This window comes from Peromyscus californicus, unplaced genomic scaffold (genome assembly GCF_007827085.1).
Source record: "Peromyscus californicus insignis strain IS unplaced genomic scaffold, ASM782708v3 Scaffold_5__1_contigs__length_169319896, whole genome shotgun sequence".
NCBI classification, from domain to species: domain Eukaryota; kingdom Metazoa; phylum Chordata; class Mammalia; order Rodentia; family Cricetidae; genus Peromyscus; species Peromyscus californicus.
In genome coordinates, this window is record NW_026294573.1 from 148,663,430 (window position 1) to 148,807,608 (window position 144,179).

Below are 144,179 nucleotides of genomic sequence, written 5' to 3' on the forward strand. Positions count from 1 at the left end.
CATTAGCCTGTTTAAGAAAAAGAAGAAACCCATCAAATGACTTTGAGGCCTGAGCATGGTGCTCTTAGATAACTTACTATTTAATATTTGTTAATATGACTAAATGGAACAAAATTCAGAATGCTGTTGATAAGACTATTCACAGGACTTTGAGATGGATCCAGAGATGAGTTCCTTTTGAGATAGATCCAAAGACAATGCTGAAAAATTTACACAAGATATTTTTTAAAAATCTGAACTGTGAAACCACAAAGATTCACTAATCAGTGTTACCTTTCTTAAGGCCCTGGCTGCTTTTAGCTGTAGGAAGGAGATGACTTATTTTCCAAAAAGTGCTTGTGTTAAAGACATCTATTGCTGTTGGGGTATAGACCAAGAAAAAACCGTCTCAGTGAAATGTGTCTGAATCTGAGATTTGAGACTGAGAATTTCCTGCCAGGGGCTCAATGAGATGATCTTCATCTCAGTCACCAGGTGAAGCAGGGTATTTCCTGAGAATGGGGAGGAACAAAGGAAAAAGGAAAGGAAAAGAAAGGGTAGAAGAGGCCCCACATGAGAGCAGGAATGTTCTAGCAATGTCCAACAGGGTGTTTTGCTCTATTGTACTGAGAGCTGAACCTATTGCTGGAAAGCAAACAAAAGCGGGTGTGTAAGAGTTTAAGAACTTCAGGAAGATTCCGCAGTCTACTGCAGCAAGGCCACGAAGTACCAAACAGTCAGAAACAATGACTATGATGAAGCTGCAAACAGTGACAAAACCAAGTCAGGCCTGTGGTGCAGGTAAGGAAGTGATGCTGCTCTGTCCCACTACCCCCTGAGTCTCACAGCACACTCCCGTGTGCGTGCACTGGACCTCAGCACTGGTGAAGATGGTGGAAATAAGAACTATTGTTCCTGATAAAGTGTGCTCTTGAGAATAATAAAGTAGCATCCTGGCATCCCAGTACCCTTTAGTGGCCCACTCCTACTGTTTTTCTTCTGTTGATATCTTCTGATTTCTTCAGTGTCCTCTCTTGAGCTCCAGCATTCAGCAGCCGGAAGACCTACATCCTGTACTGACATGAATTGAAGGTGTTAAGTTGTGAAATTTCCTTTATTTTATTTAAAATTCATGTATCAATAATAGAGTACAGTTCTATGCAAAATGTAAAGAAACAATTTGTGCACATGAAAATAAATAGAGGACTTTGTAAAATATGTGTAAAATTTTCTTTTTATTCTTTACAATCTTAGTAAATATAGAATAATTAATCCTAAGTGGATACAAGGAGAATTTCACCAGTTTTAAAAATGTAATATGCTATAGGATATATACTATAATGCCAAAATATATAATAATGCCAAAATATTTCTATACTAGGTATAATTCCTTATTATTCATTATAATGAGTATTTATGAAACTGAAACTCTAATTAGAAGTAATGGGCAAGGTGCCACATTGCACATAATGCCCTAAATAAAACTAAAAGTTCTACTAAGAGGAAATATCATAGATTTAAAACCTTTTTTATATTGATAAACATAATATAAAAATAAAGTAACAGTGATCTGAATAAATAAAAAGCAGTAGCAAATAAAATAATATAGAATATAGTAATAAATTCTAAGTTGAACTCATATTCTTTGGAAAGAAAAGATAGTTACATACCCCCAAAGTAAAAATACTTGTGATTTGAATATGGGCATGAAAACAATAAAAATTTGTAATTAAAAAGTTCTAACTCTTGGTATGAAACTGAAAAATTCGCAGAAGTAAATGCCTTTCTAACAAAATACATGATATTTGTGTCAGTCCAAGATGTAGGACACATGAGTTAGATCATAAGAGAAATTTGAAATCATAATATCAAACACTGAGGGACCAATGTCAAATACATTGAGATATGATGTGTGACTTTTCAGTGACTTTGTTAGCCTGTGGGTGCTGGTATTTACCCATTACTGTGATGGCTGCCTGCTTCTATACATACCTAATCTTCATAGAACTCCTTACTATGTGAAGCTTCGTATAAATACTAGCTACTGCTGTTAGTGAAGAAGACATAATACTATCTAAAGAACTGGCAAGGAGAGAGTTAAAATATTATTAATGAAAAGTACTAATTTTTATTAAATTAAGACAAATGTGAAATTGGATAACATGTACTGATTTTACTTACAAAAAGAAACCAATGAAATATTAGTTAGGTGGACTTTGTAGAAACACTACTCATTCTAAAGGGTGAGACTCAAATTTTTGAAATTAGGAACAAAACAGGGCATCATTCTGCTATTTTTCTTTTCAGCTCACTTGCAACAATTTCCATGCCTTTCCATGCTCTATTTTTATTATTCACACTTAAAATACAAAACATCCTGTGTAATTTACTTATTTTTTTAGTTTCCTGTTGGCATCATATCCTTCAGAATGTGAATTTCATGAGGAGAGAGTTTTCTCTGTTCTCTTCTTTGCTATATCCTCCAGGCTTTGACTAGCATCTGGAACAAGAATTATGTGGGCCAAATACTTTGATCAGTTATGTTATAAATTTCATGTTATATTTGAGGTAATAGCTAATGAGAAATAGCATTGGAATAGACAAGATTACTTGATGATTGTTACATATATCAAGAAAGCCTAGGAGCTTTAACAGAAAATATAAAACTACTCAAATTAATGAATATTTGACAAGGAGTCGAAATCTTTCTCCTAGGACTTTGAGACCAAAGGGGTACAATATCTCCACAGTGCTAGCTGCGACTGGAGTTGAGCTGCTGTTATGAGCATCCATAAATTTGTTCAGGGTTGCTTGCTCCCAAGGTCCTGGGAGCTCCTCTGTCCTAGTTTGCTCTCTGTTGTTGTGATAAAACACTAACCAAAAGCAACTTGAGAGGAAGAAAGAGTTTATTGGCTTACAGGTTACAGACCATCATGGAAGGCCTCCAATGCACTACCTCAAGGCGTTAACCTGGAGGAGGGGACTGAGGCAGAGACAGTGATGGAGTGCTGGTTATTGGCTTGTTCTTCATGGCTTGCTCAGACTGGTTCTTTATGTGGCCCAGGACCACTTACACCACTCACAGCAGCCTTGGCCCTGTAACAGCAATCTTTCGTCAAGAAAATGTTCTAAACATGCCCATGGGCCAGTCTGATGGAGGCAGTTCCTCATCTGAGGTTCCCTCTTCCCAGGTGTCTTCAGCTTGTGTCAAGTTGACAAAAACGTGCCCTCTTTCATGTTTATTTTTAATTCTGTGAATTCACCAATGAACAAATATGTATGTGTGTGTATGTATGTATGTAGGTATGTATGTATGTATACAGAAACACATTTTGCTTTAATTCAAAATTAACTTTTTGTCACTTGTTATCAACAGATTCTACTCGGTAAAAGAAATAATTTTTTTTTAATTTTAACTTAAACACCAATGATACAGATTCATCTTGGCAAGCTTCATCATACAAACCATAGTGCAGACACAAACACAAAACATAGAGAGTGTAAAAAGAGCAGCGATGCAAAAATAGCATCCGTATTAGTACATAATTGACTGAGTTCTTGGAGCAACAGATGTTCTGGCTAATTTAATTTTCTTATAAATTGACAAATAGGACAAGAAGCTCCCAACATTTGAGAAAAATCTTTGTGTCTTGCTTCCTTTCATTGTATCAAAAAAACAAAGAGCACACTGCACTGTTTTGTTGGTGATTCCAGGTTTCCCTCTATCCTACATCATTCTGACCGTTACTGAACACAGTGATAACAGTTTTCTATTTTAAACCTATATTTTAAATTGTCTCTTATTGAATTGTTAGTGGTTCCTAAAAATCACTAATATGATGATTAATCTTGATTATCAACTTGACAGCATTTAAAATTTTCTAGAAGACACACCTCTGAGTTTTGAGCCTGTTTCCAGCGAGAATTAACTGAGAGGGGATATCCTGCTTTGAATGTGAATGCCACAATCTCTTAGAGGGCTACCTGGACTGAATAGAAATGAGGAAGTGAGGTGAGTACCAGCACTCACTTCTCCCTACTTCCTGACTGTACATGCAACATGACCAGATGCCCCAGTTAGAGACTCTTATCAAGCTCTCTGTGCCGAGATGAACTAGATCCTTCTAAAACAGCCAGAACACAGCCTTCATTAGGGTGCATCTGTGGGCACTTTATTTCAGCAGCAAGAAGAGTGATTAGTACAGAAAACTGGTATTGGGAATGGGCTGGTGCTTTACTAAAGTGCTAATAAATGCAGTATAGGCCTTTGATGCAGGTTGCAGCTACGAGCTAGAGAAGTTCTAGAATTCTCTAAGCAAAGTTTAATGGGCCAGTCTGGTGGGAGTTTGGAAGACCAGAATACTAAGAGAAATGAGAATGGTGGAAACCTGACTCATGAGGTTCAGAACAGAGCAAGGATTCTATTGGGAACCGGGCTAGTGTTGCACTCTAGCAAAGAGTCTCTCAGGCAAGATTGAGGCTGAACTCAAAGGTGATGGATGGATTAGTTTAGATGAGGAAATTACAAGAGAACATGGCATTCAGCTGTGTCATGGTTAGGTCTTATTTCTCTTATCCGTGTTTATGGCAAGATGGAGCAGCAAGTGAAACAGAAATACATAAAACTTAGTTTGATGAGGAATGTATGAGTTTGAAGTTGTGGTTGAAAGGATGCAGAGAATGAAGCTGTAGCTGTTAGAACAAATAGCACAGTTAAAGAGAAACCCCCGCTTTGAACTAAGACAAGACTCCACTCCAGACTCCACTCACAAAAACGCAAATTATTTTTTTCAAGACAGGGTTTCTCTGTGTAGTTTGATTCTTGTCCTGGAACTCACTCTGTAGACCAGGCTGACCGCGAACCTACAGAGATCTGCCTGGCTCTGCCTCCTGAGTGCTGGGATTAAAGGTATGTGCCACCACCACCTGGCACAATCATAGTACTTGTTGAGGTTGAGGCAGGAGGATCTCTATGAGTTCAAGACCAACCTAGGCTACATAGTGATTTCCAGGTTGACTTGGGCTTTAGTGTGGAAACCAATCTCAATTTAAAAAAGGAACATAGGGATGAAATAATGAAAGAAACTAGACATAATTTTATTAGGATCAGAAAATGATGCTTCACAGCAGATAATATTATCAGAAATAAAGAATACTTTATAATGTGTATCAAGATGTTCGAATGTCTTATTATACAGTCTCTACTGTCCTGATTCTCACTATCTAACCCATGCTAGAATGAATGGGGTTGGTATTTATAGACTCATATATTTGTATGCTTAGTCCTGAGCTAAGCTGTTTAAGAAGAATTAGGAGGTGTGGCTTTGTTAGAGGAGGTGTGCCACTGGGGGTGGGCTTTGATATCTCAAAATCCCAAGCCAGGGCCCGGGCCAGACCCAGTCTCCCAGTCTTACTCTCTGCCTTTCTGTCTCTCTGTCTCTGTCTCCTCCACCTACTCTGCTGCATGCCACCTGAGGATCAGGATGTAAAAGCTCTCAGTTACTGCTCCAGCACCATGCCTACCTGTGTGCTGCCATGTTCTCAGCCACGATGGTAATGGACTAAACCTCTGAAACTATAAACCAGTCTCAATTAAATTTTTTCATTTATAAGAGTTGCCATGGTCATGGCGTCTCCACAGCAATAGAAAACTAACTATGACAATGACCTAGAAATTTCAGTAATTCTTCTCCCTCAGCCTCCCACATGCTGGGAACATGAGCATGTACCACCACACCACCTTTCAGTTTATTTATTGCTTGTCTCTAAAATATATTTACCTATTTATTTGGTACTTGGTCAGTTATATTTGGCTATATATATGTATATATGCTCTTCCAATATACCTTGTGTCTATGCAAGAATTACAAGTGTTGGAGCAGAAATATCAAATGCAAAATAAGTAACTGAGGTCTAGACAGCCTTAAATTCTTCAGCTATGAACATAGGAAGCATTAAGTTATTTGGAGCCAATCTTTTTAGCTTAATTAGTTTTAAAAATTGGTGTAATGCTACCTTCCAGTAGTCACTATATACTACTAGGTGTGACCAATGCCACTTCATGCAGCAGTAAATGCTTACACAATTAGTAATGTAACCAAGCCCAACTCATAAGAACATCCACAGTTAGAAATGCAGCAGCAGAGACTTCTTATTTGTTGTTCTTTGCATATGGAGCATAGTGTTTTCTCCTGGATGTGTGACTAAATAAAAAGGTGCAGAGTTCCAGCAATCAGAATAAATGCCTCAAACATCTGCAGCTATACATATGTGGAGCATACAGCTGTGTTTATTTCAAAGATAACACATTTACATGCATACAATACATTTGCTTAAATGTATATTTTATGCATGTGAGAAATTCAAACAAAGGCATTTTCTCTATTTGAATATGCATTTGAAAAATGACTCAAAGACATTCTCCACATTTATTTAAAGCTAACAGCATTTATTTATACAGTGTACTTATTAATACACAATCATAACTCTTTCAGACTAACATATTTTAAAAGATTAAAGAAACTTAAATGGGAGCATAAGTCACACACATCAAAAAAGTTTTGGGTAGAGTTATTCATAGTTCAATCTTTCAAAAGACTTTGAAAATTCAGCAAGATAAAAAATAAAATAAAGTCATTTGCAATTGGAATGTATTCATTTTAGTCCAACAATTTTGTCACAACAGGGTGGGCATTTTATTTGAAAAAGGAAGCATGTATCTTGAGTTATTTATTTTTCTTTCTACTATACTATCTGACAAGATACACATTCCTTGTTTTTGATGTAATAAATGATAAATAGAATGCTTCATTATTTTAAACCCTTCCCTGAGAAAAATACATACACAAGTCTGGTTAAGAACATTAATATAATCTCATTTAATTCTACCTTTGCTTAGGTTTAAAGAAGTGGATATCAGAAAATAATTGAGAAGTACAGAAAATAAAAACATATTTTACGTTTCATTTCTCAAGATATCATGAGAGATTTTGGAGAAATTTTTATGTGTCTACATTCTTTCTGTATGGTATTTTGCCTCTTACAAAAGATGTGATGGGTTAGCCAGAGGAGGATAGCAAACTTTAGTAACAAAAATTGCAATTGAAGGGATTTTATTTATTATTGTATTATATTTTTCTTTTTAATTAAAAATAAATTCTCCCCTAATACCATACATTCCAACCAATTTCCCCTCTCTCTATTACTCCAGCTCCCCCAACCACCCCCAAAGGTCCTCTCTCTTCTAGATCCACTACCCCTACATTCCCTCTTCATAAAAGGGCAGGCCTCCAAGAGACATCAGTCAAACGGGACAAGACAAGACACAACAAGACAAGGCAAAAGCCCTCATATCAAGGCTGGACAAGGCAGCCCAGCAGGAGGAAAAGAACCTTAAGAGCAGGCAAAGAGTCAAGAGATAAACCTGCTCCCACTGTTAGGAGTCCCACAAGTACACCAAGCTAACAGCCATATGTGCAGAGGACCTGGTGCAGACTCATGCAGGCCGTGTGCTGCTTCGTTTCTGTGAGCCCATGTGAGCCCTGCTTAGTTGATTTGGTGGGTTCTCCTGGTGTCCTCCACTCCCTCGGACTCCTACAGTTTGGATTTTAAATTCAGTATAAAGAGAACCACTGCTGGCCCTTAGATTTGTTCAGTGATTTAAATAAACTTAACCACTTCTAGTCTGTTTCCTACACTGTAGATAATAATCTTTCAAGAGGTTTTGTCAGGATTGTAAAAAGCATAATTTAGAAAGCGGTCAATTGTCAAATACATTCTCAATGTTAAATACCTCAATATTGTTTGTTCCTATTTTACCAATGCGAAAACTGTTTCTGAAAAAGACCCACTATCATAGTCACTGGTCACATTTCAACAATTACTTTTCCTAAATTGACTCTCTTGTTAAAAGTGAAAAATTAAACTAAGAGTTTCACATTCATTTTCTTTTTTGAATCTCACTACATCTCCACCCCTTGCCTCTCACATGTTCTCACTGTTGGAAAGTTTTCCTAAGGATAATCCCCTGACTGGATTTGGGTGTGTTTGCGTGTCAAAGGTGGAAGTTGGTCACTCGTTAAAATAACTTCTTATGTTTGTGAAAAAGTCAGACTCCTCTAGGTTAACTTGTGCATCCTCAGAAGCACTAAAGCTTTCTGGTATTGAGGAAGGATGGGCCTAAGGGCTCGCGCCATCCTGCAGGCTCGCGCGGGGAAGGTCCAGCCAATCAGAGCGCAGACTGAGGGCTGGCCCCGCCCCTCCTCCTATGGTCCTCCCGGAGTAGGGGTGTGCGGCTCCTCGTCCCGCCCCTGCCTCTGAGTGACAGCAGCGTGGACAGCTGCCCACCCGGCCGGACCCGCAGTTGGGCCGCCCTCGCTGTGCTCCGCTGAGGTGTGTTTCCGGCGAGGGCTGGGGGTTCGGGGTCCCGGTGCTCAGGACGCGGGCCCGGGGCTGGAAGCGCGCTTCCTCAGCGTCTCCCAGCCCTGTCTCCGGAGACTGTAGCTCCGGCCCGGGGGCGGCCCCAGGCGCGGGGCCTGGGCGTTGGGAGGCTCTTCCAGGGGAGCTGGGCTCCGAGGCCCCCTTTTCCACGGGTCTCTGCCTCTGGCTGGGCTGGGGCGGGGTGGGCGTGGCCGCCTCGGTTGCCCAGCAACGCGGGGTGCGCCCTGCCAGCGTGTCTTGGAGCTCCTGGTCTTGAAACTCAGTCCCACCCACTCCCCTCCGCCCCGGTCTTACCCTAGGCTGTGGATTCGCTCCCTGTGCTGTCCATTAACTCGAGGGCCTTTTCAAAGCTGAGTGTAACTCTAGTTTCTACAAATTCTGCTCAGGCCTCCCTCTTCTGTGTTTTAACTCCTGTATACCCTATTTTATTTCCCTTTTATGGAAACAGTCTCTGAAACCAAAACATTTGTAGAGAAGAGTTGCTTTATTGGTTAGTGCTCGTGGCAAAATGGGGTTACTTTTCCTGATGCTTGGTGAATCCTTGAACCCAAACGATGTTGCTGTCTGTGTGGATGCCTAGGAAAAGGAGTTCTGCAGTATGATGTCTTCCACTTGACCTTAATGAACTTCCTTTGGAAGTTGCAACTCATTACAGGAAGGGCGTTCGTATATGATCTTCCTTGCAGTCTACTGTGAAGCATATTAAACATCTAAGCACCTACTATTGGACCCATATTTAATAATGAACTACAAGTGCAACACAGATAGCTTCTGCAGATCTCTTCTTCCCCCATATCTTTTGGCCCCACATGATTCAGCAGAACAAATATTCTATAGGAAAACACAAAGGAGAAAGAAGTTGGCCTTTCTGTCTCTGTGCTAGGTTTCCAATGTAAATCCTTAGGAAGGGAGCTTTGCTTGTTCGGCTGTTCACTAGCCAGTAAGACAAGGTTAGTTTTCCGTATGTGAGAACCCTCAACCATTTTTCATCTCTAAAGTGCTCAATCTAGTGTCTAGGATTAAATCAGTAGGATTAACTGATTTAAAAGTATGATTAAAATAGTGATCTGTACAAATGCAAGGCGTTACTGATTACAATTTCCATTTGTTTAGCTTAGAGTACTTTAAAATGTTCTTGACTTTTCTCTTAGTTCTTTGATTTGTTGAGAAATGAAAATGAAGCCCTTTAATCTTTCCTTTACTGGTTCAGCCTTGTTACTGCTTAGGTAGCACATTAGTGTCTTGCATGGCAATTTCTCTGCCCTTAACAACGTTAGTTCCCCACCTGGTGTGTGTGTGTGTGGGGGGCTCATGGAAAGATTAGGAAATGTTAGTGTTAAATCTAATAATTTCCAAACTTTTTGATGTCACCATTTTGAGAAGTCAATGAAAGCTGGAAGAAATCCTTTAGATGGGGCAGAAATTGAAGAGTAAGTGGAAGCTATATTGAGACCACCTGTTTTAATTTAGGGACAAGATAATTACTTTCTCCCATGACTGATTAAGGAAAACTTGGAACAGAGATTTTTAATACTCTTTCTTCCAAAGAGCCTCTTACCCATCTAACTCTCCATATAGGATCATTACAATCCATCTCATATTTATTAGTAATCAACCAACATCCAATGCTGAATAATGTGTGGCTGTGTTAAAGTGTAAGCTGTGTTTCATTCCAGATCTCCATTGATCTTGCCTATGAAATCATATTCAGGTATTTAAACAAGTGAAAAAAATAGTGTTATAGGGCAGTGGTAAATTGTATTTTGAGATAAACATAAAATGTGTAAAATTTCGCTTGCATCAGTGTTCATTTGGACAAAGAGAGGCTGATTATGTTTAGTTCATGCAACTGTAAAATCGTCACCTGGTTCTTTTTTACAGTTCAAGTGAAAGATCTTTTGTGTTTTAATTTACATAGACTAGCACACATATCATGGTTTTCTTCCCTGGTAGCTGTTTTCCTGACTTTATTTTCAAATAGAAGACTTTAAATAACGTTTGATATTTTTTGCTCAGATAACCCACAAAAGCAGATACCAGTTGTAGACGTGCTACCACTGGATAGAGATAGCATCAGAGTATGAAGTATGTATTTTTTTGTAGTAAGTGTTGAGTATACAAAAGGACCTGGTATTTCTTAGAACTATTCATATGAACTCTGTCCTTTTTTACTGGCCTCTCAAATTTTAGTAAATAAACTAGATCAAAGAAAGATAAACTAGACAGAGCATCAATGGCTTAAATATTTTAAGACTTAGAAATGGATTTTTGTTTCTTGTCCTGAGTTTGTAAACAGTATTTGAACATCAGTCTTGTTATTAACAAGCTGACTGGGGGTTAGTGCTCTTGACAGGATAAAAAAAATGGCTAGTCCTCTTTCCTAGCCTCTCTAGCCGTCTATTCCCTTTCCCACAGACTAGACCTTCAATCACCTGCTGGAGAAAACATTTAGTTTTCAGAATAGATATGCTTATTCAGACTTATGGTTTTGTATCCCCCACACTAGCTCCATCATGGGAGTGATGTAGCCTGGTGGGTCCCAGTCACTGATTAGACAGTGTTCTCTGGTAGTTCCTGACCTTGTTGCTGACAAAATACCTGACTACAGTAACTGAGGGATGGAAGGTTTATTCTGGATTAATGTACCAGAAGTAGTCAGAGGTGGGGAAGGCCTGGAGGCAGGAGCGTGGGGCTGCTGGGAATGCTGTATCAACAGGAAGAAATGAACAGTACATGCTTGTGCTCAGCTGGCTTTCTTCTTTTCATGCAACCCAAGACCCAGCCCAGGGAATGGTGCTGCCCACTTTTAGACTGGGTCTCTTCACCTTGACATAATGACGATAATCTCTATAGACAAGCCCAAAGGCTTGTCTCCAAGATGATTCTAGGTTTTATTAGGTTGATAGTTAATACTAACTATCACATTCTCTTATTTAGAAACTGTGAGTGAATGGAATCTTAGTTGATTGTTAACCTGGTGCTCTGGTTTCTTACAATGAGTGATATTTCTTGGTCATTGGATGTGTGTAATAGCATTTTTACATTTACATGTTCCTCCATGTCAAATTGTGAAGTGAGAATGTGTTTCCCCCAGACTTTGTACATATATCCTTGTTTTGATTTCAATAGCAGTAGCTCTATAGATGTCTTAAACATACTTTTTTGAATATAGTATTTTTGTGTTCTCTCAGAATGTTAAAATGATGCTAATAGGAAATAGTGATACATATTTACTCATATTTGATTTCCTCAAGAAATTTCTTAATTGAACAAATAGGAATCATTTAGTCTAGGAACTTACTCTTTTTCAGACCTCTTAAATATACTTAATCTTTTTTTATATGGTAGAAATGCCAGGTGTCTTTGAAACAGTAGAGTGATTTGTGTATGTATTTTAGTGAAAAAGAATTCTTTTACCTCATAAATTTGAATAATAATAAAAAGGTTAACATTCTGTACTCAGTGATATAACAAACCATTGTGTTGAATCACCAGGTAAAAGAATTTTATAAGATGAAGGTTTTTGTCAACAGCATGTCTTTGAAGTCATGGAAACCCGGCAAGAATAAAGTAGCTTGCTTCTTTTATAGTTTCTCATAGTTGCATAATTGCAAAACAGCAGTCCAGTTAGATTGTAAAATGTAAAATTTTAACTATTACACAACAAAGATGACTCAATCTGGAGAACACTTGGTTTTGCATAATAATGTCATATTTAGAATAATAAATTATGTGGCTACATGTGACAAGATCCTAATTATGGATTATAGTTTATACCCTGATTCAAATGGGGAGTATATTGGATGGAAAGCTTTAGATTTGATTCTGGTAGCAGACATATTATTTATTGGGTTTTAAAACATTTCTTGTCATCAAGTTATTCTGTGTAGGAAGGCCTGGAGATTAGTGGATATTGTTATTTTTTTTTCCGCCATCATATTTGAGTATTGTAATGCATTCTTCACAGTGACTCAGTGTAGCACTCAGTCTCTCTGGGTAGGGTTATAGCAGATTATTTATTTTCTGATTCTGTCCCTTCTCAGCTTCTTGGATCCCATTCTCTAGATTCTTTCCTTTCCTCAAATCTGTTTCCTCCAAAACATTGGACTATGCAGAAATGTCCTGTACAGGTTTTTATGTAGTATTCTGGAAAACATAGCATTTGGCAGTGAAATCAAGTTGAAGAAAACACCCTATTGAACCAAGGAAGTTAACGAACATCTCAGAGGCATGCCTGAAGTCAAAGAAGACCAACTCAAGGAAATGTTTGATGCTGATGTGTTCATAATGCATGGCCTCTATGTTTAGAACTCCATCCAGGAAGGACAGACAAAGATAAAGTGATAGTAGAGAGAGAGCAGCAAAGATAAAAAGATGACAAGAAAATGAAAAATATAAGAAACATTGAGTCTTTACTTTTGGCATAATGACACTTGTTTAGTGGTTTATAAACAATGCAGTTTCATTAACTTATACTTAAGTAGTTTGGAGTTAGATATGTATCACATTGGATGGTAATAATAGTGTTATCAGGGCTGTATTCATTTGTGTAACTTCCAGTAGACAATCTTGGTTTCTGTGCCTTTCCCATCCACCCACATTCCTACATATCTGACCCTCTTCTTTCATCTGTTAAGACAGCAACATTGCATGTGTCTGACTTATCCTTTGTAGCCCCATCTCCTAATGACAGTGTGGACCCATCAGTAACTTATTCCAGGTTCTGTGAATTAAAATTTGTACATCTTTGGGCCTAGCGAGTGTAATACCATCTCTGGTATAAGTAAGTCAGAAGTTCACAATGTTTTATTCTCATTCAAATATATATTGTCACTACTTAATAGATTTGTTTCCTTAACATGTGCTGTCAGTTTTAAATAAGACTTAACTAAAGTATTTGAAGACACTGCTCCATCAGCTTAAGTAGCATACACATACACTTTTATGTTCACGGCACACATCTTATAAATAGTACCTTACCAGACTGAGTTTTCCCCAAAAGCAAACAAGGTAGCTAGACTCTCTTATACTTATAGCAGTGGATTTCTATTGCTCAAACCCTAGAAATACCAGACACATGGGCATATATTTTAAATTCCTAAAATATTGCTCTGCTGGCTTTGTGGAATTAGACATTACAAAGTGCAGATGTGAAAGTGGGAACTTTCCATTCCTGAAGGTACATTCTTTTGTTTTCATGTGAAATAGTTTTTTTCTCTTTATGATTGCAATTTGAAATTGTTCTTTCTTTGAGTGGTCATGTCTTACATAACAAAGATGCTCTTTGAATTTCTGGTTTGTTTTCAGCTTGTAAAATGTTTTCAACTCCTGGCCTGAATGATGAACGTTAATATATAAGACTGAATGATGCCTTTCCATTCAGTAGATTTACTCCAGATGTCCATCAGTGTTTTACTTGCCTCAGCATCTTCTTGATCTTTGATGAACTGTGCCAACATCAGAAAAATCTACTTTTCTTTACATTTCATAATGGTGCTTTTATTTTTATCATCTATAGAAATGAGTCAAACATTCCATGAAGATCTTAGACTTTGCTTTTGAAAGGCAAAAATGTTACTACCCAGATATTATAAATATTTGACCATTGTATGTTAAAACCCTGTGACTATAAAGGTAAGCATTGTAATATTTAATAAGAGAATTACTTATTAATCATACAATCAAAGATTTGTCTGGGAAGAGTATGTAAATTATACAGAATAAATACAAAATTTAATGGAGTCTTCAAGACTTTCAGTAAATTCGAGATTGATAACTCTAGGAAGAAGCTTGCACTGAGAGAGAATAGAGCTGTGAAGGTGCTGAAATTGTGCAGGCAGGCATACCATTTGGTTAGGAAACAGAAAAGATGTTCATAACTTGGTTAAAGAAGGGGCCATAGGGACCTAGAGCCACATGAAGAAGGCTGACATAGACCATGCAAAAAAATCTGCATCATGTTGATGAGGAACTACTGGAGGTTTTAAAATAGTACAACACACAGCAAGATTAGCCCTTTAAAATATTAGTTCTCAAACCTTTCAAACACATAATTCTCTAAAATTACTTAATTCTGTTATCACATAATTGAGGGTAACCTTGACAAAGTCTGACCTCTATGTTATTGATAACACTCTCCTTTAAAGGATTGTATATAAAGTTTCTTAGCTGCCCTAGGAACACATGGAGTATATAAAATGCTGTCATATGTAAACATATGTGCTAAATCAAAATCATTCAAAATTCAGAAGATTAAGTTATCTATAAGCTACAAAATGTATTATTATCTGGTCTTCCTAGGTATATCAATTTAGACAAAACATAATCCACAATCATGTTTATTTGCTTTCTGTGATATCTTTAAATTTTGCCTATAGAAAGTTCATGAAAGCTTACAGTTCTATTTTGATTAGCGGTCCACTTGGCAGTATTTAGATTTTATAGTTTAGGTGTGGATAATGCAATCTCTAAACTAATGCTTAGCATTTCTTTTGATAAAATTAACATTTAAGTGCCTATGAGGAATTTGACTACTTGTGCTCCACTTTTAATATTGGCTTAAATGATAATGAAGTCATTTTCTGGATAATATTTTATTTATACATATATTGAAATTTATATTTCATTTATAAAGTGTTTTTCTTCCATTTCACTGGTGGAATGTCAGTCCACAGCTCAGAACACGTTCCCTGTAAAGAGTGAACGCTGTGGATAGATTTCAATCCTTCCCCTCTCAAGGTAGCATGCTCAAGTGGGTCACTTACTGAGTCCCACGGGAACCATTTCTTCAGTTGCAACTAATTGTACTTATTCCAGAGGGACATAAAGACAAGTTCTGACTGTATAGCTGAATACATAATCACAGTGCTTGCCATGTTAACTGCCATTTTACAAATGCCAACTGGTCAATATTATCACTAATTTCATCATCATTTATAAAGGGTCAGTACCTGTTATTTACATTTTAAAAATTCAGTAGTTCCATTAAATTACCATTTCTGGAGCTTTGCATAATCTGTGATTGATGTGACAGCCAGGGATGGACTGTAACTGGCATTCTAATGCCCTCATTGGGCATGAGATTTCTCCAGTGTTCATCCTTGCTTCTCTTTGTGAATTTCACATACACAATTAGGAGAGATGGACATGTTACCTTTACATAGTCTAAAAGCTTCTAAGACACACGTGGCCCCCAAGTTTTTAGATAGGGACCTCATAATAAGTTATTATGACACTTTTATTTTAAATTCCATATTGAGATTTGCCATTTTTAAAATGATACATTTGAATAGGTTTAGAATGTTACAGAATTGTACAACTGTTAACACTAATGTTGAAATATTTTTTTCTATTTCAGCAAGAAATCTTTTCTCCATTGGAAATTATACTTTCTCTCTTCTACTGCTACACTATAAGCAACCCTCAATCTTTGAATCTCACTATTGATTTTTCCCATTCTGAATATTTCATGTAAAGTGAGCAATAATAGCATTGATACAGTTGGTGAGCTCCTCTGCCTGCTGTTTTTCACTTAGCTTGTTTTCTAGGATCATCTGTGTTGTAACATGCATCAGCATTTGATTCATTTTTCTCACTAATATTCCATTATGTGGCTGTGTCTTGACTTTTTGGTCTGTGCATTGTGGATTGGTTTCCCTTTTCAGTTGTTAAAATAATTCTGTTCTGAAGACACATATGCATGTTTTGTACAGAGATCCTTCATTTCTCTTGAGTGTGCACTTAGGAACAGAAAGAAGTGTTGGTCATATGTGATTCTATGTTTGGGTTTTTGAGAGCAGTGACTGCTCTCTAACACATGAGTTCACTCTTTCACTTTCCCAACCAGTGCATGGGGTTTCTAGTCTCTCTTCATGGTCATTGTTTTCCTTTTGATATAGTCAACCATACAGAGGTGAAGTAATGTGCCATTGTTCTGAACTTCTATGATAAATAATGATGTTGAATATCTTTTAATGTGCTTGTTGGAAATTTGAAAATCCTTTGGAAACGTGTCATTTCAAATAGTTGATCACTGGAAAATTGGATATATATTTTTTAATTGCTAAATAGTAATTATCCTTCATATAATCTGAGTACAAAACTTTTATCCAATAATGGATTTGTAAATGTTTTCTTGTATTGTGTGGATTATCTTTGTACTGTTTTCCTCTTTGAAGCACATAGTATTTTAATTGTAGTTAATTTTTTTGTTTACTCTGGACTTAGTCTCTATGAAACTGTTATGTAGCTCAAAATCATGAGTTTATCTCAGATGTTTTTTCAAGTTTATTATAATACTAGCCCTTGCATTTAGGGCTATGATTTATTTTTTGTTATCTTTTGTCTGTGGTATGTTATAAGCATTAAACTTTATTCTGTAATAGCAGTATTTATTTAAAAGCCATTCTTTGAAGTTATGACTCTTGAATTATTATCTGTATTTATAAAAGGTCTTCAGGCTGGATAGATGGCTCCACAGGTAAGAGTGCTTGCTGCTTTTGCAGAGTACTGAAGATCAGTTCCCAGCACCCACACTGGGTGGCCTACTGTACCAGATTCAGAGGATCTAATACACCCTCTGGCTTTCACAGGCACCCTCACTTACATGCCTGTGTTTGTCTGCGTGCGTACTTGTGTGTGTGCATGTGCACTGACCCAGTCACTCACCCACCCCTATATATACACAATTTAAGAGAGTGTTACCTAAAATTGTAGGATATTTATATTGATCATATTGGAATTGGAAAACATATTCTCAAACATATGGTTTTTAGTTTTCAGTTAGTATTATTAGAAAGCATCTTGGATTCACAAAAATTTGATTCTCATATGTACAAGAGTAATTTCAGTATAAACTAGAGAAAAATTCAGTTTGGTGCAAAATATATATTTAATACATATTACTTTTTTGTTAAATGAACACATGTATACATTGAACAAAAAATGGATACATTACATATATATGACTGTTTTCCATTATTACTGTTAATAAATGTTTAGGAAATAATATGCACTTTAAAGTTTATGATTAAATACTATTGTTTTGTGTGTCAATGATACACAAATTGAAATAGCTGAAAGTAATTTGAAATTAGTCTTTTATATTCATGCATAACTCTAGTGGTTCTCAACCTGTGAATCTCAACTCCTCTGATGGTCACATACCAGATATCCTGAATATCAGATATTTACATTACAATTTATAACAGTAGCAAAATTACAGTTGTGAAGTAGCAACAAAGTAATTTTATGGTTGGGTATAGCTGGAAGCTTTTCTGTGTCCCGCCTGCCAGTTTCCAATCCCACCACCATGTGTAAATAATCACCATAACATGAGGAACTGTATTAAAGGGTCGCAGCATTAGGAAGGTTGAGAACCAGTGCTCTAGAATGTAGTAGAACATCTCCCACTGCTTCTCAGATGACCTTTGCACATATATTAGGTCAAGTAAATTCCTGTAATGATTTCCTGTAATGGACCATTTCCTAGCCATTGTTATGGAACTGTGTCTTATGAAAATGCATTATTTTCTAAATTTTCTGGGGAAATTAAATTGGTTTTAGATTAAATAGATAACAGTTAGAAACCAGGAATCAAGGAATGAAACAAGAAGAACCTTACAAAACTCCAAATACTCTCATCTTTTTTTGTTTCATTTTAATTTTTAAATTATTTTTTGCAAAAAAAAAAAAAAAAAAAAGCCGGGCGGTGGTGGCGCACGCCTTTAATTCCAGCACTCGGGAGGCAGAGCCAGGCGGATCTCTGTGAGTTCGAGGCCAGCCTGTGCTACCAAGTGAGTCCCAGGAAAGGCGCAAAACTACACAGAGAAACCCTGTCTCGAAAAACCAAAAAAAAAAAAAAAAAAAAAAAATTATTTTTTGCTCATATGTGTGTATGTGTCACATGTTCGTATTTGTATGTATGTGTGGGTGTACCTGGAGGCCCAGGCTGACATTAGGTGTCTTCCTCAATTATCTCCACATAATATAATGAGATAGGGCCGGGCACTAGAGCCCAGAGCTCCCCCATTTGACTAATCCAGCTAGTCTGCTTGCTTCAGGGATAGCCACTCTCTCTGGTTCTCGAGCACTGAGATTTCTGGTGGGCCCCTCTCCTCCCTGGCATTTAATACGTTCTGGAAACCTGAACTCTGATCCTTATATGTGCACAGCAAGCTCTTTATCAGCTGAACTCTTTCTCCAGCCCCTTCAACGTGTCTTGTTTTTAGTCAATTAGGTAACTGGAAATCATCCATTTAATTTGTCCATATAGTCTCATCTTAAATTACAGTAAGAAAAAATCAAGCAAGAGTGTAATTTTTGGTGACTGGAATTGAATTTGCCAGGAATGCAGCTCAGCTTCTGAGGCCTTGCTTCGGGAAACATCGCTTTTTTGGCTGCTTTCCAGAGTTTAGACTTGGCAGCATCAAGAACACAGTGTAAGGTGTGTGTTCTTGATTGAACATGTGGAAAAAGGTGTTTTGATTTGTGGTTTGTTTCCTTTTACTTTGTTTTTCTTGGTTTGAGTTATTTGCTTCTGGCAATGAACTTGGGTTATGAACATGGCTTTTTGTTACAGAGGGCACAATTATAATGAGAAAATGTTTTACATGGTTTTATTTGTGTAATTTAGAAAAAAGTAAATCAAGATTCATAAGCTGTGGATTTTTAATCTAAATTATTTGTTACATAATATTGTGCTGTTATGTACTGACTTATTACCACATTTAGCATGTACTCTCTTGATGCTTGGTACATTATTATACTTTAGTAGATTACAATATTTTGGTAATTACTTATTGGCTTTAATCAATGTTGCAATATATTAATTAGTGAACATAAAATTAGCTATACAGCATTACATTTACTGTTCCTTAGTATATTGGCACATTGCTTCAAAGAGTTATAGAGAGGAAACACAGCATAAAGTCAGCCTCTTACCCGTTGGACCACACTTTTCCTTTCTTACTCCCGATTCACAGCTTGTCGGTTATTCCAGCTGAAAGCTGAGGCTCTGAAGTCGGCAAGACTTTCTTTACAAAACCTGTCCCCTTGTTTGCTTTCTAATCTCATCTTTGCCCTTGTACCCATTCGTTTGTTCCAGGTTTAGCCCACACTCTTTGAACATTTCCAGGCTCTTCCCCCACCCCATTTCAGAAAGCTTGAACTTGCTGTTCTAGTCTATTTCTTTTGCACTGCATTAAAATGTCACCATCTATGTGTATTAAAAGGTCACTTTTCAGTTAGAAGGCCTGCCATCAACACTGTATCATTCTCTATCTTGTAGTATTAATGAGTATTTAATAAGTCATATATTTGATACTTACCTTGCTTATCATGGTTGTCACCAACAAGAATGTGAGATATAATTGTGGTTTTATTGTGAAACGTACCACAAAACCTCATGTATTTGAACACTTGGTGCTTTGTGAGGAGGCTGTAGAGTCTTTGGGAGTTGAGGTTTAGTGGAGGAAGTAACTCAGTGGGTCATAGGATGTGTAGGTGAGCCCTGCTTCCTGCCCTGTCTTTCCTGGGTCCATGAAGAGGTAAGCCAGCAGCATCCTGCCCCTGCTGTCACACTGTGACATGTACCTCCCACCATGCCTGCAGGGCTGCAGTGGACTGTGTCCCTAATAGTGAACCAAGATAAGTACTTCCTACCTTAAGTCATTTCTTGAGAGGTTGTTTGGTCATAGCAAGACAAGCAAATAAAAATGCAGTATGTGATGGCTGTGTTTTTACTCAGTCTCCATTAACTAGTCTTTGGTTACTAATAAGTGAGTGATGAGTGAATTCATAATCATTTGTGAAGTACATACTAAGAGTTAAATACTGCTAGATAGTGATGATACTAAATGCGGTGCACAGTTCTTGCTTTGATAAATACAGTTTAATAAAGAAAACATAATTATAACAGCCATTTTATTACAATAGTGTGTAATACAAATATGTAACAAAATGTTGTATTGACCTAAATCAGAGTATAGTGTATTCATGAAATGCTTCCTGGAAAATGATTAGCAGTTAGGATAGCCGTGGATGTTGATATATTCATATATGCATGTAAGCAAGACCATAGCTCAATGTCTTGAAACCACAAAGTTTATTTCTTACATGGGCGATATGCCCAAAATGGATTAGTAGGAAAGCTTAAGTGCCCCCAACACTTGAACATACCCAGTGATCACTGCAGCAGTGAAGGTGACCAGCTCCTTGGGCGCTGAATTGAGAGTTTCACTAGTCAAAGCAAATGGCTCGCTTCTAGATGTAGGGCTGCTTAGTACAGCATGGCCTCCTAACAGGAGGAAGGATGGAGGAGAGGAGAGTCAGGTTAATAGTGGACATAGCTTTCCGCCATTTTGTGGGGGGGTGTGTATTGTGTGTATGGGGGGCTCATGTACCAAAACATGTGCATGGAAGTCAGAGGAAAATCTGCAGGAGTCAGTTTTCTCCTTCTATATGTGTCCTGGGGGGTAGAAGCCAGGTCATCAGGCATGATGACAGTGTCTGTTTCTACTAAGCTACCTCGCCAGCCCTTTTCTCCTGCTTTGAAGAAAGAACATTAGATTAGTAGGTAAAGAAGAATTTAAAAACCTAAAAATCCTATTCTAAGAAAGAGAATATAAGCACAAATAGTAAACTGTTCTGTAAGTTGATAAATTCAGAGTTGTATATAACTCAAAATAGTTGAAACACAGTGTTTGTGTGTGCATGTGTGTATATGCGTGTATGTGTGTGTGTGTGTGTGTGTGTGTGTGTGTGTGTGTGTACACGTGTGCATGCAAGTGTGTGTGGGCTGGTGGGAGCTAAAAAGGACAAAAAGATTGTCGAGAAAAGAGAAGCCAGACTACATACACTAAACTACACTTACAGATAAAGATAAACATTGAACTATAACCCTAGGGGATCTTGACTAACTTTAAGTGTGTAGAGCTTATTCTAGAATTGCTGTAGAGATGGATTTGAGGGGAGGGAGCTGGAGTTAGGAAAATCAGTTACAATATGAATTTAGTGAGCAGATGATGTCTCTGGTTGGACATCGGCAGTGAAGATAGAAAGGAGGGGACAGAGGTGGAAAGAATGAGCCTGTGTGGGGACATCTGAGCACAGAGGACAGCTTGACAGAGGACAGGATGCTGTTTGCTTTGAGATCCAAACAGAGGCATGACTGCAGACAGATTGCTTCTGAGGATGTGTCTGTGAATTGATGTGTGTGGAAAAGAATAAATTATGGCAAGCTTGCAAAATGAATGATTACTACTTGGTGTATATTTGTTTGACCAGGGGAACAAGCCCATGTGTCTAGACTGAGTGAAGGTGGCTGGGGATTTGAGAGGCGTGAGCATGAGGGTAAGTATGGAGTGGAATGGAAGGCAGCAGAACAGAGGCACAGAGTTACCACACAATATTAGGCATTTGCTAAGCCCGATTGCACAGTTTACTGAAGAAACTGCCCTAGAAAGCTCATCGTTCTTTACATTGTTGTGAGGTCAGCAAAATTTGGAGATATATTCCTTAAAAGAATTCTGTGTGGTTTCTCTGAGAATCACTCATGAGATGCAGTCGAGCTCATGGACAAGAATCTTTCATCATGTAATAATAAAATTTCTTAAAAGAAAATTTTCTGAAACTTAAATAATTATCTAGTGCTTTCTAGAAGCATTTTTATGTGAGTCTTTTATTATAAAACTTCTTTGTGATCAGTCTTAGGATTACAGGAAATTAGAGAGAATGATAAAGAGATTTCCCATGTATTTCCTGTCCCAGCACACATGTAGTCTCATCTGTGATCCATATCCCACAGCACAGTGGTGTGTGTGTGTGTGTGTGTGTGTGTGTGTGTGTGTGTGTGTGTGTGTGTGCGCGTGTGCATGTGTGCGCGTGCACGGTAGCCTAAGGAGTACACAGTGGTTCACTCGAAGCTCACTGCTCTGTAGGCTTCACTGTTGGCACCATCTCTGTCCCTATGTATAGGGACATGTGTCCCCAGAATATATTTACAACTCTGGGAGTCTCCTGTGTCTTCATCATTCCAGGACTCACAACTCCTAGACACCACCACTTTGCTTTTAGCTGTCTCCATAATTTTGCTTTTCCTGCTGAATATCATACAGCTAGAGTAATAGAATTTGTGGAATACTGAAAAAAATCCATATTGGCTGTTTGTGTTTCTACTTCTGAATACTCTTTATTATGTTCATTAGCTCATATACTGGCAGAGAGATTGTTTTGTGTTTTTAATTTTTGGAGTTATTTATATATTCTATATTTAACCCCTCTCTAAAGTATAGCTGGAAGAGATTTTCATTCATCCTATAGGCTGCCTGTTCACACTGCTGATAGTTTCTTTGCTGTTCAGCTTTTAAATTTCATGTAAGCCTTAGGGTTATTTGCTGTGTGATTGGAGTCATCTTAAAGAAAGTTTGTCCTGCCTCTATATCTTGAAGTGTTTTCCTTAAGAATTTTCAGGGCTTAAGGTCCTATACTGAGGTTTTTGATCCACTGGAAGGTTATTTTTGTGCAGGATTAGAGATAAGTATCTAATGTCTCCTGCATTTGAATCTGTCCAGTTTTCCTGGCTTCATTTATCAACAAGGCTGTCTTTTGTTCTAATGTATATTTTTGGCATATTTGACCAGAATTAAGTGCTTAGCTATCAAGGAAATGCAAAGTAAAATTGCTTTGAGAATCCATTTCACTCCTCTCAGAAAGGCTATCATCAGCAAAACGACACATGCTAGTGAGGATGTGGTGTCAGAGGAACCCTTATACACTGTTGGTGTGAGTGTAAACTAGTATAGACACTATGGAAATCAATATGGAGGTTTCTCTATATACTAAAAGTAGAAATATCATGGAACCCAGATATACCCCTCCTGTGTACACACTCAAAGGACTGTCAGTCCTACCATAGAGACCCTTGCACATCCATGTTGACTGCTCACCTATTCATATTAGCTAATAGAACCAATGTATATGTCTATGAAGAGATTAATGGATAAAGAATATATGGTAGATCTATACCATGTAATTTTATTCAGTTATAAAGAAAACTAAATTATGACATTTGTAGAAAAATGGATCAAACTGACAGTTATCGTGTTAAATACAGCTAGCCAGATTCAGAGAAACAAATATAACATGTTTTTTCTCATACGTAGCAGAAACAGAGTAAGGTGAGGGGGAGTTAGAGGAGGATTAATAAGAACAAAGTTTGCATGTACATGAAATAGCTGTGATGAAACCCATTACTTGGTGTGCTAATTAAAAATAATAAAAAGAGTAGTAGTTTTTTTTTTATACTAGTTTCTTTCTTTAAGCCAACTCTTCTGCATTGTTCCCTGAGTGATAGATGCAAGAGTTGTTATGTAGGTGTGTCCATGGGCTGGGCTTCCCCATGATCTGTCGATCTCTGCATTGTTTACGGTTGTAGTTGTCTATGGTAGTCTCCATTTGTTGTAAAAAGAAGTTTCTGTAGTGAAGGATGATAGTTACACTTATCTGTGGGTTTAAGGAGAAGATTTGGAATGTAGTTAGGAATTATGTTGGCTAACAAAGGGGCAGTAATATATTCTCTTCTAAGGTCCATGACCTCACCAGCCCTGGAACATTGGCTAGGTTTCTAGTACCAGCCATGATTTCTCTCCTCTTGAGTGGGCTTGAAATCCAATTAGACATCAGCTGGCTATCACCAACATGTGAGTGCCACTTATCACATCTTTATGGATATCTTGTCATACTGGTCATTGTTATACTTCATAGTTGTCACAGCTGGTTGGGACAATTAATTGCTTTCCTCTCTTGGCAGCTTGCATAATATTTTCTGGTATGATGGAAGCTGGACCACAAGAAGGAGGAGGCTTTAGGATTAAATTCAACGTGAATCTTCAGAGTTCTGTTTTCTTTTCTTCAGCAATAGACACTTCCCTTTAGCCTCTGGGAGGCAACTTAGGGCAACAGCCATAGTTAAATTGTTTTGGGAGTCACTTGAACTATTCTGACCAACCATTCGAAAGGAGGGTTCTCTTGCCTGGCACCGATTTTTTGTTAGTCATTTGTTCTTGTGAGGAGCATTGTCACCCTTAGTGGCATCATTTGCATATGTGCATGTATGTAAACATACATTATATATGTATATGTGTATATTATGTGAGTAAACTTGCATAAGATTTTAAGTACATACAAAATAATAAGATTGCTTAAGGTTTTATCAAACAACCTTGGGATTATTTGTCCCTCATCTCTTCTCCTTCCTTAATGACCTCCCCTCATCTCTACTTGGATCCCCAATCCCTGGTTTTCTGTGTCCTGCTTCACATCAGTCATATCATATCATATATCATATCATATCATATTATATCATATATCATATCATATCATATCATATCATCTGCTTCCTGCTATTCCCCCCTCAAGCCGCTCTCCATGGTCCCTTTATATTTCCCTCCTCTTTGTGTTTACCCGATATTGTATATTCACATCTGAAGATTTACAGCTAGGAAATGAGGGTTCCCTTTTCCCAACAACCTCACCAGCCATCATTTGTTGTCAACTGTTTTGTTGATCATAGCTATTCTGACTGGTATAAGGTAGGATATCAAAGTTATTTTAATTTGCAGATCCCTAATTGCTAAGGATGATGAAAACTTTTGAGGTATTTCTTATCTATTTTTATTTCTTCTGTTGAAATCTCTCCTTTTAGGTCCCTAGTTATCTTTTAAAGAGTCATGTGTTTCCTTGGCTGTTTTTTGTTGTTGTTATTCTTTGTACATTAAGAAATACATTAATCTGTCAAATGTATAGCTGTCAAATATTCTCTTTCATGTAGCGGGTTTCTTTTTTACTTGATCGACTGTTTCCTTATTGTTCAGAAGCTTTTTAGTTTTATGAGGTCACATTTGTCAACTGTTGGCCTTAATTCTTAGGCAAATGTAGTTCTGTTCAGAAAGTCTATTCCTATGTCTATATGCTGTAGAGTACTGAGTATGCTTTCTTTTATCAGTTTTATCATTTCAGGCTCTAAATTGAGGTATTTTATTTTGTGGCATTAATTTTTGTACAGGGAAATTGATAGACTGGAGTCTAATTTCATTCTTCTGTCTGTGAACACCAGTTTTCCCAGCACCGTTTGTTGATGATGCTGTCTTTTCTCCAGTGTATGTGTCTTGACACTTGGTCAAATATCAGATGGTTGTAGTTATGAGTACTCATGTTTGGGTCTTCTATTTTGTTTTATAGGTCTACATGTCTATTTTTGTGCCAGTACCACTACTGTAGCTCTAAAATATATCTTAAAGTTAGGAATGAAAATTTTTTCTAGTATTATTCTTTTTGCTCAGTATTGCTTTGACTTTCTGGAGTCTTTTAGGCTCCATATGAATTTTAGGATTTTTTTTATAGTTCTGTGAAGAATGTTATGGTATTTTGATTGGTATTGCATTGAACCTGTGAATTGCTTTTGGTCGATGGTCATTTTCACAATACTAATTAATTATGCCATAAACACACATATTTTTCCATTTTCTAGTGTCTTTGTCTAGTGAGTTGTAATTTTCATGGTGGATGTATTTCTCCTCCTTGGTTATGTTTATTCCCGGGTATTTTATCATCCTTGAGGCTGTTATAAATGGGAGTGGCCGTGACCTCTTTCTTGTGTGTTTGTTGGTGGGAGAGAAAGGCTACTGATGGTTGTTAAGTTGATTTTGTACCTTGTCACTTGCTGATATTGTTGATTCTTCCTAGAAGATTTCTGGTGAAATTTTTGTGATCTCTTATATATAGTATCGTGTCATCTATGAATAGGGGTAATAGACTTTTTCTTTTCATATTTCTGCTCCTTTAATTTCCTTCTCTTGCCATATTGCTCCAGATTCCATGTCTAAAACTAGTAGAGATAGTGGATAGCCCTGTCTCATTCCTAATTTCAATAGATGGCTTCAAGTTTTTCTCCACTGAAGACAACATTTGCTGTGAGTTTATCATATATGTCCTTTATTATGCTGAGGCATGTTCCTGCCACTCATTTTCAATCTAGGATTTTTATCATGAAGACATGTTGGATTTTGTGGAAGGCTTTTCTGCATCTACTGAGATCATCATATGATTTTTTTTAAGTTCATTTATATAATTTATAATGTTTACTGACATGTGTATTGAACCAACCATCCTTGTATTTCTGGAATTAAGCTAACTTTATCATGATGACTGAACTTGATATGCACCTGTATTTAGTTTGCTAGTATTTTATTGAATATTTTTCCATCTAAGATCATTAGGGATATTGGTTTGTAGTTTTTGTTTCTTTTGTTACTATCCACTTTATCCATTAAAATTTTTAGCCTATTAGTCATACTTATTTTAAATTCTTTGCCAGTTTAGTAGTTCACATTTGCAGTCTCAGTATTTAGGAGGTGGCAGGAAGAAGAATACTGTGAGTTTAAGATCAGCATGGGCTACAAAGTGAGTTCAAGGCCAGCTTTAGCTACATGGCAAGACCTTGTCTCAAGAAAACAAGAAAGGGCACAACAAGCAACAGCTGAGCAAATAAAACAAAACACTCTAGGGATTCCGATATCATTGCTATGTTTGGTTTTGGTGTTTACTTATCTCTTCAAATTGTTCTTGTTTAGTTCTTTGTTTTTGCTTTTGCTTTTATCTTTTTGTGTACTTATATATTAAGCTAGATGTAATACACTGTATGGAAGGAACTCTTGCGAAATAGTCCTTTAGTACAATATCCTTTCTCCTTTTCATGTATTGGATATGTTCTAAGACTGTTAGTGGATACTGAAACTGGGTAATACCAAGCTGTACATATACTGTGCATTTCCTATATATACATCTCTCTAAACCTAATTTATAAATTAGGAACAGTAAATGGTTAATAACAATAACCAACAACAAAATAGAGCAGTTAAATCAGATAGGATAGTAATATATTAAAACTTATGTGGCCTCTCTATCACCCTCTTACTCAAAATATCTCATTGTTTTTACACTTTTCTCTAACAAGAGGTACTTTGTAATGTATAATTAGTATGTATGAGCTAATAGCACAATTACTTTTATGGTTTGGGGTCATTATTAAATAAAATAAGGATATTTGAGTACACAGAGATAGTAATGATAATTCATTACTAAGGGACCAATGGGATGGTAAAATATACAATATAGATACACTGAGCAAATCATGGCCTAGGCAGAACTAAGTAGGACAATATGAGATTTCATCACACTTCACAGAACTATGGGCATCTTAATACTTACAAGTTGTTCAAGTAATTGTCCATTTAATTTATACAGAAAACAACTGACTATGTAACTGAAACATTCAGAATTTGAACTGTGGGTAAGAAGCTTGAGGCTGCCTGGATGTGATGGTAGCATGTGGGGGAGGGGGCATCATTCTGCATTCTTACAATTGGAACTTTCTTTTAGTGAGTGTATGCTCCTGAATTGGGTTCTCATAGCTATTCCTTCATGTTGTGTTTGTTTTTGTTTTCTTCTGCTGTAATAGGCTGGACATAACAGAATGGCTGTAGTGACCTGGAGTTAGTTATTTCCCTTTGCTCATCTGAAGTCTGGAGTAGAATTGCTTGATTCTTCCCCCAATATCAGTTAGGTGCTAGTTAACTAGTACCTTGAGAGAACTGAACTTGTGAAGAACAGAGTGCTCTGATGTATTTCAAAATAGCAATCTGCCTCCAGGAGTGGAGCCATCTTTCTTTTGTATTTTCTTGGAGAATCTAATTAACCTCCTTGAAATGAAACTCACAAATGTTCACCAATGCTTTTACAATGGAGGATGTATTTATCAGTCTTGTGTTTCTTCTATTTTCCTCCAAGTTAGTTTCAGTTTATTACCATAGTAGGTATTCCTGTCTGTGACCAGGCTTCGTACACCACTCTGAACCTTGTGTTTGGTAGGCCAGCATATATTTATCTTTTTAGTACTTTTGTGAATTGATAATGAATGTAGTTTATGAACTTCATTATTGAAATAGTGATGTGGTACAGAGAAAAACTTAAATATTGAATTGGAAGGTCATTGACAGAGAAAAAAAATTTAAGGGTGAAAGAGAAAAGAAGATCATAAAAAATACTGTGCTTTCCCCAGTAGATTCCATTGGAGAAAATAGTTTTTCATTTGCAAGTGGTTATCATTGGAGATACTTCTAGATTAGAGATGGAGGCATGTGTCCACTTTTCCTTTCAGCTCTAGGACCCCATCTGGTGCAGATCTGTGTAGGCCCTGAGTATGTGACCTTGGTCTCTGTGAGTTCATATGTATATCAGCCATGCTTTGTGTAGGCTCCTTGGTGTCTTCCATTCCCTCTCGCTTTTATAATCTTTCTGCCCCATATTCCACAGTGTTTCCTGAGCCCCAAGGGGAGGGATTTCATGGAAACAACCCCTTTAGTGATGTGTTCCAGCGTCTCTAACTCTCTCCATATTGTCTGGCTGCAGGTTTCTGTAGTTCCCATTTGCTCTAGGTAGATGCTTCTTTGTTGATACCTGAGCAAGGCATTGATCGATGAGTATAGCAGAATGTCATTAGGAGTCATTTATTGCTATGTTACTTTTGTAGAACAGTAGTATTTGTCTTTATCCCAAGTCCTATTCCATCTTGTTCTACTCTTAAGGATAGGCCACATGCCCAGCAGTAGATGGCCAGAAAACAAACTCAATGGCATCTTTGAGGAATCCTGTCTTATAATGTTATGTCAGGAATTTTTTCTTTCATATTTTATCTTTATTCATTCATTCTCTCTCTCTTTCTCTCTCTCTTATCCTACAGGTCCTTTATGCATATATTATGGCTTCCTGTTTTGTGATTCTATGCAATTTCTGCGGCTATATCTGTTTCTTGTGCCTTTTCTTGGGCTTTTTTCCTCCTGTTTGTTTGCTTTGTCATATTTCTCTGTGTGTTTTAATGATCTCTTTTTATATTTCATTGTATTAGTATCCCTTAGAAGCCTGTGTGTTTCCTATTGAGAGAGAGAAAGGGAGTGGATCCAGATGGGAGGGGAGGTGGGAAGGACCTGGGAGAAGTAGAAGGAGAGGAAAGCATAATCAGGATATATTATATGAAAAAAAAAAACTACTTTCAGTAAAAGAAGAAGAGAAAAGAAAATAATATTGTGCTAAGAGAGACAAAGGCAGGCTTTCTGCATAGGACAGAGCCTATGTCAAGAGAAAGTCCCATTCTGTTAAGTCTTCATTTTTATGCTATGCTAGATGACATGCAACTCTTTGAAATAAAATGTGATAACTTTGGAAAAAGTAGAGGTAACAAAAGTGAGACAAAATTTAAAAAAATTTGACATATTAAAGAAAAATAAATTGTAACCAGAGATTATAAATGTGACCAGTACATGAAAAATTTGCAAGGTAACCTTTTTCCTTGATTGATTTATGTAGTTTCTTCATGGATAAAGGTTACTTATTTTCTCGAAATCCTTTTTTTGTGATTTGAGCTACCAAACACAAGTGGAAAGACTAGGGCTGAAAATAATCTATAGGCCTTTTACTACATTCATTTTTAAATGCTTTATTTGAAAGGAATGCCCTGGTTTGTGATTTTCATGGTTTTCCCTGTTTAGAAAAAGGCAGATGGTATGAAAACTGGACTCCCTTATTTAAAGGGAGTGTTGATATTTATAACCAAGCTTATCTCCAGCAAGATTTGTTTTTTGCAGCTGTTCCAGGTTGGAAAAAAATATTATATTAAAGTCCTGGCTTGCTGTGCTTTCCACATTTAGGGGGGAAATTTTCAAAATGTGAAAAAGTGCTGTTTAATTTTAAACATGAATGCAATGTAAACTGTGAGATTTATGTCTAAATGTGAATTTTCTGTTTGTGTGCTGTGATACTACTCTTTTTGTTTTACTGGTCTACTTTCTCGATACATCACACTTAAGAAATAATTTTCTCATTTTGCACATATCATAAAGCATTCTAGGAAGTCAGTAGACATTTTTAAGAGTTAGATTATATCATTAAACAAACCATCTTTTTCACTGGGAAATTAGCTTTGCTTCCTCTTATAGTTATTTAAGATAAATATATTTATCTTTATCTTTTACTATTTGCTTCTTTTTAATTATAAATGGTACTGTTTATACTTTGGCATAAATTAGATACTTTTGATTATAATTTGGTTGAGAATTAACTGCCTTTTATACTCTAAACAATACATGAGGCTTTCTCAGTGGGCACATGTCATTAAAGACTGAATTTCCATGCCTGCATATGCATATTATCTGTGAACATAGGTATTCATACTAACACACACATAATATTATGTAAAAAATGGCTTTGTAATTAATATTATGTGAATAAATATATTGATTTTTCATTAATGTGGCAATATGCTTGTCAAATGCAAGTAGACATTGACTTGTCAAATGCAAGTAGACATTTACACAGAGATTATTTTCTAGAATATGAAAGATTATACAAATTTTGATTGAGTAAAATTCATTTTTCCTTTTTAATTTTGAAACATGAAATTTTATTTAAAAGTTTCTGTTCCTTCTTTGGCACAAGTCAGTTTCACTATTCATTTAGAAATCATGCAAATTGGGATATTGCTTCAATCTACGAAACAGACAATTTCTAGGAGCCAGTTTCATTATCTCCAGAGATGCTTTTTGCTGTTTGATGAATAAATCCTATAAACATGCATCTTCAGCTCAGAAAGTGAAGACTCATTCCTTATCTCTTTAGTCAGAGTACTTGAGTATATTTAGTTTATTAGCACAGACTTTTGTATATCTGTATTATGCTGTTTTTACTCTCTGTAAAAGCTTCATGGTTCCAACTGGAGAAGAGAAGAAGACAAATCCCTGTGAGCATTTTGTCTGTCTTTTCTGGGATGTCCTTATTGTAGTATGATACTGTATTACACATATATTATTCTTTGCTTGTATAAGTCTTTATTTTATGAGTTTATAAAAATTTAAAAGAAAATTTCAAATTTGTGAAAACGGGTAACAATTAATTGGAACACCTAATATTCTATAATTTTTTTCCTGACCATGTAATAAAACTCATAATCCTGTAAAAGGTACATGACTTTGTAAATAAAATGTTGCAAATCTTTTATTTCTGGTTTTGCTGTTCATGGTGGTTTGAAAGAAAATGGCTCCCAAAGGGGAGTGACACTATTAGGAGTTATGGCCTTGTTGGAGGACGAGTGTCATTGTAGGGGTGGACTTTTAGGTGTCTTTGGAGCAAGCTTCCCTCATTGGGATTGTCAGTTGACTTCCTGTTGCCTGCAAATGTAGCACTCTCAGCTCCAGCATCACATCTTCCTTCATGCTGCCATGTTCCCTGTCATGATGATAATGGTCTGAACCCCTGAAACTGTAAGCAAGCCACCCCATTTAAATGTTTCCTTTTTAAGAGTTGCTGTGGTCATGATGTCTCTTCACAGCAATAAAACCCTAAGACCTGGGTTGTTTGGGGATTTCCATGGGACCCCCTTGGCCAACAGCTCAATTGAATGCAATGCAGCCCCACCACTGGAAGCCTTACCTGGGTATAACTGATGACTAGTTGAGACTACATATCCCCATTACTTGGCGTCTTCATTAGGATCAATTTCATACATTCTAGGAAGTTTCTACTGCACTAGGTCTCCTCACCACCTTCTTAATGTCTCCTAATTTCTGCCATGTCTCCCCAAACTCATCCCCCACCCCACCTGTTCCCATCCAATCCCCACCTGATGCAGTCCACCTATAAAGTCTATTTCTCCTTCCCAGGCAGATGCATGCATTCCTCCCATAGCTCCTCTTTACTCCATCTCTCTGGGTCTATGGACTGTAGCTTGACTATCATTTACTTCACAGCTAATATCCACTTATGTTTGTCTTTCTGAGACTGGGTTACCCCATACAGCATGAGTTTTCTGGTTCCATCCATTTGCCTGCAAATTTCATGATGTTATTTTTTTTTAATAGCTGAGTACTACTCCATTGTTGTAGAGAACATTCTTTTATTAAATGACAAGGCTGAACAGATACTGTGTCTCATGAAATAAATATAGAAGTATCAGCATATAAAAGATTGAAATAAAATATATTATAAGCTATATTAATAAAATGGGATTTGTGGAGAGGGAGCCTTTATTACATGAGGACATTTCATTAGTGTCTCCTTATAACTAATATTTTAATGAAATTTTGTCCTTGTCATTAAAATTATTTTATAAGCATCACTTGTATTTTTAATATATAAATTACTTTTTCTTTTTTATAATTGTATTATTCAATTCAGGATACATTTTGAATTCCTTTGCTTGCAGCTTCTCATTTTTGAACATTAGTAATTGTTATTCTGTTAGTTTACTGAAGCAAATAGCAAGCCACTGATAATCTCTTTTGCAAATATCCCTTAGAGCCCATCGCAGATGTTAGACATTTGCCTTCCTGGTAGATTGGATCATCACTGGCCTGGCTAGCAATGGAGAATTTCTCATATTTACTTGGAAATTTAAACTCCTGTAACTGATTCATAGACCTAGATTTAATGTGTTGATGGTACAGGATCAGTCCCACTAGGATAATATCCATCTTTTAGAAACATCTGATGTGCAAACTTCATTGTAGCTTGATATTTTTGTGCTATTTACACATAGCATAACCACAGAATTTCCTCATAGCTACAGGATTTATTCTGTATGAAATAAGGATGAGGAGGCAATTAAACTACCTGAGTTTTTAAGAAAATAATTGTTTAACTTAAATTTTTAAAAATTTCCTACATGAGTACTGTATTTACATCATTTTCACTCCTTCCCCTCTCCCCTCCACTTCTCTCCTGTTCCCCAACTCCCACTCAAATCCATGACTTACTTATTATTGTTTTATATATATATATATGTGTGTGTGTATGTATGTTATATAGTATTATATACGTATACTATAACAAATATTTTATATTGTATATATACAATGTGTATTTTATATATGTGACATTATAATATATATGCATACATTTTTATATATGGTATCTATTGAGTCTATTTAGTCTTGTTCATGTGTACATATGTTTAGAGCTAACTCTTTGGGGTTGCACCATCTGTCAGGTGGCTCCTCCCTGGATTCTCTGTCAGTGGCCATTCATTGCCTATAGCTCTTCAGTTATGAGTAGGACCTTGCAAGATTTGCCCACCTGTATTGGCATGTCAGCTGGTATCATCGTGCTGGTATTGTTTAAGCAGCCAAATTGTTGAGATTTCATGAGTGTAGCTTTCTTGTCATATCTATGTGATATAATCTTTTGTCAGACTTAAGGTCCTCTGGCTTTTTTCTGTCCCCACTCTACGATATTCTGTGAGCTTTAGATGGAGGGGTGGTACTATAGATGTATCATTTGGAGTTGGGCATCCTATTGTCTGTCAGTCTTTATACTTTAACCAGATGTGAATTTCTTTAATATTTCCTATCTGCTTTGTTTGGGAATGCTAGTAATGGAACTCAGAGTCTAGTAATAAGCTGTATCCCTACTCTCATACCATATTTCTTTTATTTTGCATTTATTTATTTTATTTATTTGTTTGTTTGTTTATAGGCACTGTTTCTCTGGGTAGCCCTGGCTGTCCTGGAACTCACTCTGTAAACCAGGCTGCCCTCGAACTCAGATCCTCCTGCCTCTACCTCCCCAGTGCTGGGACTAAAGGCGTGTACCACCACTGCAGGCCCTTATACCTTTTTAAACTTGTACATAGAAAGCAAAATAGGCAAGAGTAACTGGTTTTCCAGGTTAAGTTCTGTTAAACATTCAAGTAAAGATAATCCCTATAAAAATTCACTGACGTGAACTGACCCATCGTTTTGAAGCACACAGACAGGAACAGCACTTCCAAACTTATTTCTTGGGCTGACACAATTTTGAAAAAAAATCAAGACAAGCACATTATAAGAATGAACACTATCTAGTTTAAATGTTTTCAAAAACTTCTTTTTAATCTGTGTTAATCATCTCTTTGAAATGTTGTTTCCTGTTTTATATAGCTTTCTAACTTATTGTTTTACTACCTGTAATTTGAGACTTCATACTTCTAGCATGTTCATCATTTTTTAATCCTTTGATTTTTTTCTAGTAGTTTTTCTTGTAATTTTAGGTACATTCATTTTAAAAAGACATTTCCATGGTGTATAATATATATCTATATCTCTCTATATATAGATGCCTACAGCATCATAGTGTATTAGGCATATTTTCACAAAATGAACATTCATATATCTAAAATACTGATTATTTTAGCTGTAGTTTTTAGACAGTTTACAGGTTACCATTTGTTGTTCTCCACATTGCTGCAATTTAAAGTCATTTTACTTTTGGATAATGTATTTCAAATCTCTATTGACCATATTTTCATTAACTAGAATGGTATTATTATTTCTATTTTTAAAACTAAATGCTTCCAAAAGGTCAATCAGTTCTTTGACATCTTCGGTAAAAGGTATAGTATCTTTGATGAAATAGAAAGGTTGGAACAAGAGTTGGCGGCTAGAAACCAATGATAGTAGAATCTTCAGTGTTCTTGTTCTTGTATTATTTTATATATGACCAGTTCTTTTTTTTTCTATGATATATTTTAACAATGGTTTAATTATGACTTTTAGTATTTTTTCTTATTCTATAGTGTATTTGTATTATTGATTCTGTAGTACTTGTCCCTATTAACTTTTTCTGTACTATTTTCCAAGTTTCCTAAACTCAGGACTCATTATTGCGTTTCTCTAGTATAATTTCATGGCTTTTAAATGTGCAATTTGCCTCATGGTTTGTAAATATTAAATTTAATATTCCAATCTGTTTGGAAACTACCACTCTGAGAAATTCTTGCATTAGTGAATTGGTAATAATGGTGTCACATGGGACTTTCATATAATGAATGCTTTTAATGTAACTTTTGTCCAATTGAATGCATACTAGTTCTTCTATACTTTGACATACTTACTAATAAAGCTCTTTTTAAATAAGTCATACAGAATTTCAAAGTTACTAGAAACTAAGTAACCACAAAGGACATTCTGATGGTTCACTTGAGCTTTTTGTTTCCCCTTCTACATTTAGATTAGATTTACTTCATATCTTCCATTTGTTTTAGAAGATGTATATTAAAATATTATGTATTGTTATTATTAGACTTTTCCTGATATGCAAAACATGTTTCCAGGTGTTAGAATAATTATTCTCAGCCTAGTACATAGGGTCATGCATGCTAAGTTCAAATGTACAGAAGGATTTAGGAATATCTTATGAAGAAATTTGTCAGGCCATCTATCCTTTTACTCAAAAGCAATAGCTAACCTAAGGCCTCATACCTTCTAATCTGTGTCTTTATACATTATTTCCTATCTGTCAAGGAACATAGGATGAATGTCTTTTGGAAGCTATTCAGGAACATACCTTTACATTTCTGTTTCAGTTTATTATCCCTGAAGTAGTTAGATATACAAAGAGATAGGAAAGAGATTGTCTAATAGTCAGATATGCAGAGTGATAAGAAGGAAAGAGATAAGGCTGTATTTCCTAGGCCCTCAGTGTCAACCCGCCTGACTTCTCTTAGGATGATTCTCTGAAATTTGGAGGCCTGGTCATTTGAAGTAGGTGACACATATTGAAATGACTAGCAGTGAACACATATTTGTTCTGTCACTAAAAATAAATCCAAGAAGCTCAGTGTAATATGATATATATATATATATATATATATATACACACACATATATATATGTATGTATATTTTGAGTCAAAAATATGAGAATCATATTTTAAAGATCTTAGATTATGATAAAATATACATTTATAACTTCACAATAAATATCTTGAATTTTAGCAATTTGATATATGTGATTACTTTATAATTTATACTTATTTATACTTAGTAGGTAATTATTAAAGTCATAATTTCTTATTGAAAATAGATTGTTTTATACAATATATTCTGATTATGGTTCCCCCAACTCCTCCAAGATCCTTCCCACCAACCCAAATCTATATCTTTTCTTGCTCTCTTTCATTAAAAACAAACAGGCATCTAAAAAAAAAACTAAGATAAAATAAAAACAAATAAACCTGAAGTATAAAAGAAACAAACAAACAAAAAACAAAGAGATAAAGAAATAGCAGAAAAAACACATATAAATGTAGAGACACACACATTGGCACACATAGAAATCTCCTAAAAACACAAAATTGGAAACCATAATATATAAGCAAAAGACCTGTAGGGTAAGAAAAAGAAAAAAACCCAGACAGAACATTATGAGAGGAAAAACAAACAAACCAACAACAAAACCAAACCTCCAAAATTACTATTGAGTTTGTTTTGTGTTGACCATCTACTTCTGAGCATGGGGCCTGGCCTAGTTTGTTTTGTGTTGACCATCTACTTTTGAGCATGGGGCCTGGCCTTTAGAGTTCTTTGTATACAGAGTGAGACTCTGTTAGAGGAAAGTTGTTATTCATTTGCCAGTGGTAATCAACTGGAAATAGATTCTTGGTTAAGGATGGAGGTTTGTGTCCACTTTCACACTCAGTGCTGGCACTCCATCAGTCCCAGACCTGTGCAGGCCCTGTGCATGCTGCCTGTCTCTGTGAGTTCGTATGTGTACCAGTCCTTCTGTATTTAGTAAGCCTTGTTTCCTTAGTGTCTTCCATCTCATTTAGGTCTTATAATCTTTCCACCTCCTCCTATGCAGGATTCCCTGAACCTTGAGGTGGAGCATTTCATGGAGATGAGTGATGTCCTTCAATGGATAAATGGATAACAAAAATGTGCTACATCTATACGATGGAATATTACTAAGCTGTTTAAAAGTAAAATCATCAAAGTCATAGTTAAATGGATAGAGCTAGAAAAAAATATCCTTAGTGAAGTAACTGCTGTGGGATGGTCTGTATGTCAAATGTGTTGCTTTGATTGGTCAATAAATAAATCACTGATTGGCCAGTGGCTAGGCAGGAAGTATAGGCGGGACAAGGAGGAGAATAAAGCTGGGAAGTAGAAGGCTGAGTCAGAGAGACACTGCCAGCCACCACGATGACAAACAGCATGTGAAGATGCTGGTAAGCCACGAGCCATGTGACAAGGTATAGATTTATAGAAATGGATTAATTTAAGCTGTAAGAACAGTTAGCAAGAAGCCTGCCACGGCCATACAGTTTGTAAGCAATATAAGTCTCTGTGTTTACTTGGTCGGGTCTGAGAGGCTGTGGGACTGGCAGGTGAGAGAGATTTGCCCTGACTGTGGACCAGGCAGGAAAACTCCAGCTACAAGTAACCCAGACCCCAAAGACAAATATTGTATATATTTACTTATATTTGAATGTTTGTAGTTAAGTATTCAATAAGCAAGGTACAGTTTATATAACCCACAGAAGTTAGGTATAGCATAAGGAACAGAGGGGAGGATTGAATCATACTAAGAAGAAGAAATAGTATCGATAGGTATGGATGGATAGTTATACATTTAAAAATACTTTATTTTTAAACATTTTGTGTATATGAAGGTATCTGAGTGTGCGTTTGTGGACATGATGCCAGCCACCTGGCCTGGATGGTGGGAACTGAATCCAGGTCCTCTGCAAGAGTAGTATGTGTTAACTGCAAAGCCACATATCCAGCCACTGAAAACACACTTTAAGTTTCTTATCTAGAATTCTTATCCTTTATCTTCCAGGAATTACAATTTCATTCTATTATATAGACTTTACACAGGCCACTATATGTTTAGGGGAAGTAAATCCTATGTCCAGTTTAAGTAATAAGCTGTGGCACTGTTTTGAGTGGTTGTAGAACCTCGAAGAGGATCGAGTTATACTGAGTGGGTTTCTTGGGGTTGGGGTGGGCCTTATAATAGGCCCATATAATAGCCTTATAATAGGCTGTAGCCTTCTGATTCTAGTGAAATGTGTTTGCTGACTGACTGTACCATGCAACTAGGTTCCTCTTGTTCCCACTCCCCAAGCTTTAACCATGATGCACTATTTTCTTCCAACCCATGAGCCAAAATAAATCCTTTATCTTTTAATCTTCTTCTTTGAAACACTTTATCCAATAGCAAACAAGGTAGCTAGCTACCATAAGTACCGTCCATTTAAGCTGGCAGCACATGACTACCCTGGACATAAGCATATCTTAACTGCAGACCTCAACTTAACAAAAGATCAGTAAAACAGAACTAGGCTCTTGGGGAAGTGGCAGCTTCTAGGATAACAAATAAGGAAGTGCTTTAAAAAGGATAATACGTTTTCAGTAGGACACAAACCATCTTGAAGGACCATCAAAATGATAAAAATGAATTCTTATATCTAAATAAAATAGTCTTCTGTGAATGTAAACTGATAAACATGTATAAATAAATAAGAGAATGTTATATGTTGATTGCTAATATCAAATTTGATGAGGAGCAAGATGAAAGATACACAGTTTCAAGGCTTATTGTAAATTATTATAAAATACAAAAATGAGCATTCTAGATTCACAGTGATGAGAGAAGAATACCCCTGTACATCCTGGGATGGTCCTGGCTTTCACCTGACATAGTATAATGGAGCCCCTTTTCAGTTTTGAAAGTGGATTGGTTAGATGGTAAATTGTGTGGTTGACTTTTTTATAGGTCTCTGTTAGGATTATTTTACAAAACTAGTAGATAAGCATATCTCATGGCAGTCTTTGTATCTTTTATAGTAACCAACTGCTTATTCTTTTTTGTAATAGTCCTTCTAAGTCAGATCCTTAATAACTGAGTCCACTATTTCCTAAACTTTGCATAGAACAGAATTTACAAGATAAAATTATATATAATTTTAATAATCAGAGAATTATAAAATGGGGACTTCTGTGCATCATTAATTTTCCCCTTATAGCTTGTATACCCCAGCAAAATCTTTCAAGCAGTATAAAAATTACAATGTGTTTACATTCTATTTTCAAGTGAATGATTACAATGAATATAAGTAAAAAACATGTTTCCCATTTCTCTTACATGATTAAACATTTTACATATCACAGGTGAAAAACAAACTATCCCCAAGAACCCATATACATTCATGTCCAATCAACTTGTTATAGATTAACAAAGTGTAAGCAAGCAAGATATTTTTCTCAGTCAGTTCTTTTACTGGGAGGCTGCATATTGTGATTACAAAGAAAGGGTCTATTATTTTATTATTTATCTCAAAAGGTAATCTTATGAAAAATCTTGAATGAATCACAATTCTAAACTTTTATATATGAAAAACAACCAGTCAGCTCTACTTTAAATCCTCATCAACAGTTTTTTTTTTTTTTTTTTAATATCAGGAAACTGAGAGCAGAAATAGTTGCAAGGAATTAATCATCACCTTTGATCTCCAACCCATTCTAGTAAGAAAAGTATTCCAGCCAGCAATAGCAAGGCTGCCATTGTTCCTGTTCCCTGACCTCAGTGAATCCCTGTTCAACTATTAAAAGTTTTTCTAAACTTTAAATTGTTCCTCAAGATTTTTTTCCTTAAAGCCATTAAATTTCTTTTTTACCGTAACCTTAAGTCATATTTAAAGCTTTGTTTTAACTACGATGCACACCAAAACCCCTGAACACAGCTCTCAACATTAAGGTTAAAAGAACTTGAACTAACAGCCGGGAGGTGGTGGCTTATACCTTTAATCCCAGCACTCGGGAGGCAGAGGCAGGTGGATCTCTTTCAGTTCGAGGCCAGCCTGGGCTACAGAGTGAGTTCCAGGAAAGGTACAAAGCAACACAGAGAAACCCTGTCTCAGAAAACCAAAAAAAAAAAAAAAAAGAACTTGAGCTAGCCTAGATTCTGGGACTCAATTGTTTTCCTTAATCATTAACCTAAGCCACGGTCTATATGGCTTTTCAAGAGAAACTCATAAGTCCGAGCTGTACAACACTTCCTTGTTCGTATTTTCTGTCCTCTGAAGCCCCTGATTTATCAGGGGCAGGGGCAACACCATATCCTGCCTTTACTTAGATTAATTTTCCCAGTAAACTAACCCCTATCATAATCTCTTACTATATTTATTGGAAACTCTCAATCATCAAAATTCTCTTTAAACCTTGTAGTGGTATTTGCTCTGTCCATAATCCTGGGTTATACAGCCCAAAAGAGGTGATGCTTCCTGTGGTGGTACTTGACCGGAGCTGGAGAAGGGTAACAGCCCCTTTTCCTGGCTCCTGGCTATGAGGTAGATTCACTTCTGGTCAGATCAGAGAATGACTTCTGCTGTCTACTCCCTCCGTTCTGTAATCATGACTGTATTTTCTCAATTTATATCTTAATAAATTCTGTTTCCCATTTAATAGACTCGTGTGGATTGATCTTAATAAAACAGTATGGCTTAAGAGGAAATCATCTTCATAATAATCTGCAGGTAAAAGAAATGCTCAGTAGAACAAGACATTTCCATGAGATAATCACACTCCATTAAAGGTAGTGGGGATCTCCCCACACCCATTCACACCATTTGAGACACCAGAGGAATAATGGCAGTGGTAAACACGTAAAGGCACAGCAGTAGCAAGAGACGTTCTGGAGCCGAAGCCTTTGGGGCCTTGTCTATTTGAGATTCACCCATCAGTGCTTACATTCTGGTGGGCCAATCTCCTGAAGTCAGTTTCCATCAGCTGTTTTAATTAATGAAAGTTGGTTAAAAGTAGTGGTTCTTATAGATTTAGAATCTATTAGAAAATTTCATCTGCATGGGAAACATATTTAGAAATATCTTGCTAAGTGTATTTTCCTAACCTTGTTTTAGAGAAATGTATCAAAAACTTTTTTAAAAGATTTATTATGTTTTTAATTGTTAAGGGAATTGGGGAGAGGGGAGGAACTTTGTGTACATATAAGTACAGTGCCCATCCAGAAGAGGGTTGTTGTGAGCTGCCTGATGTGGGCACAGAGAGCTGAACTCCAGTTCTTAGCAAGAGCAGAATATACTCTAAACGCTGAGCCATCTTTTCAGTACCCATTGTAAACATTCAATCATTAAAGTTTGCTGATATTATGTTAGAGCCTAAGATGTTAAGTTCATGTAGAATCATGATAAATGGATATGTCTGCTGTCTTGGGTTTTTACTTTTTTCTATTGAGATGAGGCACCCCAAGAACAGCAACTCAAGTGAGACAGGATCCACTTTGGCCCACAGTTGTAGATCAGAGTGGGAAATTAAAGGAACATGCCTCAAACAACTAGCTGCATCACATCCACCATCAGGAAATTGGAATGAGTGCTTGCTTACCAGTGCCCTGCATACAGTGCCACACATACAGTCCAGTTCCCAAGCAGTAGATGGTCTTACCCACTGAAGTTGGCTTCTCTGTATCAACTGGTGTGATCAAGATGACCCCTACCAGCATGCCCAGAGTTCACCTCTCAGATGATTCTAGTCTCTGTCAAATTACAACGAACGCATAACCATCACATCTGCTTACTCAAGAATTATGGAAAAAGAGAAAATTCCATCTGAGATGGCCACATCTATGGCTTATTGCTTTCCTTTTTCCTTTGGAACCAACATTTGCTATCAAATGAATAATATGGGTTTCATATACATCTTTTAAAGGAACTTAAAAGGATTATAAATATGGGGAACTCTAGGTTCGGACTTGTTTCTATAGCCCTGGTTTCAATTACTCTTTGTGTTGTTAGGATCTGAACTGTTATTTAGTAGCTATGGTGGACATTACCCTGCCTTGCTTAACCTTAGAGTCTGCTTTAGTTACTTTTCTCTTGATATGAAGAGACATTATGACCAAAGGAACTTAAGTAGGTCAGTATTTAATATGGGGACTCACAGTTCTAGAAGTTTAGAGTCCATGACCATTATGGTAGGGAACATAGCAACAAGCAGGCAGGTGTGGCACTGGAGTAATAGCTGAAAGCATCCATTCTGATACACAAGCATGAGGCAGAGAGAGCTAACTGGGAATTGTATGGGCTTTTTGAAACTTTAGAGCCTATGCCCAGTAACATACCTCCTCCAACAGGGTCATACTTCCTGATGCTTCCCAAAAGTCCCAACAACTGAGGACCAAGTATACAAATAAATGAACCTATAGGAGTCATTCTCATTCAAACCACCACAGTGTCCCTAAATCAATATCCAGTCTTACTTCTCATTCTGCTTGCCTCGCTAAGCACTTCTATGCAGTGGTCCAAGCTGTCTACCTCATGAATTTTATGATAGTATGGTGTAAGTCTGTTTATTTTGTAGTTTTATTTGTATGCCTTCTTAATTCAGCACTATAGTGAAACCAAGATGCATTTTTATTTTTCATTTCATATTATTTGAACCTTTAGCAACTAAAATAAATATATTTGCATTATTTTATTAAAATGTGTGCCGGTGAATGCTTGATGCTGATGGTAGGAGAGGTTAGGAGAGGGTGTTGGATCCCCTATAACTGGAGTTACAGATGATTATGAGCCACTTTGTGGTGCTTGGAACTGAATCCTAGTCATTTGGGAGAGCAGCCAGTGCTCTCAACCTGAACCATTTCCTAGTCCCCTTTAGAAACTTATTTAAAAGAACAATTTACATGAAAAGTAACCTTTATTTAAAGGATAGTATAATTTGTTTGATTAAAGATTTTCTTTTCCCTTTTGTAAATGCTTGAATTCTTTTTATTAGGCATATGTACACCTTTGGAAGCATAGTTACACCTTTAGAAACATAGTGTATGTGTGTTTGAGGAGTGGTGTATGAGCACAGGTGTCCCCACACATGTCCCCTTCCAGCATGTACATTTGATGAGTAGAGGAGACTATCGTGTGTGTTATTCTTTCTGAATCTGTTGCTTGCAATTTTGGCTAGGATTAATAATCCTAGGAATAATAATGGCTGGCTAGCAAGCTCCTGGGATCTGCCAGTTTCTGCCTCCCATTCTTTGGATTACAGGCATATGTGGCCATGCTTTTTTTATATTCATGTTGGATATTAGAACTCAGGCCTTCTTGCTTTTACAAGCACTGTTATTCACTGAGCAATCTCCCCAGCACAATTGATGACTTCAGCTTGATAACCACAAGTTCATATGAGTAACCTAGACAATTTGTAGTTAAATAACCTATCTCCTTTGAAAATATAGTACAAGAAATTATTTGAAGTTCATTCTTTGCTTTCTCCAGTGAAGGTTTATTGATTTCTAATGGCTACTTCATGTTTGGGAAAATGGTCACTTATTACACGTTGTCTTCCTTATATGGCATTTCAGATTTGTAGTGCCTACTCCTGCTATATTTTTGCAAAGTTTAGAATTATAAAAATTATTTAATGGGTCACAGGTAATGCAGCATCAACCTCCCTCATAAAGAATGTTATTAATGACACCCACAAGGCAGCTTTCTGTCTATTCTGGGCAGTATAAATTTAATGTGTTGTTTTCAAGTATGTCATGTGTCCAGATGCTACAACAATCTGTGCATTAAAAGGCATCAAAAGAAAAGTAAGCAAAGTATTTGTGGATATCTTTTGGTGGGGACTGAAGGATTTCTGATACAGTTATTTTGAAACAGCCAGTTCTGTTAGGTTTGAGAAAAATCAAGTCCATTGTTTCCTTGTGGTAGTTATACATTTTTTATCAGCGGGGTTTAAAACTCTCCCCACGGTCAGCACAGTATCCTTCTCCTATATTACTTATTTCTGTTGGTGGTGTTACCATCTGTGTAGCATAATATTTTGGCAAGCACAGTCCATGACTAGTTACATTTGAAAACTCTGGCAAGGAGTAGGTGCTTGTTGAATATACTTGGCCCCTCCCCCCAGCCTTACTGAGTATCTCTAAGGAGTGAGTGTGGCCTTGGACTCTGTATTTTAATGAGCTATACTCAAGGTTGAGAATTATTGCTGTTATCAGTTGTTCTGCCTCATAGACCCATCTAGGCTGTTTCCCAATTCTAAACAGCCAATTCATAAATATCACTTTGTTTCTGTGTGCTGCTCCTATGGTGGATTGCCTTTGGAATTTTCTTAGCTCTGTGCTACTTCTCAATTCTATTAATTATCTTCTAACTTCCCAGTCTAAGTAATGGTAGTAAAAAGGTAGTAAAAACCTATTGAATTTGGTTTCCTTACTGCACAAAAACCCTTTGATGAGTTCCTGTTGCATCAGAAAGCCTATCAAAATTAAAAGCCTTAATAATTTAGTCCTGCTGCCCAAGCAGCTTTCCATCCAACAAAGAGGCTGAAGGGCATCACAGTCCCCTGTCAAGCCTCATGCTTTCATCTAAGAGTTTTGCAAATGATAGCATGTAGAAGAATTTACCTGTGAGCTTGTTAAAGAAGAAGTAGTGGTCATCAGATTTGATGCTTACACCAATTACTTGGAGGTCTAAAAGTGATATAGCACTGAAGCTCTGTGAATCTTAGTCAGCGAGATTCTGCTTCATCAGGGCTGACTTAGTAGGAACTACTTCTTGATGGATAATAAATGAAGGATGGACAGACATTTTGATAATTGCTGACCTAGAGCCTTTAGTCTGTCCTGGTTTATGATGTCCCTGCTCCTGGATACCCAAGATTTCCTCTGAGGGGCTGACTTCTGTGTAGCTAACCTTTCCCAGGATTGGATTTCCCCATTTTCCCCAGCCCCCAGATAACTCTTGAAAGGTCCCAGTATTCTCTAGAGTCTTGAGATAAACCTAATTCAGGATGGGACACATTTGTTTATTTTACTCACTTTTCAGTATGACCCATTTGGTCATATGTCCTCCTATGAATATTCATGTCCCGTATAAACCCCTGATATTACATTCTTGAAATCGTTCCATCCTTAAGCATGTCATTTTCACCTATTTTCATTTAACCAGATTCTCATAGTCGATATCATTTTCACATAGACTTTTTGTTTTTGTTTGGGGCATTATTTTAGTAGCCTAGCCTGGCCTCAAGACTGACCTTGAATTCCTACTTCTAGAGTTTGGTTATTAAAGTCCTTTGTGCCACTAAGCTCATCTATAATTAACATGTGGATAATTCCATATTTTTACTCCTATATCATTTACTTTTTAATATAGATTAAAACAAGCAAGAAAAGTCAAACAAAAATTCCAGCTAATTTGTTTATTACACTTGACTGTTATTCTTTCAACCTTCCTTTTTATTATCTGTGGTCATCTCCATCCTTCTGTAGTCTTCTCAATTCAGAGTTTGTGTTCAAGCTTACATGTAGCTATATCCAGGCCCCTTCACTATTTACATTCATAATGAAACTTTATTCTGTCTCTCAGTTCCTCTATGTATTTGCCATATGTTGTCTACCACTTTGGCTACTATTGGCCATAGTTGACTCCATCTCAATAATCAGTCACCACACATTCTCAGATTTTCAGTTCTTCATTAATAAAAAGGACATTTAGTTCAAACATTTAGTTGCTTTTAACTCCAGAGATTGGCTTATCATCTCACAAGAGCTTTAGTGTCTACAGATGCATCTACCAATATATTCTGATTAACTCTGTACTCTACCAACAATCCTTCTGTAGCTAGACCCAGAGGGTGTCACTTGGCTCCTCTTTATGGTCCCTACACCTCTGTTTTCTTTGTTCTTTCTGCTGTGCCCATCCTGGAAAATCTGAACTCTACTCTATCACACTTTCTCTACATTAGCATTAAGCAGTTGAGAATGCCAAAAGAAATGTATTATGTGTCATAATATAGCCCAGTGACTTATGGTCACCAAATTCATGTTTTTTGGGGTACCACTCCCCAAGTCTGTTTTCTTCTCAAAAGTCTACAGTCCTCCAAAGCAACCAGTTTCTGACTCTCCAATTGCCTGAATCCCCACCTTCCTTTTCACAAGTAGCTTATAACATTCTTCATATTTCACAGTGAACATGGTCTACCAAACCCTCTTTCTTATTTGCTGTCAAACCTCACTTCTTGGATGTATTGTTGAGTATGTGATAACTTTTTAATCGATATTAGTTAAAGGGGTAGTTTATGATGATTATTATATCCAGTATCTTTCACCTCTTTTATTTTTGTCATACTGTTCACCTCTTTTTTTTTCTATCTTATATGGTTTATGCTATTTGTAACCTCTTTAAGCAGCATTGCTTCCATGGGTCATAAATAGAATCTCTTTTGGCCTGGTGCATTTATTGCTTTGGCTATTTCCTTTATGTCTATGATTGGCTTCAACTGAGTATGATGTGAAAGATCATACAACTTTTGCATTCTGTTTTGTCTTATTTCTCATAAGAAAACACAGTAGTTCTTATTCTACTCATTGGTACTGTATTTATTTTAGTTTTATAATTTAGTTGAAGAGTCCCACAACTAAGATACATTTCCTAGAACATGACTTCTTGGGTTTATAAAAATTGTTATTCTGTAGTTATTTTTCTTATAAGTTTCTGTATCAATGTTTGCAAGTGATTGGAATTTTAGAAATCATCTTTTCACATACTCAACATTTTGAGATATATTTTGTAATTGTAAGCTAAATCAGTTAGGGAAAAATAAGGTGAACTGATTATTCTGACTACTCTGATAATTAAAAGTACTATTATTCCAGAGCCTCCTTCTTATTCTAATGAATTGTATCAATGCAGCAAGCCCTCTGTATCCAAGTGTATAATATCCAAGGCTTATACATTCATAGTTTCAGCCAAAAGCACATAGAAATAGTTTCTGTACTGAACACACATAGACATTTTTCTTGTTATTATTTTTCTCAAAGTTCAATAAATATGTACATATAATTTACATTATTATAAAGATATGAACTAATCTCAAGATGATTTAAAGTATATGAGAGAATGTATAAGGATGTTATCAATTAATATTAACAAAATTTGTTAATTGATTAAGTCATTAACATTATTTAGCATAATACTAAATATAGGTCATAATAATGCACATTGTCTGCTTTACACTAATAGATTTTCAAATTGTGTATTTGTTATCATGTTTCTACATATGGAGAATCATCTCTAGAAACCTGAATCATAGATAGTGCCATTTAGGCAAGGTCTGAATGATTTTTTTTCAATGGAAATGACCCTGGTATTTATTATTAAAAACGAGTTTAACAAGTAAAGATGTATTGAAAATATTTTTAAAACAAATTTTAGAGCTTGAGTAGATCCATGAAAATGAATGAGCTAGTTGCCATCATGGAACTCAAAGGTAATGTGAGCCAGGCTTGGTCTAGCATGTCTCTAATCTCAACATGTGGAAGAAGAAATAGAAATGTCAAAGTTTCAAGGCCAGCCTTGACTACATAGTGAATTCATGGTCAGTCTAGGCTATGTGAATCACTGTTTTTATGTTGTTTTGTTTGTTCAAATAAAACCAAGTTTGGTAGCACAGTAGAATATAAATAGGAAACAAGTGATGAAATTGGATTTTTTTTCTTTACCTAAAAAAAGCCTTGTCATCATTCAGAAGACTCAGATATATTAACTGCATTGTCAAGTTTTTGAATACTCTGGAAAAAGTGAATGTGTCATACAATCAAGAAGAAATATCATCCATAATCACCATTGGATCCTGCATGATGCTCTATTTTTGTGACTTTTTAAAAAAATTATTTTAGATTTACTGTCTTTTCTGTTTAATTATAATTTGATGTCTAATGAAGAATTTTCATAGGTTAGGGTCTTTCTTTTAGTCACAAGCACTAAAATAATTATCTTTTCCCTGGCCAAAGGTTAAATATTTTACTAACCTATATTTTGATATGAATTTGAATGTTACAATCTGGATTTAATTTTTTTTTTCTGGAAGAAGAGGCATATACAAAGGCTTTGGGTTTCCTACTTTTACATTTATTCTTTCTGGGCTTTATAAAAATGTATAGTTGAGCAAAACAACATTGTTTCTATGTGATTGACCATATGAATACTTTCCTTTTTAAAGGTTCATTTTGTGTGAGTGAAAGTGAGAGTGGATATGTGCATGTGAAAGTGAGAGTGGATATGTGCATGTGAATGCCAGTGCCCAGGAAGGTCAGGAGCATCCGATGTCCCTGGAGCTGGAGGTACAGAAAGCTGTGAGCTGTACAGCATAGGTGCTAGAAACCAGACTGAGGTCCTCCGCAAGAGACTATGTCCCCTTAACCACTGAGCCATGTCTCCAACTCCACTAAATAACACAAAGTATGTTTAAACATACATAGGACAGAAATTGCTGTTTAGTGCAGGTTAAGAAAGCATTTCTAAAGAGTAATACCATCTTCGGGCTTAAAAGTTCTAGAATGTAAAGTTTAATTAACTAAAATTTTAATTATGAATTATTTCAATATGTAATCTAAATTTTGAATAATATTAGTATTCTTTCTTCCTTAAACATGTTATCAAGTTTCAGGAACGTTAAAAAGTTCTCTGATGACTTAATCTGAAATTGTTCCTACAGCAAAATACATAAATAATAAATAGCAGCTTATTAATCCATATTTTAGTTGAGTTGGGTGTCAGAGCAAGTTACCTCCTCAGGGAAAGCAGTGTTCTTTATAAAAGAAGGTGATGAGACATAGTCTCTATGGAATTAAATTGTGAATATGATGTTGGTATTGTACACGCTAATATAAATCTGTTATTCTCTATCACAACGCATTTTAAATTGTGGCTGATCTCATATGCAAATAGCTGCCTTATTCGAAGTCATGTCTGAATGTGCTAATGTCTCCCTGGATTTCTTAGGAGTTTGCTATCATGTCATCAAAGCAATAAAAATGAATGATGATTGCTGCAAAGCTTTGAAGAGCAAAGAATGTTTTCAAATTTCTAGATGATTGAAGCATTGACAGTTGGTGCCCTACAGACGAATGGGCATGTCTTTAGATCACATCAAACAGAATCAATGCACTTATTAGTAAAGTAAAATGCTTTTCACTATTTTCTGTTTGTTTCTCCTAACAAAATTAAGTCATGTTAAAAATGTTTTGTAGGTTTCTTTTATTTTTTTACTCACCATTTGGTAGAATACGTTTTTTCTTTTGCTGAAGGAATAGAACTATTTCAAACAAAAGAAGAATGTTGAATTTTTGAAATTCTCATCAAGTATTATTATCAATCACTGAAATAATTAGAAACATAATTGAAAGCCAATTTTTTGTCTTTTGTCCAGATCTTTGAAATTCCTTTGGTTTTTATCTAAAACAATTATATATATATATATATATATATATATATATATATATATGTACATATGCATATATCTACACACACACACACACACACACACACACACACACACATACACATATATATTTATCATATTTGTTTACAGCCTACAGACACTTATGACCATTTAGATTTTTAACTTTTTGGTATAATGTTATGAAAAAATGAATAAGGTTCAATTTCTTTTAATCAAAAGATACTGTTTTTTATTACTACAAGTAATGGATTGATATAATACTTGCCTTGTAAGTGTTACTTTTGTTAAATGACCAGGAAGAGAAGGGTAGTATAATGACAAGGAAGACAAGGTTAGTGTAAATAATAGCCATTTGGCACACAGACTTAGCAGTTGGCTGTGTTTTATGTGTTTAACTTAAACATATTCCATGAGGAAAAAAAAATCTATATTAAAGGAAGAATATTATCTTGTGTTTTATTCATGTAAACTGACTTCTCTCTTGATATGGATACATCTTCAAGCTCCACACAATTAAGATTAAAATAATGACTCCACTTTACTATTAATAAATGCAAACACGATGCAAAATAGAACTGCTATATGAATACATTATACCTATTGACATTATTTACAGCTTGTCTTGACAGAACTATTTTTAATGTTTTGATTTATAATAAGTCAGACTATATAGGATTAGGTGATATTTTAGTTTCATTTAGAAAACTTTAAGAATGTGTCATCTTAGATGTAATAACCCCATGGTTTATTAGAGGTAGAGACTTAATTCACTTGACTTTCTGTTGTCAGAGATATTTTACATTCTTAGATTTTGTTATACCATCAATCTGATATTATTATAAAAATAAGCTTTTAGATGAGCTTATAATTTTCTTACACCTGGGTAAGTTGTTACTTTGGGGATGTTTCGCTGTGTTGAATAAGATGATTGTTGGCTGTGAGGATATGTAAAGAATGTAGTTGAACTTGAACAGGCTTCAGATGTACTTGGTATCTGAGAACCCTTAATAAAGTTTGTTAGGAAAAACCCCATCAGTTTATTTAGAGCCTGAAAGAGCTCCCCTTTTATTAATCCAGTCCAAACCTGAGAAACTAGCAGAGATTGTCCTGTCTCAAATTCTGATCTGAGCTCCTTGAGGTTTCCAGACTATGAAACTTCTGTTACCACTGCCTTTTGTAGTATCACCCATAGAAATGTGTTGTTGAATCAATCATGATCGTTTTAGAGGAACTCCTCTGTGAGTTGCTCTCTGTGATTGCCGCCTCTGGATGTCTCCTCCTTCAGCACGAAGCAGACATCACAGTGCACACTAGCCGTCCGTGGTACAACATCAGCTCGTTCAGGGGGCGAAGACCTGGCATTGTTTTCATTCCCTACTCCTTTACATAAAATTTCTGCTTCCTTACAAAATAATTTCCTCATCTTTTGCTAACTTCCTTACCACTCACAGGTAGTTCCATGTGCCTGTAATTTTGCCAGTTTCTTTTCTCGATATAATTCCATATGCTTTTTGTCTATTCTTTGGGACTCTAGACTTCTGTTTGTCATCCACTCATTTCTACTCTGCAGTAACCTAAAGTGATTCGATTCAGGGCACCAGTATTGCTCATCCTCTGCTCTCTGATTCCACCCTCACCATCTCTGTATCCCTCTCTTCCCCCTTTTTCTCTCCCTGCTGTCTCTCAGGAGAGAAGTCTTAACTGAACTTTGCTCTTCAAATATTTTTGATTTTTTCTTCCTATATACATTTCAGAAGTTAGCTTTTCCAGCCTCTTTAACCCCAAGTTCTTAGAATTCCTGTCTTTATATATTTTTATTTATTATTTTTAATTAAAATCTAATTATATAACTTCTCTGCTTCCTCTCCTCCCTCCCCTCCACAAAGATCTACAGGCCCCTAATGACTGCTCAGGGAGGGAGGGTTAGCTTCTTCCAGGGATGCATCACCTAATTGGTACCTAGCACAAAGTAGGCAGTCCTGAAACCGAATATGCTCAAGCCACAGTAAACAGACAAGACAGATTGTATTTACATATTTGTGCATATATATGTAACAATAATAGGAGACCTTTATAGTTTTAATCCTAAACTGACGTCCTGCTTGACCATATGTTTTTCACATAGAACTACAGTAAAAGGAGTGGGGGACAACTTCCAGCAACCAATATTTGCATTATTAAACGTTTGTGACTTCAGTAAATACGGCCCACAAGTATCTAGTAACTCACAAGAGAATTTAATTCTTTTCTCAAGGATGACAAATTATTAAAAGTATTTCCTCTATCCCTTGGATGATCATGTTTCTACAAATGGGACCTCCCAAATTTGTCTGGGGGCTCATTTATATTCCAATACATTAGATGGAAAGGAAGAGAATACGTGGTCATGCTTGGCAGTTTTTCATACTTAATTTGAAAATGATACTTTCAGACTCCTAGATCAAGAACTTAATTACATATTTTTAATTCAAGCTAGGAAATATAGTCTAGCTGTGAAAATAAGAAACAGTGAGTGTAGATTTGATGAGAAGAGTATAGTTTCTGGTGCAATGGTTAAATTTAATAAAAATAGAATTTGAAAACTGATTTGAGGATTATATCAAGTAGCACATACTGAAAAAGCGAGAATAATAATACATGGAAGTGCTTTCTGCTGTTATATTACAAGGAGCAGAGCAGAGCCTAAACCCACCCATCTTGGCTACATTTGTGAGGCATTTCAACACAAAATTCCAACTGTCCAACTCACATACTTTTAGCCTTTCTGTTTTAATGTAACACAGTGGATAACTATAAAGAAATTTGCCATTTACAGATACTATTATCCAACACTCTGGTTTAACCAAGCTTAGTTCTTGATGAAATTAAAGTAACCTAGAATAAATATGTGGAGATTTTATCACCAGTAATTGTATATCTGATTGTTTATTTGAAAGTTTTGTTTTCTTTGTAGATATCTAATTGAAGTTAAGTCAGCAGCATTTTACCCACTGTTTAAAAAAATGATCTTAAGGAACTTTTGGGGGAGTTTTCAAGTAGTTTTTTAAAAAGTGTTTGATTATAATTGTTTTCTTTCTTTTTAGCAGATATTTTGGAGATCAAAGATGGGTAGAAAAGACTCTTCCACTACAAAACTTCCTGTCGATCAGTACAGAAAGCAAATTGGTAAGCCAGGTACTTTTGTGAATGGAAATAAAGGAAAAGACAGTCATGTATGTCGATTAAGGAATACATTTTCTGTAATATATGTGACTCACAAAAGTGTAAGACTAAAGAAATACCTTATAGGTTATTAGGAGGAAAAGCAAATATAACCCTGCCTCCTAGCAAATAATAGACTTCATGTTATTGGCTTTTTCCAGTGCTTTTGTGATTTTATCGATGGAATAAAACCAAAATTATTATTATTTTTAGGAATAGATGCTGTTTTATAGTATTTTACATATTATTATTTAATAAATTAGTCCTTTAAATTTAATTTAATTTTAATTTAATTCTGTTGCCTCACAATGACAGTGATTTAATTATTTCAGAATAGAACATTAAAATATACTGAATAAAATATAAATGCCATATGTAGAACTGAACTTAGAAAGACGAGGAAGATCTTTCCAGGAGGCATAAGTGAAGTCTTCTGAGAGAGGAGATGCAAGACTCTGGTGATAAGATCCCATGTGTATCTGTAGATCCTAGGACAGTGTCCCTGGGGAAGGTGGCCATGTAGAGAGAAGACAGCACAGAGACAGACAAGAAGCAGCCTGCTTTGATGCATGCTTTCTCTGTTAGTACACATGACGTGCTTGTCTACAGAATACACATGCACTGGTTAGGTAGAGCATGAAGGAAGACCTGAGATTTCAGAATGTTTGTAGCCTAGGGCCACAGTCTTTAAAGAAAGTGTAATAAAGTAGAAATTAGACACTAAATGAAAACTTCCACTTCTTAACATAACACTCTCTTCCTCTACTCTTTACCTCTATTCATTCTTTTTTAAAGAAAAAAGTAATTAATTAATAACTATTTAAAATCTACATATATTTATATGTACACATACACACGTCAATATATTTCACTATCAAAAAGTCAATTAAAATATACATTATTCCACATAATGGATAAATCCACCTAAAATCTACTCATCAATTTTCTGTTGTACATGGCACAATGTTATTAAATGTAGCTCATATTAGATCTTTAGATGCTGCAACTTGTTTCTGTTTGACTTACATATCCCCATTCCTGTCCTTCAACTTGTGTAGCAACCAAAGATACCCATTACTTCTTTTTTTTATTCTTTTCTTTTTTAGGTTATACTATAATTACATCTGTTGTGGAATATTAGTTGAAGATGTGTTGCATTTGTTTATGCTGTGGAACATTTGCAAAGATGTGTTGCATTCTTTTACTTTGCATTTTTTTAACTCTGTGAAGCTGTGTTATTGTGCCTGATTAAAATACCTGATTGGTCTAATAAAGAGCTGAATGGCCAATAGCGAGGCAGGAGAAAGGCTAGGCAGGGCTGGCGGGCAGAGGGAATAAATAGGAGGAGAAATCTGGGAATGAGAAGAGGAGGAGGAGGACATCAGGGGTCAACCACCCAGCTACCCAGCAAGGCATGGAGTAAGAAGTAGAGAAAGGTATACAGAATAGAGAAAGGTAAAAGCCCAGAGGCAAAAGGTAGATAGGATAATTTAAGTTAAGAAAAGCTGGTTAGAAATAAGCCAAGCTAAGGGAGGGCATTCATAAGGAAAAATAAGGCTCCTGTATTTATTTGGGAGCTGGATGGTGGGCCCCCAAAGTACAAAGCCAAAAGAACCAAATAGTGAAAAAAGAAAAAAAGCAAATAGCTACATACATAATTTCCTCCTTCCTTTGCCCCCTCTAAAATTTCCTATATATCCCCCCTTGCTGTATTTCAAATTCATGACTTTTTTTCATTTATTTTTGACATATATATATATATATATATATATATATATATATATATATATATATATACACATATGACTTCTTAGTTCAATTGACTCAAGTTATCAGGCTGTCGGCAGACTGCAGTAAGAATCTTTGCCAGAATGCAACTTGTGTGGCCTCTAGCCCATTCCAGACAGATCATTTGTTGTTTGAAACTTCATGAGCTGGCCTTCCACTAGCCACATTTCTCTAACATTCTGGTCTTCTGAGCTATACCCCAAAATTGTCAATTAAGCTCTACTACAATGTTATAGGGTTCTTCTTGCCTGCAGGTCCAAGCTCTTTCACATTCCTCCTACAAATTAGTTCCAAAGTCCCCCAAAACAAATGAACAGGTTTGCCACAACCAAAACCCCTCTCTTGGTAACAATTTTCTGTTACTTGCTCTCATCATTGCTGTGATGAAATACCTGACAGAGGCCACTTAAGGAAGGGTTTATTTTGAGTCACCCTTCAAAGGATATGGTCCATCATGTGTGAGAGGGCATATTAGTAGGGGTGTGTAGTAGCTGGTCACATTGCATCCACATTCAGGAAGCAAAGAGGGATGAATGGTGCTCAGGTCTCCTTTTATTCAGTCAAAAAGCTCAGCCAATGGATGCTCTTTTCTGAATTTCTGGTAGAATTCATCTGTAAAGGCATCCAGTATTGAGATGCTTTTAGTCAGGGAACTTCTGATTACTGATTCAGTATCTTTATTTGTTATTTGTCTCTTTAGTATTTCTATTTATATTTGATTTCTTCTTTGTGCCATGGGCTAACAACTCTTTCTAGGAATATATCCATGTTTATATAAATATTCTCATTCCTTCTAGTTATTCAGTTTGTTGGCATATCATTATCCACAGTAGCCTGTTATGATCTTCTTTGATTGAGTTTATTTTCTTGAATTTTTTCCCTGTCTTCATTTTGGTATTTGTTCACTTCCCTTAGTTTAGAAAACCCTTACTCTCTCTTGTTAATGATTCTCATATTGCATTTTAGTCTGTATTTCATGTGATTCTTATCTAGTATTTATTATTTTAATCTCTCTGCTTATTTTGGACTTAATTTACTGTTTGTATATTTTTGAGCTATTTTGAGTTGTTTAGTTGGGATGATTCTCTTTTTTTATTCAGAAATTTTTTATTCATTTTACATGCCAATCACAAATCTCCCTCTCCCCTCCTCCCACACCTCCAGCCTTCCCCCACCCATGCATCCCCATTCCCTCCTACAAGAAGGTAAGGCCTCACATTGGGAGTCAGCAGAGCCTGGTACATTCAGTAGGGACAGGGATGATTCTTATTAATGCAAGTAGTTATTATTTTAAACACTACTCCATGCAGTGTCAGTCCATTTCCTGCTGCTTTATCAGAACTAGACTAATCCTAATAGTATGTAAAGAAGAAAAGATTGAGAAGGTATGCACAGGCTGGCGGCTTGTGTGTGCCTCACTAATGTTTCTTAATATACCATCAGATATCGTGTGGAAACTGAGAGAAATCCTAAATCAGCTCAGTCTATGTTTCTGTTCTACAGTCACCAGTCAACCATGAATCCTTCTTGATCCTGCATAACCCTAACTACCTCCTACCTCCAAGTATTAGTACCATTTGGATTGTGAATTACATTTCAGTGTGAGTTTCTAGCTGTGGCACCTACTTTTGCTGCATGGAATTAATTTGTTCATTTTCATGTGTCACAAAATGTTTCTTTCAATCAGTGATTATTTAAGAGTTATTTACATTTACATCATATCTGTGAATTTTTCTATTTGGCTTGTGTTACTGATGTCTAATTTCTTTGTATTCAGAAAAGATACTTTGAGTGAGTTTAGTTTTCTCATATTTCTTAAAATTTGTTTTGTGCTCTAGCACATCCTGCAGAATGTTAGCATGTCCTCAAAATATGTGTAATCTGTTGCCACCAGATTGGATACTCTGTATTCATCTATGAGGTATATTATCTAAGTCCACTATTTACATTTTGTTGATCTATCGATAAATAAAGCTGCATACTATCAATATATTATTTCCTATTCTAGTGCTATTTCTGGTTTCATGAGCTGTTTGTATGTGTATCTATCTATCTATCTATCTATCTATCTATCTATCTATCTATCTATCTTGTATCTCTGTATCCATTCATCTTTCTATCTCTCTTACCTCCACACACATACATATATGCATGTGTATACTTATGCATATATGTATATACTTTGAAGTTTAGTACATATAAAATATGCCTGCTTAATCTGTAGGTTTAAAAATACATGGATTCAACTAAGCTCAGAATGAAAATTTATTAAAAATTGTCTCTGACCTTAACATGATGAGGGCATGTTTCTTATCATCATTTTGTAAATAATACAGTATTATAGGCTTTGTACTGCATTAGGGACTATACAAAATCTAGAGATGTTTTGAGTTCCACATCTTAGCTCTGTGCTAACAGCATGTGTAGACAGTATCTGAATTCCTGGATGTGAGCATCTACCGAGTGTCCTGGCACTACCCTCTGAAAACTACAGAACAACTACAAACATTTATAATAACTACATCCTTCTCTTGAATTGGTTCCCTTATAATTACATTATGATTTTTTCATTTGTCACTGTTTTTATAAAGTTTGTTTTTGTCAGATGTAAGCCTCGTCACTCCCGTGCTTGTCCTCTGGCTGGCTCAAGTGCCTTCTCTCGCTCTCTGTTGCTCTCGCTCTCCCTCTACAATATCCTTTCTGTTTCTGTAATGACACAGCTTATGTATCATTAAGTCTAAAGTGACTCATCTTGAAGTACTTCCTTTGTGTCTCTTTGTTTCTTTATCGATACATGTAATCCATTTACATTTAAAGTAATTGTCAATAGAACAGGAATTATGTTTGCCATTTGATTGTTTTCTATTTTTTCCATTTTTCCTCCCTTCCTGTTTCTTTGCATTTGATGATTTGTTTTTCATGCTATAAAGTCTTTATCTTTTTTTATATCTACTATTTATGTTTGTCTCTGGACACCCAGAAGCTTACATGGAACATAAAAGTCTAGCTCATGCTGGTAACAACTGAAATTCATACAAAAACTGTGAAGAGTGATTTCTGTGTCATCAGGTTTTGTAGAAGCCTTCTGTGTGGTCCATTTTGGTGGCTTATATTTAGATACAACACTAATACTGATTATGATTTTCAGACATACTTTATATGTTATATATATTTAAATGCCATTGTTTAAGAAAGAAGAATTAAACTGTTCTAAAATTATGACATTTTCTAGTCTATTTTTAATTAATTTCTATTATTTTGTTGCTTAACATTGAAAATTTAATATTTATTTTTATTTTATTATCCCATTTCTCTTATGAATTAAAAAAGTATTTGAAAAGTTTTTTTTTCCTGAGCTGTTTTTGTTTTAAAGTAGTATTGGAAATTCCCCTTCTAGCTTTTGTTTAATTCTCAAGTATTTTTCTCATTATTCATTTTTACATGGACTTTAATATTTTGATTTTATGCTTTTATGTATAGCCCTCAAAATCCTTCTTTTTGGGCAAACAAACTTACTTTATAGCATTTATGGTAAATAAAAGTTCATTATTTCTCCAGTTTCACTTTATATTTATTTAATATTAATTTTCTTCACTAGTTTGCACCCTATCTACATCTCTGAAATATTTGGATTACATCTGTTCATTCTTAAGTATTTAAAAACTTGATTTTCTTTCTTTCTTTCTCTCTCTCTTTTTTCTTTATTTTTTGTGATTTGTATTTATTCCCTGTTTTTATCTGTCACATTGGGTTTACTGAAATTTAATGTTAATCAAGGTTTTTACCATATAGAATATTCTTCTTATTTCTCATATATAATTATTTGTATGTATTACATTTTAGTATTCTTGAAGGCAGAAACTCTTATTTTTATTTGTATCTATTGTGATGTTCACAGAAGGTATTTAATAAAGATTTACTTATATAGCTTTAATTTTTTATTTTTGAGATTAATATAATTACAATATTTCTCCCTTCCCTTTTCTCCCTGCAAACTCTCCTGATAAACTCCACTTGCTTTCTTTCAAATTCATAACCTCTTTTTTCATCAATTATTATTACATGCACATATGTATATATGCACATACATATTTCTAAATGTAAGCTGCTCAGTCTGTATAATGTTACTCATTCACGTTTTCAGGGCTGAGCATTGGTACTGGATAACCTGCTGGTATTCCCTTTCCTAGAGAAGACTATCTCTCCTGTTTCCATCATTCTTTAGTATCCTGTTCTTTGTGAGGACTGGCGCCTTGTGGGCTCTCTTTTTCCACTTTGGCATGTTATTGTTGTTATCCATGTCAGTTTAAATATTTTTAACTTAGAAACTTTACTAAAGAGGTAGTTGTGTAACATTTGTGAAATTTTTGTTTTTTTCCTATGCTTAGTCATTTTTTTTTGTTTTCCTTTAGTATCATAAATCTTAGTGATTGCTTATTTTTATGCTTTTAAAATATGTTGTGGCCTTTGCAGTGTATGATTAATGTTACTATGTTCTTCCCAGCACTGAAAATTATTTGAATTAGCTCAAAGTTTGTTCTGAGATTTACATGTTTAGGGACTAATTTTCCAGGTTGTTTGTTATAATCCAGATATCTGTAGAATTTTGAAGAATTTCTTTTTGAAATTTTACTATTACAAGTATATTAGCTTTATATTTTAGGAAGCACGTGGTATCACTTTATGTGACTTGCAATGGCTCAAGTTGTATATGCTCACAGAGCAAGGTTTCTAATTGTTTCTTATTATGCAATAATATCACCAACTTGGTTACTATTTTAAATAGATATTTTCTTATGAGTATTTATAATTTTGTTTATCTTTAAGATACCAAAATGCAAATTGTTTGCTGATGTATCCACTAGAGTTTCTGATAGATACCCCTAAGAAAGCCTGTTGAGTTTTGGTTTCATAGTGAAATTTCTGTTTGTACATGTAAAATTCTACTGTACATACAGTAAAAATTCATATGGCAGGTCATATGACAGGAAATTATATAACAAATTTTCTTGCTCTTATGTTTAGTTCTGGTAGTACAAGAAAAGATTATAAAATATTTTTGACTTTTGAATAATGGAGGAGGGATTTGAAGCAGTTGAAAATTATCCTAAAAATGTTCAAGACAAGATAAACGTCTGTACTGTTGATTAGCAAATATTATTTGTCAGTACTTTTGGCATGCTGCAAATAACTCATCTTCCAATAATTCATTTGAGTAATTAAATTTAGATTGCAAATTTTCCTTTTCAAATATTTTGACTGTTATCTCTCTTCTTTTCTATTGTATCTTAATTGGTGTGGTCTATATAAATGGACAATAAATTATATATCTTTGTAATAGAGATCAGACAGTGAATAGAACTTGGTATTCATCCCAGACAGAATTATGATTGAATGTATTTGAAAGATTAAAGCACTGAATTTACTTTTTTCTAATTAAAGGCAATTAAAGATTTGCAGACACAAATAAAAGACAATGAATTGAGGAGGAAGTGTAGGAGCGAGTCCATTTGCAGGTGAAAGGATGTGCCTTTGAAGCAGAACCAGCTGCATTTCCATCTCGAGAATAACAGTTGAGGAAGCTTTTCTGCATGTGCTTGTTTGATAGCATAATGTAGTCATAAGCAGCTTATGCAGTATTCAGAAAATACAGAGCATTAATGTTTAAAGCAGCAGCAAAGGCAGAAGAGCAGGCTGCCACATAATGATAATGAACATGGCCAATATGTAGTTGAAAGAAAAACAGTTTGCTTCTAAAAAGATGACCATTTACAAAACAGTCACCAGATATTCACATGATAATGAACCTGAGCAACTGCCTCAACAAAGGGCAAAGATACAGTCTTCTTTCTGGCCAAGGGTAAAGAATTGAATAGGACAGAGCCAAAGGCAGTTGTCTTGTTTTTGTTTGTTTGTTTTTACTAAACTAGGGAATTCCTACTTAAAGCTATGTAATATTAAAAGCAAATACTACTTTAAATATGAAATAATTCCTTACAAATAAATGTTTATATTGATTTAGAGCATCATATAAATTACTGTATCCTTTCCTAAAACAATGTGGTGTGAGGAATGATTATTGATAATGAGTATAGTATTAAAATTTATGATTTTTTTTTTTTTTTTTTTTTTTTTTTTTTTTGGTTTTTCGAGACAGGGTTTCTCTGTGTAGCTTTGCGCCTTTCCTGGAACTCACTTGGTAGCCCAGGCTGGCCTCGAGCTCACAGAGATCCGCCTGGCTCTGCCTCCCGAGTGCTGGGATTAAAGGCGTGCGCCACCACCACCCGGCAAAATTTATGATTTTTACTAAAAATATTTAGAATATATATATATACATATATATGTGTATATATATTGTTTAAATATTTGTTTCCTTTAAAGGAAAGTGTTCTTAAATATATTTTAATGTTACTGAATATATAATATGAAATTTTAAATAATATTTTATTAATTCTTTGATAATTTCATACAATATATTTTTATCATACTTACCTCCTTAACTTTTCTTAGATCTACCCTCACCTCCCTACCTACCCAACTTCCAGTTTTCTTCTGTATCCACTTCTTATTCTCTGTACATTGACCAGTTGAGTTGGGGTCTTTATGTTAATTGTCATCTACTGCAAGAAGAAGCTTCTCTGATGAAGGTTGATAGATACACTGATTTATAAGCCATTAGGAGTTGTTTTAATACTATGTCCACTTAGCAGAATAATAGTATTGGCTTCTCTTCTCCCATGGGCCTTTAACCTGTTTAACAACAGGTTTTTGGTTGTATTAATAGTGCTAGATAAGGTTTCTGTCTAAAGGAGCTTGTTTTAGATCCTTTCAAAAGTTGTGGGTGACTTCCATACATTTATGCCACCATTGAACTCAGTGGGTATATCTTTAAACATAAAAAATGAAATTATGTCATTTGTAGAAAAAAGGACAGAGCTAAAGATTATTATGTTAAGCAAAATAATTACAACTTAGACAAAGATCATATTTTTTTGCCAAATACAGAATCTAAATTAATCCATGCACACACATACACATCCACACACATGATTTTTTAAAAACAGTGTCATGTGGCAGACAAGATGGCTCAGTGAGAAAGGTATTTACCACCTAGCCTAGTGACTTGAACTTGATCCCTGGGATCAACATTATGGAAGAAGAGAAGTGACTCCAGAGAACTGTCCTCTGACCTCCACACATGCACACCATAAATACATGAAGAAATCTTTTAAAAGAGTATCAGAATTCTATTGGAGAAATGAAGTATAAAACAATTAATAAGAGTAGGGAAGAAAATTATGATGTGATTTTTCTTGAGTATACAGAAATAATGCAGAGAGTGTGCTAGAATGCTTATGGTGTATTGAAATATCTGACAGTGTATCTTTGGAAGGAAGAATTTATTTTGCCTCATGGTTTCAAATGTCGTAGTCTATAGGCTTTTCATTCTAAGCCCATGATGAGCTTTCATGACAGCAGGAGCATGTGACAGAAATCAAAAGACAAGGGTCTGGGGACCAGTTCTAACCTTGGAGAGTTTGACTCCAGTGATCTACTTCCTCCAGGAATATCCAACTTCTTGAAGTGTCCATCACCTCCCAAAATTAGATGACCAGCCAAGAACCAAGCCTTCAGTACACTTCATGTCCAAATGGTAACAGAGCAGATGACTGAGGTCCCCAAATGGCTTCTTCCACAAACACGATAAATATGTTTATTATATATTTATGCATGATGTATATGTATATTTAACATATGAGCTGGCAACCTATACCTAAAAGAAGGAAAACTTGTGCTAACACAAAAATCAGTGTGATTATCTTCAGTGGCTGGAATATCAGTTTATTGTTCCCTATATAAAACTTAAGCAACTGTCTGAGAAATACTCTGGACATTTATTCACATTTATTTATTGTTATAGGTACTTGGAGATTGAATCCAGAGTCCTGTGCATACTAAACCACTAAACTACTTTATCTACCCTGATTGTATTATTGACATATCCAAAATCAAATGCAAGCTTAATACTTTTCATATAAAATCTAGATTAGCTAGTTTCAGTAACTAAGGACAAGTACTCTAAATACAAGGATGTAGGGACTTCTGTGTGTTACAGTTTTTACAGTCATGTGGGCATGTTTCTGTCTTGAAGCCATAAATATCTACTTTTTGTATACACATGAATACCACATCTGTAACTACAGAATTAGGAATGGAAATGCAAGAGGATTGTTGCAAGTTCAAGGCCAGCCTCATCTATATAACAAGGCAGTCAAAAATGTAAAAAAAATGCACTTGTTAAAAGTTTCCCTAGCCAATAAGCCTACCCTGCACCAATTGGGAACAGGTAAGGCCCCATCGCCAGACTGAGAAGACCAGGTCCCTGGCCACTAGCCCTGGGGTCACAATTCATGCCCCTCCTCCAAGCCATTATAGCGCCATGGACCAGACAGCTGCCTCTTCCCCTGCCCCCTCATCAAGAAATCCATCACCTGCAACACCAGCAACCACCAGAAACATAAGCCCACCCTGCACCGATTGGTAACAGCTGCTCCTTGAGACAGAGCCCACTAGTGCCCATTGGGCTAAGAGCTGCCCCCAGAGACACAGAATCCATCAGCACTGAATGAACCAAGAGCCCGGATTAGACCAAGAGCTCCCATTAGACCAAGAGTATCAGTCAGACCAAGAGAGGCTCCCTCAGACACAGACACCACTTGCATAGAGTTGGGGAAGAGATGTGCAAAAATACAGTCAACAACGTAAAGACCAATATGACACTATCAGAACCTAGTGGTTCTACCTCAGCAAGACCTGAACATCCCAACGCAGAAGAAGCAGAAGAAATCAACCTTAAAAATGACTTTAAGAAGATGATAGAGTCCTTTAAAGAGGAAATGGAAAATTCCCTTAAAGAAATGGAAGAAAAGACAAACAAAAAATTGGAAGAAATCAATAAAGAAGTTGAGGTAAAGACAAAAAAATTGGAAGAAATCAATAAATCCCTTAAAAAGGTCAAGAAAAAGCAATTAAACAGTTGAAGGAAAGAGTCCAAGATTTGAAAACTGAAATAGAGGCAATAAAGAAGACACAAACTGAGGGAATACTGGAAATGGAAAATCTGAGTAAATGATCAGGAACTACAGCTGCAAGCATAACCAACAGAATGCAAGAGATGAAAAAGGGAATCTCTAGTGTTGAAGATACGATAGAGGAAATAGATTCATCAGTCAAAGAAAACACTAAAGCCAAAAAAGTCATAACACAAAACATCCAGGAAATTTGGGACACCATGAAAGACCAAACCTAAGAGTAATAGGGATAGAAGATGGAGAAGAATACCAACTCAAAGGCACAGAAAATATATTCAATAAAATCATAGAAGAAAACTTTCCAACCTAAAGAAGGAAATGCCTATGAAGATACAAGAAGCTTAGAGAACACCAAATAGACTGGATCCCCCCCCCAAAAAAAAGTCCCCTCATCACATAATAATCAAATCATTAAACATACAGAATAAAGAAACAATATTAAGGGCTACAAAGGAAAAAAGGCCAAGTAACATATAAAGGCAGACCCATCAGAATAACACTTGACTTCTCAATGAAGATTCTGAAAGCCAGAAGTTCCTGGACAGATGAGATGCAGACACAAAGAGACCATGGATGCCAACTCAGACTATTATATCCAACAAAACTCTCAATCGACATAGATGGAGTAAACAAAATATTCCATGATAAAACCAGATTTAAACAATACCTATCCACAAATCCAACCCTACAGAAAGCACTAGAAGGAAAAATCCAACCTAAGGAAGTTAAATACCCTGAAAAAACATAGACAATAGATTATCCCACACCAACAAATACCAAAGAATCCAATTTAAAAAATGGGCTACAGAGCTAAACAGAGAACTCACAACAGAAGAATCTGAAATGGCTGAAAGACATTTAAGGAATTGCTCAACATCCTTCATCATCAGGGAAATGCAAATAATTCTGAAATACCTTCTTACACCTGTAGAATGGCTAAGACCAAAAACACTGCAGACAGCTTATGTTGGAGAGGATGTGGAGCAAGGGGAACACTCCTCCACTGTTGGTGGGAGTGCAAACTTGTACAGCCACTTTGGAAAACAGTATGACGGTTTCTCAGAAAATTGCGAATCCATCTTCCTCAAGACCCAGGTATACTACTCTTGTGCATATACCCAAGGAATGCTCAGTCATATCACAAAGACACATGTTCAACTATGTTCATAGCAGCATTATTCATAATAGCCAGAACCTGGAAACAGCCTAGATGACCCTCAACTGAAGAATGGATTAAGAAAATGTGGCATTGCCGGGTGGTGGTTGTACACACCTTTAATCCCAGCACTCAGGAGGCAGAGGCAGGCGGATCTCTGTGAGTTTGAGGCCAGCCTGGTCTACAGAGCGAGATGCAGGAAAGGCGCAAAGCTACACAGAGAAACCCTGTCTAGAAAAACCAAAAAAAAAAAAAAAAAAAAAAGAAAGAAAGAAAGAAAATGTGGCACATATACACAATGGAGTACTACTCAGGCAAATAGATTAAACTAGAAAAATACCATCTTGAGTGAGGTAATCCAGACTCAGAAGGATAAACGTGGTATGTATTCACTCATAAGTGGATACTAGATGTAAAGCAAAGGATAACCAGACTGCAACCCACAGCTCCAGGGAGGCTAGCTAGCAGGGAGGACCATAAGAAGGACACATGGATCACCCAGGGAAGGAGTAATAGATGAGAGCTACATGAGCAAACTGGGGGTGAAGAGGGTTAATGGAGGGCAAGGTATGGGGGATGAGAACATAGGGGAATGGAAGGTTCAAGCTGGAACAAGGTTAGAGTGGGAGAGCAAGGAAAGAGATACCATGATAAATGAAGACATCATGGGAGTAGGGAGAAACAAAGTGCTAGGGAAGTTCCCAGGAATCCACAAAGATGACCCCATCTTAGACTACTGGCAATGGTCAAGAGGGTGCCTGAGCTGGCCTACTCTGGTGATCAGATGGCTGAATTCCCTAACTGTCATCATAGAGCCCTCTCCAGTGACTGATGGAAGCAGATGCAGTGATCCACAGCCGGGTGCCAGTCCAAGCTCCAGGAGTCTAACTGATGAGAGAGAGGAGGGACTCTATGAGCAAGGGACATTGAGATGGGAAAATGTACAGAGATGACCAAGAAAACTAGTAGAAATGCATGAACTGTGGACTAATATATGAGGAGCCCCCATGATACTAGACTAAGCCCTCTGGATAAGTGAGACGGTTGTTTAGTTTGAACTGTTTAGGGGTCCCCCAGGCAGTGGGATTGGGACCCGGCCCTGGTGCATGAGCCGGCTTTTTGGCGCCTTTTGCCTATGGTGGGACACTTTGTGCAGCCTTGGTGCAGGGAGGAGGGGCTTGGACCTGATTCAACTGAATGTATCAGACTCTGCTGACTCCCCAGGGGAGACCTTGCCTTGGAGGAGGTGGGAATGGGGCGTGGGTTAGGGGGAAGGCTGAGAGGGCAGGAGGAGAGAGGAGAGGGAAATCTGTGGTTGGTATGTAAAATGAATAGAAAATCTCTTAATAGCAAAAAATAAATGAAAAAAAAAGTTTCTCTGGCCATGATAGAAAGATAGAGTTTGAGTTTCAAGAACTTAGTGGATGCCCTGTGAGTGCTCTCACTGTAAAATGCATTGTACAGTGTATGTTATTGCATGTCATGGACCAGAAGGGGAATGGGAAATTAATGCCAGATGTGTTGTTTGGAAATGTGCCAGATGCACACTAATTTTAATAACATCCATTTTAAATACACTTTTAGAAATTTGTATCCACCTCAGTGATAATCGAGGTTTGTTCTGTAAAAGACTATAGGTGGAATAGGGTTACTTAACTAATGGTTTTACGGCACCACAAGTTGAATGGCAAATTCTTACTGTCACATTGACTCTAATACCTATCTAGTTTATGTTATGATGGAGCATTATATAAAATAATGAAAATTACTTATTAATCATTTTAAAAATCATCATTCGTACTTACTTTTCTCCATTTTTCGTTAGGATTCTTATAAGGCAATGAATGAGAGTGTTTTCTTTCTGCTGATATCTGTGATCTTGACATTTATTTTCGTATTTTCGTTAGAAATGTGCTTGGTCGCCCTGAGCGGAGACGCCGTGTCACCGTTTTCATTCTTCTCAACCGTTTATGTCACAGTGGGACTAACATAAGAGTAACTCGACCATTGAGATGTGAAATCAGAAGGAAGCCTTGTCAAGTTTTTTCCTTGTTTTTTTTTTCAGCAAAATTAAATGTTACTAATTTAAAGTGGGTCAGAGTCATGTTTTTCTGCTAATTATTTAAATTTAGAACATTTGATATCCATTTTTTTTTACAATTGACTCTTTTATGCATCATTAAATCCCATTAACAAATAACACTTATTAATCTTCTGCTGGTAGATGAGAGTGACTACCCTGCACCAGTGTGAAAACAATCTCTTTTTAAGAACTAACACACAGCCCCTCAGCCAGAGAAACACTTGGATGTGTCTAATGAACTCAACTGGAGCACTTCTCCATCACTACTATCCATTTAGCTCACTTCTCTGCCATTTCTATTTCTAAAAATCTATATAGAAGTTCAAAGGTACTTTTGAATCATTAGCAGATACATTATGAAGCAGATGTATCACATTAATTTTTTATGACATATTTTAGTTTAAATCAACTGCTTTCAGATTTATTTGAATATGACTAGGATGTGGAAATTTGGAGTGAAACATTGTATCATTTATATAAGGTAACTGTGTGGATAAGCTCTGGAAACTGACCTCTGGGAGGAAAGCGGGTAAAGTGTGAGTCAGGGAGCAGAGCGAGGATATGAACTATGCTATACTGTCCTGTTAACTGTTGCTCAGAAAAGTATGTTATACTTTTGTACTTAAAACTACAGCCACTTGTTTCTTTAAGAGAATTTTTTTAAATATGTATTTTTCTTGGTAATACTTTTGTTGTGAAATCTACTTTTTTTTTTTTTCCTGAGGCTGAGCACTGCTTCATTTATAGCTTGTCAGTGGGGTCACCAGATGGTACACCAAAACCAGAAATTTTGTGACACTAACTCAATGTTGCTTCTTTTTGGCTGTGAAATGTGGTGAAGAAGATTGAGTGTCATATCTAAATGTCACTGTCCTCTGTCATATTAGTCATGTCTGTTCTGTCCTCTGGCGAAAGGAATGGAATTAGACATACTTTGTTCTAATGAATTTAGGGAGTTAAAAGCCAATTCCTTATAGATTCCTCTTTTAGTCTCAGAGAAAAATGACCAAATATTTCTTAATCATTTGAATAGTTAATGTATCCACAATATTATAAATTTAATGGGAGTTATTTTTAATTGCTAAAGCAATTTATTTCATAATTGATTATATATATGATTTTATAATATATATACATATATATTCATATAATTATATATATTCATGTGTTAGTGCCTTTATTTCAAAGGACACACTTACTGTGAATATATTATTCTCTAAAAAATAAAAATTATAATTTTGTTTTGACATCCTGTGCATCAAATCAAGATGTCTGTCAGGCTCTTCTTTTGAAGTCAAAGGGTATCAGTCTTTGAGTGACGTTTATGGTAGTCTCACCTGTGAGTATCCACACAGTTCTCTGTCCATGTTTTACTTTTTGTAAACATTCTTTGACATTTTATAGGTGATTGTGAAATTTGAATTATACAGAAACATAACTCATTGTCTGAAATTGTTTCTTTCTAGGTAAACAGGATTATAAAAAAACCAAACCTATTTTACGAGCAACCAAATTAAAAGCAGAAGCAAAGAAAACAGCACTAGGCATGAAGGTATACTTCCATTTGATCAGGGTATAATGTGATGTATTATGTATGTCAGTTCATTTTACACAACTGAATTGTGTAACTGTTGAATTCTGAACATCTTAAGCTAGTTCAGTCTCAATAATGTATCAAAAGTAGAGGTTTTTGTAAAATAATTTACTTATTGGAAAACATCATTTCTATCTTGAAATTTTGAGGACTCAAAATAAAAGTTACAATTAAAGTAATAGTATATACAGTACACAGAAAACAATTTTCTTCTAAAACTACTGTTCTAGCTATTATAACTATTGTTCAAACATTTCAACCATGTATGTGGGTTAGTCAGATCCTTTGACTCCTTGAATTTCACGATATAGTTGTATACATAGTTGTAATACAACTGTCTTTTTGTTGTCTCTAGAAGTCTGTATAATGAAATTCTAATGATACCCTCAGACTTGTCCTTTAGGCCACCCAGTGTTCATCTGCTTCGGAGAGAGAAGTGCCGCTGAGAATGATGGCAATGGATAGTAGTCCAGTGTGCTAACAAAACCAAAATGATTTTATTGGTGTTCATGTCAAATGTTCACCAAATATTTAGAATGAAGTAAACTAGGTAGGATAATCCATTTAGAACTAATACTATCGAATGTGTAAATTAAAAATGACCAATACAAATATTTTATGTAAATATTAAACTGCTAAAAGAAGATTTGGGTTTCATCTGGCAGATAAAAAATCAATTTTTCTAAGTTATAGCTTATAACAAATGCCAAGGTATTAGCAGCAAGCTGTAACAGCTGTTGAACTGCCAGATGATGTATTTGGTTATTGTCCAGAACTTGCTATTGTGATCATGAACACTGCCTGCCTTTTGCCTCTGATTGCTGATTTTGATCAAGCTTTACTGTGTGGTGTGCTGTTTTCACAACACAGTCTCCTCAGTTAGTGTTTCTGGCAGGTTTTAATGAAAAAAAAAGGTTTGTTTTTTTTTTTTATTTAAAAGAGTGATTTATCTTTTTAGTTTTTTATACTTCACATGTGATTGCATTCATGTAATTCATGTAAAAGACATTATATGGCATGGGGTTTTTAAAAAGCAATGCTTAGCTTTCATTTTCTGTTTGGCCACATGGTGATTGACTCTTATCATAGGAACAATTTTAATATTGTCCTCCAAGGAAACAGTTAATATTTGCTTTTATGTTTCACAACATACTAGGGATTTATAATGGAAATATTAGTGTAACAAAAATATATTTCTAGCATAGTTTAATGAATAGTTATATATTAAGATTATTGAAATAATGCAGCCTTTCATATATTTATATACTACATTTTTATGCATACCACCTATTTAATTTGCTATTACAATTTTGGTTTTGCTTTGAGGAAATAACTGTGTTCTGATTATAAGTTAAAATAGTGTACAGTGCTATTAGCTAATATCTGTTTTAAAAACTGTGAAGAATTACTTTTTCTTAGCTTTCTTTTACAATAAAAGTATACACTGAAAAGTGTCTAACATTAGAATATAGATCTATTTTAATAATTTAGCATATCATTCTGATTGGTGATCCTTGGAAACAAAGACTTTAACTACTATTTTCTTTTCATAAAACTGTGTGTTCAGAGGCCATTACCATTATATGAAACTTTTAAGAAGGAGAACCATGAAGGTGTCTTACATTTCAAATCTAGCATACTAATTAGTTTGCCCTGTCAGACTTTGATTGCCTTGTCATTTTGCCGTAGGATTTTAAATAACAGAGTTTCCTTCAGCAATTGTCTTTTAATGCTTTTTAATTTCCCTGGTGAGTGATTTTATCCATATTGATAATGTCAGAGAAGCAACTGAGAACTAATGAACATCAAACATGTTTGACTCTTATCTACTTGATACAGGATGACCATAATGTCATATTATGTTACTACTGTACTACTTTTGAGTGAGTCAAAGTTATACTCTTCAAATGATATTCAAATAATATGAATCTACAGGAAATATGAACAGGTGCATGGAAGATAAAAAGACACCAATGACCACAAAACTGAATATGTCATGACAGGCCTGAGATCATATCCTTGTGAACCTCACTGTTGGCATGAGTCATCTGACTAAATCTAAGAAGCTGTATTTGTAGTTGGAGACTATGTCCTTCACCTCAGAGCTGCCAGCAGATCTAAAGAGTAGACAGAATTGAACTTACCACATCTAAGGCATCTGTGACTATTAGGTGATAGGGAAAACCCAAAATCAGCTGTGGCTAGTTTGTATAAATTAGACCCATGAATATTTGTCAGGGCCTTCCTTACTTTGACTGTCCTTGCATTGTGTAGCCATTATGATACAAAGTGCTCTTGGATTTGCTGTGGGGTTAGTATTACAAGCATTAGTGATTTAAACCCCTTAAAACATCACATACTTTTTTTTTTTTTTTTTTTGGTTTTTCGAGACAGGGTTTCTCTGTAGTTTTGCGCCTTTCCTGGAACTCACTTTGTAGACCAGGCTGGCCTCGAACTCACAGAGATCCTCCTGCCTCTGCCTCCCAAGTGCTGGGATTAAAGGCATGCGCCACCATCACATACTTTTAATAAGCTTACTATGAAAGTTATATTGGTATTACTTGATCCAATTTTACTTACAAATCACTATAAGCTATTGCAATATTATAGAACCTCTAAAGAGATGAGTAAAATGTGATTGTCTTGTAAAGAGTGTACTGGAAATCACCCCCAGATTGAATTACCATATTAAACCAAGTGCACTGAGCCTTGAGATGACCAGTTGAGAAGTAGGCATTTGCCATTTAAGGCTTCTGGCACCTTGTTCTAAACATACAATTGAGTTATAGAGAATGTTTTTAGAGGAACGATGAATGGTTTCAGCTTAAAAATAAAATTAGTTTATTTTTCTTTTTTGGAAAATAATTTTTATACAATATATTCTGATTATGGTTTTCCCTCCCCCAACTCCTCCAAGATCCTCTCCCACCTTCCCTCCCATCCAAATCCACACCCTTTCTGTCTCTCTTTAGAAACCAAACAGGCTTCTAAAGAATAATAATAAAATAAAATAAAATAAACAAAACCAGACAAACAAACTGGAATAAGACAAAACAAACAAGCAGAAGAAAAAGAGTCAAAGAAAAAGCATGCGAAACACATACAGACGCAGAGACACAATTTGTTGTACATATCACTAAAATTCTCATAGAATGCAGATACCTGTGTTCCCTGACCTGTAGAAGGAAACAAATGTACATTTGCTTATTTTAAATGTCTATTAGAAAAACATAGTCATCACAAAGAATAAGAATAGAAAACTTAGCTTCTCCACATCAATAAAAAATTCAGTGTCAAGCAGATCCTGTCAGCATCCCTTTGGGATGAACAGCTTGAAATGTTGTTTGTTCTTTTTGTTATTTCTGGTTTAAATCTGAACAGCAGCCAAATCATGGAAAGGGCGTCATATGCCTACAGGTGTCTAAGGTTATAGGCACAGCCTCTGGCACCCTGAAAGCTTAATTTCGAGATTTGATCATGGCATGAAACTTCAAAACAGTCATCTTCCACGGTGTTTGCCTCCACCAAAAGGCATTTTGAAGAAAAGTGTTTGTGACATCCCTTTCAGTGATTTGAAGTCATTTGCATGCCATACACTGCCCAGACAGCATTGAAGTACAGGGGTTTTTCTATGCAAAATCTCAACTTTCTACCCTTAACATTCTTCTCAATACCTCTGAATATCCAGAATGCATTTAATGAGGGAATGACAGGTCATCGTAAGGATAGTGAATGGAAAAACAGCAATTAAGAGTGCTTATCAGTAAGATGAGAAACAGCCTTGAACCAGAATACAAATTTCATTCTCTCACTGAGCTTCTGGAAGTGATGACCGCTGTTGATCAGTTGTGTTGTCCACTCTACAAAGCAGATGGAGTTGGTGGTTGTGTCACTTGTTTATTACATCCTCTTAAAATTAGTAGCCGTTTAACCAGATGGGCCTGGGAGCCCAGCTGTGGCTGGGAGAAAATGAATGAAACCTGCCTGATGCTGCCATGCCCTTTGGAGATGCCAAAGTGTTCCAGCTGTAACAAAGAAAATTTCACTCTCACTTGACATTACATTGATATATTAGATTTTAAAAATCGAATCCCACAAAATTATTGACACAGTTTTTTACCCTGTAGTTTCTATCAATATTTATTTTCATAGTCTGGATATCTAAATAAATATAATCAAGAAACTGCAAATCTGTACATAATGTGTTTGTATTTTCAACATTCACCTGAAATTTCATGTTGATTATATATCAAAATCATTTTAATTTTTTTTAAAGTTTAATAGGTGGCACATGTTGAATTATTTATTTTACATTCATATGAAATGTGAAATATATTCATACAAATGCAAATGAATTGCTTCCCCGTGAAACAATGCCAGGTAAGGGATATAATACAAAAGTGAAATCAGCAGGGTTTTTTAGAGCATTTTGGATCCTGAACTGGACTCTGTTCTTTTGTCAGTGCAGTAAAATAGCATATTAATATTGAGAAAGATATTTTGCAATACAGACACACACTGATATTTTTGAAGGAAAATGAAGTTTTATCATATGTTAAGTTTTACCCATTACTTAATATAAATGATTGATATAATCAACATCAAAATACCAAAGGTAGAATATAATCCCTGTCTTCAGAGCTAAGAGGAGTTACACTAGCTTATACCTTATGAACTCAGAGTTCACTTTTTTACCCCACTGGGTAAATTACTGAGTTTAGAGTTATAAACAGTAGAATGCATAGCCAGGCATGTTGGCACTAACCTGTAATCCCAGCACTCTGGCTGGAGACTAAGGTTGGAAGTGAGGGAGCTGGAAGCCAGGCTCAGCCATGTAACACGTTAGAGGCCAACTTGACTCAAAAACGGAGGAGACAGAAGGAAACAGAGAAAAGAAAAAGGAAACCAAGCTCAATAACAATTAGTGGAAAAGGGGCCATGAATTGGAAGGAGAACAGGGAGAGACATATGGGAAAGTTTGGGAGCGGAAAGGAAAGGGTGACGTTTGGTAATTCTATTATAATCTCAATAAAATGAGTGTGAAGCTTATGTTTGTATAGGATTTATTTCCTGCAATCAATTATCAGGGCATTTCTTCCCAACAGGAAATTGAGTGATAATTTGTAAAAATATCTTCTGGTAAATCCTATCACTAATAAATAATATAATACTCAAAAAATAGTTACATGAGGTCAATTAGAGACCAGTTCAAATATATAAGCACAAACTACATTGATTTCACTTAAATTTTTGATGACAAAGTTAAGAAATATATTAAAACAATAAATTTAAATTTTACCACCAGAAAAATCTTAATAGAAATGCCTCACCCACTTATGTACTTGCTTTTGCAATATGTATTGTCTTATGAAAAATAGATTACTTATTAATAATAATTGAGTTGACATTATTTATCCTGCACCATGGAGTGATATTGTTATTGTATGTGATAAAACTAGTCTCTCTTCGTCAGCTCAAGTCTACTGTTTTCTCCTCCCCAGGAAGTCGGCCTCATGCTTGCAGCTATCCTGGCCCTCCTACTGGCTTTCTATGCTTTCTTTTATCTCCGGCTGTCCACAAATATTGACTCTGATCTGGACCCAGATGAAGATTAGCTGAACAGCAATCAATAAAGGAAAGGAAATAATTCTGATAAGAGCATCCTTGGGGACAAATACTTTGCCAGTTTCCCAAACTATAACATTTTGAATATTTTCTTCTTGGTACTGTCAGTTTGCAGAAATATCTTTGTACCTAGCGGCATAAGATATCTGGAGAACTTACCAAGCAATCTAGAGTCACGCATGCTACTCAATACTTTGTAAATCTTTCTGCACTGGCAGATCCTCTATTCATGATATAGTTGGATAACACGGTTTTCAAATGTCTTCCCAATTTACATGTATAACTCAATCAGTTACACATAACTAAATCTGTTTTATCCTATGTATATTGTAAAAAAAAGTATCCATTGTCATTTGCAGAAGCATACTCAAAATTATATTCAGAACCTAAGAATGAACAGAAAGTAATGGAAATTTTTAGTTTACAAAGAAGCGTGCTTTCTTTGCAGACATATTTGATATCATTAGGGAGACTATCTGCACATACATCCACAGGAATCTTTTCCTTCCTTGCCAACTGTTAGTGCACATGCGCTGCCTCACAAATGGCACCTGGATGACAGAAGCTCAAAGAGTCACATATGTCCCTAAAATCGACTTCCTTTCCTTTTGGGCTGCCTGAACTGGTGTAAACAGAAAGTTCAGTTGATCTTGATTTTAATTAACTTATTACTCCATTAATATAACAGTGGAATTCTATATTAATTATGTTGTTCTGGCTGCCTGCAGTATCAGTTTGCCCCTCTTGTTAGGGAGCTATGTAACAATCTGCCATTTAATTGCACAGGGTTTTTCACACTGCAGAATTAGCAGGGGTGTACCTACACTGAATCATTTTATTGGGCTGTCTCTTTAAGCATTTCAAAGGCATTTTTTTAAACTTACATTTTGTCTCTTTAGAATTAATTCCCACACTGTAAAGAAAAATAAATAATAGAAAAATATATATCACATGTTACTTTCATCTGTACTTTTCTGTAAAATTTGTCAATATATTTTGTGTTATATATAGCATAAAGAATATTCAATACTTTATTGGCAATCAGAGTTTTAATAGAATTACATTTTGTCTCTTTAGAATTAATTCCCACACTGTAAAGAAAAATAAATAATAGAAAAATATATATCACATGTTACTTTCATCGGTACTTTTCTGTAGAATTTGTCAATATATTTTGTGTTATATATAGCATAAAGAATATTCAATACTTTATTGGCAATCAGAGTTTTAATAGAATTCTAAAACACATGAACACATAAAGCTTAGAAAGTTCTGTGGTATACACACACACACACACACACACACACACATATCCACAGAATTGATATTCACTCCTATCTGATATAAAGATGTATAGAAAATGGCTATCTTGAAATATATGCAGAGTTTTGGAGTGTATATTGACTTTCTGAAAAACAAATACAATTCTAAGAACATTTCCTTACTTGCCAAGAGACAGAAGCTCTAATAAATACTCTAGGAGTTCATCTGGCTTTATAGCATAGTTTCTAAAGAACAGATATTCTTTGGTACTTTTGAGTATGTCAGTGTAGCATTTGTTCTGTCGAATCTTTGAAGTAGCGTAATTCATTTCATCGGTGTGAACAGCCAAAGGTTCCAGGATCCTCACAGATTATTTATGCCAAACATCGGAGGGCAAAATGTAGCCAGTGTTCTTTGCTGGATCCTTCCTCTTGAATTCCCAGACTCAAGAGACAGAGGAAGAGTTTTGTATACTCACCACAGAGGACCCATCCAAGTGGCATTTGTAGGAAAGGTTGCAGCATTTTATGCCATGTGGTATATCTGTTCGCGAAGTGGGAGGCAAGGGAATATCCAAGCTGGCATTTTGGATTTGATGGGCCTTTTACTTTCCTGAGTGACATGCCACATGTCAAGAAATACTGCTTTCTTCCAGTCTCATCACATTTACGTGAGCAATTTTCATTTAGTTATTTCCCTCCCATATGGTGTTAAAAACAGTCACATCCAATAAAGCTTATTTCTGGTTTTCAGTGTAATTGAAGTGAGAGAATATGTAATAATTGCTTATCAGATACCTGTCCAGGTTAGATGGTAGCGCAGTTCACAGTATTCAAAATAGATGTGCACCTCCCGGAAATGTTTGACAAGTGGCTGTTCTGAGAAAAACTGCACCATTCTGTTCTATTCATGAGATGTGCTTTGGAGAGAAAATGTTTCTATAATAATAAATATCAGTTGAAATGTACTGTAATAATAAGCAAGTTTCACCACCTGAATTTCTGCCTGTCCTGCATCCGTTTGTGTAGCGGGTTGATTATGACATTCCCAGAAAACAAATCCCAGGCTAAAAGCTTTGATTTCAGTAAACAGCAGGTAAGCAAGATGATAATATTTTTACATAATACTATTTTATATAATAAAATGCAAATTTCTTGAACTCACATTAACAGGAAACAGCCAATCTCATAAACAAAGACACAAGGCTGAATGTCTAGTTTGAATATTTCAAGATAGAAAGATGTTAGCTTCCTACTGTTTCCGAGGACTACACTTTTGACTAGTGGGTAGTATTTGTTGTCAATGTGGGCTTAGAATCAGGTTCGACATGGCTATTTTCCCCACAATAACTTACTCTGCTCAGAGTGATGGATGACAAAATCGGAAAACATTATAGGTCTTTTAAAGAACTTTGGAATCCTTCAATGTGTGATGTCACATAGATTTCCAACCAAGGCCAGATAGCTAAGGTATAACCTGTGGAGAGTTGCAAATGAGGTGCAAAGCTTATGATTTCCCATGAAAGTTTAGATAAAAATCATTTAAATTTATTTGAGGAGAAATATTGTAAAAATATAACATCATTTAATATTTCTTTCTAAAAAAATCCCAAAGACCTATTTTTAGTGCAAATATAGGGTGGCCTGTTTTGCAAGTATAAAATATAAAGTGTTTATGAAGAACTTCTTCATAAACAGTGATGACATACTTGAACCCCAACCAATGATGGTAAGATCCTGAGAATATGAGTTTTCTTATTTCTGTCATTCCAGTGTGTGGTCATCTACCCATGAATTTAAATGCATGTAGGAATTTGGTTTAGTGTATTTTAGTTGCCTCAGAGTGATTTTTTTTTTATATAGTAGATGCTAAAAATTTTTTTGAATTTAATAAATATATCTAAGCCAATATTAACCCAGAATTTAGCATTTATGGTTGACTGGTATATTGGAAGATTATATATATATATATATATATATATATATATATATTAGATATTAGATATAATTAATTTCTTGCAGAATCAAACAACTAATACAAAGTCAATATGAAATAGGAACATCAGTCTTTTTAAGGAAATCAATGCATATTTATTTAAAAACATTCTTAGCATTTCATGTCAACTTACCATACATATGCATTTCAGATGAAAATAAAATTAAATTTTTATTATAATGTTTACGTGAATACTAAAACACTCAGTTTTTTATGCTCTAAAAGTATATAGTCAATAATAATCATTGGAGTGAATTGTACATTAGGTAGGCTTCATGAATAAATGCTTAGAAATTAAACATATTTCTATTTTAATGTACTACATCTGTAACACACTTCTGATCCAGAGACTACCAAAGCTGATTCTTTATTCTCGCTCTTAGCAACAGTGACGCTTCTTTACACTTACCTGAGGCTTCTCTCATGGGGGGGCCTTCCTACTTCTCCACTAGTAGCATTGCAGCCTGTTATTAGCACTACGCCAATGTTAGATGTTACTATGTGGTGTCCCACTGACACCGTATCTAGAATCACTACAACCTTCAGTAAAAACAAAGTTGTAGCAGATGAGTCCGACACTTACAGAAACATTCTCACCATTGGAGAGTCATGTGAAGAAGTGTACCACTGTGGAACAGTCATAGCAGATCAGACTCTTTGAAAACAATTGAACTGCATCCCCATTCTGCATAGTAATGCCTTGTTACACAATTTTTGTATCCTTAGCAACAGATATGGGATGCTTATTTCGAGAAAAATAAGTTACTTTACATGCCAGAAGATTTTTGATGACAGTGCCCCCTCCTATTTTTCATTTTTTAAAACAACAACCAAATTGGTGGGGAGGCAGCCAAAATTTGAGGTACCAATGTTTCTCGAACAGATGTCGCACCATTATTTTTTAGCTCGTTTGGATGAATAAACATGTGAAACTGTGAAGTATTACATTTTAGATTTTTTCATTAAAAAAAGAGACAATCTGTTTACTGTCCTAATTGAGACAACAATCCTCGTGGTTGCCAGTTTTGGCAGTCATAACAATGAACTATAAATATTTGGACCAATCAAGTAAATGGTGAGTATAAAGGCTATACATGTGTAAAGTTCTATTTTCACGGGCACCCATCTTAGTATGACTTTTATTTTTTTAACTTCATTAAATAAAATTGTTTGTGTGGAGCTAAAGTTTTTCTGGTACAGCTAAAAGAAGTGGATTTCAAGATCTAATTCCGTCCTAGTATGCCAACCTCTGCAATGTACAGCTGTCCGTCTGCTGCTAACAACTTGTGACTGCAGTTGCTCTGCTGAAGGTGGGGGGCAGCTTCACAGTGGCCCTTCCTGAGTAATGTGTCTGATGATAGCATCAAACTCAAATGGTATTTTTCTTTAATTTTCTCAGATTTATAAAAAAAAAAAACCCACACATTTTAAGTCTGAAGTTATAGCAATTGGTTTTATAGTTAAGTAAGGCTTTAGAGATAGAAAATGTTGTCTATAATTTTTGCTATAGTGACTAAAAAAAGGAAAGCATAACTCTCACTACTCCCATGATGCTTTACTTGAAACACCAAAGGAGGAAAATTAGTGGACTGGACAGCTAGCTGTGGTAGTGGTGGAATCATTTGTGATCCAAAGAGAGTTCTTCAAGGGACTCTTGTTTGAGTTCTCTATCTTCCTCCTCTGACTTCCCACCTTCAACGCTGTTTCCTTCATTCTTCATTTGAATAGTTGCTAACATCCTTTGGAGTGTTTCTTGCTTGTTTTGTTTGACCTTCACTTATATATAAATAGTGTGCCTTTCTTATAAGAATGTTGCCTTTTTGTTTGATTGGTTGGTTGATTATTTAATTGACTGCATATTACCAAGGCACCATTACTGCAGCTGATATAATTCAGCATTATTTCTTAGTATCATCTAATACCAAGTCAATACTCAAATGTTCCTAATTGTCTCCCAAGTCATCTACTTTTAATGGACACTGAATCAGGTCTGTAGTACTCTTGATTACTTTTTAAATTTCTTAGATAGCAAATAGTTTTGTTGTCATTGTTTTTGTCGTTGTTTTGTTTTGTTTTTTGCCATTGACTTACAGATTCTAGTGATATCCATTATTCCTGATTTGGGGTTTGTCATTGTTATTCATTTCACTATTCCATTTTTGATATTTTTATGAAATGTGATGGTTACATATTACATCTAAGCCAAGAGTATTCATAATAATTCGTGAGGAATGTATCTCATTATCTCACTTGATTAAGTATGATTTATCAATGGGCTCATATGCTACCATTGTGATTCCTTATGAAATAAAGCTTTCAAACAGTATTTTGTCTGTATCCCTTAGTATGTATTCAAATTGTTTATTAGATCCCTTATCTCTTTAGATACTGCAAGATGCAGTTTTCTGTCATTCCTTTGACCTTTTCTTAAGTGGAATTATTTAATCATCATCATCATCATAACCATTTTTATTATTGTTGTTGAGACTCTATGTATCTATATGGGATAGAATATAAAACTTTGATGCAAATAAATAATTTGTAGTGAACAAATTGATTTAAAAGCAGGTTTATCTCCTTAATTGTGTCTATGTGTAGGTAAGTTTTATAGTTTTAGGTTTTTTTTTAAATATAGCATTACAACCAATACACTATTGTGCTATCAAAAATCAGAACTAATTCTTCTGTGCTTTGGTGTTTTGTATGTGATTTCCTTCTGTTCTCCCTACTTTCTGTCTTTCACAATGTCTAAGAAATACTGTTCCATTTTCTCATGTAAAATTACCCATGTTTAATTATAATTAAAATATGTAGCCATTCTAACCTATAGCTCATCTAGGAAAGAAGAGATAAAGACATAAATCTTTCCCATTGTCAATGTCATAGCTGTGTGTTAGCACTCTCTAAAGGTTGGCCAGTGTAGATTTACTATTGCTGTTGCTGTCATTTGTTATTATCATTGTAAGTTATAGATTTTTATATATTTGACATATTTTAGCCTATTGCAATCATCTTTTTATTACCAAAATGAAAAATCTATCATGATGGACATTAGAAGTATTTTTATTAAAATAATGGATTATGTTCCTCTGCATTACTTTCTGAAAATGAAGCCCAATGTAATAAGAATGTGTATATGTATCTATGTGTGTATGTATGCATGTATGCTATATATTTGTTTATTTGAGATGGACTCATGTATCCCAGGAAGGCCTACAATTTACTATGTCTCTCAGCATGATTTTAAGTTTCTGATTCTACTGCCTTCACCTCCAGAGTACAGGGATCACAGACATGCATCACTATGTTCAATTTAAGATTTTTAATCTAGCAAAATATATAATATTATATATTATATTTCCCTTTAGAACAAATATATGATAATTAACAGCTTCTTTGATCTACATGTATATGAAAATAATTCAAAAGTTAGTAAATATAATCTGAGATGTATCTTTCCTAATGTCAGTTTAAAATATGGCACACACACAAAATTAGGAAGTATGATGAGATTTCACTAAAAAACAAAAACAACCAAAAATCTCTACAAAAGAACATATGGAAGCTTTAATACAAAATACACCCCCAGTCATCCTGGATGGAATGATTCAGTTGTGCTAATATAAATATTCTTTTAATTTGAATACAGAGAAAATTAATATATAAACTGTTAATACGTTATATAACATTATTTTAAAATATAGTGTATAATCATAATTAGGAAAAGCTAAACCATCAGGAGAAAAGATGCTTTATGTACTATGAGATCTAAACATAGATTTTTTTTAAATGAACTATATATAATGATGAAAAGTTAGTCATTAAATGTACTTTTAAAATTGAGTATCCTTTACAAATTAAAATATACCTGTATACCATAACTTACAACTAGATTAATTTCTGATGAAATTTGCAGTCTCTCTGAAAAAATGAAAGCATGTAAGTTATGAGGAGAAATAATAGACATTTTTAGAATTGTTTAGTGGAACATTATTTCAGGACATTCATTTATGAGTTAAAAATCATAAAGTCAATACTCTTAGATAAACACACATTAAACGCAGTCTAACATTGGAACCTTGAACTTAATTAAGGATCTGAAGAAACAATGTCTTTCACACACTGCTTGAGAGTGATAATTGTGCAGGTTTTCTGGAAAGCTCTTTTAAAGTGTACCTTCAAGCTCTAAATGCTATCCATACTTTATACATACAAGATGATGACAACAGTATTGTGCAAAAATAAGCACAGCATGTTAGCCACAGCACTGTTCGTAATGCTCAGAGTACTAAAAGCAATGTTAGTGCCTAGCCCAGGAGTACAAGTGACCCAAGTCAACTCATAAAGTAAGCATGGTATAGTCTTCAAGTGATGAGTATTCAACTTAGTGATCACAGAATGGAAAGTTGCTTATAAAATTAAATGGCATACAATTTTATTTTGTTTAAATGTGTGTCTCTCTGTATATATTTGTTTAAATGCACAGGAAGGACGTTTAGCCAGAAGTAAAGGGTATTAATCTCTGTGTACAAGTTAAGATTGATTTACATCATTATGGTGAACTGAATCCTTCATCTCTACTCTTCAGAGAAAGTTAGGTGGGAAATGTTTCATTGAGCTACTTAAGAGTCTAAACACCTACTATGAATGTTTCTGCTTTTTCGTTATCTTTCTTTTTCAGTCACTTAGTAGTCACTTAGCTCATCTCATGTCAAGTAACATCGACAGAAGCCAATGCTCTCATCAAACAGGAAGAGAAAAAATTAATAAAAGGGTAAGATGATATGAGAATGGTTGGAAAAAATCAACAAAAGGGTACAAAGGTATTTTGGTGCCTATTCCATTCCATCTGGAATCTAGAATTAACCATGTGAGTGGTGCTGAAGGCCTGAAAGGCTGTTAATGTCCCTTTGTGATCACTAGTTTTTCCTTTCTCTGCCTTAACACGACTTTCTCTTGTTTACTTTTGGAAATTCCTATATATCTATCATTTAAGACTAATCTGTTCCCAGGGTTCCTGGGGTTTCCTTACCCAAAGCCAAGCAAGTGGACTCGTATTGAAAAATTTCATAGAATACATTTCACACTAGTTAACTATTTTGTGACTGATTTTTTCACTCAAACCCAATGTTCTAAAGGGAATACAGTAACCTACTGTTTTATTTCTGGATCTTCAGTGCTGAGCTTGCTCCCGACCTCTCAGACACCCAATAAATGTCTTTGACTGCCTAAGCACCACCCTCCGTGCCTGAGAATGGGCCCTCAATAGTGGCATCTCTATTACAGAGGAGAAAGAGTGGCAGGTAATTCTTTGTGAAGATGTTTGCTCTGTGTGTCCTGATGCCCTGGATCAGCACAGTTCATCTTCTACTTTTCAGAACCAAAGCATTAAAACCTGTGAAAATCACAATCCTCATGACTTTTAAGTGGAAATTGGAAAGCATGGGATGACCCTTTTCAGTTTCTTTCTTTCATGAGAGGCATTTTGTTTAAGTATAAGCATTCCTAACTTTATATTGGTTACTGAACTTGACCCTGTAGTAAAGATGGCATACGTGGGTGGTGGGGCACTGAGAGTGTCATGTATAGAACATTGCTGTCCACAGTCTTAGGATGTCTACTTGTTTTGTTTTAGTCTCAAAGTAGGGGAGTGGGGAAACTAAAATACTCATTTTATCAATTAAATAAGCTAATGGTTTTTTTTTTTTCAAGAAATTTTAGATTCTTAAGACACATTTAAGAGCCTTAAAGTTTTCTTTAAGTAGCCATACATTCTGATATTCTGGGTTTTATTAACACCATATTGCTCACTATGAAGAATTTTTTTTATTTTAATTTATTTTGCAATACAATTCAGTTCTACAAATCAGCCACGGATTCCCTTGTTCTCCCCCCCCCCCCCGTCCCCCTCACCTTCCCCCCAACCCCCCCCCCCCATTCCCATCTCCTCCAGGGCAAAGCCTTCCCCACAGACTGAGGTCAACCTGGTAGACTCAGTCCAGGTAGGTCTAGTCCCCTCCTCCCAGGCCGAGCCAAACAATCCTGCATAGGCCCCAGGTTTCAAACAGCCAACTCATGCAATGAGCACAAGATCTGGTCCCACTGCCTGGATGCCTCCCAAACAGATCAAGCCAATCAACTGTCTCACCCATTCGGAGGGCCTGATCCAGTGGGGACCCCTCAGCCATTGGTTCATAGTTCATGTGTTTCCATTCATTTGGCTATTTGTCCCTGTGCTTTATCCAACCTTGGTCTCAACAATTCTCGCTCATATAAACCCTCCTTATTCTCGCTAATTGGACTCCCAGAGATCCACCCAGGGCCTAGTCATGGATCTCTGCATCCAGATCCCTCAGTAGTTGGATGAGGTTTCTAGCATGACAATTAGGGTGTTTGGCCATCCCATCACCAGAGTAGGTCAGTTCGGGCTGTCTCTCGACCATTGCCAGCAGTCTGTTGTGTGGGTATCTTTGTGGATTTCTGTGGGCCTCTCTAGCACTTTGCTTCTTCCTATTCTCATGTGGTCTTCATTTACCATGGTCTCCTATTCCTTGTTCTCCCTCTCTGTTGTTGATCCAGCTGGGATCTCCCACTCCCCCAAGCTCTCTTTCCCTCGACCCTCACCTTTCATTACCCCCACTCATGTCCAGGCTGTTCATGTAGATCTCATTCCATTTCTCTGTCATTGGGTGATCCCTGTGTCTTTCTTGGGGTCCTGTTTTCCAGGTAGCCTCCCTGGTGATGTGAGTAGCAGACAAGTCATCCTTGTTTCATGTCTAGTATCCTGCTATGAGTGAGTACATACCATGTTTGTCTTTCTGAGTCTGGGTTACCTCACTCAGGATGATTTTTTCTAGATCCATCCATCTGTCTGCAAATTTCATGATGTCATTGTTTTTCTCTGCTGAGTAGTATTCCATTGTGTATATGTACCACATTTTATTCATCCATTCTTCAGTTGAAGGGCATCTAGGTTGTTTCCATGTTCTGGCTATTACAAACAATGCTGATATGAACATAGCTGAACAAGTGCTCTTATGGTGTGGTTGAGCATTCCTTGGGTATATGCCCAAGAGTGGTATAGCTGGATCTTGGGGGAGATGGATTCCCAATTTTCTAAGAAAGCGCCATATTGATTTCCAAAGTGGTTGTACAAGCTTGCATTCCCACCAGCAGTGGAGGAGAGTTCCCCTAGCTCCACATCCTCTCCAGCATAATGTGTCTTCAGTGTTTTTGATCTTAGCCATTCTGACAGGCATAAGGTGGTATCTTAGAGTTGTTTTGATTTGCATTTCCCTGATGATTAGGGATGTTGAGCAATTCCTTAAATGTCTTTCGGCCATTTGAGTTTCCTCTGTTGAGAATTCTCTGTTTAGAAAGCATCTTCAACAAATGGTGCTGGCAAAACTGGATATCAACATGTAGAAGGCTGCAAATAGATCCATATCTATCACCATGCACAAAACTTAAGTCCAAGTGGATCAAGGACCTCAACATAAATCCAGCTACTCTGAACCTGCTAGAAGAGAAAGTAGGAAATAGTCTTGAACGCATTGGCATAGGAGACCACTTCCTAAATAGAACACCAGTAGCACAGACTCTGAGAGAAACAATCAATCAATGGGACCTCTTGAAACTGAGAAGCTTTTGTAGAGCAAAGGATACGGTCAACACGGCAAAGCGACAGCCTACAGAATGGGAAAAGATCTTCACCAACCCCACATCTGACAGAGGACTGATATCCAGAATATATAAGGAACTCAAGAAATTAGACATCAAAATGCCCAACAGTCCAATTAAGAAATGGGCTATAGAACTATGAAGAATTTTTATGGAACTGTAGTTTTAATGGTGAATCTTGACTGTTAGCTTAGTGGCACTTGGAATTACCAGTGGGACTGGAGCCTATAAGCCTGTGTGTGAGGGGTTTTCAGACTAGGTTAACTGTGACGGGGAAACACTGCACTGAATGGAGTGGGGCCTTGACTGAATAAAAAGGAGGAAGCCAGCTGAGCAGACACATTTCTCAGCGTGTTTCCTGATGTTTCAGTGTGACCAGACCCCTCCTCCTGACACCGCTCTGTCAGCACCTTCCTGCTAGGATAGCACCTCCGTTCTTGTGGCAGACTGCAGCCCTCACTTCTGTCGGGTACTTTGTTATAGCCATGCAACAACTAACTAACCCAGTAACCACATGATGAGTCTTAAAAATGTGCTTGATTCTTAGAAAGCCTTTGGGAGCTTCCTGTGTGTGCTCTTTATCACTAATATACTGATTATGTCTAATACTAATTTTTAATTTAATCTCAAATGATTACATTTTAAAAATTCATGTAGTACATATATACCCACATGATATTGAAAGAATTATTTAAAAAATTAAACTCGCCCATATACTTAATGACCAGCATGCTAATATATAGTATTTCCTATTTTAGTTTTTACCATTTGGAATATAAAACAGAACTTTTATAAATTTTACTTTACTGGTTGGCCTTGAAGTTAAACAACTTTTAGTATATATTTCTACTCATTTACATTTTATCTTTGTTTATGTTTTGTCAACTGAAAACTTTGGGGCCCAGGGAGACAGTTCAGCAGTTAAGAGCCTGTACTGCTCTTCCAGAGGACCTGAGTTCAGTTTCCAGCACCCACATCAAGTGGCTAACGACTGTCTAAAATTCCAGATCCAGGGGGGTGAATGCTCCTGACTTGTGCGGGCACCTGCATACATGTGCACACATTCACAAACAGACACATAATTTACAATGAATAGGAAGAAATCTTATAAACATGTTATTTCTAAAAATAGAATTTTTATGATTTACTAACAAATTTTATCAGCTATATGGGTACTTGCTTATATGTTTAAAATATATTGTTAGGATGTGTGTGTTACAGTCTCACTTTCTTTGACAAGTCTGTTGATTAAAAACAGTTTAATGGGATTAAATGATGAAACACATTTTTTAGCAATTATTGAGATCAGAGCAAGCCTCCTTCCTCCAGAGCCATGACAGAATTGATTTTTCAAAAACCTGGTGTAGTTTTAGGTGCCCCACCCAATTGGTTTAAATACTGCCTTCATATTCTCAGTGATGCCTGGATCATCTCACATGTCTGGGAAGTCCTTCCTTGCCCAGCTCTGTTTTCTCCCCAGCACATCACAGTCAGCCTTGCATGTATTGTCCCAATGTTATTCCTGGGCTGTGGTCTCCTTTCTGCCCCAGTATCCTGAGAGACCTCTGTGAGACATCCCAGATAATGCTAAGATTAGGACTGCAGTCTGCTTCAGTGGGCATCTGTCAATCCTGGGGTCCGTTCCTGAGCCATGACCATGCAGTCACCCTGAGAGCAGAGGGTTTGTATGCAAACATTGTCTGCAGAAGTGACTGTGGGACCGGTGGTCTTTTCAATGACTGGTCAACATTAGAAATGGTTGTTTTCTTTCTCTGATAAAATCTAATCATTTTTAATCTGATTCTATTAAATCAACATGAGAAAATTTGTCTGCTTTAATACAATCAAACCTAGCCCACAGAACATGCTATTTTTTTATTTATTTTGTTCATTTCATTAAAGCAGTTCCATAAGTTTTGGCCTAAAAAATTTGTAAGTGTTTTTGTTAGAGATATTCTTACATACATTTTAGTATTTATAGTATCCTGTCCATTTTAAATGAACTTATTCATTAGCATTTTTCACACATGTCTAATGCATTCTGGTCACATTCATCCTCTACCCTCCTTTATCCCCATCCCACAAAGCCCAACTAACTTTCTACCCTCCCACCAAGTCCCCATCCCATTTTCATGTAAACATTTTAAAATTATATTTTTATTACTATGTAGAAATACAAAGAATATTTGCATATTAATCCTGTTGATATGGTAGTAATACACAATACATTATTTCTAGTGTATAAATAATGTATATAAATATAATAAGTACTTTACAGACTCTGGAATTTAGACATGGCATTGTATTCAAGTAAATGGTATCTTTGTCCATTTACAACTTTAGTACCATTTAATTTTCCTTATCAGCTCAAGTTGAGTTAGACCCTTCAGTATTTTGCAGCATAGACTGTAACTGTAAGTCTTGACACAAGTGTTATCTGGTGAAGCCCACTATCAGATACACAATAAATGTCTTTGACTGCCTACACACTACCCTCTGTTCCAGAGATGGGCCCTCAATAGTGGCATCTCTGTTATAGAGGAGGTAGAGTGGCAGGTAATTCTTTGTGAAGATGTCTGCTCTGTGTGTACTGATGCCCTGGGTCAGCACAGTTCACCATCTACTTTTCAGAACCAAAGCACTACAATCCTTCCTCCCCATATAATCCTACCTCCCCATCTTTTGTAGGGTTCCCTGGGCTCTGCCTAATGTTTGGCTGTGGGTCTCTGAATCTGCTCCTATCACCTACTTGAGGAAGCCTCTCTGATGACGGTTGAACTAGGCACTTGTCTGAGTGTAGCAGAATATCGTTAGGAATCATTTCAATTACTTTTTTTTGCAGTCCTTTTTGGTTCCACTGTAGGTCTCTGAGTCAGCTAGCTTCTGGATCCTGGATATCCAGGCAGTGTCCAGCATGGACTTAGACCAGTCACTCATGGTTGGTCACTCCCACAAGCTCTGAGCCTCAATTGCCCCAGCACATCTTGCAGGCAGGACAGGTTGTGGGTTGTAGGTTTTGTGGCTCGGCTGGTGTCCCAGTCCCATCACTTGGAGCCTAGCCTAGTTTTTAAAGATGGCCTGTTCATATCTTCTGTTACTAGGAGTCCTTGCTAGGGTCACTCACATAGATCCCAAGAAGTTTCCACTGCACTGACTTTCCACATTGCCCTCCAGTGCCCCCCAATTTCAGTCATCTCTTCCAGTACTCTCTCCCTCTGTCCCTCCCTTCCCCAAGTGATTCCTCCTGTTTCCTTCCCTACCCACCCCCAGTCCACCTCAAAATCTATTCTATTTCCCTTTCCAGGGAGATACATTCATTTTCCCCCTAAACCTAACCTCTCTGGCTGGGTCTGTATATTGTAGCATGATTACCATTTACTTAAAAGCAAATATCCACTTTAAGTGAGCACATACCATGTTTATCTTTCTTGGTCTGAGTTGCCCCATTCAGGATGAATTCTTCTAGTTGCACCCATTTGCCTGCAAATTTCATGATGCCATTGTTTCTGACAGCTGAGTAATACTCCATTGTGTAAGTATACTACATTTTCTTTATCCATTTTTTGGTTGAGGGGCCTCTAGGTTGTTTCAAGTTTCTGACTGTTACGCATAAAGCTTCTCTAAACAAGTTGAGCAAGTGTCCTTGGGGCAGGATGGAGTATCTTTTGGCTGTATGTCCAAGAGTGATAGAGCTGGATCTTGAGGTAGTTGGATTCCCAGTTTTCTGAGGAACAGTCGTATTGATTTCCATAGTGATTGTACAAGTTTACATTCCCACCAGCAGTGGAGGAGTGTTCCCTTTGCATCACATCCTAGCCAGCATGAACTGTCATTTGTGTTATTCATCTTAGCTATTCTTTCAGGTGCAGGATGGAGTCATCCTTATTTCTAGCATTACTAAATCATTCTATTACATTATCATGTAAATGTTCTATTGAATATAAGCGTGATCTATCCATTCATCATCATCTATCTTCTACCTATGTATCTATCTATTATCTGTTTTTAATATCTCTATCTCTTCCCTATTACAATTTGAGCATACTTTCTCCAAAATGTTCAGAACCTAGCCTTCTTTAATCACTTTGTATCAGATGAGGATGTAGTGGGGAGCCATTCCAGCTTTGACCTGGAAATACTACCCCCTTTGAGGCTTCGGTAGCTGTCACGCCTACAAGGCGGGGTCGAGAGAGGACCCCTGAAGACCCGAGATCCAGATGTGCTGGCTCTCTTGGTTCCTGGACCCTGGATGCTGGAGGTAGACTGAGCAGAGTTCTCCAGAGAACACCGCTGGACTGCGTCACACCTTTTCCAGACCCTGTTACCTATCCCTTCACTTGTAAGTTACCCCACAAAATAAACCTCCCTTTTAACTACGTGGAGTGGCCTTAATTTAATCAATGAATCCTTCATATAGACCATGGTCTTGAGATTTACCATTTGAGCTAATGTGAAATTTTTCCTGAAACAAATGAGTTAAAGCCACTTACACTTTGAAAATGGCTAGCATTTGAAAACAGTTAGTTTCAGTTCTTCATATTGTTTATGTTAGGAGTTGATGTCTATTTGTGCCAAATAATGTTTCTCCTGTAAAACAAATCACTAAACGGTCTTATTAATAAAAACACGGATCCAGATATTGGGGTAAAAGCTGAGAGATCAGGGAATAGGACAAGCCACAGCCAATCTCACCTCATCAACTCCTCAGCTTCGAATGACAACTGCTTCCTGTATACCTGTGCCTATATTCCTTTCTGTTCTGCATCTCACTTCATCGCTCCACCCAGATGCATCACTTCCTGTCTATCTGTGCAGACCTCCAGACTTCTATAGCTAGTGCTGGGATTAAAGGCATGTGTCACCATGCCTGGCTCTGTTCCGCAGTGTAGCCTTGAACTCACAGAGATCCAAATGGATCTCTACCTCCCGAATGCTAGGATTAAAGGCATGTGCCACCATTGTCTGACTTCTATGTTTAATATAGTGGCTGGCTTTTTCCTCTGATTCTCAGATAAGCTTTATTAGGGTGCTCAATATTTGGGGGGACACAATATATAACCACATTCTCTATTTGTTGATGCTTTACTATTTAGTAAGGTTTTTAGAATTCCTACCCTGGCTTCTACCAGGCTTGCCTCAATATTGGACTGTGATCAAGATGTGTAAACCAAATAAAGCCTTGCCTCTCTCTACTAGTTGCTTTTGGATAGTATTTTATTATTGCAACACAAAGCAGGTGAAGACAAAAGAATATGGTTTTTATCTCACTTGTATTATCTTGATTATTTTCTTCAAAGTTCTCCCATTGAATTTTCACTGAATTCATTAAACCTTGGTTATATTTTAACTTCCTCCTAAGATGGACTTAGCCATCTGTTTGCTTCAGTTTCTGTAGTTATATATTTTTTTCTTACTCTATTATGCTTTTTATTCTACTTATGTTCTCTTGCTTACAATTTTATCCTGGTTTATGCCAACATTCATCTATCTACTTACCTACCTTCTTATTATATATCTATATCTGTAGCTAATCTTCAAATGCTTTTTGAGACATTTTAAGTTAATACTCTGAATATGTTTGAGACTCTGTTTTAGTCCCTTTTGTGTTTGTTCTTTTTGTAGACCAGACGCCTGAGGTATTTTCTGTTTTCTTATTCTGTTACCTTTGTAAAGGATTGTTGTTTAAAATTTTTCAAAGCTGCTAACTTAGATTCTTCTCATTTTTTTCCTTCTTCCCAGTAGCCAGTGTTAAGAAATACCAAGTATCAGACCCACCCTTACTATTTATCCCTGCAGTCTGTGGCTTGAGCATATATACTCTACCATTTCCCTGGACTTCTTGAGCTTCCTATGCACAGGCTTCAGGAGTTTGTCCCAATGTGGCATTATCTATCGCTTAATAATAAGTTGATAGCTGTGGCATTTTCTTTTTCTCAGTAATGAGAATGGGCTCCCTCTGAGGCCTTTGTGGCACACTGGGACACAGAGCCTTTGAGGCTATACCTTACCTTAGCTGCTGCTCACAGCCCTGGCTATGGGGTTCTCTCCCCTGTCTCCCACTGTGTGTGGGTTGCAGTCTGCATTGTCTCCTGAACTGTTAGATTCACCCCAGCCTCATTGCTGGTCATGTCAAAACAGGCTGTCAGCTTTGAAGGGGTTTTTGGTTCCTGTTGGCCAGTTACACTTGCTCTGAAGGTCAAGTCAGCTGTCAGGCACCAGTCGCATGCTAAGAAGAGTAAGCTTTAGGCCAGGGCTGGCCTGGCCCAGTACTGCTACTCAAGGCATCACCCCGAGATTACATCCAGGACCCACCACAAACAGAACTATGGGTTCTAAAATTGTGCCCACATAGTTGAATCATTTCTAATTTTACTTGTCCTTTTTTTTAGTTTTGGAACAGGGTCTTGCTATGTAGGTCAGGCTGACTTGGAACCCATGACTCTTTTGCTTTTGCCTGCCAGATACTGGGATGGCAAATACCACCATCCCTAGTTCAGTCTATTTTATAGTATTAGTGTGGGGCAGGAGTGGGATTTGAGAAGAGATTCAGATTCAAAAGAGCACTGTTATCCTCAGTCCCAGAATTCCATTGGAAACAGAGATTTTAACTTATCATTTCCAGGAATAACTATATACAATAAAATTACCTTGTAATTTCCCCCCATAGGTTTGTTATGTTTTGAATTTTAAAGTTTTTCATAGGTTTGAGTTACTGCACTCACTACTTTGAGGAACAGGTCTTGCAGTATTGATTTTCATGATATTATTTGACATAATATCTCACATGTAGCTTTCTCAGTAAATTAATTATGAAGACTATTACTGCTATAAGAGAACTATTCTAAAGAAATTATATATATATATATATATATATATATATATATATATATATATATATATATATAAAACATATTTGGCTCACTTATATTACATGCCCTCTTAAAAGTTTCTTAAATAGATAAATACTGAGAAATATTTTATGAAACAAATGCAATATAATCCAATTTCTTTAAAAGTTCTTTAAAATAATCTTTAAGGAAAATAATGCATATAAGTTCATATTCTTCTGACAAAACAGGAAATAATGAAAACTAATTTCTCCAATTAATATTTTCTCAGTGCTTTTTCAGTTAATAAAATAATAATAATAAAAATAAAAGCCCATGCATTTTATTTCTTATTGTAGTTCCTATGAAAATTAAGGCAGCAAACAATAAGAAAATATGATACATTATTTTAATCTCTAGTATTTATTAATTCATTTAATTTAAATGCAAATTATATGTTTTAATAATCATAAATTGCCTGGCATCAGGTTGGTCCTCATAATGAGCAGTGTGGAAGATGGTACTTTTTGAAATTCTAATAAAGCATTCTATGAACCCTCGCTCCTTTGTGAGCACTGCTGTTCCTTGAAACATTCTGAAATGTGCAGCTGAAATGACTGACAACCAGAGAAGGTGTTTAAGGTTGGAACAGGAACCACCCTGGCTTCATGGCTCAATCTGAACACTGAGTTAAGAAGCAATTTCACATCAATCTGTGGAAAGATTTTACTTGTGATCATGAACGAGCAGAGGCCCTCTCGCCAGTAGGTGTCAGAAGTCATGTGATGGACACTAATGATGTCTGCTGCCTTTCATCATCTGTCAGAGATGAGTCACAGTCTTTTCCACACCAACAGTTGAGAACATTTAATGAAACAAAACAGCGTTATTGAGCTCCAGGTTCCTTGTCTTCTTTGGCCCTAGAAATGAGGCTCCAGGTTCATTAAATTGTGGCTTGTGGAGGTACACCACAATTAGAGTCTGTCGACCGAAGCAAAAATGATAATAAGATCCCAAGGCGAGTCTTTCATGTATACTGGCCATCCTGTCCCCCTCTCAAAAGTTTAGAGAAATTCAGCAAATATCACAGACTGAGGTCATGTGCATGTGTATATTTACCTTTCTTTAGTATATAATAATATGTTCTTTATTTAAAAATATAAAAAGAAAAAAGTTAAGGCAAATCCTTTTATCCAGATAGGATCTGTGATGTTATTTGATAATTTTTATTTTGATATGTATCTTTCCATAGTATAGGAAGTATTCAGAAGCATACGAAATCTGCAGTTTATTTGTTCCTTGTCCTCTGTCTGTGATTACAGGAATATCCAGAATTTTTTTTTTGTCTTAAACCAAAAGATGTACAAATGTAGGCAGAAATTGGTGCAGGATATTGCTGTATTTCTTAATTCATTAACTCTGCAAACACTGGGTTTCTGTGAAGAACAAGGCACTTTTTAGTGACTAGAAATGTAGCAGTGAGTGAAAACTATGAGTCCCTCTCTCACAGAGTCTGTGGGCTGCCTGCTCCTATTCTGCATTCTCAGATTTCCCTAACATTTGTTCAAATAGCACCTTCTCAACCAGGTGCACACAAACTGCTCTATTAAATAATAACCTGATGCCTCATCCTTCCTCTGAAACCCTCAAATCTTTTGTCATGGTCATTTATTTCTTCACCCCTTAACAATATCACTTTTGAATATTATACATATTTTAGTAATTAAGCATCTGTCTATTGCCAGTTTTCCCCACTTGAAAGTATGTGGACTAGTCCCATACTTCTATTTATGGACTGTATCGTCTCCCCTAAGGATAGATTCTATTGACTGAGAGTTAAAGAAAAGGTCTAGGGAGGGAGAGACTGGGATAAACATTCTGGGCATTTGGCTCTGGCTCTACAGATAGCAAAGGTTACCAGGTCATTAGCAACACTCGTACCCAGCTTTCTGGGAGGAAAACAGGTGTTTATTTCCTCCATTGAGACCATACCCCTGAGTGATTAAAATTCCTGGTTTCCCTAGTGATCTGTGGGTGCAAGGACCTTTGTGCTCCCTACACAAAATAGCATATTGGTCTTTGGTGGTAATAATATTTTATTGTTAATTCCCATCTCGTTAAAAAGTATTGTAAGTTTTTTTTTAATTTTGTAAAATTAGTCACATACATTACAATGCATAAACTGTAGTGTAATCCAACAAATGAAGAGAAAGTAGTTTGAATACTTTAAGATGCATAAATTTCACTTTAGAAATCACTGATGTAACTTTCCTACTCCTCTCTCCCAGGCTCCTGTCCACCTACCCTTATCATAGCTCTATTTAAATGGACTCACGTTGATGTTCCAAACTAGACCCTACACATTCTCCCTCCAGCTGCCTTTATTTTCATCTAGCTGGACTTCATCAGCCATGAGGAGCTATTATCCAACATCTCCAAAACCCAGGGTGGTTGCCGATGGGCTGGGTGTTGAGGTGGCAGGGAAAATGGTAGGACACAGGGTACCATTGATGATTGGCTCATTGATAGTAATTCCTCTACTGAAGGCCCAGACATTTAGACACCTAAACTACAGCATGGACTGGTGTTGATGTTGTCGCGAAGCATCACTTGCAAGAAAGCAGCCCCATAGAAGAGGCTTACTACCTCAAATATTACTGAAAACACTGAAAGGCAAATTTGGAGAAATAGAAACAAAGAAGTAAATCCCTTTGTGACAGGGGCTGCAAAGCAAATCTAGCATCCTTGCTAAACTTAAGTAACTATGGATTTGTTATTGGTTGGTGGAAGCATGAATCAAGATGCCCAGTAGCTCTCCTGGACCACTCCAAGGAAGGTGCGACTCCAGGTAGGATTTTCTTTAAGAGAAAATATTAACAAAATGGGCAGTTGCTTTGGATATGTCCCCTGTCACTTTGGCTGCTGCTTATCACCCATACAAAACACGGATGGAAGACAAATGGAACTGAAGCCACTATGAGCTTGTGTGTGTGTGTGTGTGTGTGTGTGTGTGTGTGTGTGTGTGTGTGTGTGTGTAATTTGCTTGGACTGGAGACATTGTTTTTTGTTTGTTTTAAAGAAAAATATCATGTATATTATCTAAAAATAAGTTGCATTTAAACCAAACCAAACCAAACCAAACCAAACAAAACAAAAACATGGATCTAGAAAAAAAGATTCGGTCTCAGCTCAAGATCAGGCACAGAATCCATTGGCATTCTGTTCATTTCTCTCCTGTTTCCATTCACCAATGACACAGGTCCTGTGACTGCCTAGCTCTTCTGCTAGATTCCTCATCCGTCCACCAAATGCTGAGTCCTCTGGACCACACATCCTGGCTCTCACATCTGTGTCCCCACACTAGCTTTCTCTGTTTTCCTGCACACATCTTCTATCAGGTGTTCAGTACTAGCTTTTCTTAATAACCAAGTGAGATGGGAAGAAGCATTTGATCTAGGATTCAGCCAAGTGTATGCTTTGTCTTTTTCATGTGCATTCACTCTTCCCTTGCCTTGCCTTTCTGTCAGCACGTCTCCTCCACATCCGCTCTACCTGAGATCAATTATAATCTGTGCGATGTCTGGTTTAACTGACTGGTTCTGGCAGGTTTTACCACCTTTTCACTCACCTTCCTGATTCTTGCCTTGCCTGTTTGTGGCATTTTACACAGTGGAAACCATCTTCTGCATGATGCCCTCGTCTTTGTAACTCCTGCCTCACTATGCTTATCCTGACTCTTTCTTGATTCTCTATAGTTTTCCGTGTTATTCTTTGTCTTTGCATCTAAATCACAAGAGCCCTCAAAGTCAAGTCTGAGATACTCCTTCCATTTCCACAATCATTTAATCTGCGTGAACTACTTATTCCAATCCACTTGAATTCTCCAAAGTTCATCTACGCATTTCCTCTCTTCTCTGCCATCATTCTGTCTCTACTTTCTAGTGCTTTCCCATTCTCACCACTAGCCCACTAACAGTGTTTTTTTTTTTCTTTCTCCCCAGGGCATGCACCTTTCCTAAAGTAAAATTATCCAGCAACTATTGGACTCATGTATGCAGATTTCTACCTCCCTGTAGGCTTGCTTCATATCTAAGTCATCTTTTCCTATATTGCAGTGTCTATAGCCCATATATGTTTATATTAATTAGAAGTCCAATGAGCTACCTGTTGTGCAAGGACGCCATCTATATATTTATTTATAAATAATATACAATAACCAAATAGAAATAGCTAATATTACAATATCAGAGTAAGTCACTAGGCAAAGACAATTTGTATCCAAAATTGTATAATGAACTCCCAAATTAAGGTCAAAGAAAACTATTTTCACAATAACCTCAATGAGCAGTAGACATCACCCAGATTTACAGGGAAGTATATATTTTTTCATAATTCTAAATAGCTGTCCACTAAAATGTAAAAACACAATTAAAGCATTCACCTATTAGTTGCTGTCTTCCATTACTTTCAGCAAGCCATTTATATGTGCATTAATACATGTTTTTACAATGTTTTAGACATTTATTATGTATGATTTCACTGTTCTCTGACTACCTTGGCAGAGCTCACCCCGAAATAAAATTAACATTAATGATTATTAATAACATTTTAATGGAGCATTATATTAACATGTGAGATTAGGACTTTCTCATATGATAATTTCTCTTAACAGTTTAAAATTTATTATGCCATTACACTAGCCCCCTTTTCCTTGAGCATTGTGTGGGCTTGCCACTTCCAAAACCACCAAATTTAATTAGCAAAGAATGATAATAGCAACAACAGCTATCATTCACTGAGTGCTCTGCCACCCTAGGCCAATCAGAAAACACTTTAAGTGCATTGCATTCTTTGAGCCTTGAGAATTCCCATGATTAGTATTATCATTATTCCCATTTTACACTGAGAAACTGAAGCTTAGATATGCAAAGGAACCTTTTCAGTGTCATAATGAAGAAGTTATGATTCCAAGTTTCCAAAATGAAAGTGTCTGAGTTCAGAATGAGCCGTTCACGGCTGCTTCTTCAGCTTTTGTTTCTCTCTGCTTTCTGTGAATGGCGGATTTGAGACTGTCCGTCTACTCTACCTATTCTTGTATTTAACATCTAAGGATATGTTATAGTCAGTGTTCTAGTAGGAAAAACCCTAAATATTAATTACCTAATAGGGAAATTATAAATACCCCGTGGTGTGCAGTGTTTACTGCATTCCCATGGCACATTAATTGAGAACAATTAGCTTAAAAAATTAACCTGGAATAGGTTTTTAGTGTATAGTGCCAGCTACATTTGCATAAACATGCTCTCATTCATATGTGTGGGTGTGTACCTGTACATGGGCTATGGAGGCCAGAGGGTGATGTCAGGTTTCTTCCTCTATAATTCTACATGCATTTTTTTCTTGTTTGTTTGTTTGTTGTTATTTTTTTAAGATCAGGTCTATCACTTGAAACAGGAGCTCACTGACTGCATGGAAGTCTGGTTAGTGAACACTTGTGATCCTCCTGACTCGCCTTCTCAGTGTTGGATCTTTGGTGTACATGAACACATGTGACTTTCTATGTGGGTGGTGTGGATTTGAACCTAAGCATTCTTCTTCAGCAGGCAGGGTACTCACTGAGTCACTTCCTAAGCTCCATGTTGTCTTTGCTTTAAGTCTTCCCCAAATAGTTAAACAGGATGGGTGTGAAATATGTATGAGACCCTACAATAAAAATTATTAAAAATAAATTATTTATTTTAATTAAATTGCCTTAATAAAATTTTCATTATCATAATGAGGATGAAAATGGAAAAATCTTTAGCAATGGTGTTTTAATTGGAATTTGGTCCAGAAGCGTCCATGATTGAAAATTCTTGGTTTTTAGGCTTTGACATTGGGAGAGTACAAGCCAGACTCTCACTTGGAGTCAGTTTTCTAATATGCTTTTGAGTATCAGGCACATTTGCCTTCCTGTACTCTCATAAAACTTTGAAATAAAAACTACAGTTCTTCATGATTTCCTTAAAGATATCCAAGTAGAGTGACGAACAGAAGAAGCAGAGTTTCCATAAATCCTAAGAAAGGACTATTGGAAGTACTAGGAGATATAAGTGCAGCTGAGATATATCAGTTCTGTCTCTCTGTGGAATTTTTACTTCAGTTTTCTCTTCTTAATCTTCACCCTGCATTTTCTGTCTGAAGATCATTTTTCTTTATGGGGAAACCAGAGAAGTCACAGGACCCCACACTGACAGCAGGCAAACCTGCCCTCCTCTGCCCTTCCTCTTATTTTGCTGTAAATTAGACTCTTTGATATTTATCCTTAGCAATTTTTAGCCACCTCAATTCACTCCAGGCCCTGTGTTCTCTGATGGTATTCTCTAGAAGTCCCTGATTCCTTATTTCGGGGTAGTATGTGTTCTTTAATTTATACTTGTACTTTGAAATCTACTATAAAGTTCCCTCCAGAGTTATGTGGTATCTAAATAGATGATTCTGGGTTATTTTAAATTAGCAAATGTCTGTAAAATCTCTGGATATTCACCTCCATGCAATGATGCCTCTGAAGGCCAGATAAGCCAGGAGTTTACAAACGGGGAACTTTCATTCACAGTTCTTTCTGGACCAAATTCCAATTAAAACCCCATTGCTAGAGATATTTACATTTCCATCCTCATTAGAATACTGAAATTTTTATTAAGGTGAATTAATATGAATAATTTAATTTTAGAATATTTTTATGTTCTCATACATAGTTCACACCATCCTCACTGAGCAAAGAGGAGACTGCTCTCATATGGATTAGTTACAGCCTACATTTTTAAGCTGAAACTGTTTTGGCATTATCTGTTCATTTAAGGAAATGTGTATGATTTAAAATTTGTGGATACTTTAAAACATGTTTTTCAGAGGGTGAAAAGATTACTCGGTAGTTAAGAGCACATACTGCTCTTCCAGGGGACCTGAGCTGGATTCCCAGAACCTATGTTAGATGGTTCACAATTGCCTGCAGGTACCCACACTCCTGTGCACACACACATGCATACACATGCTGCAGAATATTACTTTAACTGTATAAAGGTGTGCTACATTTGTTTCTGCTGCATTTGTTTAATGATGTAAGGATGTGTGATTACTTATGTAAAAATGTGTTGCGTTTGTTTCACCTTTCCTGCCTAATTGATTGGTCTCATTGGTCTAATAAAGAGTTGAATGGCCAATAACTAGGCAGAGACAGGATAGTCAGGGCTGGAAGTAGATAGAATAAATAGGAGAGGAAATCTAGGCTTGAGAGAGAAGAATAAGGGAAGGAAGAAGATGGGGAAGAGAATGAGGAGAAATTTGGGTCACCCCCAGGGCCAGAAGCCAGGCAGACATAGAGGCCACAGGAAAGGAAGATACACAGAAAGAAAAGAAGGTAAAAAGCCCCGAGGCAAATCGTAGATAAAGAGAAACAGGTTAATTTAAGTTAAAAGAGCTAGTCAGAAATGAGTGTAAGCTAGGCAGAACATTCAAAACTAAATAAATCTCCATGTCACAATTTGGGAGCTGATTAGTAGCTCTAAAAGAAAAAAACCTGGTACATTAGTGTGTGTGTGTGTGTATGTGTGTGTGTGTGTGTGTGTGTGTGTGAGAGAGAGAGAGAGAGAGAGAGAGAGAGAGAGAGAGAGAGAGAGAGAGAGAGGAGTGAACTAATACTGGAGAGTAAGTGACTAAGAATGAATGATAGTGTGAGTGTAGTCAAAAGTTTCTGGGGTCTTGCCCAGCCCCGCAGTTCGGCAGTCCAGACAAGTCTCTCTCATCCATGGTCCCACAGCTGCTCCAGCACAAGTAAACACATAGAGGATATATATTAATTATACCTGCTCAGTCATTAGCTCAGGCTTATTACTGACTAGCTCTTACACTTAAATTAACCCATAATTCTTATCTATGTTTAGCCACATGACGTGGTACCTTTTCTCAGTTCTGCCTTGTCATCTTGCTTCTTCTTTGTCTAGCTGGTGACTCCTGACTCTCTCCCTTCTTCTTCCTGTCTCTCTCTTTAATTTCACACCTAGCTATAATCTGACTAGCCGTAGGCCAAATGACTTTATTTATCAACCAACCAGAGCAACATGTATTCACAGCATACAGAAGGACATCCCACAGCACTTACCAATTTCTGTCTAGTCAAAAAGGAAGGTTTTAACTTTAACATAGTAAAATTACATATAATAGAACAGTTATCAAGCAAGAATTACAGTATAATATATAGTCTATTTGTATTTCGCAAAATTAAAGAAATTATTCTATATATCCTATATCTGTGAGTCTAAAGTTTCATATCTAATTTATCTTTTATCATGACTAAGGAAAACTTTAATTATAACTATCTAGTCTTTAACTACATCAAAGACCCCAGAAGGACACACTATTACCTAAGTAAACAGGAAATGCATTGTAAGCAACTTCCAGATCTCTAGAATGTAGAGACAGCTGGCTGCCTGGACAGTCACCCAAAGTTCCTCTGCAATGTTGGGGCATCCATCTTTTGCCAAAACAAGGTGAGATGATCCTTTAGATTCCTTCTTTACAGAGGAGACTGCCAGACATTCTACAAAACAGGGAAAAGTGACTGAGAGACTCAAGGCCTATAGGCTGAAGAATGTATGCCCCAATGTTGCAGAGGAACCTCAGGTGCCTGTCCAGTCAGACAGCTGTTTCTGTCATATACTGGTAAGCCATGTGGCAACTTATAGAGTAATAGAAATAGATCAAGTTATAAGAGCTAGCTAGCAAGAAGGCTATGCAATTGGTAATTAATATTAAGCCTCTGAATGATTATTTTATAAGCAGCTATGGGATGTTGGGGCTGTGAGAGACCAGAGAAACCTTCCGGCTACATTTGGCTGCCCAATGTGTTGGCTTTCCATCTAAAACTTGAGAGAACCTAAAAATAAATTCTAAAATTGAGCTAAGAACAGCTTTCTACTTCATATCTCATACAGGCTGAGATATAGAGACGCTAAGGTACAAAGACACCGTGGCGTGCGGGTTCACAGTATGTGAGCTTGAGTGCAGCATGGTAGATTCCTGCCACAGTACACAGAGGTGTCTCCAAGTCATGCAGTGCACTGCGTGGTGGATTTAGCATTTACTCATATAGACAAAAAGGGTTTATGGGCCAGCTGAACAATCTCTCATGGCAGCATGGACCCCAGAATTAGTGGGGTAAGTGTGACTTTCCTGGGTACCCCTGCCATGTTGAAAAGCTGAGGTGGGCAGTAAGAGCAGCCAAGGCTGCCGATCCTAGCCACAGTTTAAAATCTCTCCTGGTCAGAGAAGGATTATAGATTCACAATGAGACAGATTCAGATGGCAGAAAACTCTAAACTATTTACAATGTGTGTGAAAATGTACATAGGCTTAGAATAGAGAAAAAAGAATATATGCAGTTATGTAAAGATATGCATAGTTTTAAAAATAAAGTCTTTAATGAGACAGTAAAAGTAATATAAAAATTAAGTCACATAAAGATGGAAATCATGTGCAGAGTCTGAATTATATTGTCTTTGGGATGTTTAAGTGCAGAAAGACATTCGATTGTAGAGGATGCTGAGTTAGGCCAATATATGTATATGTATATGTATATGTATATGTATGTGTATGTGTATGTGTATGTGTATGTGTATGTGTATGTGTATGTGTATGTGTATATGTATATGTATATATAGTATATATGTATATATAGTGTGTATATATATATATATATATATATATATATATATATTATCTTGACTTCAAAATTTGGCCTGTGGCAAGTCAGGTTATAGCTAGGTGGGAAACTGAAGAGAGAGACAGGAAGAAGAAAGGCAGAGGTGAGGTAGACCCCAGCACTGACAGGAGAAGCAAGATGTGAAAATACCACTAAGCCATGGCCACATGGCAACATATAGATTAATAGAAATGGGTCAAGTTATAAGAGCTAGCTAGCAAGAAGCCTGCCATGGGCCATGCCGTTAGTAATAAATATTAAGCCTCTGAATGATTATTTTATAAGTGGCTGTGGGACCTTGGGGCTGGGCAAGACTGGAGAAACCTTCCAGCTACATATGAGAGAGAGATAATTTGATTATTAAAGAGAGAGAGAAAGAAAGAATGTGGAATTGTGTGGGTACAGAGTTGGGGAGAATAAGGGAGAAATTGTGAGGGGGAAGCATGATCAGATATACTATATGAAAACAAATCTCTTACAATAAAAATGGAAGGATAGTATTGGTATTAACTCTTCTTTGAAGATCTGGTAGAATTCTGTGCTCTGAACCTGCTAGAAGAGAAAGTAGGAAGTAGTCTTGAACGCATTGGCATAGGAGATCACTTCCAGTAGCTCAGACACTGAGAGAAACCATCAATCAATGGGACCTCTTGAAAATGAGAAGCTTTTGTAGAGCAAAGGATATGGTCAACAAGGCAAAGCGACAGCCTACAGAATGGGAAAAGGTCTTCACCAACCCCACATCTGACAGAGGACTGATATCCAGAATATATAAGGAACTCAAGAAATTAGACATCAAAATGCCCAACAGTCCAATTAAGAAATGGGCTATAGAACTAAACAGAGAATTCTCAGCAGAGGAAACTCAAATGGCTGGAAGACATTTAAGGAATTACACAACATCCCTACTTATCAGGGAGATGCAAATCAAAACAACTCTGAGATACCACCTTACGCCTGTCAGAATAGCTAAGATCAAAAACACTGAAAACACCTTATGCTGGAGAGGATGTGGAGCAAGGGGAACTCTCCTCCACTGCTGGTGGGAATGCAAGCTTGTACAACCACTTTGGAAATCAATATTGTGCTTTCTTAGAAAATTGGGAAGATCCAGCTTTACCACTCTTGGGCATATACCTAAGGAATGTTTAATCATACCACAAGGGTACTTGCTCAGCTATGTTCATATCAGCATTGTTTGTAATAGCCAGAACATGGAAACAACCTAGATGCCCTTCAACTGAAGAATGGATAAATAAAATGTGGTACATATATACAATGGAATACTACTCAGCAGAGAAAAACAATGACATCATGAGATTTGCAGTCAAATGGATGGATCTAGAAAAAATCATCCTGAGTGAAGTAACCCAGACTCAGAAAGACAAACATGGTATGTACTCACTCATAGGAGGATACTAGATGTGGAACAAGGATGATTGGACTGCTACTCACAACACCAGGGAGGCTACCTGGAAAACAGGACCCCAAGAAAGACACAGGGATCGCCTAATGACAGAGAAATGGATGAGATCTACATGATCAGCCTGGACGTTAGTGGGGGTAATGAAGGACGAGGGTCGAGGGAAAGAGAGCTTGGGGGAGTGGGAGATCCCAGCTGGATCAACAACAGAGAGGGAGAACAAGGAATAGGAGATCATGGTAAATGAAGACCACATGAGAATAGAAAGAAGCAAAGTGCTAGAGAGGCCCACAGAAATCCACAAAGATGCCCCCACAATAGACTGCTGGCAATGGTCGAGAGACAGCCCGAACTGACCTACTCTGGTGATAGGATGGCCAAACACCCTAATTGTCATGCTAGAAACCCCATCCAATGACTGTGGGAACTGGATGCAGGCCCTGGGTGGAGCTCCAGGAGTCCAATTGGTGAGAAAGAGGAGGGTTTATATGAGCGAGAATTGTTGAGACCAAGGTTGGATAAAACACAGGGACAAATAGCCAAACGAATGAAAACACATGAACTATGAACCAATGGCTGAGGGGTCACCATCTGGATCAGGCCCTCTGAATAGGTGAGACAGTTGATTGGCTTGATCTGTTTGGGAGGCATCCGGGCAGTGGGACCGGGTCCTGTGCTCAGTGCATGAGTTGACTGTTTGAAACCTGGGGCTTATGCAGGGACATTTGGCTCAGCCTGGGAGGAGGGGACTGGACCTGCCTGGACTGAGTCTACCAGGTTGATCTCAATCCTCGGGGCAGTTTTGCCCTGAAGGAGATGGGAATGGGGGATGGGCTGGAGTGGGGAGAACAAGGGAATCCATGGCTGATATGTAGAATTAAATTATATTGTAAAATAAAATAAAATAAAATTTTAAAAAAATGGAAGGACATACATAAAAGAGAAAGCTGGATGCTAAGAACAATGGAAGACTACAGTGAAGATCAGTTAACAGAAATGACCTAACTGTATTCTTTTCCAAGACAATCAAATTATTTAAAAACATACTCTCCTACTGAATTGGTGATAAGAATCTTCCTACAGGAATGAAGTATTCAGAGTTTATTTCTCTGCCTGTGTTTGACCACTAAATTACTGGTAAAAAGTGCCTGAGGCTCCCTTGGAGTTACACAAAGACTTCATGTTATTTAATAGTTTTAATGGTCCGATGTTAGCCTGGCTGGACTTAGAATGAAATAGCAGACATACTTTGGGATGTGTCTGGGAAAGAGTTTTCAGAGGAAGTGAAATGAAAATGGCAAACCTATCTGCACAGTAGTTGGCACCTTCCAATAGATTGCTCAGGTACATGAAGGTCTGCAGAGAAAACAGAGTGACTATACTGCTTTTACTTCTTTATGGCAACCCCATCCATCAGAACTGCTGCCATCCTCTGCTGATGCCAAACTCCAGCATGGTCAGATTCACAATGTGCACTCAACTCTCTCTAACTTATGAGTATTACTGAGACATCCAAGCTCTTGGACCAAACAAATGCTGGATTCTCTGCTGGTCCAACATGGAGATGGACAAAATTAGAATATTTAGTTCTTTTATAAGCCAGTCAAATAAATTCTTTTTAGAATATATTTCCATCACAATGGTTCTGTTCCTCTAGATAACCATGCCTCATTCAGATTTGTTACCAGAAGTGAGGTAGTTCTTGAAAAACAGAATTTTAAGGACTTAGTTCTCCTGGTTTTGGAGTTGCATACCTGGTTAATTATACCTACTAAAGACACCCCATATAGTATGGAGAGCTGTGACAAAGATGCAAAGTAAATATATTTGATACTGCTGCCTTGCCACTTGTGAAAGGCAGAGAGTTTAATGGATCTAGATGTAATCCATTTGAACATTGCTGGAAAAAAATCACCAAATATAATGATATTGACTCATTTCTTTAAGCATCTCTGTATAAAGCAACAAATGAAAAGTATTCAAAGATGCAACTTTTCAACAATGTATGTGCATAAAGAACTATAAAGGCTTCCAAGTGTGTCCTGACATAGAATCCTCACCATGCAACTGTAGAGCTGACCTTACTGAAGACTAAACACAATCCATCACTGTGTAATTGGTGCAGTAGGCCATAGATTAAGTTTCAGTCTCAAGTGTGTCTGAAATTAAAGTGAGACCACTGATTGGAAAAGAGCAACTCATGCAACATGCTCAGTAGTGTGTGGGAGGACTCTGATGTGGTTAGGACACTGAACTTCTCCCCTTCCTGACATCTGTATCCCCATGATACCTCTGTACTGTTTGTCTTTCCACTCTAGCTTGAGGAAATTAATCCTTCATTCTCAATGGACACAACAATGACCTTCTCTTAATGAGATGCCAAGCAAGACAACATTGATGCCCTTCAGTGCCAACCCTCATAAGCAACCTTTGCCCCTGCACTGATAAGGAGACTCACATCTCATCACTCTACAGGATGAGAAGTTCTATACTCACACACAACTCCTGGAGCTTTCTAAAACATACAAGCAGAAATCTGGGGAATATGTATGTAAATGGATTTTAAGGGTAAAAGATAACTGGTGGAAGAAATATGAAATGCATCATATTGAATTTAGTTAGGTCCAGTCATCAGAGATTCTGATGTAATGTTACAGCTTTCACTGCTTAAAAAGTGCTAATAGCTCATTTAATTTGTTGACTGAAAAGGTAGTCTATTATGAAGGAGTTAGACAAGCCTGACATCCCTTGGCTTAACATTGATGAAGAGATTTGAAGACTCAGAAAAACGGGAGTGCTGGAGTAGATTTGCCATTTAAAATCTACTCCCTTGTAATGGGAGGGTCCAGAAGATATACCTGTCACTAAAAACAATCATGAAAGGAATACTGCCATTTCCCATTCTCTATTTCCAGGTCAACTGGGTTGTAAGGAATCCCAGCCTCATATCCCTGCTGCCCTGAACTCTTTTGTGTCTTTATCACTATGATTCACTAGACTGTCTGATCATGACACAAAATAAATTCTTTCTCTCTTACATTTCTTTGTATCAGGTATGTGGTCTCAGCTAGGAGAAAAGCAAATAATATACTAACATAATTTAATATAAAGGTATGTTCTAAGTATCAAAAACTCTGGGATTCATGTAATGCTTTCCCCCTTAGTCTGCTGATACTCAGCATCTATTTGCCTGACAGCATTACGCATTTTCTGTGAAGAATGCCAAGGAACGGCCACAGGTGTCTGGCACGTTCTGACTATGGTCAGGAGACCCATATCATTAGGATAATGACCAAGAGTCATCCTGTTTGGCTATGTGTTTGAAATCAAAACAAGAGGCAAAACCAACATAAGTGCAGTTAATTTAAGGCACTTTTGCTCTATTTATTAAGGCTAATTGCAAGTCTGGCTTACAATTAACAATTGCCTGAAGGATTAAAGTGCCCCTGGCACTTGACAGAACAGAGTGTCCATGGCACTGCCCCTAGATTTAATATTTCCAAGAATGGATTTCTGCCTGTGATGTTATGGCTACAAATAGCCTGCTGCATAATAAATATCAACACTATTTTGGCAATGCCATAACATTTGATGATTTTTTTTGTGACAGTCTAGACTAGTGTCTAGTAGCAAAGCAATACAGCTGGAGGCTAATTAATGGATGCAGGTAGGATGTTCCATCCTGTAAGGGGGAGGCTGCCTGTTCTCTCACCGGCTGCTGGCTGTAGCTCCCATACTGACAGTATGTTGTTGCCAGTGTTACAACCTCATTAGAAAATTAGCTTTTAATTAACTTTGGAAGCTACTGCATGGGTTTCGATGGGAGGCATACATTTGTACACATCTTGTTGCAGAATTAAACCTCCCCTTCATGTTTCTAATGGGCCTCTCCTGCCTTACAGAAAAGCAGCAGTCTAGCTGCATGTAGGCAGCTGCTCCAGAGGTAGTGGTGGCCATGCAGCTTCAGCTTGTTCTGAATTACAAAGAGATGTCCTTTAGTGCCCTCATGAGCATCCTCTTACTCTAAGGCCACTTGAGACATAAAACAGCAACAGAGGGGACCACAATCAGATGCTCCCCTTTCATGCTCCTCACCCCCAACCTGGCATTAATGGCATATAGTCTGAGAAGAATGTGCCTTACCTCATTTTTATGCTTAAACATTTCTGCCTGAGCACAGTGGTGATAAACCTACAACAAGATAAATGGCTAGATCATCACTCTTCTCCCCAGGGAAAGCAGTGCTGTCAATTAGTCTAATGGGGGGGTTTGGGGACAGCTTTGGCATGCCCTAACACCAGGGAAGACTTCTGTCCTGGGTAGCTAGAAAGCCCAAAGATGGATTTGAAACGTGGCTGCAACACTGGGGTGGCCAGCTAGCAAAGAGGGAAGTCAAGGAGCTTCGTGATTAATCATCAAACATGACAATGGGAGGTCGAAGAAGAGGCCCAGGAGAGCAGATCTTTTGAGCTTCGTTATAATTAGACATTGCCTCTTTCAATTCTACTCGGTGGCTTAAAAGGAGATATGGGTGCGCTTGGTTTAAGAAGTGAGGCGCCATCATTTACCAAGAATAAGTGTTCTTTTGTTATGCTTTTGCAAAGCACTGACTGTGACATCTCATTTGACCTTATTACCAGTCTCAGAGGGATAGAGGGCAGCTGGCATTTTTCTAGTTTTGCAGATGATAGAGCTCTTGTGACACAGTAGAGATTGGTAATTTCCCTGTGATCACACAGTCAGCTGCTGGTGGTACCAGACTAGAGTCCAAATAATCCAACTACCCTTACTCCTTATTCCCAATTCTCTACTCTATTATTCCTTACCTTCCTTCCACAGAAACTAAATTACCATCTGCTAAGATGGTATTCTTATATTTTTCTCCATTATGTTGTTATGCAAATGAGAAAAATGGAAAAAGAAACATATCCTGGAAAATACAGCCCAGTAAACATGAAATAATGTAATACAAAATTGGACAGCATCATTTTAGACCTGATTTTTTTCCCCTACAGCTGGGGGGCGGGATAGAAAGAGGATTTATTTTTAATATCAGCAGAAAGGAACAGACTTTGCAATGTTGATATTTTTTATTTAGAAACAGGTTCTTTGCAGAATGGAGATTGAATTGTAAATTGTCTTCTCACATATTCTATCCTGCCTGCACGCATCTCAAATTTATGATGCTGTCCAAAGACTCCAATGGTTTTAGAATTTGCCCTGAAAAATAATGTCACTCCAAATTTCAACCAAAATTTTCGCTTCTAACTTCATTATCTCTTTGAGGAATCCAACAGAAATACCTTAGCATTCGTGACCATCTAGGGCTTGTCTGAGAGGAGATGATGGTGGCAATAAAGACGGTGACACACACCAGACGTTCTGCTGAAGTCTTTGCTGCTCTTGTCTTCCGTAACCACCTCAGTCCTGTAAGATGGTGCTGCTATTGCCAATAGCTTGAGCTGAGGCTCATGGCGATAACAACCTGCTCAAGAGACAGCATCTAGGAAGTGGCAAAGCCAGTGTTTGAACTCGTTTTCAGGTTTCAAAGCCTAGAATCTCAATAGATACGACTTTCTGAGAATTGCCAAAGTCTCAGCTGAACCCCCGGGCTACAGTCCCAAGGATTTCTTCTTAGGAACTGTGACAGGCCACAGTAAAGCCTCACTCTCCCAGGCTGTTCACCAGCTTCATTTGAATGCATGCCTCTCATAAAACACGTATTACTTTACCCTTTTTGAAAGTCTGACTTAGCAGAACCTAGGAAATTGTCATCTAATTTGTCAAGTGATTCTAAAGCTAGGGGTTTCACAACTATGCTTTGAGAAACACTGATGGATCTCCCTTCCTTCTTTCTTTCTTTCTTTCCTTCCTTCCTCCCTCCCTCCCTCTCCCCCTCCCTTCCTCCCTCCCTCCTTCCCTCCCTTCCTCCTTCCTTCCTCCTTCTTTCCTTCCTCCTTCTTTTTTCCTTCCTTCCTCCCTTCCCTCCCTTCCTCTCCCCTCTCCTTCCTTCCTTCTTTCTTTCCTTCTTTCTTGTTTTAATTTTAGTTTTTAATAGGCAGAAATAATACATTTATTAGATATGAACACATTACCAAAAATAACAAATTAGGGGGGCCCTGTTACCCCAAACTCATGTTCGGGATACTGCCAGGAGATTCAGGTTTAAATAAAGGAAGAATTGCATAAAGTTCAAGAGATATACTTAACTAATCAATAGTGACTACCTGTGGTCACACTGAGCACTTGGTCCTTCAAGGTGCTCTGGAAAAGTCCTATTACTTGAGCAGACAAACTGGCTCTCAGTTATGACTTCTACTCCAAGTGCAGCATCACCCTTATGGATAAACGCCCTCACCCAGGGTGGGGAAGAGATGCTCTGTCCTGAAAGGTTCTACACTAAGTGCCTGTGCATGGATACAAAATTTCATAGGCACATTTCATATTTACTCATATAGATGAAAATAAAGAAATTAATGATTGCTATATAGACTGCATTTACATTCTTATAGTTTTATTTCCTTCTTTCAAATAGCAGTACTTTCATAATTACCTCTGATCAGATGTTATTTTATAGTAAGATAGGATAGCAGCAGCACAACAGTGTTATCTGATTCTCAGGCTCTCCATGACCTTCCTCTAAAATGACAATCTGATGTCTGGTATTGGGGTTTTTGTTAGGTGTTGTGGGATATTTGTATACTATGTGAAAATGTATTGCTCTGATTGATGTAATAAAAAGCTGAATGACTAATATCTAGGAAGAGGTTAGGTGGGACTTCTGGGGACAGAGAAGACTCTGGAAAGAAGAAAGGCAGAAATGCCATGAGACATGGAGAGGAAACAGGAAGTACAAGATGGAAGAGAGGTAATGTCACGTCATACAACATAGATTAATATAAATGGATTAACTTAAGTTATGAGAGCTAGTTAGGAGCAAGCCTAAGCTATAGAAGTCTCTGTGTCATTATTTGAGAGCTAGCTAGAAGGACAGAGAAAGACTCATTATATTTAGGTGATCTTTGGCTCTTGGATGGAGCACAGTTGGCTCAGAGGAGAAAATTTCATTAAAACTATATATGTATGTTTATAGACTGACATACAAAATAACAATGTGAGCACAAATAGGTCATCTGGGAAGTACCCACAAGATACATTGGTAGGAACTGATGATCACATAGGCTGAGTGATATTCAGTCTTACTAGGGATCTATTTAGAACTATTTAGAGTACAATTTAAAGGTAAATTGAGATGAAAGTTGAGACATTTGGGAAATTTATCTTCAAATATCATGTATTTGTCTCTTCATCATATCTAACCTTCCTTATCCATTAGATTAAAACGTTTTCTTGATGAGATAATGCCCTTTTGTTTGGAGATACAGATTTATTGTAATAAATACAGTCAACTGGATTTCAGGGTAGAGATACTGCTGAATGTAAGAGACTTTACTTGATAGCTTAACTAACTAGTATGTTTTGTAACAGAGTTATAGCATTACGTTTTTAAGATGTTTAAGATGAGTATGGTGGTCTACACTTGTAATTCTAGCACAGGGAAGGCTGAGAAAGGAGTATTATGAGTTCATGGTCATCTGGGTTATGTACTGAGACTCTGTCTCAAAAATAAAAACAAAAACAAAAAATACAGAAAACCCAGATATCATAGTCTTATTTCTTCCTGATTAATTATTATACATTTCCAATTAGTCTATATTAGACTTTGAGTTATATCCAAATTATATTCCATGTATAGGTCTTACTTTTTTCTGCTATATTTTTAGCTTCAGTCTTGTTTAAAAAGCATAAATTTGTCCATTTGGTTATTGTTTTAAAATTACTAGTATATGGACATGGGCATTGCACTTTTCACTTTCAGGGTGCAAGGTAAACATTGGAAATATCTTTGGCTTTTAAGGTAAGGAAACAAGAGTAGTCACGAATGTTTAAGAAAATGGAGTAGGGAAGATCTGGGCTGCATTCATTGTTCTGGCTTTCCATGGGAGAGCATAATCTTCCTGATACAAGGAATGAACATGTAAGAACTAACGGTCACCATCCTTCACAGTCTACATGAGCTGAAAAGTTGACATTGTTTACTGAAGAGCAGCAGCCAGCAGGTGGGCTTCCCACTGTCTCTAGCAAGGAAACCACCTTTGTAAATTGAATTCTCCAGGGAAAATTGACATTGTTTTCTTCTAAAAGTACCTGTCCCCTATACTCCCTCTGGAAAGAAACAAAATATATAGGTATGAAAACAAACAAATATTAGGTCACCTTCATGTGCCTACTTGTATATATGACGCACATGAATCCATATCAAAGAAGAGTAAACTCTAGCCTGTCCAGAGAGGGAGGATGTTTCCTCCCCCTCCTCCTCCTCCTCCTCCTCCTCCTCCTCCTCCTCCTCTTCTTCTTGCTACCAGGAGTCCCCAAATAGCCCACCAGTTGTTTAGGTACCCATGGGTATGAAGCAGGTATCCTCACAAAGCTCATGTCACCTAAAATGTCACAACAGGAAGTGTCCTCTTCTTTCCTCCGTGCAACATTTTGCCAAGGACATTGCAGTATGGGAACAGGCCTCTCTATTAAGAGCAGATGTGTCTTCCCTTTGAGATCAGTAAGATCTTTAGTTAAATTTCTTTTCCTGCAGTATTCTCTCTGCTCCAAAATCTCTGCACTAATCTGCAACGTGGGAAAATTCAGGAGTCTACAAGATAAGATAGACATGCCCTAAGTATGTATAAATGCATAGAGACCAATAAATCCTAGCCATGGAGGAAACATCCAAAGAGAGGAGAAGAGTATCTCCACTCAGGGCTTCCCATTTGTTCTGTAATCTCAAGGTCCCTCACCCTCTCATTCCGGGCCATACCCTGGAGCAGTGTCATTATTGCTTCTGATGGATTCTGAAGTTTTGAAGAGATGCCTTCTTTCCTCATGCTATGTTTAACTCCACTCATGAGGAGGTTTCTCTTCTAACCGTTTTTCTTTCTTTGTGAAGAAGAATCCTTCCAACTTGTGCCTTGTAAACCTTCTTCCTTCATACTGCACCTTCCTGTACTTTTTCCTCGAACTCGCACTCCAACACAGCCACTGAGAGCTTATCCCTCATGAAAATATCTAGAGTCATTATTAACCTTGTAATCTCAAGCAACTATGTATCTTGCTAAATCATTTTTTTCACTAATTTATGAAATTAGTAAGTGTACTGCCCCTTTATAATTTCCATTTAAATGATTATTCAGTGAAACCCAGAACCTCTTATCTGATGCTCAGTGTGCTGGGTGGTGCGTCCTTCACATCCCCACGGGCCCTTTCTCTACTCAATCATGCATCATCACTCACCAGCCTCCTTTCTTTGTGCCACGATCACTGCAATTTTCAATGTTGTTTCCATAATCTGTTCCTCACACAGTGCTTGGATTTTCTTTCTAAAGTACAATGTGAGGATTGCATTGCCTTGTTCCAAAATATTTCCTAAAAATAAAAGGCTAGGCATATAAAAAGATCTTATGCAAGTTCTGTGACCCTAGAGGAGGCAAAGGGCAACCTGGGGATTAATAGTGCCAAGCTGACTGATGGTACTTCGTTGAGGTAAACAGGATAACAAAAGCTGACAAGATTCACTGTCCAGAAGTACATATGGTAGTTTCATGAGGTAGAAAAAAGTCAATGAAGTGATTCCCAGATGCCTATGGAGACCAATTTGCTGGCTGGAGTATCAGGGTGGGCAGAAAATAGTTATCATTCAGGACTTAGTAGTACTTAGGTTACTGGTGCATGTTTATGTGAGGACTCCTGGTTGAAAGTTATTTTGAAGAATCATGTTTACTTCGGCAGGAAGAACTGTTTTTTCCCCACAACACAGGCGAGGTCACAGGAGTAGTTAAACATGCAGAGGCAAAGGAGAGCTTTGAGCTCCAGTCTTCCATTTTACCCATTTCTCTTCTCTCTATTCTTCTTTTCTCCCTAATCCTCTTCATTTTCTCCCTTCTCTGCCTCTTTTGCTTTCTTCTCTTTCCTCTTCTTCCTCCTGCTTCTCCCCCTTTCCTTACTGTACTTTTTTTGTCAGGACATTTCTATTCATATACACTCCTTTAACAAAATCTATCCCCGCTGGGCGGTGGTGGCACACGCCTTTAATCCCAGCACTTGGGAGGCACAGCCAGGCAGATCTCTGTGAGTTCAAGGCCAGCCTGGTCTACAGAGTGAGATCCAAGACAGGCACCAAAACTACACAGAGAAACTTTGTCTCGAAAACACAACAACAACAACAAGCCAAATAAAATCTATCCCCTTCTTTCAAAGATGAAAACCGAAAGGGCTTATTTCTTTTCCTATTGTATCAAAAGGTGCTATGAGCTTCTGACATTGTCCTGACTTCACAGTTCAATTGTAAACTAAAATTTCTGAGGAGCATATGGAAGGGCACTTCATTGGCAAGCTCCTCAGTAGCTTATGGCTGCAGGTGAGGAACAAGAGGCCTCTCTGAAATAAGTGGATGCTGAGTCTGCGAGAGAGTTGGGTTCCCAAACTAAAGGAAACTTGTTCTATTTAAGAGGAAAAGGCAAAAGTAAACACAGCCAATGCTAAATATATTTAATTGAGGCATGTTATGGATGAAATATAAACACATACCACAGGCTAATGTGTTCAAATACTTGTTCGCCAGACGGTTCTCCTGCCATGAGACTGTGAAGCCTAAAGGAGGTGGAGCTAGCTGACCAGCATGGGCTAAAGCTGGACCATAGAGTGCTTCAGTTCAGCTGTGCTTTAAATCCCTCTCTGCCTCCTGGTACACAGAGCCTCTTTCCCTACAAATTGTTCTTTTAACAGTAATATTGACTCGTATAAATATGGAGGCATGTTAAATTTTTATCAAGACATCAACAACTGGGTTGTCTATTTTCAATCCTGTAAATAACCTCTGAAACCTGATATCTGATAGGTTGCTTCTTCAGATAAATGAGAATGAGTTTTGAGATTATTATTACACCATTGCCCACTTTCCTTTCCTCCCTCCAGAGCCTCCCATATATCTCTGTTGCACTTTTCCAAATTCATGGCTTCTTTTTTCATTAATTGTTGTGACATGTATTTATGTATATGTATACACAAACATATTCCTAAATATAACCTGCTCAGTCTATATAATGTTAATTGTATGTGTTTTCAGAGCTGACCATTTGGTTTTGGATAAACAATAGGTATACTCCTCCCTGGAGAAGACTGTTTCTTCCACTCTGAATTCCTTAGTTGCTTGTAGATATTTGTGTAGAGGCCTCATTGGCTCTCCCCCATCTCCCTTGGCATATCTATTTGGCATTTGGTGAGACTTTATGAGTGTTGCTTCTGTCATTACTAGGAGACACAAGCTCACAGAAAAATCCCCTATCCTCTGGCTCCTACATTCCTTCCATGGGCCAAAAGCTCAATATCTGTCATCTAAAGTACCAAGTGCCAAACTGATTTTAACACCAAAGCAACTGAAAAAAAATGAGAAAACTTTAATATAAGTATGGCCAAAGAACACACATCTCTAAAATAACCAACTGACTTCCAGAAAAAGTGTTTGCATAAAGTCAGGTGTAGCAATGCCAGCATGTAACCCTACAATTCTGAAAGTGTCAGGAGGATTGTTAGGTCAAGACTAGCCTAGCCGGCCTTGCACAGAAAGATCCTGTTTCAACAGACAAATGAACCAATCAACAAATAAGCAAAGTTTGCTTAAAACATTAAGATCAACAACAAAAGAAGTATCATTAGATCATACAATCTGTGGCTTATAAGGAACATGTATGTACATATAATCGATATAGGAAAAGAGAAAGATGAGCATGGTAGAAGAATGCTAACAGTCTACTGTTAAGTGTGGGAGAATTAGTTCCCCCAGGGAAGAGGTCCTCTGTTGGTTATACAGTACCAAGTGGTCAGCCCTGAAGACATCTACATACAAGTCCATCTATACTGACTGAACAGATTGTCTTCTTATGTTTAGGGATGAAACACACACACACACACACACACACACACACACACACACACACACACACACTTAAATTAAAAGACCATGAACTTGAAAGACAGCAAGAAATGAATATCTGGGAGGAGTTGTAGAGAGGAAAGGGAAAATGATTTAACTAAATTTTCACTTCCAAAAATAAATAAAAATAAACAATAAATGATAATGGAAGTAATTCTTTCTTTTGAATGTCAGAATTTGGTGTTGGGTAAACTAAACTATCATGTTCTAATTATGTAAGAGATGATGTCTAAAGAACTTGAAAATTTATAAAAGAAGATTGACTGACAAAATTAAAGACAAGTTAAATTTTGATGTTAGATAACCAATGAATATTTCTAATTTATGGTTGTTTCATGGGACAAACTAATATATTGAATCTTAAAGCTAAAATAATTTTAATCTAGCTATTTTAAATAAAAATGGTTCACTTTTGAAATTTTTTTCAATAGATACATATAGCAGAAGCCATATAGTAACTGATACATCATACTTCATCAAAAATTTAAAATAAAATCATGATAAAATAAGTCACTACAAAGTGAAAACACAATACATAGGTTGGAAGAAGGTATTTTAAGCTGATAGAACAGGTAAAGGGTTAAAATCAAGAATTTATAAATTGCTTATATAAATAGGACGGGAAAAAGAGAGGGGAACATGAAGAGACAGGGAGAGAAGGAGGGAAGAGAGAGATCAACTCATTAGAAAACAGATCAAAATGCATAAAGAGGCCATTTCAAATGGAAAATCAGATAGTCCACATTATAAGATAACAAACTCCATTTGTTAGGAAAATTAAAATTAAACTATCCAAGAGCTACCATTATTGGTCATCTAACAGTTAAAGATTAAAATCTGACAAACCAAGTATTGGAAAGGCAAATGATGAGAACTTGATCAGTTTTGGGTACTAATCACTGATCAGTGTTGGGCACTAACTCCTGAAAGCTAATCTGGCAATATGTTTGAATCTGTCTACAAAGAAGCACACAGATGTGATAGTCTTTGAATCTGATCCTCTGTGTGAGGTATGTTCCTAGAACTATGCTGTCCAGTACAGTACATATTGATACTTAATTCAAATTAAATAAAATATAAATTTTGATCCTTGTACCAGCTTTCCAAGTGCTGAACAGCCACATGTGGCTAATGCCTGCACTTTAGGGTTGAGAATTATAAAGTACATCCATTGTCACTGTGGACAATGACCCTGATTACTTAATATAATTTCTATGAGGATATGTTTGTTTTTCTGACTGTTTTCTCTCACAACCTGGCAGAACTGTTTGTATCTTAAGCAGCAATTACCATTCTAAGACAATTCGCCTCATAGACATACTCCCTGTAATTTAGCTCAATAACACTTAGCAACATTAGAGAAATGTCTTACTCCTGTAGAAGTATATAAAGAAATGAATGTAAATATAGAGTTTGGGGAGAGGAGATGAAAATGGCCCATCTACCTAAAACAAATTACCAAATTGTTTGACGTGAGCCTGAGGATTTGTTTTGCCAATAGTTTGTTTTTGCTTTTTAATTGAATTTGTGCACAAATTTATAGATTTTCCTCTTCAAAATGATTTCTTTTTTAAAAAGTAGAACAATTTACAAAACCGAGTCTTCCTCTGTTGAGAGAAAACCTTTGACAGTGTTTGTAGAGGATGCTTTATATTGGTTTATCCCATGCCTCGCTGTTTCCTTCATAACAGCGTCTGCCTGGACTACAGAGTCTATGAGGCCTGCTATCAATCTAGAAAAATAATTGTGTTGCATTTTAGATTCCTCAGGCACTCAAATATCCTAGCTATGTTGTAGTTGTGTGTGGCTGACCACATGAGATGGCATGAAACTTAAGATAACACACACTTGAAAAGGAAGAACATCACTTGATTGAGTTAAGGAATTTAGTATGAGCTTATGATTCTCTGCACCTTTTATTTCTGGGGTTTTATTTATACAGACATGTCTGTATTTATGTATCTGAAAACTGTTATTTTGAGGAAATGAAGGAGAGGTGAAGGTCCAGGCATTCTTGGTTGCTAAGACTTACTGCAATTTTCACAAACGCGCTAGGAAAGGCCAACGCTCTGTCATTTGCTTCACACCTGAGTGGGGTGGGGAAAGCACCATGTAAATAAAGAAGCACAATATTATATTTTCAAGGAACAGAAATGCCCAAATCAAGGGCCTTATTGCCTTTTTGTGGAAAGTGAGTGGCTGGCTGTTTACTACTGAGCTGCATTGCTTCTTTTAATTAATTAGGCAGCAAAAGCTGGGATAGCAGCTGCCCAGTAGAGGTTAAATAGCCATTCTTCGGGGATGGTGTAAGAAGAATTGCTAGTTTATTTTAGTTTGGGCATGATTTAGCTTAATGACTTACTTTCTTGCAGTCCTGGAATAAGAGAAATAAAGTTAGTAGAATGGTTTGGGCAATTGCAGATAAATTCAGAGGGACTGAATTCAGGGTTCAGATACAAGTATGGAGACACATGTCAGTCTTCCTGTGGTTTAACAGGAACCTCACATCTATTAAACAACTACTTCCCACTTCTCTTCTTCCAACTCTTCTAAGAATTTGGACATTTTCAGATACATCACATTATTGGAGCCATGCAATGTTTGTTGTTTAGGTTTAGCTTCTTTCACTTAAAAGAAAGGCCTCCAGGCTCATCTATAGTCTTATCATGGCAGGACATTTTTTTTCCTTAAGTTTGGGTACTATTCTGTGGCATCTATATCCTATATTTTCTTTATCAACTTGTCCGTTTATAGATATCTAGGATGTTTACATATTGTAACTCTTACAATAATGCGATAGTGGGCATTAGAAGACAGAAATCCTTTTGAGATTCTGGTATCTATCCTTAAGTATGGTTACTGTATTATACGTTAGTTCAAATTACTTTGTTGAGGGAACTCCATACCTCTTTCAGTAATAACTGCTGAAATTTATAATCCTACAAACATTATTCAAGGATTCTAATTCCTCCATATTGTTTCTGTGTGTTATTTTTCATGTTGTTCTGACTCACTATTGGACAGAAACTTAAGGGAAGGATTTATTTTGGCTCATTCTTTAAGAGGGTACAGAGTATGGGGATGGGAATGCATGGTTGTGGGAGTAGCCTTGGCAGACACAGTGGAGACATGAGGCAAATGGTTACATGGCACTGGTGGTCAAGAGGCATGGAGAACTAGAGCTGAGACTGGGATTGGTGTAAGATTCACAGGCTTGCCTCCAGCCAACCACATCCTTCAGTGAGGCCCCAGTTCCCTACTATCTTGTCACCTCCCAAATCAGAGAATACCATCTGGAGATGAGGTATTCAGACACACGCACATGTGAAATTATGTTTCCTATCCAAACTATATATTCTCTAACACTTATCTTTATCTTTATTTATTTTATTTTTGGGTAATAATCTTAACAGTAGTGTCAATACTGTATTGTGGTTTTGATCTTAATATGTGTGATGAGCAGTAATGTTGAACATTTTCTCTGGAAACCTTTTATATAGTTTCCTTTGGAGAAGATCTACTGAATTCTGTTGCCCATTTTAAAGGAGTTTGTTTTGTTTTTATGTTTGTATTTCCACTGACTGTGGAGACTTTTACACATTTTGGATGCTAACCCCTTACCAAAGGCACTAAATATATTTTCTGTTTTTTTTGTTTTTGTTTTAGCTTTTTTCTGTAGCTAGAGTTTTCCTGCCTGGCCCACAGTCAGGACAAATCTCTGTCATCTGCCAGTCCCACAACTGCTCAGACCGGACCAAGTAAACACAGAGACTTATATTGGTTACAAACTGTATGGCCATGGCAGGCTTCTTGCTAACTGTTCTTACAGCTTAAATTAATCCATTTCCATTAATCTATACCTTGCCACATGGCTCGTGACTTACCGGCATCTTCACATGCTGTTTGTCATCGTGGCGGCTGGCAGTGTCTCTCTCTCAGCCTTCCACTTCCCAGCTTTATTCTCCTCCTTGTCCCGCCTATACGTCCTGCCTGGCCACGGGCCAATCAGTGATTTATTTATTGACCAATCAGCAACACACTTGACATACAGACCACCCCACAGCATTTTTCCCCTTTATTTAATTTTTTTTCATTTTACATACCAACAACAGGTCCCTCTCCCATCCCTTCTCCCACTCCCCCACCCCATCCACTACTCCAAAAGTGTAAGGCCTCCCATGGAGAGTCAACAAAGCCTTGTACATTCAGTTGAGGCAGACCAAGTCTCCTCCCCCCCCTGCATCAAAGCTAAGCAAGGCATCCCACCATAGGGAATAGGATCCAAAAAGCCAGCTCATGCACCAGGGATAGATCCTGATCCCATTGCCAGGGGCCCCTCAAACAGACCAAACTCTACAACTGTCTCCCACATGCAGAGTGCTTAGTTCAGTCCCATGCAGGCTCTTTTGCTGTCTTTTGCTTTACATCTAGTATTCACTTATAAGTGAGTACATACCATGTTTGTCCTTCTGAGTCTGGGTTATTTCACTCAGGATGATATTTCCAGTTCCATCCATTTGACTGCAAATTTCACGATGTCATTGGTTTTTACCACTGATTACTGATTAATACTTCTTTGTGTAAATGTACCACATTTTTTTATCCATTCTTTGGTTGAGGGGCATCTAGGTTGTTTCCAGGTTCTAGCTATTACAAATAATGCTTCTATGAACATACTTGAGCAAGTCTCCTTGTGGTATGATTGAGTATCCCTAGAATATATGCCCAACAGTGGTATCCTTGGGTCTTGAGGTAGATTGATTCCCAATTTTCTGAGAAGTCACCATACTGATTTCCAAAGTGGCTGTACAAGTTTACACTACCAGCAGCAGTGGAAGAGTGTTCCCCTTACTTCACATCCTCTCCAACATAGGCTATCATTTGGGTTTTTGATCTTAGCCATTCTGACAGGTGTAAGGTGGTATCTCAGAATTGTTTCGATTTGCATTACCCTGATGACTAAGGATGGTGAGCAATTCCTTAAATGTCTTTTGGCCATTTGAGAGTCTTATGTTGAGAATTCTCTGTTTAGATCTCTACTCCATTTTTTAAATTTGATTATTTGGTATTTTGATGTCTAGTTTCTGTATTTTAGAGATCAGCCCTCTGTCAGATATGGTGTTGGTGAAGATCTTCTCCCATTTTGTAGGCTGTTGTTTTGTCTTATTGAATGTGTCCTTTGCCTTAGAGAAGCTTTTCATTTTCAGGAGGCCCCGTTTATTGATTTTTGCTCTTAGTATCTGTGCTACTGGTGTTATATGTAGGAAATGGTCTCCGACCTCAAAAGAACAATAGCCAAGTTCATATGGAGAAGCAAAACCCCAGGATAGCTAAAAATAAACCAGTACAATTAAGGAATTTCTGGAGGCATCACCTTCCCTGACTTCAAGCTCTACTATAGAGCTATAGAAATAAAAACAGCTTGGTATTGGCATAAAAACAGACATGTGGACCAATGGAATTTAATTGAAGACCTTGACATTAATCCACACACCTATGATCACCCGATTTTTTGACAAAGAAACCAAAACTATACAATGGAAGAAAGAAAGCACTTTTAACAAATGGTGCTGGCATAACTGGATGTCAACACATAAAAGATTGCAAATAGATCCATACCACAGATCTGTCACCATGCACAAAACTCAAGTCCAGGTGGCTCAAAGACCTCAACATAAATCCAATTACACTGAACCTGATAGAAGAGAAAGTGAGAAATGCTGTGGGATGTTCTGTATGCTGTGAATGTGTTACTCTGATTGGTTGATAAATAAAAAGCTGATTGGCCAGTAGCCAGACAGGAAGTATAGGCAGGATAAGAAACAAGGAGAATTCTGGGAAGAAAAAGGCTGAATCGGGAGATGTCAGCCTGCCGTCTAGGGAGCAGCATGTAATGACACACAGGTAAAGCCACAGAAAATGTGCAACATATAGATTAAGAGAAATGGACTGAGTTTAAGTGTAGGAGATAGTCAGTGGTAGGCCTGAGCTAACGGCCGAGCAGTTTTAATTAATATAAGCTTCTGAGTGATAATTTTATAAGCAGCTACAGGGTCTGTGGGGCTGGGCAGGACCAGAGAAAACTTCAGCTACAGAGAAATATTTTCTCACATTTGGTAGAATGTCATAAATCTCTTGTTGTTCTCATTTGGTATACAGAAGGGTTTTTATAAACTTCTTTTTTAATTAATTAATTAAATGTTTTTATATGTATGGGTGATATATATATATATATATATATATATATATATATATATATATATATTGCTATGGTGTCCACCAAGTTCAGAAGATGGCCTCAGACTCCCTGAGAATGTAAGAAAGGACAGTTGTGAGCTGCCATATGGTACTGATTAATAAACCCCAATCTACTGAGCCATCTCTCCAGCCCCAATGTATAGAAACATTAAAGTTTGATGTAACCTCATTGTTTATGTTTGCTTTTACTACTTGATTTCATTTTATGATGCATAAAAAAAATTGCCAGGACCAATGCCTGGCTATCTCTTTATGTTTTCTTTTAAGAGTTTAACTTGTATAAATTTTATATTTAAGTATTTAATCCCTTTAGAGATGGGTTTTTGTGCATAGGATAAAATAGAGGCATAGTTTAATTATTGTACAAGTGAATTTCCAACAATATTATTGACAGGATCTATATTTTCTTCATTGTATATTTGTGGTAATATTTTCTAAAAACAGTTGATCACATGTATATGAACTTATTTCTGGACTCCCTATTCAGTTCCAGTGAACAATATGTGTGATTTTAGGAGTGCATACTATTTTGCTCATTGTAGCTTTGAGATGTATTTTGGAATGACTAAATGTGATGTCTATGACTTCCTTATTTTTCGAGATATTTTGACTATTCAGAGTACACTGATGCTCAATATGAACTTCAGGATTTCTTTTTCTGTTTTTGTAAAAATTCCTTTGGGATATCAATGGAGATTATATTGAATCTGAAGATAACTGTGGGTAGAATGGGTGTTTTAACATCTATTTTCTGACCAATAAAGAGCATTTATTTGTATGAAAGTTATATTATGCAAGATGAATAAACTCTAGAGAACTACTCTACAAATACTTCTGTGATTAAATAAAGCTGATCCTCTAATTTTTCCAATCCATCCAGTTTATCATTTCAGAATACAACATAATACATACAATTTGCAATATATTATGCATACTAAATATATTCAGAATATATCTCATGTCAAGCATTCTTACCAAAAACAAATAAACAAATATGAAGAAGCAAAATAGCAGGACATTTTTTTCCCATTGTAATGAGAGGGAGTTACTATTCAAACATGGTGGAGGAAATAGACCACCATCTCCCAAGAACCAAGTTTTTTTTTTCCATTTGACCTGGTCTCTGGCATTTCTCTCTTTCTGTGTGTTTTAAGCTACTAACCATAACTATCACACATTATTCCCTGAACATTTTATTTCTCACTAGTCACATGACAAAGAGAAGAGGCAATATGTGTAGAAAAAATTAGCTTCCATCCTATCACACCTGCTACTGCTGTAGTGTTTTCAATTCCAGATGACGTTTTTCTTGCCAGACTTCTTGCATCTAAAGAAGACTCCAAACATACTATACTCTGGTGAGCAAATAATAGGTATGTACATTTTTTTTGAACTGCTAAGACTAAAATATTAAGGAATCCGACATGAGTCAGTGTTCTCTAGAGGAGCAGAATTGAAAAAATGAATAGATACATAGATAGATATAATACACACAAATCTATCTGTCTATCTATCTATCTATCTAAATAATACACACACATATATATTCTAATAGAAATATATATAACCAAGCCCAATAATCCAGATCCAGTAGTTGTTCAGTCCAGAAGTAAGATTTCTCAGCTGGCCTTCAATATGAGCTGGTCTTTAGTATGTATATGGGAATCCCAGAAAAGTAGCTTCTGATGTTAGTGAAGAATAAACTTACCAGTGAGGGCTACACCAAGCAGTTAGAGAGGAAACCCTCCTTCTTCCATGTTCTTTATATAGACTGCCAGCAAATAGGTGTGGCCCAGACTGAAGGGGAGTCTTCACAACTCAAATGATTTACTTAAGAACAATTCTTCAGATGTGTGCTCAGCCACATGCTAATGTGTTAGTTAATTCCAGATGAAATCAAGAAAGCATGGTATCACGATAAATTTGGTAGCAGAGAACTAGGTATTTAAATTTCAACAGAGGTAATACATGATATTAGAGGGGTCACAAAACCTTTTGGAGAACTGAGGAAATGGCTTCTTGATTGAACTTTCAAAGGCTACACCAGGAATAGTTATAACAAACATATTATTTTGTGTTATCCTTGTATTTGGTCAAAATGTGTCATGGTTATGGTTATAAGCATTGCCAGAAGGGAACTTTATCCTACCACTTGGCACTGGAGATGCCTAGACCACTATCTTTATTTCCCGTTGACTGAGATAACCTCTGTGAGTTTTTAATCTCTTTTCTATAAAAATGGACCTATGTATTCTCCATTTTCATGAAGAAACTTTTACCAAGACAACAAGCTTTGGGAGAAGAGTTGGCACACAAATGGTAATCTCCTTCATTATTAAAACTTGTATGTGCACACAACACCTCATGTAGCAATGTTTTATTCTGAAATGATAAACTGTGTGGATTGGGAAAATGGGAGGATCAGCTTTATTTAATCACAGAAGTACTTGTAATCATAGGTCCAAAGCTTTGAGTCAGTATAATTGAACTCAAATTAGTTCATTTCCTCCCCACAGAAACATTGCAGGTGAATGGCACTGGACCAAAGTCCAAACAGTTGAGACATTCCACACACATTAAACACCATCGGTGTGATGATTTGTCTTTCTTCTTGGTGGAATCAGTATGGTCTTGAGTTGGCCTCAGTCCTTGATCCTTGATTTATAAACTAAATGATCAATTGGATTTGATCTCTTTGAGCTTCAGTATTTCCTATAAAATAAATAAAGAAATAAATTTAGAGAAGGCCAGTAAAACTCTTGACACAATAGTAGGCATGGAACAACTGACAGGCACATTACTACTGCTATTGTTGATTGCATGTTTATTTTAGTATTAGAATATTTTTAACTGGCACATATCATAGGTACAATTGAAGAGGCCTAACTTAACATTGGTGCAGCCATGACAGGCTGCAAACTAACAGTACTGAGACTAGGCCTCACCCTTACAATAATCAGGAAAAGTCACAAACTGTACCCTGCAGGGACCAATCAGTATTAAGACAAACAAGTACTAAATGCTCTAGAACATTAAGGATAATTTACATAATCTGTATATAGATTGCCACTTTCCTCACAGCAATGCCAGTACCAATAACTGTTTGCCAAAACTTCTGTAACCTCACTCCTGCCCAATCAGGAGTTCAACCCCTATCTGAATCCAGAATTCCTCTACCTGCCCCCCCATTCTTTACTCCTTAAAAACTTTGCCTCAACTGAGCTTGAGGTTCTCCCTGGTCCAACCCCTGTGTTGGAATGGATGGAGAGCCCAAGCTCGAGCTTGCAATAAAGGCTCTTTGCTTTTGCAGATGAACTCGGACTCCTGGTGGTCTCTGGGGGGCCTATGATGCAGGTATAACACAATAAATGCTAGCACAGACTGAAAGAAAAGAGTAAGCTGTATAATACACTCATTTTCATTTCAGACAACCTTTCATTTTATATATTCACTATCCTATTTCCTTCCTCAGACTCTGAGGTAGAGTCAAAGGCCCTTGAATATTACAGTCTCATCTGTGCAATTTTCATTCGTAGTCTTAAAAGTAATAAATAGCACTGACTCTTTCCAATCCAAATCTTTATCTTTGGCTATTTATGAGCCAAAGTTGATACATTACACAGTGCTTGAAAGTCAATATATTAATCTTCACTATAATTTAGGTTGAATTATGTATGTGTATGTTCATATGTGCATATGTGGGAGTATAAACACATTTTATTAGGTGAATTGTAGAGAGTCCTGAAGTCACCTCAGGTGTCATTCCTTAATGCCAATCCATCCTGTCTTTAAAACATAGTTTTTCACTGGCCTGGAGCTCACCATGTAGGTTCATCTGGTTGACCAGCAATACCCAGGGATCTGCTTTTCTCCACATCCCCAGTGCTGGCTTTTTTTTTTTTTTTGTAGATACTGGGGGTTGGATTCAGTGTGTCATGCTTACCCAGAAAGCCCTTTACCTATTGAACCATTTCCCCAGTTTGACCTTCACTATTATCATTTTAATAGTTGAATGAACTATTAGAATCCCTCAAGAAAAGAAATGCTTTAAAACTGTAGGCAAAACATTAATTGAAATAATGGAGTCAGAATCCATTTGTTCTAAATATGTGTAGAAGAACTGATGAATTTGCTTCTGATTGCTTTGAAAGTAAATTTAATACCTGGCAGCCAGTTTGATCTCAATTATAAATCACATCATCATCATCATCATCATCATCATCTTATATAGTGTATGAACCATTATATCTTAGGAAAAACAGTCATCCCTAACAGATTTCCACTTAGCTCCATGTTATGCAGCAAAAAGAATAAGACTTTTCAAGTTACCATTTGGGTTGAAATGAAACAAATTCTGGAAAGTTATTCTATTGTGTAAAACAGACTATGTTATGTCATTTACTAATGATAGATCATTTAGGTACTTCACATACTAAATAGAATCTTATAGCATATAGCAATTACAAAATTAGGCTTTGCTTGCTTTTAGTTGGCAAAAATCCCTTTTCATCATGTAAGTATTGTAACACAAATCTGTGGGTGTAGTAAGTGCTTGGGTATCAGTGATCCTGAACTATCAAGCACATAAAAGATATACAGCCTATATTTTCTCCTGGAGCGATCAGTGCCAAACATAAATATTACAGCACTGAACATAAAACACCCTTTGCAAAAATACAGACTTTGTTTGTTGGATTCCTCTAATGCTTTAAAAAAAAGCTTACATCAAGGGTACTGTAAGTGCTATATTTAACAATGTAATTCAACTTAAGGGGTTCTACACTGCATATACATTTTTCTATTGAATTACTGCCTATTTTCAATTCAAGGAAGCACATTGTTCTATGTCAACAAACCTTGTTAGGTACTTAATAATACCAGTAATATATAAAGAGTGACTAAGGCACATGTTGGAAAAGTGGCCATTATTAGCAATTACCTGCAACATATTACCATCATAATTCAAATAATTAGTTCAAAGACTGTTAGAATTTTTAAAACTAATTTTTTAGAACACCTATTATGTACATAGTCCTGGTTAGGAGCTTTCTACAGGTACTTTATGTCATTTTACCAGTTTTGCAGGTGTTGAAGTTTCAGTGAGAATGGCTGACACAGACTCACAGATTTGAATGCTTAGTCATCAGGGCGTGGCATTATTTGAAAGGATGTGGAGGTGTGGCCTTGTTGGAGAAAGTGTGTCACTAGGGGTGAACTTTGAAGTTTTAAAACCCCCATTCCAAGCCCAGAGTCTCTCTTTTCCTGTTGCCTGCAGACCCAGATGTAGAACTCTCAGCTACTTCTCCAGTACCATGTTTGCCCATGTGCCGCCATGCTCCCAGCCATGGTGACAATGTACTAAACCTCTGAAACTGTGAGCAAGCCCCAATTAAATGTTTTCCTTTGTAAGAGTTGCCATCATCATGGAATCTCTTCACAGCAACAGAAAACTGATGAGGACAGCTAGGTAGGTGTTTAAGGGAGTCATTGTTATCCTCTCTCTTTCTATTTCTATAACAGGGCTTTTTAAACGATCTCTCAATTTTAAAGAGAACATTTCTGGATTTATCCTCTCTACTTCCTACTTCTTCCTCCCCAAGACAGGAAGATTAAGTACAATGAACTATGAAAACATCACCTGCCAGAAGGTGCCATCACTCATGTCCCATACACTGTTGGCCCTCAGCAGTGGGACACAAGCCCATCTTGGCTTATGCACCATGCTGCTTCTGTCTGAGGAAAATGAGTCACTTTCTTGATGTACTCTCTCCTGGCAGTTACAGATCCATGGAAAATTCTAGAAGCCAATGTATAACTTGAGCTCTTTACCTTCATTAACAATTATGAACTTCATTGCAAGTAACTATGAGACATGTTCTCCAAACACCAGGTGCAGGTTGCATATTAGTATGCCATACAAATCCTGCTCTTTAGGATTGGGAAGCAGGATGAGCTAGTCTGGAGAAGGAAGCCGGAGACAGCCAGTTTGATCTCAATTAACAATTAAATCACCATCCCATCTAATGCAAAAATCATTATATAGCTTAAGAGTAACAAGTCTTCGCTTAGCTCTATGTTATGCTCCCTTCCTTTTTAGGTGTTGAAAGAAAGGAGGAATATTTATCCAAAGCATTAGCAAGAGTGAGCTATCTTTATTTTTACGTTATTACTCAGAAACAGAAAGATGAACATGGTGCCCTAGCATACCATCTGTGTGACACAGAAAGATATGATTCAGAACCATAATCCAGAACCATGGCTGTCAATGTGATTGTGCAAGATGGTCATTTGAGCATACCAAGGAAATACTATAATATATATATTATATATATATAATATATATAATATTTATGTTAAGATAACACATTGTGTTGTGCTGTACTAACTTTTAACAAAGGACTGAGTAACACACTTATATTAGGGTATATATAAGGTATATTCATCACATACAACACACAGAATTGTTCCTTAGTGCTGAGTGATTTACAGCCTTACCTCACCTTCTCATTCACTTCAGGATATTTCAGTGTATTGAATTCTGCTATACCTCAGTAAATTGATCTAAAGATAGGTTACCTGTTTCTAAGTAAATGAACATTTACACAAAATAAATAAAGATGTCTAGTAAGAGTTTAGAAATCAAACATAATATTGAGAATATGAACACAAGAGAACAAGAAAATAATGAAGGCAAAATGCTAGTATTTGTCACCTAAGTCTAAGAAAAAGAAAAACTAAATCTATTCAGAGATCCCTTCCCCAATTAATCACAAGTTCATGTACTCTGCTCTGAAATTCAAATTTAGATAGTGTAGTTGGAAAACCTACAAACATCCTAAACTTGAAAGTATATTTATTTAAGATACATGGTTAGGACATTTTGTTAAAGCAATGGACTCCACATAACTGTAGCACATTTTTGAGAGACATGTCTAGTGCTTTTCTTAGATTATGAACATTTAGCTCTTCAACTCTAGGATGGGTAAGCATTTATTATATGGAAAGAAACAACTTAAAGGTTTGTCAAGGAGAGGATGGATGTTAAGCCACTGAAAACAGTGCAGGCTCTACCCCAGGAACAGAAGCACTTCCTATTTTAAAATTTTGACTAATCCAACAATACCTTAGGCATGAAGTCAGGTCAGAAGAGCCTCTGAAAGTACGTAAAGAAATAGAAGAGCAATCAAAGGAGTCATGGACCAAAAGATCCAGTCTTAGTTGTTTAAACATTGTCAGAGACACCCTCCTGAAAGGATGACTATGTGAAAATAGAATTCAAATTTGTCAGATCTCTAAGGTGAGGTCCTGTGCCTTCTTTGATTCATTTAATCTCACTTCCTCATCACTCCATACCACAAATGTTCCCACCTTGCCAAGTTACAGGAACATACTAGAGTCTACACTGAGGCTTGGGTTCAAATGGCCCTCAACAATGAAGAGGGTGGACCTGCTCTTGAGAACTCACTGCTCACTGTCCCCACATCAGTTTTCCAATGTGGAACTTAAACCTACTATCTCTAATGGCTATTGAAGGACACCTATTGCAATCTGAAGATTAAGGGGATAGTGCTACCTGGGAAATCCTTGACCAAAGAAAGAGTATGTGGAAGGTGAAAAATAAAAAACCCTTTCCTGGGTCATGTGACATCGCATCATATGTCTGCTTCATTTTCTCTTTTACTCAATCCTAGACTTGGACCTGGCATTAAGCATTGTTCTTCAAAAGACCTAGTCAAGCATAACTCATTTCAGAAAATTATTAACTGGAGAAATGACAATAATAAAAATATTTTGTGTTTAAGTTCATTTGGAAATTTTGTATTATAACAATAAATTTATCTATTGTACAAATTCTTAAGTGAGAATATTCAGTGGTTGTTTTCAAATAAAACAATACAAACAGTACAATAAATGCTCAACCCTAAAAACATGCACATACAAATAATATTATAGAGACTAAAAGGTTGTATTTATGTTTTTAGAGACATGCATACACACTCAACAACATTAATTAAAAAATTTTAAAAGGCCATGAATTTAAAAGAGAGCACAGATGGTATATGTATGGGAGGGTTTGGAGAGAGGAAAGGTAATGAGGAAATGATATAATTATATTATTATATCAAGAAATAAAATAAATAATAAAAAAAGGAAAATGTTTTTTTTTTTAATCAGGGCTTAGATCTACACTTATCTATGAGTATAAGGTCAACTATTTAGAATGAAGTTTGGAATTAAAGTGGTGGTTATTGTAACTTCTCATCCAAGATCTATGACCTTATTAGGCCTGGCAAGTTGGCTAGGATTCTGATATCAGGCATGATTTGCATCTTTTTGGGTGGATTGTAAGTCTAATTACAGAGGCATTGGTTACTACCAGGAAGTATTGCCACTCTTGCACCCTTAAGGTTATCCTGTCATGCTGGTCATTGGGAGTGCATAAGTGTCCTGACTGGGTGGGACTTTCAGTGTTTCCCTCCTTTGGAGGCTTACATGGCACCTTCTCGGGGAGGAAGCTTTCAGGTCAGATTCAGTTTGGGAGCCTCTGGGCCCTGTGTCCAAAGTGGTGTCCTCAGCAATAGGAACTTGCCTTTCACATCTGGCAGGCAAACAAGGGCAACAGTGATAGCCTATACTGTTTTGGGAATCTCTTGACATTCCCTGACCAACAATTAGAAATGGGGCTTTTCATGCCAAATATTGAAGTTTTGGTTAGAAAATCTGTGGTTTTGGGGGAGTGAATTATCATTCCAGATGGGAAATTTTTATTTAAACTATACATGCATGTATACATACAGAATTAGATACATTATACATAATTCTAAGTAAAATTATAATGATATGATTCTTTATGACTTTTTCAGATATTCTTATTGCTATTTTACCCTCCTCCCCTCTTCTCTGTATTGACCTTCACTCCCAGTTTCCAAGCAAAGCCCCACCCCCATTTTCCCCATTTTCTCCTTCTTAGAAATACCTTTCCAGAGAGCACGTATATTGTTAGACCAGTAGCGACAGAAGTTTGGAATGCAATTGTGATAGAATGAGGATTTTGACTTAAGGGACTATCATAATGATTCAAGGCAGGATAAAGGAGCCTTTGGAGAGTGTTACCTCCCTGTTACTATGTCAAGTAGCCTAGGAAATGCACATGACAAGAACATAACAAAGGAGACACAAGTCATCAGTGATCTCGGTGGCAGACTGTAGCATTTAGAGTCTTCTGTTTACTTGATTTTCCAATACAATTTTTTGAAGACTGTACTATTTTGTCAGATCATATGCATCTTCAATATTTTGTTTGGGAATTTCATTGACATTGTTGTCCACTTCTCTGTTCTGGACTTACCCATCTTAGAGCACTCACTGCAAGACTATTACATACACACACACACACACACACACACACACACACACACACACACAAAGCTTCAACCTTCTGATATATAATTGTTCACAAATAAATAATGGTTTTCTTTTTAAACTTGGTGACTTTTTTTAACCAAGTTTGGCAATTCTATAAAGCAGGAATTAAGAGAAGATCACCAAAGTAAACTTCATTCTCAATATCCACTTATTGACAACTACTGCAATGGACATAACATTCTGTCTCTCACTTCCCTTCTTTATAAAAACTCTCTCTCCTGTTTCTAATTCTGTCTTCCTGTGTGCTATGAAAATAAGTATATTTTATGTGTCAGTACAAAAGTGTACCACTCTCTAACTCCCTCATTTTTCTCCTGTAATGCTCCTAACATGTTTGTATCAGACACAGGCTTAGACAATTCACTCTAGTCTAGATAGTTCAAAGACGTAAATTGCAGTCATGTGCCACAGAACACAGTATTTGGTTCACTATATACCATGGATATAAGTGGTCTCATAAGAGTGTATCATGTAGTAACATCATAACTGTCTTAGTGTGTGTATGGATACTCTTGTATTTGCACAATGAAGTCCCCTTGCACTATTTACCTCAGAACATACTCTTGTTATGAGGTGGCCTATGATTGTATTTACAAAAGACAAACATCCAATGTTAATGCATTCAAAGAGTAGAAATGATATTCCAAATCTAGGGATAAAAAAGGAAGGTTATGAAAACAGAGTATGTTTCTGTCCTGGTGGAACTCAGATATTGTTTGAGACATGTGCCTAATCTGGGTCTCAGTAGCAAAAATAAATAGGAAGTATGAATGATGAAGCCTTCATGAATCTGCCTGCTTTCCATGTAGAGGAAGGCTAATACAGAAGAAGAGGATACAAAAGAATAAGTTTAATATTGGCATTTATCTCACAAAGTTTACTTTCTTTGTAAGTCTATCTTATCTGTCTTTGAACAGATAAAAGTGTGTTTTAAAACTATATTCCCTTTGAACAAAAAGTACTTCAATGCATATCAGTTGTAGAAAAGGAAGAAAAGAACAAAGAAATGAAGGACAGAGGGAAGGTCTCCATTGGAACTTTTTGGCAGAGAACCATACCATCCCTGAACTGGTGGGTCTTTGCCACATCACCTGATCCACCAACCAGTCAATTCTCACCTCCTTTAAAGATGACTGCTCCATTAATCATGAGTCAGTGCCTGTGAACTTATGTTCTGAGCCAATTAGACTCATCCAACCACAGAAGACAACCTCAAACCTAGAGCACTGTTTTGGACCACTTTCTGGATTCTCACCCTGATACATGTAGCCAATTTTCAACTTCTAAATACACTTTTCTTGCTTTCCCCTCTTCTGTTTTCTTAGCTTATCATCATTGCAATCATGAGAAAATGGACTTGGAAGTGAGTGGCTCTAGGTGTCTTTGGTGACCAACCATTTGGTCACCCTAGCCCAAGCTAAGCTCAGCAAGACTGGAGAAAGTTTTGGTTGCTCTCTAAGAATCATGCAGTACTCGCAGTTGGAGCCCAGGAAGGTACTCTTAGAGGCAACAAGCAGTAGAAGCTTGAACTTAAGCAGAACAAGAGCAGAAAGGTGTATCATTTGCTTGGTGTGCTCCCAATCAGCAGCCCTTTTGTGATTTGGGCTATAGATTTTGTTCTTCTGTATTAGATTTAAGCTTCAACTCATAGTAATTGCTCAAAATTTCATCAACATAGTTCAATGTCTGTTTATCTTTCTATCTATCTATCTATCTATCTATCTATCTATCTATCTATCTATCCATCAGTCTTATTTAGAATTTTATTGCTGTGGAGAAGCACCATGGCCACAACAAGTCTTATAAAGGAAAACATTAATTGGGGTTGGCTTACAGTTTCAGAGGTTTAGTCTATTATTGTCATGGCAAGAAGCATGGCAGCATGCAGGCAGACATGATGCTGGAGAAGGAGTTGAGAGTTCTACATCTGGATCTGCAGGCAGCAGAGGAAGACTGTGTGCCACACTGGGCATAGGTTGATCATATGAGCCCTCAAAGTCTGCCCCCACAGTTGACACACTTCCTCCAACAAGGCCATATCTCCTAATAGTGCCACTCCCTATGGGCCAAGGATTCAAAGATATGAGTCTATGGGGGCTATTCCTATTCAAACCACCACACCATCCATCCATCTGTCCATCCGTCCATCCATCTGTCTGTCTGTCTGTCAGCATCTTTTATAAACAAAAATGAATTCACAATCTTGCTTAAGCTGTTTAGATGTCAGAATTACAGGTTGTGGACCATTGCACTTGGCAGATCAAAAATTAATTTTTGAGGTATATGTCTTTGAACTCAAATCTCTTGATATTTTATAGATGAGTCATGCTCTTTCAATACTATATATATAGTAAACATTCTGAGCATTTTAAGTTATTCACTGTCATCTTCAAAACCTCTCAATCTTTTTGTCAACAGATGCTACTTTAAATGATATTAGATTGTGTTCCAAATGCTAAAGGTGAATAAAAGTTTTCTTATAAAGTCTCAATGATAGTGATAAACTTGATGTTTCTAAATAAATTTCAACATACAGTGCAAATACTGAACACTTATATAGGTAGTTTTGACAAGAACTTTCTACTGCTTAGAAAATGGCCTCAGCTATTTGAAAGGAAGAAACTGTGGAGAGTGGGTGGGCTTGAAAAATATTTAATTTGTTACTTGCTTCAAGACGTTAACAAATACTGATACCATAAGAAAAAATTTTAAATGCTTAAACTTGTACTTTTGGGGAGAAGGAAAACCAACCAGTGCTATTCTGTGTAACATGTGTGGTCTTCCTTATTCAAGAATCTTCAATGATTTTTCTGTTTTCCTTGGCTTAAGGAAATGGTCTCAATGACTTTCCCCGTCCTTTTTGGTCTCACTTTGCCTCCTGATCCATCTTTATGTTCCACAATTACTTGTCAGTTTGGCTTGGCTTCTGTCACTGTTACTCCCATATCCCCATCTCAAATGTCAGTGCACCAAATATCGTTGCCTAGTGGTACACAGGATAGATGGAAAAGACCGAAGAGCCAAACAGCCCTGCCAGATCAATCATGATGAACTTTTTGCAGAAAGACAAGTAACATCAGCTAATTGCCATGCAGTCCAGCAAGTGCTAAAGTGGAGGACTGTTTGGAACACACAGAGAAACCAATAAGAAGTGGGATTTACATCAGGCTGGAAGAGTTGTGTAGTCTGTGTATTAAAGAAATAAATGATGGCCAAAAGTATAATCAGGGTATTTAAAAAAAGATATAAGTATATCGATGCAATTAGGAATTGTAAAAAGAGTTATCCACAGTATTTTATTTTCTAATTTGATTTATTGAGACCCACTCCACAGTTATTTTTTAGGGAAGCTCCTGGAATATGTTTATAAGCTTTATTGTGTAAAATGTGGAAGTTTTAGAAGTTATGCAAGTCAGAGTGTCTGGTATTGGAAGTAATGGCTTTGCCCTGGAATGTTTTAATTCTCAGGAAATTTGAGTAGCTCTAAGCTTTCCTAAAGTGAATCAGAGACATTTCTTATAGACCTTCAGTTTTCAGACAACTAGACAGTGATTTTTACTCCCAAGAAGAAAATATAAATATTTTGAGACACAAATCAAACAATCAACTCTCAAAAGTAATGTATTCAATTATTACTTGGCTAACTTAATTCTGTTATTGAGAAGAAAGAATTTTAAGCATTATTGTTTAATTTATTTTTCTTGTCATTATTGGCTAATAGAAACCAGGTTCATCATGCTGACACCTGATTCACCAAAACAAACAAACAAACAAACAAAAAATAGACAAAACACACAATATTATTACCCTGAAGGCTAGCAGGCAATATGAGCAACACTAAACAGACTCATTGGGTTAGACTTTTATATTTATATGTATGTATATAGGTAGTGACAGTAACTAAATAAGACAAAACAATAGAGAATATATAAATCTAGAAGGAGGGCTTAGAGATAGAGGGAGGGGAACAGTGGGAGGTGGGGGCAGGATATGGTAATAAGGTAGTGAAATTATCTAAGTATGTTATGTACATGTATCATAATGAAGCCCAATTAATTATTAATTTTTAATTAATGTTAATAAGAATGAAAAAATAAATAAAAAAATGGTGTTGGTGAAAAGCATCTGAGGATTATCTTAGCTATTGCTGGAAAAGAGCTTCCTATACCTCATTAAAGAGAAAGAAAATTCAGCTGAAGCTCACAGATGCCCTAAGTTGAGGAGACAGACATTACTCAAGACAGTTTTCAGAAGAGCTCCTGAAGAGAGAGCTGTATAGATAGGAAACAGCAGGAAAAGAATCACTTGGATTTATAGGTGGGGACAGCCCATATGACTCACTCAGGTAAGAAAACAGTGCTCATTTTCAGTAGCCAAATTAGAAGATAACTTTCACAAGTCTACTTTGGTCCTATCTACAAGTAGTAAAGGCAACACCAAAATAATCATAGTACATTCAAGTAAATTTATTTATCATAAAATAACACTAAAATGATTGTAACAAGACTAAGCCTAAGGTAAGCTTGTATTCCTAACATAGGTAGCAAGACAAAATTACCCAACATAACATTGAATCAAAAATGATAAGATAAAGAAGCAAAAAATTATAACCCATAATATGCAGAACATTAATTGAAATTTATATATAGCTGACAGAATTGTTGGAATTATAGCAGTATTTAATTTTCAAAATTTTAGAGTTAATAAATAATAAAAGTTTTCTTATAAAGGTTAAGATTATAATGTGAATAGGGTAAAAGGGCCAGTCAAAGAAACCCACCCTATCCTTGAAACCAGAGCCAATGAAAGAAATACACACTGACCCTGAAATCAAAGCCAGTGAAACACACTTTGGCCCTGAAACCAGAACCAAAGAAACCCACCCTGACCCTGAAACCAGAGCCAATGAAAGAAATACACACTGACCCTGAAATCAAAGCCAGTGAAACACACTTTGGCCCTGAAACCAGAACCAAAGAAACACACCCTGACCCTGAAACCAGAGCCAAAGAAACACACTTTGGCCCTGGAACCACAGCCAGTGAAAAAAACACACCTTGTCCCTAAAACTAGAGCCAAAAGGCTAAAATAGACCAGTGAAGGAAACACGTTTGGCCCTGAAACCAAAGCCAAAGATACACACTCTGCTGCTGACCAACTGAGCAGGAAACCAACCAATCCCTGAGCATGAAATCTAGCCAATCTCTGAGCTTGTCAAGCTCAGGGGATTGAAATTTGACCAATTTTCACCCTGAAAATCTTCTCCCTGGAAAAACTCTGCCCCTAAGAAGCCTTATATAAGCCTGTGCCTGTTCAGTTGGCTGCTGCCCTTTTTCACCCCGGCAGAAGCAGCCACTGTCCTGGATTCATCTCTCCAAAATAAATCTCTTGAAAGAGTCTTGAGGGAAGACCTTCTTTTGCCAGAGTGGAATAGTATCTCTGCTGGGAAACTATTTGCAGAGTGGAGCAGAGAAGCAATGAATACCTCTGTGGGGAAACTCCCTTAGGAAGGAGAGCCCATGTAACAACTTTTTGAGAGAGCAGGAGCAGATTGCTACATTTCTGCTCGGGTTTCTCACTTAACAGAGTGAAGCAGAGAAGTAACAACTTGGAGAAGAGCTGAGAAGAAACCAACATCTCTGCTTGGAAACTACCATGTGGAGCAGAACTGAGATGCAAAGGATACCTCTGCTGGGAAACTTCCTTAGGGGAGAGCAGCAGAGCTCAGCTTAATGGCAGCTCTTTCTTGGAGAGGAGCAGGATTGCCACATCCTGTAGGGAGACCATTCCCCAGGGAGACCATCCCCCAGGGAACCTAACTTCACATATACCCTGGCTTCCAGACAAGTCAGGATTTCTCCTCACAGCTGTAGGTATCCAGGATACCTCCCCTTCACAGATGGAGGTATTGCTTGACTTCTGACAGTAAGGGTTCCCTTCCCTCTAGAGCTATAGCAGTTGCAATGTGTGAGATGAAAAATCAAACTTGATGGGATTTACAGTGGATAAAGCATCAATGAAGAGGCTAGAGAATTAAAGACACAGCAGTAAAAATTTCTCCATATGAAACACAGAAATGAGACCAATATACATGAATATAGTATTTATAAACTTTGGAGCAACTTCAAATGGCATAGTAATAAATTTATAATGCTTAGAAGGCAGAAAAAGAGTTCAAAAAATAATAACTTTGAACTCAAGTTTGGCAAAAGACAAACTCATACGTCTAAGAATCACAACAAACTCAATACATTAGGAAGGAACATGGTTGCTGTGGGATGGTCTGTATGTCAAATGTGTTGATGATTGGTCAATAAATAAAACACTGATTGGCCAGTGGCCAGACAGGAAGTATAGGTGGGACTGACAGAGAGGAGAATTGAGAGAACAGGAAGGCAGAGGGAGACACTGCCAACCACTGCCATGACAAGCAGCATGTGAAGATGCCAGTAAGCCACGAGCCACATGGCAAGGTATAAATTTATAGAAATGGATTAATTTAAGATATAAGAACAGTTAGCAAGAAGCCTGCCATGGCCATACAGTTTGTAAACAATATAAGTCTCTGTGTTTACTTGGTTGGGTCTGAGTGGCTGTGGGACTGGTGGGTGAGAGAGATTTGTCCTGACTGTGGGCCAGGCAGGAAAACTCTAGATACACACGGTTAAAAGGAAACCCATCATAGTAACAAAGCTACTATTCATAGAACCAGTAAGTATAGAGTACGGAACTATGAGGGACAGAGAGATCTCACTAGGAAAGGAAAATAGGGTAGTTGTGGAATGATGGAGGGGCCAGAATGGGAGGATCAAATAGGGTTAGGGAGGGGGACAAGAGAGGGACTACAGGAGAGACAGGTAAAATTACGGGCCATTTGAGGGGTAGTATAGAAACCTAATACAGTAGAAACTTCCTAAAACATATACATATATGAAGGTCATCTAAATGAAATCATCCAATAGTGGGGGACACAGAGCTCGAGCTGGCCATCTCTTGATACCACATGAAGCATCCATTACATGGATTGGTTTACAGTCAATTGAATTGTTGGTCAAGGCAGTCCCATGGGAATCCCCAAACAACCCAGGCTGTTGTCAAGACTATAGGTTGCTCTCCACAAATTGATGGCAAAGCCCCATTGCTAAAGACAATACCCACACAACTCATTGAACATGTACAAATCAAATTGGTGCTTACACAGAGTCTTCATGCCTGTGTTCTTGTGTCTTTGGTATAGGAAGGTACTTGACATACTACCAAAAGAGAAACATAAACATCAAGCCAGGTACAAAAGCTTCAAGCTACAACGGTGTCCTGCCTACAAGATATGCTATTCCAATGGTAGCACAAAGCTTGTTGGAGTAACCAACCATTATCTTATTTGACTTAAGGCCCACTCCATGAGATGGAACTCATACCTAACATTGCTTAGGTGACCAAGAACCAGTGAAACCAAATACTACGGATCAAAAATAAAGTAGCAATGAATTGACTCCTAAAGGCATTCTGCTATATTCACTGACCCGTGTCTTGCTCAGCCCTCATCAGAGAAGCTTCCTCCTGCAGCATATAGGAACACATACAGACCCACAGTTGGGCATCATGGATAAGTCAGAGACCTTGGAATACTCAGTCCTAAATGGAATGCCTCCATCAAATGCCTCCTCTCAAGGCTCAAAGAACCCTGGGAAAATTAAGGCAGAAAAAACTTAAGAACCACAGGGAATGAAGGACACCAGGAAAACAAGGCCCTCATATGAATGCACAGAGACTGAAGCAGCATGCACAGGGCCTGCATGGGTCTGCAACAGGTCCCCTGCATATATATTATGGCTTTCAGCTTGGTGTTTTTATGGGATTCCTGGGTATGTGAACAAGTAGGTCATTGTTTCTTGTGCCTTCTCCTGGGCTCTTTTCCTTCTTTTTGTTTATTTTGTCCAATTCTGACTAGCTAGTTTTTTTAAATATCTTATTATATTTATTTTATTATTTAAAAAAAGAACAAAAAAGATAAAGGATGCTGAGACTATGTCTATGTCAAGGGACTAAAAATTCAAAAGGAGTGAATGAAGCATGAAGATTGTCAACTGTGAAGACATTAGACAGTGTTAGTTGTTAATGTAGATACTTACAACTTGACATTCAACATCAGGTCATTGTAGATATTACCATGGAAAAATTCTTATCATCTAAAGACTATGTGCATAAACTATTTATTTAGATATAATAAATCAAATTGAAATATTTATACATGATTTTATTTAATTTTTTAAAAATAAATTAATAATGTCAAGTAAGAAAAAATAAGAAAACCTATCATAGTTGACCATTTGAAATCTCTGATGATGGTGATTTTAAAGAAAAAAAATCCTAAAAGATGTCAGAGTAAAACAAACAAAACAAAACAAAAAATCCAAGACAATGATAATAGCAGAGTGCTCACCAGAAAACATGCAGGTGAGAACAGATGAGAAACATCTTCAGGGAACCAAAATGGGGCAGGGAGGTAATGAAATTACAGTCACTGATCTAGTTGGGGAAATGAAGGTTTATAAAAGGCTTTCTGATAAGCAAATGGTGAAAGATGCCTTCAGGATCTCCAAGGCAAACTGTGGTAAATATAAAGGAAGTCATAGGATGGAGAGTGGCCGCCAGATTAAATGCAGATGAACACAAAGGAATGAACAACAAAGGAAAGAGAAAGGTGGGTATATTGGGTTAATGCATGATTATTTAATACCCTTTGAAAGAAAATTAACAAAACAAAAATAGTATAAGGGTGTTGTAATACATGTAAACAGGAAACTACCTGGCAATAGCCAACAGCCAAAGAGGAAGAATGGATGTACAGTGCTTTGAGGTTCTGTCACAGTGTGGCTGTATCATTTGAAGATGGACTAAGGAAATAATGAATACTGTAAACCCCAAAGTAACCAGCAATGAAGTAGAGAGTTACATAGACCAACCAAGATCAAATGGAACTGTAAAATATAAGCATATCTTAAAGTAGGACTTTTTTGTTTAATTTACTTACTACTTATTTGGTCCTGGAGATGAAACTTGGGGCCTCTGGCATGCTAGGCAAATACTCTACTTATAGAGCTAAGAAACCACACACACAAATTCATCATTATTTAAAAGACAATAATTGTTGTAATACATGTTGTAATACATGTAACAGGAAAATACCTGGCAATAGCCAACAGCCAAAGAGGAAGAATGGATGTACAGTGCTTTGAGGTTCTGTCACAGTGTGGCTGTATCATTTGAAGATGGACAGCAATTGTTGTCTTTTAAAAGCAAAAATATCTCACAAAGAAAGATAATGAAATTCATATTATTTCCCTGTCTCTTTGACATCTCACTCTGATAAAGGATAAAACCCAAAATATTTTTCTTAGATTAGGAAACCTTGGCAGCTTTTGCCAGAGTCCTCATGAAGGATGCCTTCAGGCAGGATTGATACATCCTTGCTGAGGTAGAAATGTTTATGTAGTTATTGCTGAAACACCCTGCCTTTCTGTTATGCAAGAATCTTCAACTTCATGAGGATGAGACTGAGAATATCCACCACCAATGTTCTTCAACATATACCAAAAAGTGGGGTTTCTACAATGTAGTGTGGATTGTCTGTGATCTGCGGTATACCTCACAACTTGTCTGGAATTCATCTGCTTATAGATGACTTCAACCTATGTCTTTAGGCACATCCGACACCATCAATGAAACTCTTGCTTATTTGATGGTTGCTTCTCTTCTCATTTCAGAGTCACATGGTCTCTTCACTGCTTATTCCTTAAATTACTGTTTCTAGTTCAGAAATTCCTCAAAGCTTAGCAGTCTACAGTATAATTCAATCATGGAAACTCTGCCATAGATACTGATTTTGAACATGAATTACCTTGACTATAATTTTAATGGCAGTTGGATGGTAGTCGAAACAGTAGGGCGGTGAGCGCTCTTAATCTCTGAGTCCATTTCAGCTTCTAGATGGTCTTGGGCCCAAAGAGACCCTTTTCAAAGGAGTGAAAATACACTGAAGGACTTCCTGTAGCATGCCACTGGAAGATTTTTGGCAACAGACAACGGCAGGCTCTGGTGAAGGTTCAGTACCATAGAAGGAAAACGGTAATTGGTAAATCTGTGTTCTCTCTGGAAAGGGCTAAAATGGAATCCTTAAATATCCCCCTTTACACTACTATAATTTTAAATTTTTAAGGTCACAATAGCTGTTACTCTAAAAGTTATGTAAGGCAGTTACTTTTGTCTCTTCTGATTGTATTACTCTGGCACTTTTGCGGTTTTAATATTATTCCCAGGCTCAGTTAGTAAACAGAGATTCCTAATTTTAGAAAGTTGGTATTTGAAAGGCTTTTTCTGAGTGTAGATTGTTTTTCACCCAAAATGAAAAGGATGTGTGTGTGTGTGTGTGTGTGTGTGTGTGTGTGTGTGTGTGTGTATGTGTGTATGTGAAAGAGAGAGAGGGAGAGAGAGAAGGATCTGTATCTGAATTAGAGAAGACATTTAATTGTTGTGTGTCTAATAGATGACAGTGTCAGAGGAATTAAGATGATGCTTATGCTTACAGGAGGAAAATAGAACAGGTTATAGCTCTTTAACGATATGTACTGTGTTTTTATATTGATGGTATCTTTTGATTGAATGCTCAGGGCGGACCACTGATTTTACACAGCTCTTTATTTCATGTTTAAAACCAGGTCTCTACAATCAGAAAGACTGGCTGAAATCCCAAATAACAGGTGGCACTCACCATGTTGCCAGGCAGCCATACCCTGAGTCTGGCCTGTCACCTGACAGGTGGCTCTGCTGATGAAGTCGAGCCCTTTTCAGGACCAAACTTCACTTAATCAGCTAGATGGTCAGCCTCAAAGCTTTCAGGTGTGACCCTACAGTATTACGGGAGGATCCCTTTGTAAGCACACCCCCAGAGAACAGACCAGGTCTATGAAACACTACACGCAGCCTAATAATCATACAGCCATCATTCAGATTGCTACTGCCCTGAATAGGGTTCACCTTTCCTGGAGTGAGGCAATGTAAGAGTAGCTATGACAGCTGACAGAGGAAGGGGTTCACTTGCAGTCCAAGCAAGCTTTCTGATCTTGGGCCAGGGGGCCTCACCTGTCAGCAATTGTGACAGCACAGGCTTAGTGCCAAGAGCAGGAGCCCTGTGACTTTGCCACAGCAGATGGGAGTCAGGTGTAATCTTCGTATGAGATATAGAAAACCCTGAGAACATGTCCTGCATTTTCTAGGGATACTGTCTGTATAAAATCCTGTGACCACTGGCTAGACCAACTTCCACAGCTGCGACAAGGACAACAAAGCCAGGGACTGACGTTTTCAGATCTTTGTAAGGACTTAGGGCCCATTACACAGTGGAGATTTGCAAATATTGTCCTTTCCTATCAAGTCTCCACGATGATGACCATGCTTTTATAGGCAAGGAAGTGGGTATCCCTGGACAAGAATCTCAGCCTTACTTAGGTAGCAGCTAGGGCAGTGGAACAACACAGATCTTCCTAGCTTCTGTGACTATGCACTTTCTCAGAAATTTCTGTTTGTACTTTGTTTATTATTTCTATTTCACTATTAGATTAGAATTGAGGGACTTATAACTAGAAAGAGCCGAGAAGCTGAAAAATTAAAAAAAACAAAAACCGATTAGACTGTTGATGCTCCTTTTTGCTGTGGATAGTAGTTTGCTTAGTGAAAGCTCAGGTAACAAAAGTAATAATAAGTCCACATGCCCAGCAACTGGTGAAGGGTGTTTAAATTACCATACATGAACGGGAACAGTACGAGTTTAGGAAGTTCCTTGGAAACCGAATCTACAGTTCTCACAGAACATGAATATAATTAGACAAAAGTCTGTGGTGTCCTCTAAGGAAAGCTACAGTGGCTTTTCACACTCTGGGGTGGGGATAAGTCTTTCTTAGGAGGAAATTGCTCCTTCATTTTGAAAATAGTTTACCATGTTGACCTGAAGATGAGACCAAGAGTATGTAAACAATGCAGGTATTAAGGCAAATGCAAAGTGAGTGACAAAAAAGGAAGGGAGAAGGTGGCTTTTTGAGGACTAGGGTGAAAGGAGCTGAGAAGGAAAAGAGAAAGAACTGCCAGATAAAGCCCAGCTGAGAGTGGCCAGCAGAAAACAGTGTCTGCTGCCTGAGCTTGGGTGGGAGATCGTCATACAAGCCGTTGAGTTGGAAAAACTATCTTGGATACTATTAATAAGTTCCCCCTTCAGGCACATGATCCCCCGGGGATGAGCACCTATTTTAGTCATTTCATCTGTCCTATCATGTCTTAGCTAATAGTGAAGCAAAGAGGTTGGGTGCGTATTTAGACAAGAGCAGCAAAGAGAGAGAGCATAGCAGCCCGTAGAGATGCTAGCATGGTCTTAGCTGCATCCATGCAAGAGCTATTTGTGAATTCTAGAAGACACCAATGTTGTCAGAAACACAGCAGAGTGGAGCTGAAAGTGTCAAGTACAAGCCAAAGTTCCATTGAGAAAACATGTCTTGACAATAAAGTATCTTCTGTATGCAAATTACTCCCTTGATTACCTCAACCCGTGTCACGGCTTTAAATATAGTCTATATACTGCTGCTTGAAGATGATGCCCAAGTAGGGCTGGGTGGATCATGCATGCTTACCCATAACTCAGAATGCTAAGCAAGGAAAAATTTAAGACTAAGGCTAGCTAGCTTGAACTACAAAGGCTGTTCAAGACCAGCCTGAACTACAAGTAGTTGAGTTAGAAAAACTATAACAAGTCCCTGTCTTAATTAACACCTTAATACCTAATGTCATGTCCCTTATCTACCAAACAACTTCACTTGTCTTTTAGGCATCTCAAACTGAAAGATAGGTTCAGTTTTAATTGGTAAATTTGTCAGTGCCTCCCAGCATGTGTTCTTAAAGTTTCCCATCTCAGTTAATGACTTTACCAATCATCATCAGACTGGCCCAAAACAAAACAAAAACAAAAACAAAAAACTGTGTTGCCATCCTTGAATCCCTCCAAACAATATTCCCCATAATATTTACTTCATATAGCTGGTTGATCACACTCTAGCATAGGTTCTGCCTCTATGCTGTCCCAATAGCCTCCTGACAGGCCTCTCTGAGCTTAATCCTGTGCCCATTCCCACCTCTGTTTTACCTACCCTATGCCTCTCAGTACAGTATCTGTAGAGCAGGGAGAGTGAGCAGTCTGCCTTTGCTCATTGCCCTTCAGTAACCTCCAGGAGAAAACTGGCTTCTATCTCTCCCAAGCATATGTGCAGCTCAGTAGCAAGCACAGTGCCTGGCACAGGATGAGTGTTTAATAATATGTTTGTTCACTGACTAGATAAGTATAATATTTTTCTGTTTGTACAGGAAGGCAGTAGGCATGGGGAGGTG

At 36.9% G+C, this 144,179-nt stretch overlaps 1 protein-coding gene across 2 annotated transcripts; it reads left to right on the forward strand.

Moving 5' to 3' along the window:
* Nucleotides 1-8,237: 8,237 nt before the first annotated feature.
* On the forward strand, nucleotides 8,238-76,352 carry Triqk (triple QxxK/R motif containing). Of its 2 annotated transcripts, none has more exons than XM_052717613.1 (4): nucleotides 8,238-8,370; nucleotides 52,636-52,717; nucleotides 68,339-68,424; nucleotides 73,968-76,352. In XM_052717613.1, the coding sequence occupies exons 2-4, from the start codon at nucleotides 52,657-52,659 to the stop codon at nucleotides 74,079-74,081; spliced, it is 261 nt and encodes an 86-aa protein (XP_052573573.1). In that variant the 5' UTR covers nucleotides 8,238-8,370; nucleotides 52,636-52,656; the 3' UTR covers nucleotides 74,082-76,352. The 2 variants fall into 2 exon arrangements, with proteins under 2 accessions (XP_052573573.1, XP_052573574.1); XM_052717614.1 differs by having other exon boundaries at nucleotides 52,639-52,717.
* The last annotated feature ends 67,827 nt before the right edge of the window (nucleotides 76,353-144,179 follow it).

Coding starts and splice junctions, on each gene's coding strand:
- Triqk (XM_052717613.1), top strand. CDS start 52,657: ATGGGTAGAAAAGACTCTTCCACTACAAAACTTCCTGTCGATCAGTAC. Junction 52,718..68,338: donor TCAGTACAGAAAGCAAATTG/GTAAGCCAGGTA, acceptor GTTTCTTTCTAG/GTAAACAGGATTATAAAAAA. Junction 68,425..73,967: donor AAACAGCACTAGGCATGAAG/GTATACTTCCAT, acceptor TCTCCTCCCCAG/GAAGTCGGCCTCATGCTTGC.